This window comes from Carassius gibelio, chromosome A25 (genome assembly GCF_023724105.1).
Source record: "Carassius gibelio isolate Cgi1373 ecotype wild population from Czech Republic chromosome A25, carGib1.2-hapl.c, whole genome shotgun sequence".
Taxonomy (NCBI): Eukaryota; Metazoa; Chordata; class Actinopteri; order Cypriniformes; family Cyprinidae; genus Carassius; species Carassius gibelio.
Window position 1 is genome coordinate 13,034,883 of NC_068395.1, and position 131,804 is coordinate 13,166,686.

The following is a 131,804-nucleotide window of genomic DNA, read 5'->3' on the forward strand; positions in this document are numbered from 1 at the left end:
CAAGCACCCCCCGCTAGAAAGTAAACGCTTGTCAGTTATGCCCTTCCAGACTCTGTCTACGAAGCAAAGCAAACTAGCAGAGTTTGGTATGACCAGGCTAGGGTAGATATGACAGAATACATGTTGGATTATTAACTATTATATAGACAAAATAAAATGTACACAAACCTTTATTTTACTAAGGAATGCATAAATTCAATGGCACTTTAAAACTGCTCTCTCCTGAAGAAGATGTAAACTCTCCTTGATAAATAACATCTGACCCAGGATCTGAGTAACACAAGAATCACCCACACATTGGGTTGTTACATTTGACCCAGGAGCCGGGTAACACAAAAATGACCCAAACACTGAGAAAATAACCCCAAAAATTACCCAAAAGGCTCATCCCAGCATTTGGGTTAAACAAAAATAACCCTAGATCTTTTTTTAGTGTAACCTGCCCCTGTAAGTGTGTTTTTGTGTGACATGAAATAAAGGCATCGCTTGTCTCGCAACAGCTTAAATCCAGCTGGAAGCCTGGCATTCAAGTTTTGAACTTGAAGCAGTGAATTCTCACACCATACTTCTAGAAAATAACTCTTGTTCTTTGAAAGATAAAGGAGGTAAAATTCAATCTGTTAACAGCTGGCAAAAAACATTACATTAATGTCAAACTTACCCTTTGCAAATCTCCAAGTAAACCGATCTAGGAAAGGAAATGAATGTGAGTGATGACTCATTAGACCTCATTATTTTTTTCATTGCTCAGGGATTTACATTTTCTGCTCCCATGTACCAGGTGATACAGTACATCTTTGCAGGCTGGCCTTTGTATACAGGCGTTTTCCAGAAGACAACCCTGCCAAAAAATTCCAGGTTTGTGATGACCACAGAGCTCAGTATTTGTTGAGACTGGGTCAGAGAGGTGCTGATTCAAGCCTGTGGTAGATCTTGATGCTACCGTTCATCTACTGTCCTGTGAAGTGTGTGTCTATCTTTGCTTAAACTTGCAGAGAGAACAGTTTCGTAAAGTAAATTTGGAGACGGAACATTTATGTCCCCGGAAATCTTTATATATATATATATATATATATATATATATATGTATATATATATATATGTATATATATACACAGTACAGTACAGACCAAAAGTTTGGACACACCTTCTCATTCAAAGAGTTTTCTTTATTTTCATGACTATGAAAATTGTAGTCACACTGAAGGCATCAAGGGCTATTTGAGCAAGAAGGAGAGTGATGGGGCGCTGCCCCAAATGACCTGACCTCCACAGTCACCGGACCTGAACCCAATCGAGATGGTTTAGGGGTGAGCTGGACCGCAGACTGAAGGCAAAAGGGCCAACAAGTGCTAAGCATCTCTCAGGGAACTCCTTCAAGACTGTTGGAAGACCATTTCAGGTGACTACCTCTTGAAGCTCATCAAGAGAATGCCAAGAGTGTGCAAAGCAGTAATCAAAGCAAAAGGTGGCTACTTTGAAGAACCTGCAATATGACATATTTTCACACTTTTTTTGGTATGTATATAATTCCATATATATTTCCACATGTGTTAATTCATAGTTTTGATGCCTTCAGTGTGAATCTACAATTTTCATAGTCATGAAAATAAAGAAAACTCTTTGAATGAGAAGGTGTGTCCAAATTTTGGTCTGTACTGTGTATATATATTTTTATTATTTAAAAAAATGTGTGTGAATTTTCCTTCAGTAATATTCTAGTGGCAATATTTGATAAGTGTTGTTTTGGCTCAAATTTGAGTTAGTTATTCAAGTGGGCTATATGAATTCCACCAGTGCAGAGATAATGCAGCTTCTCTTCTATTCATGAAGTAAAGTGACGTGTGGCAAAGTATGGTGTCCCATAACTCATCCAAGTGCATACAGCAGTGAACAAACACAAACCGTGAACACACACCCGGAGCAGTTGGGGGTTTGGTGCCTTGCTTAAGGGTTTCACCTCAGTCGTGGAATTGAAGGTGAAGAGAGCGCTGGTTATTCACTCCCCTCACCTACAATTCCTGCCGGACATTCGGTTTACAAAACTCTATCCATTAGGCCACGGCAGCTCCCTCTTTATCATCTACTCCATAACTGTGCACACTTATTTCATTGCATTACAAAGAAATTCAAAAGAAAAGATGTACATTTGCCAAGAATTAAATAATTTTTCCAAAGAAATTATTGTAGTTTGTAGTGGCCAAATTGACTGATACTGCTAACATCTGGAACTAGGGGTGTACAATAATGATTTCATAATTTTCTGACCATGTTGATGTGCGGGTTATTTGTTTTCAGGAGTAACAGAAATGTAATTGTGGCTTTGTTTGAAACTATTTTTGTTGATGAAAAACAAAACAGGAACTTGGATCTTCTCTGATGGCCTGGATAACTAAGGGCATCAAAGCAGCGTCTTGTGAGCACCACCACTGTTGCAGTTTTTTTTAAACCTGGGCCCGTATTCATAAAGATTCTAAGAATCCTCTCAGAAAACTCTTAATTTAGCTTAAAAAACTTTTACGTAGGAGTCTTAGCTTAAGAGCGATTTGGGACCGATCTGAGAGCAACTCTGAGTAAAGAAAAGACAAAAACTTTCATCTTAGTGAGGAGGCGGGGTTGACCCTGTTGCTATGTATGACACAATCTTTTGAAGACTGTGATTGGTTGGTTGTACAAGAAGGAAAAAAAGAGTGATTTTTAAGTATAGGGTCTATTCTAATTCTCACTTTGAATTTACATGTGTAATTTTTCCTATTTTAACGTTCTCACACACACACATTATATGTGGGTTTATATAAATCCTTTTTTTATTTACCATGCTTTTAATTTCCTATAAGGTATTCGATTGGCTTAGAATGATAAAAATTGTTCCACTCTTTCCAATTACAGTGATTGCTGTCCTATTTAAGTGGCGGTTTGAATGTTGGTTTTAATGGATCAAACATGGAATCAAAACCAAGAAGGGCGAGAAAGCCAAACTGGACAGAGGAACAGTGTTTACTGTTACCCCAGTTAGTGGATGAACACAAGGCCATTCTTAAAGAGCGTATAGCACAAACTATTAACGGTTCATTCCCCCTGCTTGTGCGCACCTATAAGCCTGCTATATTCATAAATGCAGTTTTTTGAGCCTGCAAGTTGGGAATGTCCAGTGGAAACGAAATGAACTGCGACACAATAAGATGTTCTGAAAGTGCTGTAATTGTTTGTGTGATCACTCTGCTTCCAGAAGGTTGTGACTGACCCAAATCATCACTATTGCACTGTTGCATTTTCCCAGTTGCCAAATATCGTAATGTAGTGATTACTTTAATTTCTGGCGCTATGGCATTTCTGCGCTGTGTCGGAGATGTTAGCACGTATCTAATAAGATCCGTCACAAACATGATCCCTGCACAATCTAATCTATAGCGTCTTATTAACTCACTGTCATCCATTGTCTGCAACACATTTCTTCTGCCTCTTCGTCTTTCTGCCATTTTCTCCTCTGCTAAAGAAACTCTTAAGCCTCTTAAAAGTCCTCGTCTGTGCTCCTATAACAAGTTTGACCTTAAGACCTCTTTTAAGGGTTAAGATGCTTTCTGAATTACTTTTTTCTTTCCTAGGATTTTTTCTTTCATTATAAGAGTAAACGCCCACATTTCTAAGAATTTTCTTAGAATTTTGTCACTTGGAGCTACTTTTTGCATTAAGATTCTTTATGAATACGTACCCTGGTTTTCTTCAATCTCGGGGTAATTTTGCTCACAAGAACAGGAAAACCCGCATCACAGTCAATGCTCCATAGGGTAAAAACTCCATTCTTCCAATAAAATACAACTGTTTCCAGTTTATCTGCCAAACCCGCTTAATAAATGATAGCATAAATAATAATCAGTCAACTTTAAAGAGCAAGTCAGTTCACGACAATTATGCAGATGTCAGACAGAGTATGAGCAAGACTTGAGAGCTTCCACTTATACATGAATGTGAATTTTTGAGCTGATGTTCAGTGCAACATTTCAGTTAGCAGCTCTAATCCTTAACCACTACACCACCCACAATCAGTGTTTTAGTCCAGACTATAGCTACAGTACATTATCAGTCATTTTTGAGCTCAGACTAAAGCATCTAGTACATTTTGTCACGCCAAAGTGTTTTAATCTTTAATAGAGTAAGTCAGCTGGCATGGGGAGGTGCTTCATTCACAAAAAAAGTGATTAGTTCCTGCCAATGATGTTTAATTTTGCCCTTTTTGGACAGACTGTCTGTTTGGCTCAAGATTAAGGAGCTGTTTTTTTAAACACAAAGTGTGTGAGAGTCTCCGGATCTGTGCTGTCCTTCAGAACACGTCCGGTTTTCTCACAGTCTTGAGGAGTTACATGAGAACTAATTATATTAACAACAACAGGGTATCTGGGTCACTGGGATTGCATGACAAGTAGGTCAGTGCATAGTCAGCGTTTATACCGTTTTATACCTTTTATACCATTAACAGAAAAGTCACTTTTAATTGTAAATTGTTATTTTTTTATTTATTTTTTTTCTTGTGTTTGGTCTCTTCTGTTATTACAGTTGAAGTGAATCATCTCAGATTTAAACTGTTTCAAGTCCTAGTAAGCTCCCTCAATCTCTCAGCAGATAATATGTATGTTGTAAAAGTGTCCATGGGTGTAGTATTAATAAACTCTGTGATCGTCAGGTAACCTACAACATTAGAACTACAGAACAACCTTTTATCAGTGTTTTTTCTGTAAATTATGTTTATGGAGTAGTGGCAATTAACAGTGCCCAAGAAAATTGAGATAAAAAAAAAAAAAAAAAAAAAAAAAAAAATTATAAAGTAATTGTATTTTAAACATGACATTTTTGACTCTTTGTATTTATTTTGGTTTCATGGTTTTGAAAACCTTTATACCTTTTTTAAGAAAATATTCTGCTTAATGGCTATTGTGGTCTGTCACGCTGTCTAGTCTCTATTTCCCTGGGTGTCCACTAGTGGGCTCACTTCCCCTTAGGCACTTCACCGTAGGCACTAGAATTCCTCTAGTCTTATCCTGTCATCACAGTAATTGCACTCCTGTTAATTGCACCAGGTGCAGTCACTTAATTGTCATTAGCCTCCCTATAAATACCAGTCTTTTCCTGTTGTTTGTATGGAGTGCTTACCCTTCATATATCCAGCATTCTCGTTCCCCGAGATTCTTCCTGGTCTGCTCGACCTCCGAGTCCTCTCGTTTTCCGAGTTCCCTTTCCTGTCCCTGTTCTTTATTTGTTTATTTTTGGACTGTCTTTTTGGTTTTGACCTTGGATTGTTTTTGACTACGATTTGGATTACCCATCAATAAAGACATCTGCTATTGGATCTCTTTCTCTCCCTGTGTCTCTCTGGGTACACGATCGTCACAGAAGGACTCCATCACTGAGATCCAGCGGTATGTCTGTTGATATATTTCCTCCCCAGTCACAGAGCGGGAGAGGAACGGTTTCTAGGGTACCCGCCTGGTCGTGTTTCGTGGGACCAGGGGGGGTCGCTCAGGAATGAGTGGTCGAGAGTATGTCCGGCATCACTCTCCACTATGGCCTCCCGTCGACCCTGGGTTCGGGAGGAACGGATGGGATCCGCCGTCTCACCATTGTGGACGGAGAGGGGAAAGGAGGCGCAAGTCTGCCGAGCCAGCGCCGCTGCACAAGATGGCTGCCAGCCCAACACCACGAGGCAAGATGGAAGTCAGCCCAATTCCACAGCACAAGATGGCCTCCAGACCAGCGCCACCAGGCAAGATGGATGCCAGCCCAGCGCCACAGCACAATATGGCCGCCAGCCCAGAGCCACTGCGCAGAATGGCCGCCGGTCCAGCACCACTGCCCATGATGGCCGCAGGTCCAGTGACACTGCACAAGATGGCCGTCAGCCCAGCGCCACGAGGCAAGATGGACGCCAGCACAGTGCCACAGCACAAAGTGGTCACCAGCCCAGCACCACGATGCAAGATGGCCACCAGCTCAGCGCCAACGCCCAAGATGGCCGCTGAAACATTTTTGTATTATTTCTCCATGCTATCCAGAATCCTATAGATTCCCAGGAGTGTTCATGTCACGTCTGCTGATCCAGAGACCGTTCACATCACGTCTGCTGAGCCAACGCCACAGTACAAGATGGCCACCAACCCAGCGCAACGGCACAAGGTGGCCGCCAGCCCTGAGCCCCTGCAGAGGATGGCAGCTACAGTGGGCTTTCCTGAGTTGAGTCAGGTTCCCGTGGACCCTCCAGAGTCAAGTCAGTTTCCAGTTGACCCTTCAGAGTCGAGTCAGGTTCCCATTGACCCTCCATAGTCGAGTCAGTTTCCAGTTGACCCTTCAGAGTCGAGTCAGTTTCCAGTTGACTCTTCAGAGTCGAGTCAGGTTCCCATTGACCCTCCAGAGTCGAGTCAGGTGCTCGTGGACCCTCCAGAGTCAGGGTTAGTCACCATTGACCTTCCAGAGTCAGGACTAGTCACCGTTGTCCTTCCAGAGTCAGGACTAGTCACGTTGACCTTCCAGAGTCAGGACTAGTCACCGTTAACCTTCCAGAGTCAAGGCTAGTCACCATGGACCTTCCAGAGTCAAGTCAAGTCACTTGTGAGCTTCAAGTACAGAATCAAGTCACTGGTGAGCTTCAAGGACAGAGTCAAGTCACCGGTGATCTTCAGGAACAAAGGCAAGTCACCATTGATCTTCATGGACAAATACAAGTCACCAATGATCTTCATGAACAAATACAAGTCACCAATGATCTTCATGAACAAATACAAGTCACCAATGATCTTCATGAGCAGAGTCAAGTCAGCATTGATCTTCTGGAATCCAGTAGAAACACCATGGGAGTACCAGAGTCTCGTCATTTCTCTGTGGAACAACCAGAGCCTCTCCACGTCTCTGATGAACTACCAGAGCCTCTCCACGTATCTGCTGAACTACGCTAAACTGCTAAAGTCTCCCCTCGGCTCGGCTGATCTGGACATGGTCATGATACGACTTGGGACGATCATTGGAGACATGACTCTGGACGAACAGCTGTGCTGTGACGTGACTCTGGACGAACAGACATGATGTGGCGTGACTGTTTCTAAGTAACCTGCATTTACTGGTTCTTACTCTATAGTGACACCAATTGTATAGCGGTTTGCCTGAACATTGTAATTATTTTGCACTTAACTTGACTTCAATCACATGGCTTTCTCAACTTATTTTCGCATGTGTCCTGTGCGTGGCATATTATTTCTTCTGTGTGGTCACAACGAATGAAGTTCACGTGTGCAGCTTAGAGGCAATATTGGTTAGAAAATGTAGTTTTATACAAAACTGGCTGAATCATCAGTTTTGCTGTGTTGCGTATCCCCACCCATGCAGAGGTCACTACCAAAAAAAAAAAAGATTCTTGCCATTGACTTTGTCCAAGTGCCCTAAACTTGAACTCTGCACAAATTTTGCATTGGGAACCACTTTTGGAACATCGAGAACTGTGAAACTTAATCAGTCTATATTTAATAAAATGTTTTATTGTTTGTTCAATGGGTTGTATTGTTATTTGATATATATATATGTATATACAAATCAACCAGCCCCCACAACATTCTTTCAAGTGGGCAAAAAAAAAAACCCTTCAAAATTAGGGCCTTAAGCCAGTACACTCCATTGAATGATCAGCACATCTATCCCTCTCAGCAATGCTTAATATGGCCAATGATGCCTTTGTAGGCTGCCCAGTTAATAAAAACCAGATTCGTGATTATCATGTTGACCAATCTCAGATTCCCCACTGAACCTGTCGTTCTTCATCTAGGAGCCTTTGACCATGAATAAATAAACTGTTTTAGAGCGAACGTTTTTAGTTCTTAAGATAAGACCCTGGAAAAAGCCTCTGGAAGCTGAGGGGTTGAGTGACTGACAACATGAGGGATAATAATCCAGGTCTCTCAAAGCAGCATTGCTGGATGACAGTGTTCAGAGGCTCTGCAGTGAGTTAGGAAAGATTAAAGAAGTCAAAGCAATTCAGTGGGTATTAAGACCCTTATGGAATCCTCTGAAATCCTCCATCCTTTAAACAATAAGTGGAAACAGTTTATCGCAGACATTTTTCAGCCTTAATGCTTTCACATTGGAATAACTACAAGCTGAACTGATGGATGGACCTTAACCGTGATCTGGAATGAGTGTGTGACGTTTTTGATTTGGAGAATGATTGTCAGCCCATGTGTGCACAATACAAGAGGAAAAGTGTCCAAACAGATTACAACTGTTTTCACCAGGATTACACTTTCTCTTAGGAATAAATTATGCAACCTGAAAGATTCATCATGATAGTCCAAACACAATTTCAGCAGTTTGTTTTAACAGGACTATGAAATTGACCCTGATGATATCAATCTAACTTTTTCCTTCCAATCCACCTGACTGCTTTCTCAAAATGGCCAGTTTACCCAATCCAGTGAATTCCCAATGGAAAAAAATCAGCAGTCTTGACCTACATCTATTTTTCTTGTTGTGAGCAACATAATATTTATATACAACCATTTATGTAAAATGGGTTGCAAATGTCAATTATCAAAGTATGTATCACTTCTTGTACAATATGGAGTTATTCAACTGACCTTTCTGTTTCCAGACATGGTGTTTATATGAGCGTAATCCATAATGGATCTCTATTTGGAAAGCTGGCCAACTATTGGCTTTTGCTCCAGTCATCTCTTACTGGATGTTCTGCTGTTTTTTTCCTAGTTTTTATACAACCCCCCCTTATACTGATATACAAAGTATACTGACATACAAAGTACCAAACGAATGGAAAAAGTATCGTGCTTGGTGGAAGTCACCAGATAACTCTATGTTCTCAGACAGTGAGTCAGCAGAGATGACTGAAGCCTTACACATATTTATAAATGCTTGGAATGGGTCTGTGAATCTGACATCAATTGTTTGGTGAGTAACGTCTAGCTACAGATCACAACAGACCTCACAACTGAGATAGTATTTGGAAAGCATAGCTGTCCAGGTAGACTTGGGTTTGTTTAACCTAACTGGGGTTTTGAGAGTACGACTACAGGCAACTGTTCTCCACTTATGTCTTTTATTCATCGGTTTCCCAGTCCTCTTATCTCCCCTTCTCCTGTTTACCTGCCCTTTTTAAAAAATGTAATTTTTCTCTCTTTGTTTAGTATTTTGTTTAAAATATTAGAGTTTCCTTGAAGAATCAGCATTGTGATAAATCCAATTTTGCTTATTCACCTTTTTCTTGTTGTAAAAATGGGCAGCCATTTGTAAATTCTATAGGTCTGGCTTCTGCCTCCACTTCGTGTAATGATAGGACACAGGAGATGAGAGATCCAAGAGCATTGTGTTTATTGGGTAATCCAAAAATCTATATCCAAAAATCTATATCCAAAACAAGCAGGGGATCAAAACCATAAAAGCAGTCCAGAAACAAAACAAACATGAAACTAGAATCTACAAAGGAACGCGAGGAAACTGGGTGACGGAAAATAAGGACTCCTTGACACAGACAGAAAACAGACTGGTTTAAATAGATAGGATTATGACGATAAAAGTTAAGAAACCTGAGTGCAATTAACAGGTGTGCAATTACCGTGATGAAGGGACAATGCATTGTGGGAAATGTAGTGCCTGTGGTGAGGTGCCTATGGGAAAGTGAGACCACTAGTGGACACCCAGGCAAACACAGACCAGACACCCAGGGTTGAGTAAACTTTTTTATTTATATAACACCTTACAGGCTACACAGTAGTTCAAAGGTGCTGTACATTAACAAGACAAAAACATAAAACATCCATATACTAAAATGCAAGGGGGTACAAATATGATCTCAAACGATCCTTAAAAACATTTCAGGTTAAGGAAGATCTAGCATCCAGTGGCAAATTATTCCATAGTCTTGGACCAGTGACGGAGAAAGCACGATAACCCTTCAAAACAGTTTATAAAGTATAATTTTTTTTTTTTTTGTGGAAATAGCATTTTTCATCCAGACTGAAGAGGAGGAGGTTGTTTGATGCAGAGTAAATAGGTAATGTAGAAATATGCAAACATTGTTTCCCCCTACCCAAAATCCATGCCAGGAATGCAGAGTACAGTATGTGCTACATTTACACTGGTTGTTTGGTAAGAATGTGCACAAACACCAAAACAAGAAAACCAAACTAAAACTTTAGGATTACAAAACAATTCTGGGAATTCTCATGCTTCCACATTCTCAGTAATGTCCATGATCGGCTGTTGTGGGAATTACTCTGGGAATGAGTCATCAGTGAGTCACGACAGTAAGGGGGGTGATTCCAGACAACACATGTGTTCCTTCAGTCAATAGAGTACCACACGGTTATATATCAGGACCAATCAAACTCAGTTGTATGTTTTTTATTAAGCTGAGTTTATCTAACCACATCTGTGTGGCTTGAATTGCATGCAGACAAAGTTGAGAGATTTTTTGGCAGGAAAGCACTGAATGAATGATTCAAATCATCTGAAAACCTGTGACCTGTTTGCACTTTTTTTCTTTCAAGGTTCAAGGTTTTTTATTTGTCAGTGCCACCACATGTGCAGATAAACAGAGAAATCGAAATATTGTGTCTCTTCTCTCTCATCAAGTGTTTACATCGTCAATGCACTATAGAAGTTTGTATAAAATAATATCATAATTTTCACAGTCAGTGCAATATAAACACATTACACCAATGGACCAGTCAGCTCACTTTGCTCCTACAGTTGGGCTCGTTGTTGGTTATGAGGCCCACTACAGATTAATGATGTGGTTGGTGGTGTGACTGGGTACACAATCGTGGGTCAACAGGGCAAAGACCGAGGGCCACTTTGAAGTGGTTAATTCTGTTCAAGTAATTGTCAGGTCATCTTAGTCAGTAAATTTAATTCAGGTAGTTTCCGAAAGTAAAAAATATGCCCCCTTTATCACCTGTTTATATGAAGGAGTCACGTATCGCTTTTCTCTGACTGGATTGATGGAGGTTTAAATTTCCTTGTTTTGTGGCCTTTTTTTTTAAGGTCCAGAATTCCCAATTCAGATCTGTCTGTTTGCTTGCTTTCTTTCTGTCTGTATTTTCCATCCATCCATACATCAGTTCTTTCTTTCTGTCTGTCTGCAAATTTATCCTTCTGTCTGTTTTTCTCTGTTTTGTCCATCTGTCTATTTTTCTCTCTTCGATCTTCTTGTCTATCCATCCTGTCTTCTCATCCATTCTTCAGATCTGTGAAGGTTTGTACCACATGTGGTTTATGTCATGAACCTGCATGGCATTAAACATGTCTTGTGGCATATTACGTGGATTACACACCACACATAAAGTATTACATTTAATTTCTGATATCAGAGCTCTTTCTTACAATGAATTACAGCAAGTAAAGCAGACCTTCACTATCAAGCTCTCTTGGTTAGGTGTAATTAATCTCTAGGGCAACTGCCACCCAGTCTTATCTCTGTAGGAATGACAGTGCTACACATGAACCTCTGGTCTCATAAATTCCTTCGGAAAGCGTAAGAAAGCTTGTGGGAGGTTCATAGATCTAATGCCGATGCAGAATAAACAGTAAACATCGTAAAAGGAAGAATAAAGCAATAAAACCACACAACTAAATGGAAACTTGGTACAAACTTGCACTCTTTTGTGGTATCTTCAAAAAGTGTCAAAGTGTTTTCTATTGTTGCACAAAAGCCTTTGAGTCTGAGTGCTTTGATATGTAGATATGAGATCACATAACTGAATCATATTATTTGTTTACTTGTTTACTTGCCGTTAACTGACTATGTATGCGCATAGCCCTCATGCTGGGTAGATTACTTACAAACTGTAATCTGTTACCAAATACATGTATACGAATAATGCAATCTATCAGGTTACACATTTTAGGTTACTAATCGGACTACTTTTTGGTTACTTATGGGCTACTTTTAGCTTGTTTATAACAGATTTGAATGGAATTATTTTGTGCCATATTTTGTGCCAGATTGATATAAAATACAAAGAGAAAGAATGGAATACATTCTATGTTATAAACAACATGGAGTGAATTAAATATTACATTAAGTCCGAACTGAAAAGTGACTAATCTGATTATGAGCATTTTAAAATGTAATGTAATTACAAATACTGAATGTTTGGAATCTGATTCTGTAATCCAGATAGCTTTTTTAATTTTCAGATGAAATCTGTATAATTTACTGTACCAGACAATACGACTGTGACTGCACATGCTTAGTCTTCACACAACTGTCCTCTCCAACCACAGAGATGAAGGCATAATGTAGGCCTCACACTCCCTTCCTCCCCGGTCAGATGTAAATCATATTTTCTCCTTTCTGACTACAGGTCGCCATAGGAAAGACAACATTTCTGTGAAATGACATGGTGACACCAATTCCCAATAACATGTCTGTCAGTCAAAACCCAAGATGCTTTTACTGATAGAAGATCAGTATGGATTGACGCCAGACACAATCACCTCATCTGTATAAATACGTCTTTTAAGTTCTTGAGTAGGTCTGCCCATGACAGATGACACAAGTACGTTTAACCACTTCTCCGACTCCGACAGATGATAGAGGAATTGGCTGACCCAAAGGCTGCCTGACCCAAAGTGTTATAATTTTAGACTCGAGCCTCTCACATGGTCTGGAACAAGGACGGCATTTGGAAATAAACTTGGAATTTAGCTTAATTGTAGTTTACAGATTTAGGAGGGGCCAAGTGTGCAACTTCATTTTCTTGCATAAATAGAGTGTGAGTATAGGCCAGAGACATGGGGTTTGGAAGCCACAAAAGGACTTTGAAAAACTTCAGAGCCAGAAAGAACATCCAGACTTCTACTGTTTCAAAACATTTTGGCGTAAATGAAAACATTGGCTTCATAATGCATAGCACAGTTTAAAATTATACTTTAATGAATGAGGTAGAAACATTATTACTTTCAGAAAATGCACAACTACTTGTACAAAAAGAATTTATTAATTTGGTAAACAAGGTTTTAAAAAGTCAAGTCATATTATGAATGTCCTGATACCACTTTTTCCAGAACGACTCCAACAGATACCTATACCTGTATTTTCATAGCATTTGTAATTAAGAATAAATATATATTAGATACAGAACCCCCCCAAAAAATAAAATAATAATAATAATAATTTCTAATGGATTCAGAAGTTTCAAAACGAATGTTCTAAAGCAGAAGTTCTCTAGAAAAAAATTCCAACCACCCCTTTAAAGTCGTAAGATTGATGTTTAAAATAAATGTTTTTTATCGTGAATACATTTTGTTTGCATTATATTTATGATTTAGTTTTAATCCAAGTGATGCATGTGTGAAGTGAGCGAACAGCAATCAAGATCATGCATCACTAGTGCATGCACTCTCTCTCTCTCTCTCTCTCTCTCTCCTTTCTTATGATTAATTAACTTTAGTAACTTGTGCATTGTTTTACTGACTCTCTTTTGACATTTCCCTCCAAACTACACACTTTACAGTTTACCATCCTGCCATCATAAATTAAAAAAACTTCAAGAAGCTTTTTCCAATGAAGACAAAACAGATAAAACATCACAAAAAAGTGGTCCATACAGCATTTTCTCTACATTCCAGGTTTGTGCATGATAACAGACTGACATTTAAGGTGTTTACAGAAAATCAAGTGCTTTGCTGTAGCTTTCAAATAAAACTTTCGATGCACTGCATCAAGTTCGGCAACTGTGACATGCTCAAACATACTGCAGATGATCCTTGCATTTCTTGTGATCAAAGGTCATTGACACTTTACTTGGTTATTGTCATGTATTTGATCTGTAAATAATTTATATATAACAGAGATCTGTAATCTTTTAAATTTTTTGGCAATCTTTGAGTTTGTGCTGCTGTTTTGTTTGCCAGAAAATCTCCCACTGATTAATGTAGGAAAATATTAATGTAATTTTTTTTTTTTTCTGTTGTATAGAGACACTCATGCTCCTCCTTTTCTTTCGGATCTGGCCTGCAGATTGCAACAGATTGGACATCTGGAAAGCCGGCATGATTCCCAGGTGGGCTGATCCATCTGTCTGGCGTGGGTCTGATAAATAAAGATTATGTGTTTTACATTTATTTACATATTTTGTTCCGACCATGGCAAGTTCAAAGGATTTCATTTTATGACACATACTGCAGCCACTAGGAATGAATGCTTCTTTCTTTTTCTTACATTTTCAATTTAAAAATATCTAATTATTAATTAAATGATTTATTCCTTTTTACTAGGTATAGTTAAACATAATGGTAAAATAATATAGATTTTTTTACATAAAAAAAAAGAAAAATGTAAAAAACATATATATATATATATATATATATATATATATATATATATATATATATATATATATATATATATATATATAATAACATTAAGTCTAAAATACACTAGATGACATTTAAAATCTGAAAATCAAGAAACAAGCCTTCAGTTTAATTAAGCCTTTAATGGGACCATTTTTTCTCTAAAGCCTCGGGGATACAAAATGTTCCAAAGGTCTTAATAAAGACTAGAGATACAGTATGACAGAGCAGTAGCAGAGACTCTGTTGAAAGACAGTCGGTGACAGGACTGTTATTACTGTATTATTACAGTACTATTACTATGTATTAACATCCCACACATCACTGCCTGCAAAAAAACCCTTTTTATTGTGTCATTTAATGTTTACACATCTTAATCGAGCATACATGTGAAATCATGTGGCATCGATGTACTCGATTCGTTTTATTTTTCAGAACAATCAAAAGTTTGCTTTCACATCTTCACACTCTTAAGAAGAATCTGTCTCCCACATGACATTTATGTTATCTGCTGTGATCCATCTTGTCTTCAAAGTTAGGTTTTGCGCTTGAGGAATGCACTGGCTGAAGTGAAAAATGTATATTAATAAGCTGTGCCCTGTTGGAGACCCTATTTCAGCAAAAAAATATGTCATGTCTAGTTATGGTGTCGCTGACTTGTCTATGAGAAAACAGGCTTCAAAGCAGCACATTAGCATCAAACTTAAGAAAACAGGCTTTCTGCTGGGCACATCATTCATGCACTTTTGTGGCTTTGGAAGAAAATAAAATGTGTGCTGTTTTAGGCGGGTGAAGAGGCTGGGAGAGCGTGTGTGTTCATGTTGACAGTCTGAGAACTCTTTAAATGAAGGCTGGAGGTTAAATGATTGTAACTTCAAGGACAGAGATTTGTGCTCACATGGGATTTGTGAGAAGCCTTCAGGGAATTCACTTAGAACTGCTCTATGATTGTGTGATGCTTATTTGCATTTTTTGGGGGGTTTCTTGTGTTGAAAAATTTAGAAGTGATGTCAATTTTTGTGTATCTCTTAGTTTTTTGTTCATTTAAATGGTGGTAATTCATTGCTCAGCTTTAGCTCATGCAACTCGATCAGGCCAGTCCCTCAACATAAATGATTGAAATTGGAAGATAACATCTGTGACCCATAAAAGTTTGATTCATAGATGTTTTGTTCATCATAATAAGCACAAATTTTGAAGCCTAAATAAAATCACATAAACTAAACTTAGGCTATAAACAAACTACCATATTCTCCGGACTGTAAGTCACACTCTTTTCATAGTTTGGCTGGTCCTGCGACTTTTAGTCAGGTGCGACTTATTTATCAAAATTAATTTGACATGAACCGAAAGAAATTAACTAACAGAAAATATTACCGTCTCCAGCCATGAGAGGGCACTCTATGCTGCTTGATGTTTTCTCCTGGTTCTTGGGTCTAAATAAATGCGACTTATAGTCCGGTGCGACTTATATTTGTTTTCTTCCTCATCATGACGTATTTTTGGACTGATGCGACTTATACTCAGGTGCGACTTATAGTCCGAAAAATACAGAGATCCCAGACAACTTCTGTAGTCCCATTTTGACACTTGTAAGCAACCGTTTTTTTTTTTTTTTTTTTTTTTTTTTTTTAAAGGGAAGTTGTGGCCTAGTGGCTAGAGAGTTTTGACTCCTAACCCTAAGGTTGTGGGTTCAAGTAATGGGCCGCATATACCATGACTGAGGTGCCCCTTGAGCATGGCACCAAACCCCCAACTGCTCCCGGGGCGCCGCAGCATAAATGATGCCCACTGCTCCGGGTGTGTGTTCACGGTGTGTGCTTGTGTGTGCACTTTGGATGGGTTTAATGCAGAACACGAATTCTGAGTATACGTCACTATACTCGGCTGTATGTCACTTTCACAAGAAAAAGCTTTACATACATTATCAGAATTGGCATTTACTAATTAATTTAATTTCATAGAATAAAACATGAAATGCAACTAATTTACAGGGTTTGGTCTACAAAAATATGTTATGACTGCAGCACTGTATTCTTCTTTCTTTCTAAATGAAAAAAAAAACGTATGTTGTTTACATGCACATTTTTAACAATTCTGCATAATAAGCCATCAATGCATGTGGTCAGGTAAACAGCGTCATAAACAGCTTAAGTATAAACAGATCATTACAACTATATCTTTGCTCATTACCCCATGTCTCCCAACATGTAAACCGCTTAACCTGTGTTCTGTTGGTTTATTGAATGTGAATGTGATATTGAATGAGCACCATTATAAGCGTTTCATGAAGGAGGAGGAGGAAGAAATATATACACTCCAGGTCTTTTTTGACCCGAGAATTTCAAGAGTCACTCAAGAGTCTGTACAAGTATTCTGTTCGCATTTTGAAAAACAATGGGGTTTAAAATGCTTTGTTTTACATCACAAGTGGATTTCTCAGAGTTGGATACATGGAATTATTTGATGAGACATTACGACTTGGGAATAATCGGATTTTATAATATATATATATATATATATATATATACAATACTCTTGTAAGCACACTTGCAATGTCAGGTTATTGTTAAATGTTTAAGTTTATTTCAATAATCAGATTTTTTTGCTTGTTTTATTGGTGTGCATCTTAACATGGTTATTGTTACAGTGCTTAATTAATTATTGTTTTCCATATCAGATTTAATTTTGCCAGCAGGTTTTAATTCTAATAATTACTTAATTGCATCATAATGGGCAATTCTGCTCTCAGATCTGCTCTCAGATGAGTTCATATTGCCTTTAAAGCACCCCAGATTTCAGCAAACCAAACCTCACTATATCCTGCCTCTAAGTGGTTGATATGCACACAACTATGTTGGAGTGTTATTGAGTGACAGCCTACTGTTATTGCACTTACTGACAGATAGATCTTGTCATTCGTTCTGCTTGGAGGTCGAAATCCATCTAAAGCACTCTCGGCACTTGAAACATGACTCTGTATTATTCTGCGGGAATAGTTAACGTCAATGGAAAACTCATAAACTTTAGACGCGCTGTTTAATGCAGGTATTCATGCAGAACTAAAAGGACTGATATTAGATCAGTGGAATAACTGACAGTGACCTGATTATGTCTGTCACTGGTCATCTAGTATGTATTATTCAGATTTGATTGGTGCTGTCTGCGAGAGAATTATCTGTTTTCAATCAGTTTTTTCTAGTGTATATTTTCTAAGGGTGGAAGTGCTATATAGACTGGACTAAAGGATGTTTTTAAGCACATTGTAGACTTATGTAGCCAACCTTTGATAAGAGGCATCAAGTCTGGTTAAAATTACATCATATTCTGGCAAAGAACCGTCCATTTGACTGACACGTTATGCAACCAATCAGAGTTTTTGTTTTACAGCCTACAGTTATATATATATATAAAAGAATGATTGAGAATGATATTATTGGTAATTGGGTGGCAATAAATAAGATTTTTTTTTTAAAGAGCCAGTAAGATGAAAATTCTAAGCTTCCTATCACTGTTTATAAGTCCTGTACATTAGGTTTAAATCCATCCAAGGTTAAAAAACATTGTCATTTTGTCAAAATATCATTTTAAAATTACCTCAATTCTCAGAGATCCCTAAACGGTTCGCACGAAGCTGTTCAAAAGATTCCGTTTCCTTAAACCCCACCTTTCGGTAGCATACTGTGTTCTGATTGGTCAACTAACATATTCAGGTTTGATTGGTTGTTCCGCACACACCTCCACAGTAAACTATGCGTTAGCATCTGTTTGGGGTGAATTATGTCTTATTCCTCTCATCGCGAAGCAAACAGTAAAATAAAAAAACTTGAACAGTCTCGCTGCTTTTTCTTCTGTGTGTGCCTATTCAAGCTGCGCGCTTCACTTTGAACCTGAATATTGCGTTCAGCTCGGGGGCGTGGTCACATATAACGAAGGGAGACATGAAAAACAGACATAGCGTTGTTTTCATATGGATTACTTTATCACAGAATATCTGTTTTCGGCTGCACTTGTTTAGTTTTAAAGTCAGTTTTCAAGCTTTCTATAAATATCTCTCTCATGTCTCTTCATTGAGTATTCACGGAGTTACACTTCATTTTAATGACGTGTTTGCACATGGCGATCAGCGCAGACAAAGGCTGCAGACAGCACACATACTGATAAGACGCTCAGGAGAAAACAAACACATAAATTCATAATCATACTTCGCGTTGTGATTCGGAGATGCTCGTTGGTCTAAATAAAGTTGGTAATGAACCCTCTTTTATGGCCAAACGCTTTGAAAATCCCGCTGTACTCACCGAGATTAGAAAAGCAGTGAAATGTTGTGAACCGAACAAAAGGGATTTGTTGTACTGCTCTGGTATTGTGGTAAAAATAAATTTTAGCCATTGGTTCTTCTGATCTTCATTCTTTGGCAGTGAAAATAAAACAAACGGTCTCCTCGACATGATGCTATCACACCAACCAGAGCGTCTGTGCGGGGGGTGGGGCAGGTCAAAGTTTTGTTTCTCTCAACACGGTAGGCGGAGATTATTATGCAAAGTGTTCCTAGTGACGTACATAGAGATGGGGAAAAGATTTGAAATCTATAACGACTCGTTTCAGCGATTCAGAGTCGACTCCTTACTTTAGAAGCCAATAACTTTATAAATCGTGTACTTTTTGGTTTAATTAGTTTGCACATTGTTTACACTGATGGACAGCTACATCATACACTGTAATACAGGTAATTTTTGATTTCCCATCTGTGTGGCTCTTTAAATATATATTTTTAAATTTACTCAATGATATATATTTAGCAACATTAGATATATTTAGTAACATTTAAATACTATTATTAGTTTTTATTCATTTATTTCATAAGTTATTTTTTATATTTTTCATTTGAATTTAAGTTTTAGTAATTTTGCTGTTTTTATCATTAGTTTGAGTTTTTATTATTTTTATTATAAGTTATTGTAGTACATAACGATAATAATAAAAATAATTTAAAACCTATTTGCTATTTATTTAATATCTATTTCTGTTTTATTTCAGTTAATATATCATTCAATTTAGTATTTTATTTTGTTATTTTAAAATACGCTGTAAAATGTGTCAAATTAACAGTAATTTACTGCCAACGGGTATCCAATAGTTGCTGTATTTCAGGCCACAGTAAAATTAGATTTAAGCATATTTTGAAATCGAGTACAGCATAATATAGTCATAAAATATGTATATTTATGTATGTTTATGTGTATATATATATATATATATATATATATATATATATATATATATATATATATATATATATATATATATATATATATATATATATATATATATAATGTTTATGTGTATATATATATATATATATATATATATATATATATATATATATATATATATATATATATATATATATATATATATATATTCAATGACACAAGTTATTGCTTCACACCAGCTTTATTCAGGGTTCATCTTGTACAATTCATATCTGAACTTGAATAAAATACTGTATACAGATTTACCATTATAAAATTATAGCCTACTAGTAAACAAGGGAAGTCGTGGCCTAATGGTTAGAGGGTTGGACTCCCAATCGAAGGGTTGTGAGTTCTAGTCTCGGGCCGGACGGAATTGTGGGTGTGGGGAGTGCATGAACAGTTCTCTCTCCACCTTCAATACCACGACTTAGGTGCCCTTGAGCAAGGCATCGAACCCCCAACTGCTCCCCGGGCACCGCAGCATAAATGGCTGCCCACTGCTCCGGGTGTGTGCTCACAGTGTGTGTGTTCACTGCTCTGTGTGTGTGCATTTCGGATGGGTTAAATGCAGAGCACAAATTCTGAGTATGGGTCACCATACTTGGCTGAATGTCACTTCACATTTTAAAATCAAAATAACATTGTGCCAGTAGAAATTAAATATAAATGTTTGAAGTATTTAAGTAGTTAATTAGTGAGTGTATACAACAGTAATCAGATACATATCGTCTGAAAACATAAAAAATGGTTGTCTTTATCGCGATGAGTCTTCCTACCTATCTCACATTGGTCCATATATTGATGGATATCAGTGTAAAGCAAACAGAGTATGATGAAATTATTTGGCCTGTTCAGCTAATGCTCTAGTGTCCAGCTTGCGGGCAGATGCTCTTGTTTGAAACGTGGGCCTCGATAAAAAAACCCAAAGCCTCTATCCTCTTTGATCGCTTAACTCCCCTTCTCTCTGGGCGAGCCCATGTGAAAAAAGCATCCACGGCAGATATTACTGGACGTCATCCAAGGCTGATGAAACATACGGCGGTAATCCTCAGCATTTTAGCACACAGTATGTCACGCCGTAGTGCAAACACACATCTCTGCTGCAGGTATGTGAAGAATGACTACATGGGCTCACAGGCTGAAAAAAATGCAATACAATTCTGCAAGAGTTTCTGGATGTAAGCAGCAGAAGGTGATACCAGAGTGGGTTGTTTGCTACATGGTTGGAGACTTGAATGTGTCTATTTTTTTTCCGGATAGGGAATCGGCGCTGGCCAGGGGGAGAACACAGAATCTTTTAAATTGGTAGTTATACGTTAAGACAAGACAAGTTTATTTATATAGCACATTTCATACACAATGGTAATTCAAAGTGCTTTACAAGTAAAATAATCATTAAAAAAAATCACAACAATAAAACAAGGAATTTAAAAACCCTTAATGATTTTTAAAAAGTATTTAAAATGAATTTAGTGAAGTGACATTCAGCCAAGTATGGTGACCCATACTCAGACTTTGTGCTCTGCATTTAACCCATCCGAAATGCACACACACAGAGCAGTGAACACACACACACACTGTGAGCACACACCCGGAGCAGTGGGCAGCCATTTATGCTGCGGCGCCCGGGGAGCAGTTGGGGGTTCGATGCCTTGCTCAAGGGCACCTAAGTCGTGATATTGAAGGTGGAGAGAGAGCTGTTCATGCACTACCCCCAGCCACAATTCCATCCGTCCCGAGACTAGAACTCACAACCCTTCGATTGGGAGTCCAACCCTCTAACCATTAGGCCACGACTTCCCCTTTTAAAACGATTATACATAAAATATAGTGCAGTCAGTTCTGATGTACAGTGCTCATTCAATAAATACACAGCTAAACAGATGAGTTTTGAGTCTGGATTAAATGTGGCTAATGTTTCGGACATCTGATCTCTTATGTAAGCTGGTTGCAACTGAGGGGAGCATAATAGCTAAAAGCAGACACCCGTGTGTTTTTTTTTTTTTTTTTTTTTGTGAAACCTTGATATTTCTAACTGACTCGATCCTAATGATCTGAGTGGTCTGTTAGGTTTATATTCAGTGAGCATATCTGCTGTGTATTTAGGTCCTAGGCCAATCCTAACTGTGTAAGCCAATATGAGGACCTGAGGACTGGTGTGTAGGACCCTATGAAATCTGTTTTATTTTTTCCCAAATTCATTTTTTTTCCATCTTTAATTTTCAGTATTCTGTTTTTTTTTTTTCTCTTTTTTTTTTCTGGACTCCTTTAAAAAGCATGTCTGATTAATTAAAATCAGAAAACCTATACAATTTCACATGAATTTCTTAAAAGTTTAACAAAAAATATGTTTAGGGCCCTATGAAATGTGTAAATTTGCACCATATGTTTGATTATCAAATTCTGTGTTTTAGCATGTCTAATTATTTAAATACACACATAATTTATTCATACTTATTCTTAAAATAGCCTTAAGAAATTGTTTTTCCCCCTCATAAATTCTGTGTTGTGTATTTAATTTATTTCTGGTTATCCAATCAAGGCATATACAATTAATTTAATTTATCTTATCTTTTAACTATAGAAAATTAAGCAAACTTTTAGTAGTAGTAGTAGTTAGGGCTGTCAATTTTGAGAAAAATCTAATTCGAACGGATATCGAATATCATGCAATGTATACGAATATATTCGAAAAATCTACGTGCCCGCACAGACATGCCTTGCTATTAGCGAGTACGGTGTACATTTTAGGACATCCTCAGACCTCAGTCATCAAATGAAAAGGCGTCATACCTCAGACTAAAAGGCTTCAGTCATCGGACAAAACAGCATCACGCCTCGGACTGAAAAGCTTCAGGTCTCAGGAAAAACGAGGTCAGGTCGTATATATATATATATATATATATATATATATATATATATATATATATATATATATATATATATATATAAAACCATTGGTTATTTTTCATAAGGGTAATTTTAATACTTTGCCAAAATAAAAGCTTGCTTTAAAAGGACTATCCATTATGACATGTAGGCATTTATATATTTATTTTATATTTATATATATATTTTTTTTTTATTAGCCTACAAAAAATGTTATGCATTGCAATCCTTTAATTTGTAATATTTGGCATGTTTGTGTGCTGCTGTGCGTCCCTGTGTTTGATAAGCAGCGTGTACACGCGTTGTGGACCCACCTATTCTAACACGCTCTTTAAATAACAAAGAAAAAACATTACGCCAGACTTTAGACCAGGTTTGAGTTGGTCTATGGCACAGTCTATTTTCAGCTCCTTAAAATAGCATTGTGCCAGCACTGCACCTGAACACACCTCTTTTTATAGACCAGCACTCCCATGGGCGACATGGCGCTGGATGGGAAAATGCGAACGGCGCCAGACTAAAACTAGCAAATACACTTGCACTGCGCCTTGTGTCACATTGCACCGGGTGTATGATAAGGGCCCCTAGATTTGGTTATTTTCCATTATTTGATTTAGTGGGAGCATATACAGGCAGAATAGGAACGGTGCAATAATTGAGCCTTGTGGGATTCCGCATGTCATGGACATCCACTTAGACTTAAGTTCTCTTATATTCACATAATAACCTCACCCTGTTAAGTATGACCTGAACCATTTTAGAAAGCCTAACCCAGTTTTCCAGTCTCTCTAGAAGTATGTTATGATCGACAATGTCAAATGCAGCACTGAGATCTAGTAATACCAGCACTGATATTTTGCCAGCATCAGAATTAAAGCGTATATCATTTACTATCTCAATGAGCGCTATCTCTGTGCTGTGATAAAGTCAGAAACCAGATTGAAAATTGTCCAGGGATCCGTTTTAGTCGTTCTATAGTTCTATAGCTCAATATTGTGTTATCAAGATTGCTCTTTTTCAGAAGAGGCTTAGAAACTGCAGTTTTCAGGGAGTTTGGGAAAAGTCCCAGGAAGAATTGAGCCGTTCACCACTTCTAAGAGAGCTTCTAAACAGTTACAGGAAATATGTCAAGATAGCAGGTTGATGATTTGGTCAAGGTGCTGTGCTATTCCTTCCAAATTTTTGCTATCAATTGCTTCAAAAACAGGCATTTTAGAAATTGCGGTCAAATCTGTCTGAACTCTGCATAATTTGAGGATGTGCTAATTGCCTTTCTTACTGTATATTATTGATCTTCTCAGAAAAGAAGGAAGCAAAAATGCAATGAAGCAGAACAAACTCATTGCATTTGCTGTCAGAGAGGTTGTCAGTCTCTTAACAGTAGCAAAAATAGTCTGCGTGTTTAAGTTTTATAGATGGCATAGTGAATTATAAGTTTTGACTTCCGACACATCCGCTCATCTTATCTACAGTACATTGCCTTTTTTTCTGCATTGGCTTTTGCTGTTGATCTTCTCCAGGGTGATTTTTGTCTGCTAGTCTTCTTGCTGACTTTCACAGGAGCAATATCATAAATTACATTAACGTAGCAGAGATCAATGTACGTAGCAGAGATCAATGTATCAAAGAAAATACAGTGATCAGATAGTGCTGCATCCTTAATAACAATGGGTGAAATGTTTAGACCTCTACTGATGAGTAAATCTATAGTATGGCCACAATTGTGTGTGGGTCCATGCATATGACTTCAACTTCACTTCGCACACACATTGAAAAGGAGTGGACCAACCTGCTGTCTATAAAAAACAGAAGTGTGATGATTTAATCAGATGTTGCTTCAGGACTACCCGAAGAGCTCTCCGACACTAGGGTTGTCATTTATAAAACTCTCCGTAGATTTCATCCTAAAAGTGTACATAGGCACAAAAACTAGATTTTGCATATGCCCTAAAATTTTCACATTCATAAAGCCATGCATATGCCAGAATCTTCGCAAAAATCTCTTTATAAAATTCAAGTTAGGGTAAGTTTGTGTGGACATGCATTTGAATATCCACCTCGAAATCACCATATATGGAGCTTACAATGCCTAGCTTTACTATGCATAAACTCATTTGCATATCATTTACATGCATACTCACATGCACGTGACACCATGTTTAACACCGAGACATTAAGGAAATATGAGATACAGACTATAATGCCATTGGTGCCAGTATCCTTGTTATGTTTTATACAGTAATAAATATATGAACAAAATGCTTTAAAGTAGTTCTCTGATATATTTTAGTTGATCTCATTCTTTTACAGTGGCCAAATAGTATTTCAATTATTTCAAACAATTCAAATAAAATAAAAATTTTAGTAGAAACAGATAGGCTCGTATTTATTGCAGTGTATTGTCTGATTCAGCATCACTGACAAAGTTAATTTTAAATAGGAAACATGCATCTTACCGTTTTCTCCAAGTTATATCCTTCAATTCCTGTATAGTGTTATTTTTCATAATGTTCGGAGATGACTTCACATGACATTAACACCTCCTGTTTGTTAATGAAATTACGTAATTATGTTGTTTGTAAAATTATGTACAAACTCAAATTCCAAAACAGTTGGGACACTGTACACATTTTGAGTAAAAGAGGAATGGAAATGGAATAATTTACAAATCTCATAAACACCTCGTTTATGTGTGTAACCCTCATTCCCTGAAGGAGGGAACAGAGACATTACTGTACGTCAGTGACTGACGAAATCGGGGATCTCGCTAGAGAGACGAATCGCCTTCGAGTGTTAACAAAATGAGCCAATGAATATTAGCGGGCAAGATTTACATCGTGCACCCCGCCCTGCAGCACGGGTATAAAAGGAGCGCGTGCGGTCGCACAAACAGTTTTTCGCTGAGGAGCCGAGACGGTGTGCCCCGGCCGTACAGCTGTAGCGATGGAGCATAAAGTCTCCGTTACCTCCTCTGGGAATGATGGTTACATAAGTAACTGAGATGTTCGTTTTCAGTCAGTCAGGTCGACGTTACGTCAGTGACACGAAATCGGGGATCCGTATGGAAAACGGCACTATTGCTGACCCCCTCCAGTGCCCTGCGAAAGCCAGCAAGTTCCCTCACACCAGTTGGGGCGGAAGACAGGACAGGGCTTAGGCAGAGGAACCAGCACTGCTGTTCCATACAGTGAGGATAAGATAACACTGGGAAAGCGTACCCAAGTAGGGGGACGCTGCGGAACCACATCCTGCGCATAGGAGGTACCATGTGGAATTACACATATGGACTGGCCGTAGGGCAGTGCTACATATGGAAGTCCCTGCGATAGACTCAGGCCACCTGGGGTGATCACTACACAGCAGAGATGGCAGAGAGACTTCTGCCAGGGAAACACACGGGCTCACCTGGAAAGGTACCCTCAATGCCGAAAGGTATATCCAAGTTCTAGAACAACATATGCTCCCATCCAGACGTTGTTTCTTTCAGGGAAGACTTTGCATTTTCCAACATGACAATGCCAGACCACATACTGCATCAATTAGAACATCATGGCTGGGTAGAAGAAGGATCTGGGTACTGAAATGGCCAGCCTGCAGTCCAGATCTTTCACCCATTGAAAACATTTGGTGCATCATAAAGAGGAAGAAGACCTAAGACAGTAGAGCAACTAGAAGCCTGTATTAGACAAGAATGGGACAACATTCCTATTCCTGAACTTTAGCAACTTGTCTCCTCAGTCCTCAGACGTTTGCAGACTGTTATTAAAAGAAGAGGGGATGCCACACAGTGGTAAACAAGGCCTTGTCCAAACTTTTTTGAGATGTGTTGATGCCATGAAATTTAAAATCAACTTATGTTTCCCTTAAAATGATACATATTCTCAGTTTAAACATTTGATATCTCATTTATTTTATAATCTGAATAAAATATTGAAATTTGAAACTTCGACATTGTATTCTGTTTTTATTCACAATTTGTACAGTGTCCCAACATTTTTTGGAACAGGGTTTGTAATTTCAGTATTTATCTCTAATGCGAGTGGAATAAATCTTGAAATGAAAACAGAGTTTAAAATAGTTGTGTACTTCATAACTTTTCTCACTCCATGAAAAAGAGTTTGTACGCATAGTCTAGAATGTCTATATGCTGAATACATATTTACAGCAAGTTTATTTTTTATAGATCGCGATACGTGCGTGAAAAATTACATACGCATATTTATATGCCCATTTTGTGTGTATGCAACATTTATAAATGAGACCTCAGAACCATCGTTGATATTGCCTTGAGCAAAGAACTTTTTCAGATTTATGGTTTATTTAATTCTTGCATACCTAGTTGTATAATATTTGTACTGCTTACTTACTAATTGTAATAAGCTGACATGTATTTATACAACACAAGTCTGCCTCCCTGACATTGATTTATATGTAAGCCAGAGCAGACCACAGAGAAATCTTCTGTGTGCACTAAACTGGGAGGGCATATGGGCAGGCCTGTCACACTTTATATATGTTTAATTATTAGTTTTTTAAGATAAGTGTTCGAATGATTAGCTTTATTAATCCGATGTAAAAGTTGTTTAAATAAGTTAATTTATTTTATTAATAATTTTTTTAACGATTTTTTTAAACTTATGTTTCTAAAGATATTTAAGTATTGCGTTTCATTATATTTGTGCCGTTAAGTTTGTGCTGTCAAATAATAATAATTACTTTTATTCAAGCAATCAGGTTTTAATGTACCACCTTCATGTTTTTGTGAGTCTCTAAAATGACTTGATGGTAAAATATGATGTTTGTAGGCTAGAGATCAGTGATAGTTATTTTCAGCGCACATTGATATGTACAGTTAATTCTATTTTACAAATGTAGTATTTGCAAAATAAATAAATAATTTAGTATTAATGTATTGCATTGTTTACCTTTGTATGATAATTTTGCTACTGTTTTGTCTCACAATCCAAAATCCAAAAGTCGTGAAGTACTGTTTAGGGCATGCATTTGTTTGTTTGTTTATAATTGTGAAAGGCATTTATAGCCTGTGCATGGATCCAACTCCTTTAAGTTTGCAGGCGACACCATGGTGATTGGTCTTATCAGTGACAACGATGAGACTGCCTACAGGGAAGCGATACAGCACCTGACCACATGGTGCAATGACAACAACCTGCTCCTTAACACCAGTAAGACAAAGGAGCTCATTGTGAACTTCAGGAAGAAGAAAGGAAGCACGCATGACCCCATCCACATTAACAGGATGGTTGTTGAACCTATCTCCACCATCAAGTTCCTGGGAACCACCATCTCGGAGGACCTGTCCTGGACCACAAACACCTTCAGCCTGGTCAAGAAGGCTCACCAGTGCCTTTTCTTCCTCAGGACACTGAAGAAGAACCAGTTGTCTTCAGCCATCCGGATGAACTTTTACTGTTGTGAGATCGAGAGCATCCTGACCAGTTGCATCACAGTCTGGTGTGGAAACTGCTCAGTGGCTGACCGCAAAGCACTGCAGAGGGTGGTGAAAACTGCCCAATGCATCACAGGGACACCACTTCCTACTATTGAGGAGAAAGTGCTGTCTACGTCGAGCTTGCAGCATTCTCAAGGACTCCTCTCGCCCTCACCATTTACTATTTAACCTCCTGCCCTCCAAGAGGCGCTTCAGGAGCCTCCGGACAAGGACCAGCAGACTAAGGAACAGCTATTTTCCCTAAAGCTGTCTCCTTACTGAATTCTTTCAACTGAAAACCCCCCGCCCCCCAACCACCACCCCCTACACATACACTTCAATACACACTCCTCACCCCTCCTCATCACTACATCTGGTTTACAACAACAACGACAAAAAAACAGTTACACTTGTTATTACTTGCACTACTGTCTTTACATTTCTACAGAATACAGAATAATCCATTTGCACACTGGAATTTTTTCTATGCACTTTTTAATATCCATTGAACTAGTATAAATGACGTTCATATGCTTATAGTTTCTGCTTATAGTGTACATACACTTATTACATAATCCATCTGTATAGTATTTTCATAGTACACCTATCTGTATATCATGCTGATAGTATTTAAAAATCTGTAAATTATGTCCATAGTACTGCCTTGTCTGTATATTTACTGTACATTTGCAATATATTGTTGACACTGTATATCCTGTACTTACTACTTATTGCACTTCTGGTTAGATGCTAACTGCATTTTGTTGCCTTGTGCCTTACATGTGCAATGACAAATGTCATGCAAAATGACAAAGTTGCATCTAATCTAATCTAATCTATAGAGGTGATGATTTAGAGCTCAAGTAAAGTGGCTGCACTTGTATGTTCTGTGTGTGTGTGTTTCCGCTAATGTACTGCATGTGTGCTCTTGTTGTCCATCACAGTGGGAAGAGCTTGGCCAGTCGTCCTTGTTTGGGATAATTGCATGTTTCTGTGGTCTGTGGTACGTTCTCTGTCTCTATGTGGCCAGGGTATCTATGTGGCAGGATCCACATTTAGGAGCACTGTCTCCACTGTCCAAATCATTCCCACTCCTTCCCTATTCCTATAGAAGTGTTTGCGATTTACTAATATAATGTCCAGTGTATTTGGCTAAATTATGTTCTAGTTGCACGTGCAGTTGGTTTCCTGTGGTCTTCAATGAATTAAAGCAGGAAAATATATTCCAAAGTTAGTTAATTTATGAAACATTAAATGCACTGAAGGAAGATTAATGGTCATAAATTAGCCACTGCAGTGTGTGTGTGTGTGTGTTCACAGGAGTTGAGCGGTATGATGAATGGATAATCTGATCATTGGAACGAGGCCAAATCAGATGATTTATGCAGAGTGCGAATCATTGAAGTCAAGGCATTGGGGTGTCTTTTCAAAGAATTGCAATAAGCAACCGCTATGAATATTTTTTGTGCCCAGTCATTATTTTTAATGATCTGTATGAATTATCTAAAATTTCAAACTGTGTAGTTAACCATTCAATATTTGGTTTTCTTCTTGTATTTTATCATGGTTAGGATAATATAATTCATTCTAAAGGTATTTTATATAAAATCTTGTCTCGTCTCCAGTGATATATAAAGTTCCTGAATGCTATTCTCAAGTAAAAGTACAGATATCTTACCAGAAAATTACTTTGGTAGAAGTTGAAGTCACCGTTTAGAATATTACTTGAGTAAAAGTCTTAAAGTATGTGATATTTATTGTAAATTAGTACGAAAAGTATTTTTTAAATCTTAAAAATGCTTAAGTATTAAAAGTAAAAATACAAGTAAATTAAAAATGGAAAAGATACACACACACACACACACACACACATACACACACACACACATATATATATATATATGTATATATATATATATATATATATATATATATATATATGTATATATATATATATGTATATATATGTATATATATATATATATATATATGTATATATATATATATATGTATGTATATATATATATATGTGTATATATATATATATATATATATATGTATGTATATATATATATATATATATATATATATATATATATGTATATATATATATATATATATATATATATGCATTCTAATTTTTGGAGACGCACCTGTATGTAGGTATGTGTGTGTGTGTGTGTGTATGTGTGTGTGCGTGTGTGTGTGTGTGTGAGTATATATATATATATATATATATATATATATATATATATATATATATATATATATATATATATATATATATATATTCATTGTTCAGAAGACAATCATTGACACCCTTCACAAGAAAGGAGAGCCACAAACATTCATTGCCAAAGAAGCTGGCTGTTCACAGAGTGCTGTATCCAAGCATGTTAACAAAAAGTTGAGTGAAAGGAAACAATGTGGAAGAAAAAGATGCACAACCAACCAAGAGATCCGCAGCCTTATGAGGATTGTCAAGCAAATTTGATTCAAGAATTTGAGTGAACTTCACAAAAAATGGACTGAGGATGGGGTCAAGGAATCAAGAGCCACCACACATAGATGTGTTAAGGAATTTGGCTACAGTTGTCATATTCCTCTTGTTAAGCTACTCCTGAACCACAGACAATGTCAGAGGTATCTTACCTGGGCTAAGGAGAAGAACTAGACTGTTGTTCAGTGGTCCAAAGTCCTCTTTTCAGATGAGAGCAAGTTTTGTATTTCATTTGGAAACCAAGGTCCTAGAGCCTGGAGGAAGGGTGGAGAAGAAGAATCATCTCCCATACCACGTTTATACCTTTTGGACGGGAGAAATGGAAGATTTCTCCAAGTTGCGGCATCTTGCAGGCACAGGTGCACCACAACCGCTCTCTCCACCTGGGGAATGTCCATGTACCCACTAGCCGTAAAAGTGGCCGTCCATGACTTTATCACCTATTCATGCACCTCTGTGAAGAAAGGAACCAGAGCATAATGTGGTTGTGAGCCGCACTCCACATTGTAGTCACCTGCAGCCAAATGCTCACGGCTGGCCAGGCAAGCATGGCTGACGACTCTAAGTCCAATTCAGCAGTGGCAACAACACCCGAGGGGGGCAGCCCAGCTGAATCTTCATCCTCAGAGGTTGAATGCTCATCCCCCGATGCTGTGATTGACATCTGATACTTCGGCAGCCAACCGAATGACACGCTGGGACCACCATGAGACGGCCCAGCAGAATCACCTGAAAGCCGCACAAGGCATGTTTGTGGGGCATGGCCTGGTGGAGAAGCCCTTACTGTCCCCCTAAGATATCCTAGAGCGCTTGCCAGCAGTCCTCTGCTCGTGGCAGAGAAACTGGGACAGGTAGCAGCAGAGGGGTCTGCTCCACTCCCCTTGAGGAGGAAGAGATGCAATCACAGTGAAGCCATGGACATGCATGACTCATCCAAGAAAGCAGCTTCAGCGTGCTGAATGCCCAGACACTGAAGATAGCGATCAAGGCCATCGACAGAGGACAGGAAACAACCACATCCAGAAAAAAGGGCATCTTGAAAATGACGTGAATTGCCCGTGATTTGCTCTTTTAGTGGAAACTGCTTTTTTAGTCGAGGCACCCAGAGGAATCGCTGCTTTCAGGGAGATCACTGTAACTCACCGTTACATTAACCAGGAACAACCTCGTAACACAATGATGAATGGATTTGTAGTGTAACATGATGTACTTGGCTCCGGAGCAAAAAATTGTGGATGCACACGGTCACCTTATATACCCGTGTGCATGGGGAGTGGCTCAGCATGCAAATTCCACTAGCATGTTCTCATTGCCGTTTTCTCTTTAATTCAGAGATGTCTGGGTTTCAAAGTGAGACCCCAATATGTCATCACGAAATAACTTGTAGTGACCGACAGATAGGAAACTAAAATGCTAGTATTAGGACTGCCGGAAGTGTAAGTAATTTTAAATCAAAACTGAAGTCTTATTTGTTTGAAATAGCTTTTAACAAATTACTTAGTGTCATGTTATATTTGTCATTTTTTTTAATTTATTTTATTTTTTATTTGTTTACATTTGTATAATGTTTATGTAAAGCACATTGGTCAACAGCTGTTGTTTTAAATGGTGCTTTATAAAGTGACATTGACATTGACAATGACAGATCTAATCTTCAACCTGTCAATCAAATAAACAGTATGGAACATATGAAGCTGAATATTCAATATAACACTGACAATTCAGTTCTGTTGTTTTTTTCCCCCGATGATCTTCGGATTTGTTTAATATTTAAAATGGTTTAATCTTGGAATGTCTGTTTACTTTATTGAAGTTCACTTGTAATATCGGTAATACTATACAAAAATATAAAAAGTTTTTCACTATCATTTTGCAAACAAAACCAAATAACTTATTGTTGACATTTGCAGAAGTTAATGCAATTTAATGGCATATTTAAAAGCCATTAAATGTTTTCTGTACAGAGTACAGACCAAACGTTTGGACACACCTTCTCATTCAAAGAGTTTTCTTTATTTTCATGACTATGAAAATTGTAGATTCACACTGAAGGCATCAAAACTATGAATGAACATGTGGAATTATACATGGAATTATATACATAACAAAAAAGTGTGAAACAACTGAAAAATGTCATATTGTAGGTTCTTCAAAGTAGCCACCTTTTGCTTTGATTACTGCTTTGCACACTCTTGGCATTCTCTTGATGAGCTTCAAGAGGTAGTCACCTGAAATGGTCTTCCAACAGTCTTGAAGGAGTTCCCCGAGAGATGCTTAGCACTTGTTGGCCCTTTTTCCTTCTGTCTGAGGTCCAGCTCACCCCTAAACCATCTCGATTGGGTTCAGGACGGTAACTGTGGAGGCCAGGTCATCTGGAGCAGCACCCCATCACTCTCCTTCTTGCTCAAATAGCCCTTGATGCCTTCAGTGTGACTCTACAATTTTCATAGTCATGAAAATAAAGAAAACTCTTTGAATGAGAAGCTGTCCAAACTTTTGGTCTGTACTATATATATATATATATATATATATATATATATATATATATATATATATATATATATATATATATATATAAAACACACACACACACATGCACTTGTAATGTTTTGACTTCTAAAAGTTCCAATACATAAACCAATAAAGAGTTCATTATTTATTTTGTTTTCTCATGATACAATCGCTTTAAACATTATGCTTTTGCTTTTCATTACGTTGTCAGTGTCAGAATTTGCTTTGCTCTGATGGATTACTAGACTTTTTTTTTTTTTTCTATTTCAGTCGAAGTGAAGATAAATGCTGTCTACTTTTAATGTGCCCTGCAGGAATGTACAGAGCTTTGATGCACCCTAACATCCTGAAAAACACCTTTAACACCCACCTGGCTGACTAACCGTCCCATCTGCTTGTCTAATGCACAGCAGACTGTATACTGTATACTGTGTGTGTGGCACATTTTTTCAGGAAAGTGAGAGAGAGAGAAAATAAGTGCAGATATTTAGCTCTATAAAGGGCAATAAACAGTAAAAAGGTCCCACTGCGCTCTTCACATCTTGTGCTTGAGCTGCTGTTCTCTACAGCAGACAATGCAGCCCTCTGTCTGCTTTTAATTAGGATCTGTGGTGATGTCGAGTACCGGGGGCACTAGACCGATTGTGAGAGCTGAACTGTGCAGGAACCCACCATATGAAGCCACAGTCCATAAGTCAAAGGCCCTAATAAACAATAACCACCATCTCGGCTTTGATTACCAACCACAGCAATCGCATCATGAATTGGTTATAACTCAAGGCGCCGCTACTGAAATGAGCAACTGCCTGCATTTAGGGAAGAGTGGGGTAAACTGACCCTCTCTATCTATCTATCTATCTATCTATCTATCTATCTATCTATCTATCTATCTATCTATCTATCTATCTATCTATCTATCTATCTATCTATCTATCTATCTATCTATCTATCTATCTATCTTCTACATCTATCTTTTCCTGTCTTACGTATGTTTGCTGGACTATCTATCTGTCTGTGAGTCTGTCTACTTGTTTATATTTCTATCCATATCTCTCTATAACTATCTGTCTGTTTCTCTGTTCTGGATTTTTGTCTGTCTGTCTGTCTGTTTATCCATTTGTCTGGACATCCGTCCCATATGTTTTTGGCTTTTGCAGTTTCTCTTTGTGTCTCAGCTGTGGTAGCTTGCTCATTTAGGGCTCTTAAACTTTTGTATGCTGACATAATTCCACTTGGGATGAGTAACTTATGTATGTGGCCTACAAAACTAGATGCATTAACATTTGGCCAAGTCATGTCTTGTATGCATAATTACACCACCTCCTGAGGCAGTTTGTGGTGTTTAAGGATTGAGTCTGTATTTGAGGACCAAAGAAAACCATATTTCCATATCCTGTCAAATCATGTCCATTCATACAAGTGACAGCTTTGACTGATGGTGAACACAATTAGAGGAGGGACTGACACAATAAATAATGCTGCACAATGGCAGCTGAAAACAAGATTTCTTCATGATGTTCTTCATGCATCTAAGCAGAGAATGTTTTAGTAACACTATTGCTTGAGTTCAGATTATTGGGCAGCATCTGGACACACAGTAAATGGTTAATCACTCTACAGTCAATCTGTAGTACCAAGCTGTGCATGAACACCTTAGTTTCTCAGGAAGGAAGGCACTGACATTCTGAGAGAACTTGTACCTGAATGTTAATTAGCCCCCCAAAAATTATATATATATATATATATATATATATATATATATATATAAGGAGAAATTTAAAGTGAGGAACTAAAAATGGAAGTGAATGGACCCAGTCTGTAAACATTAAAATACTTTCAGTAGTATAGCCATGGAAAAATATACTAAAACCAGAAATTACTAACCATTTCTGTGTAAAGTTATTTTCAGCTTTAGAAATTCTGTACCATGAAAACCTAAACGCAAACCTTAAACTGTCTGTAATATGATTTGATATGATTTATGATTATGCTCAAATAATATGTTTTGGCAGAATAATTAATGTAGGCTCATTGCTTTTATAATAAGAATTGAATTATAATTATAATAAGACATTTAAGAACTTGTAAGAATATATTTCATGAACTTTTAGAATTTTATTGTGGGCAGTAATAATCTTGTGGAAGATAAATTTTAATTATGATTGAGAGCTTTTTACTATTTCATTGGATAATGTTTTTGAGAAGTATTCTAGATTCCTGTTATTAACATTTTATGTGATGTGTAATCATGAAGCCCGTCTCACGGCCAAAACCATTGCAAGCCTTGCTTTAGTTTATGCCATGGCTTTGTTTCTACAACAATCACTGCAACTTTGATTCCAGCTAAATTAGTCAAGATGGTGAGAGGAAAATAAAAGAGCAGACAGCGAGAGAACCGACCAATAACAGCTGGATTCATAATGGATGTTAAAACTGTATTAAACTGATTTGAATAAGGAATCTGTTATGGGCCGCCAAGCAGAATAGCATAGGACTGAGTTTTACCAACCTGGCTTTGGATTCGTAAAACATTTGCTTTGCAGAACTTCGCCACGTGCCAGCCATTTGACAGTATCTCATCCATTTATGTTTTAGTACTCCACAAAGTTCAAAATATTGGAAAGAATGAAACAAGAAAAACACTTTCTGGACAAAATTTTACATTTTAGCTTGGGGATTGATATTAAGATCAAAAACAGACCCCCTGTTCATGAAACAAGTTCTACTTGAGTTAAATGTAACAGCCTTTTTATCTCTGTAAGCATTTCCCAAAAGTGTATTTACCCATGTGGCAATGATGTGCTAAATTCCAATTTATTTTTATTTTTTTATCATTAACCAGACCCTCAGATTACTCATAAAGTGTCTATAAACACTTATTTAACTGGTTTTGTGCATTGCTAAACGAATGTACATGATCAAAATATTTAAAGATTAAAATTTTTAAACAAAACACTGAGTCATGGTAGAACTGCTGACTCTTCATTTATTGTAATCCCATCCCTCTTATCATCGGTCCTCCTCCAAGATCCCAATGGGAGCGTGTGACCAAGAGAAAACAGAGCTCTTCTGGCAGTGAGTGCTTAGGCACATATGGAGCTTATTGCACACCAGTCACTGCTGCCACGATCCCACCATTGCATCTCTCACTTGCTTGACCTCGAACACACATGTTCCAGGAAGCTGAGTGTACCTCTGGATGATCACTCGCTGGCCTTGCTCCTCTGGACTTACTCTCCTTTTCATTAGCTTTACAGTTGTAGTTTAGCTGACACGTTTATCCAAAGCAACATACAATACACCTATTGTTCCCATAAAGAACCTGAAGTTACAGCCTGAAGTAAGTGTTTTGCTCGAGTACACAGTGATCTTTTGAGTCTACAAGACCAACATTTCCTTTTGAAGAAACATGCAGTTATGTGATAAGGAGTGATGACCATTCTTCCCTGCAGTGTCCTGAAGTGTTGGTAGCTGCTGGTTCTGACTGGGGCTGTTGGTTTGCATACTGTTTTGTTTTTGACTTTGTCTGTGTACCTGTCGCTTGGTTTTCTGGACTAATTGCATTTTCTGGAACTAATCGTTAGCCAGACATGGATTTTACATATTGCCAAAGGACCCTGCTCACATTATCTGCTTGCCATCTAGCATCCACAGTTGCACAGTAAGTCTCCATTCACTAATATCCTATTGCAAATGTGTCCATCTGTTTATCTCCAGCTATAGATGTCACTTTTAATGCTCTCAGTAGACAGCCTCCTATTATAATCATCTTCATTCTGCCCTATTATTACTCACTGTGAAATAACTCTGAGTCATGACAACTTTTGCAGGAAATCTGGTCCCATAATTAATCTAAGATCAGCAGACTCATCCAGACCCCTGTTCATGTTGTATTAGGCTCTGAATAGTTTAAACACTCCTTTCCTCAGTATTTTACAAATAAAATTAATTATATATTTTTTCCACTTTTATGCCAAAAGGTCTTTCACATTCAACCCCTTCCCAAATGCTCTGAATAGTTTCTGTCTGGAAGTTATCTGTTATTACTTTTTACTTGATAAATTGTATTCTTCCTTTTGCGACAGCTCCACTAAAATTTATTTCCCAAACATGTCTTAGATCCGTTTGATTTCAGTAATTATTGACCAATTCATGATATTTCCCACCTGGTCATACTCCCTTAAAATTTTTTGGCTTCTTATATACATTTCCTTCATTTCAGTAATCACCGTTTCTAGCCAAATGTGCAATACTGAGATGGCTGTCCTCTGAGTTGTCAATGATCTCCTCTGTGTATTCTGGCACCCCTAGTTGTATAATGCTTTATAATCACCTCACTTTTTGACTAATCAGTGGGAAAGAGACTCAAAATACTTGATTTTGCTCTTACAGATGAGTGTCATACATCATTCAAAACTGTCTGCATTCGAAAAGTGTCTGCTTTTATTTTTATCAACAAAATGATGTGCTTTTGTAAAATAAAGAAAAAAAAAAGGTGCACTTTCTGTCATCTCTGTCACCGTGAACTTCTTTCTGAAACACCACAAAAAAATTCACCAAAATGCAACAAATACTACATGGTCATTGTCACTTTTTCGCATTCGACCTTTCCAACACAAAACATGTTTTAAAAAGTTAAACTCCGTATAAGGTCAATTCTTGTTTCTAAACACATTCTAAATGTTAGAAATGCATTGCTAAAACATTGCTAAAAAGACTGTGAACTATGTAGTACTGTTTTGCACCATTTTAGTGTTTAGAATATTTTGGGTGGGGCTAAAATCATGACTCGATGATGCAGTGGTGCCTCTGAGCAAGACCCCTCCCCTTGCACTAAGAGGTGTGTTCGACTTCAAGCAGCGCCGCGCTGACCAATACCGTGTGACATCAACGTACAGTGAGAGCTATAGTGAGCAGAATTTGCTTTTGAATCGCTCTCATGCTACTTTATGTCACACACCGATCGTTCTGCATGGTACTGCTTCAAGTCCAACACAGCTAATAACAACAGTGCATTAGCATCAGTGGTTGACATGCTCAATCACAAGATACTGTCATTACCGTTAGTAACTACAGCCGAGTTTGCTAGCTAGCTTTGCCTTCGTCACATAAATGCAAAATACCCGGTTGCTATAATTTGCAAAACAGCTCAGTCTCCTTATTGAAACTAAGCTGCTAGAGGAAGCATCCATTCAGGGTGACAGTTAAGAGAGAACTTTCCCATGAGTGGGCATGGGTTCAACACAGACAGCAGACACTCCCCCAGTGTTTGTGAGCAGTTGTTAATAACACATTTTTATGTGGTGTGACAGACTTCAGTGAATGAGTGAGCAGGATGTACTCAAAAGTCCTGTGAAAAAAATGTTCTGGATGTTTTGTGGCCTTATTTTAGTGACTTTATTTTTTTTTTTCACTAACCACACATAAATGTTTTCTCCAAAAACACAAATTTGTACATACATGCTGATACATACTATTGCATCCCAGTTTGCTGAATAAGGTGTAATCAGACTTTAGCCTTTAATATGTTTATAAGAAACTGAATAAAGCAAAAATGTCTGGTCGTGTCAAAACATTTCCATGGTCCAAAAACACCCTCAGACCCCAGAGGCTTAAAAATTCTTCGTATTGAAATATGCCACCAAATATGAAATATGTTCTAGCTGACTTGAATACTTGAGGGTTTGTTGAAAGAACAGAAGAATTCTTGGAAATATCAGTTAAAATGGATTCATGGTTCTCAATATCTATGGTTCATGGTTCTCCAATCCAGTTTGCTGTGTCCCAATCCCACATTAAATGTGATGATAATCCGCAGAGAAACTAAAGAAAGGAAAGGAAGATGAACATCAGTGATAAAGACAGAGCGATTTTGCCCTGGACAAGCTAATGCGAATCTGTCATCCGTTTTTGTGAAAAGAAAAGGAAAAAAGAAAGAGGCTTTCAGGAACTTCTCCTTATAGAGATTCATCACCTCCTTTAAAAAGTGTCCAGCAGGTGTGTTTCCCTTTTCCAGCTGCTGAGAGAGACAGAAATAGAAAGTGTGTACAGGAGTGGAGAGTGAAGACTAGACACAGAAGAACTCTGCAGAGGAAAGCTGTTGATAGACTGAGAGGTGGTAGCACCAGATGTTCTGAGTATTTGTAGGAAAAAAATAAATAAAATTGATGGAAATTTTAGCAAAGATAGAATTGAATAACCCAAACCACCCCCCACAAAAAGAGAAAAAAGAAAAAAAAGGTTTCTCAAGCTTGGGACAGTCCTGCCAGCTTCACTTATCATTCTGGGCTGGGCTAAGTTCCCTCTCTCTTCAGTAGTTCTCTTCTCTCTTTCGCCCTCTCCTTGCATTTGAGTGTAATGAGAGCCATGCGGTGAGTTGTGGATGAGCGACGTCAGTTTGTAAGAGTGAGAGGAGCGGGACGGGACGGGACGGGACGGGACGGGAACACACACACTGAGCTGCTGGGAGTTTCAGTGCTGCTCGCAAGGTGAGGGTCCGATCTATCCACTTGATGCTTCTGTGCATGAATTATTGTGGACACGGCTGCTGTACTTAATCACATTAAACACACACAGCTGACAATTGTGTCTGATGATGTTTTTACTAGATTTTTCTGTGAAGTTAGCACTTGTATTCATCCATAATTCACTGTCATTATAGGGGGTCACATTTATCATTAGAGAGAAGTGTAATAAATAATGTGTGTGCGAGTACTGTTATTTGTGTAAGTTTCCTTAAGTCTGCATAGTGCAAGTATAATATATATATGTGTGTGTGTGTGTGTGTGTGTGTGTGTGTGTGTGTGTGTGTGTGTATATATATATATAAACTTTGTATCCTATCCTTACAAGTGTTTCTATTGGAGTATAAATAATTTTATGATGTATTTTTAACTGTCATATTTAGTTTAAATATTTACACTTAGTTTTAATCTCTCTCTCTCTCTCTCTCTCTCTTTCTCTCTCTCTCTGTCTAAACACACACACACACACACACACACATATACATTATATATATACATTATATATATATATATATATATATATATATATATATATATATATATATATATATATATATATATATATATATATAGTCACTATACATAGTCACAAAAATAGTCATATAGATAGATAGATAGATAGATAGATAGATAGATAGATAGATAGATAGATAGATAGATAGATAGATAGATAGTCACTCTAATGTAATGTTATGTAAATTACATACAAATGTAAATTGACAGAATGAGTCTATACAAGCTTTGAGGTGTTATTATTCAGGATATACTCATGATCTATATCATACTGGCTCTGCAGCTGTAAACTAGTCAGGGGCCAGAGTTCCTGTACATGACACTGTTATTAATAGATTTACTGTCCCTCGGTTGCTCATAAAGGAAGTCTCCGTGCTAATTCACGCTGGGAGGTCACTCACAGAGGTCAGGCCAGGTCCTAGAATCTCAGATATTTGACACTGGCAACCTGCATCCACCCCTCCCATCTTTTTTCTCCGTTCTCCCCTGTGGCACTTTCCATGGATGCGTGCTCAGTCCTGTCATTGAACGCTAGTACGGATTTTTCAGGAAAGTAAACAGTTGGCAGTGCCAGGTTAAAACCATACCCACGTGTTTGTTATATTTATTTTGGGAGAAGGCTTCTGTTTACCAGCTTTTATTAGATTTTTACCAGGAGCCTTTTGTTTGTGTATATCTGGGCTTCTCTGTTAGTTTCTCTGCGTGAGTTATGGGGAATATTCTTGATTTAATATTTCAGAGATTTTATAACTTCCTCCTTTCAACGCCCAGCCTTAAAAAAAAAAAAAAAAAAAATGAAAAATTAGGGGGATGTATATTTCTGTTAGATTTATTATAGTTTCTGTTATTGCAGTATATTTTCTCATGCAGGCAGTTTTTTCATCAAACCAGATGGTGCATATTGAAACCCCCTGCAAAATACACATGCATATTGTGCAGCAGAATTAGTACAGTAGTCTACAATTACATCTCTTGCTGTAAATCCTTAATTGTGTAAATAGAAGCTAAGATTGCTGAAATTTATGAGTATTAAATTTACAGCATCAAGACCACCAATTCTCAAACCATCTTGACTAATTTAGATCACATCCTTAATTATGTATTTTCCTTTTGGCCTGCAATGACACATTTTTCCAAATTCAAATCTCTTTGGATTTAGGACAGCATATGTGCCTTGTCAGTAATAGTTATGCATATGTAAACAGATTTTTATAAACAAATTCTCTAAGCCATGTCAAGTGACCAAATAGGCTTCAAATAAAGGGGGGAAAAGGCATAACTAAACAAATCCACATGGAGAAGTGTCTTGGAGCACATACTATAATAATGTCTGTGATATGGGATAACAGTTGGAAGTGTCAAATAAGAGGCAGAAGTTACTAAGTGATCAAGTTTGCTTGAGGATGAATGCAGTGAGGATGGACGTAATGGGATATTGCTAGTATCATGTGCCGATTGTTTTGCTACTACATGGAAAGAGTGTTTATAGACAATAAACAGTTTGAACAAATGTGAAAAGAAAGAATGAAAAAATGAATTAGGAATTGAGGGTCAGGAATGAAGAGGTTGAGATTGTGGCCACCAGATGGCCCTTATATAGCACATGGAATAAAATCTGTGTCCAGACAATCCTGTTTCCTTATGAAATCTCTCACCTCAGCTCTCATCCCTCTCTCTCTCTCTCTCTCTCTCTCTCCCAGCTGTCCAGGTCTGTGCCAATATTTTCCCTGTGTAGTTCTCATTACTCTAATAACGGCTCTGGACTGAACTCATCACAGCGTGTCACCTGCCCTCTCAGATTTTGCTTGTTTCCTTTCTGTCTTCACTGCTGTCCCTTTAAACGCTCTCTCTCTTTTCAAAAAACACACAATGATGTAACACTGAAATTAGACCAGCAGACTCCCAGAATCCTTAGCTGCACAAGTTGGTAGTGCCTGTATTAAGAATGAAAGTTTGCATAATGTAATATATCGTAGGTTATTGGGATTTTTTTTTTATTTATTTATTTTTTTTTTCAATGCCCTTGCATTGCTATGTGATTGTTAGGGATTACTGGCCCAAGTTAAAAGAACAAAAACAATATTTACAGTATGCTCTAGATACGTCTTATATATATATATATATATATATATATATATATATATATATATATATATATATATATATATATATATATATATATATATATATATACTTTTTTTTTTTTTACTTAAGCTAATAACCCCTAACAATGGCATAATAATGCACTAACCACTAAGAAAACCTTAGCAACTGCATAGCAATGCCCTGGCATTGTGGTGACAAACGAACAATTTTGATTTCTTTCGTAGAACACAAAAGGAGATATTTTGTTGGTTGTTCAGGCTGCTCTTTTCCATTCAACTAACACAAACTGTCCTTCACTGTGTAGCTCCAAAAAACAGCATGAACTATCATTAAAAATCAACACCAGTTCTAAAAATATATGACTTGTGCAATATTTCAAATGTTTAAACCATACAGTACATGTGGATGAAAAATGAAAAAAAAAAAAAAAAGTTTATTTCACTGGTTTGCGCTCTATCTGCCATGTGCCTTGTGCTGCTATACCTATTTGTATATTTGTATAGTTGTACTTGATATTTTATTATCTGTATTTAATGTTGTACTATTAATGTTATCTGTATGCACCGGGGTCTGAGAGTAACGCATTTTTAATTCTCTGTATGTATGCACTGTGCATGTGGAAGAACTTGACAATAAAGCAGACTTGACTTGACTTGTATAGCTACTTGTGATGAAATTTTATGCTATTTGCATAAATCCTGCCATTTATTCTAGTTCTTAAAATCTCAACCTCTTAGATGTAACTCAAAACTTTCAAATGTGTCGCAATCAAACACAAGACCCGTCAACAAGTGTTTAATCTGGCACAATGTGTCTCGAGGGGGCGAGGTTTCCATCAGCACAACCAAGCATCGGCAAAACCAAGCTATTATGCAAATATTAGTGTCAAGCAAATGGCTGATAGCCCGTCCACATGATGTCAGAACATGTAGTTAAAATAGATGTTTCGGTTCTACCAAAATAAATGAGGTGTTTGGCATGCAGAGACTGTGCTCTTCAAACGTCTTTCATCATCTGTTGTAGGCCGTCCCCTTAAAGGTAACACATGGTGCTTCCACCACATTTGGCTCTAGTGTACAGATTTGTATTTGTTTTGTTTTTTAACTAGGAATATGTATTTATTTTCTTTTTTGCCGTCTTCTTTTTTTGTGCATTTCTGAACTCTTTGGCTTTTGAAAAGCGCTGTCTGCTCTGTCGTGTGTTATGGAAAATTGGGGTAATACATAATAATAAATTAGCATTGGCCAATAAACTTTAATTCTGCCTTCAGGACTGAGTAATTCCAATGCACCCTATCACGGAAAGAAAGCGTTTTCGGAGAGATTTCATCACTAGTTTGGGGTCATCTGAAGTTGATTGCTTGACTCAATACAGTTGGGACGCTTCATGAGCTTCTAGCCACTGATTATTTGCGTCTCTTTTTTCCTAAATGACAAGCACTGCAATTAGACTAATGGATCGTTCCGAACCCAATTGAGTAATTTCAAGGGGATCTGAAAGAGTAATCAGGTGCGCAGATTGTGAGGGTGCACCAACAACCAAACATCATAAACCCCTTCAATTGTACGCAGACAAGTTTTCCATGTCAATTAACACACAGCTGATGTCAAGAGTTCAGCGTTTGTCCACAGCTTTTTTGGGAAACAAAGCCTTATAAATAACAAAGAGCAATACTGGCAAGGCTTTCATATAATTTTTAATATGGTAAATGCCATTTTATATGCTTTCTTTGCCGCAGTCCTCTTAAACTATCTCAAAGCAGACAGTCTGTGAGAGCTCTTTTAAGTGGTTCAGTTGTATGGACTATATGCAGACTTTATTTTTGGATGATGTTAGTTTTGAAGTTCACCAGTAAGCACATGCACACTCAGTTGGAGCCTGTCTCCGGTAAGTCTAGATTTATTGTTTTAACAGAGCTGAATTATACTCCCATTTTTAGTTCAGTCTTCAAGTATTGTCTAAGTGTGTTCACCAAAATGTCTTTGTCAGTTGTGTCTGGTCTGTTGTAGTTTCCTGTTGGTTTCATGAGCTGTTGTTAGAATCATACAGCATATAATGTTTCATCATACCCAACCTGAATCCTGAATGCTGTACGACATAGTATAGACTAGAATAGGATGTGTGCATAAGAATGCCACAATTTACACAAAATTTGTAAATTACAAAAAGTTGTTGTTAATGTTAATTTGAGAATGCACGTACAGAACAACGCATCCAGTGTGTGATAATGTCAACAGGCACTAGTACAGCCCCCCCTGGGTGCTAATGGCCCTCTGGTAAGGCGTTTTGTTTTCTTAGGGGTTTTTGTAGACCTACTTGTAATAATATTAAAGTAGAATACACAGATATCATTAAGATACTTGTGTTTCTTAAAGGGACTGTTCACCCAAAAATCTTCTTATCACCTTGTTTCTTCAGTAGAACACAAACCAAGATTTTTAACTCAAACTGTTGCAGTCTATCAATCTTATAATGTAAGTGGATGAGAATCACGGCTTTGGGAGTCCAAAAACATTCACAAAGAAGACCATATTAAACACTGCGGCTCATGATGATACATCGATGTGTAGATGTGACACAAAATGATCGGTCTGTGCAAGAAACTGAACGATATTTATAGAGTTTTGTTTTTTTAACCTCTGATTCACGCAATGTCCAAACTGTTTGTCATGAGCGTGTTCTTCTCAACAGCAGCCTGATGCTGACACTTCTTCTTCTTGCTTTACGGCGATCACAGACTTTTAAGTACATTACCGCCACCTATCTCTAAAATGGACCATTGAAACTCTGTCTACAATCTTAATTAGGAGTGTTCATGGTCCATTTGAGAGATAGGTGGCTGTAATGCACTTATAAGTCTGCAATCTGCCATAAAGCAAGACAACATGTCAGGCACCTGCTGTCGAGAAGAACGTTTTCGGACATTGTGATGAAAATCAGAGGTAAAAAAACTATATAAACAATGTTCAGTTTCTTGTACAGACCGACAGTTTTGTGTCTTAACACATTAATGTATCGTTACAAGCCGTAATGTTTAATTTGGTTTTTGTTTGTGTATTTTTGTTGTTGTTGTTTTTATGTTTTAGCCGTGGTTCCCATTCACTTCCATTATAAGACTGACAGATTGCGACGGTTTAGGTACAGGAAACCTACATCTTGGATGCCCTGGTGGTAAGCAGATAAATATTACATTTTCATTTATGGATGAAGTATCCCTTTAATAAAGCAGTAATAGATGTCATAAAATCATAAGACATTTGTAAATTAAATAATTGAATACATGCAGATTTATTCGTTAACATGTCATATTTTTTTTCAATTGTTTTATAAACATTTAAATACACGGAGCTCTGTGAGATTATTTTTTTTTGATCTATCGGCCCAAATGATTTGAAAAACATTTCAGATATCGCCAGAAATCTAATATTTTGCACCCCTAATGTTAAGTATACAAACTAACATGTAGCCACAGCCTTTGGTCCTTATTACAAGGCAGAACAATTATATGCATACATTGTTTGCAAAACCCTTCTTTAGAATTAATTGTCATACAAATGTTCATTTATGTAAAAATGGTTTTTATGAACTTTACGCCAATATTTATTCTGTTCGTGGAAGTATGTCTCCATAATAGAGCACTTTAAAGCTTAAATACTTGAACAATTTTAGTAACAATTAACAACAACAACAAAATTTAACGCCAAAACAAGTGCATCCTTGTTGAACTTGGTATGCAAACAACATTTTTGTGTCTCTTTCATGCAGCACAAGCAGAAAAATTTTCTGTCAATCATTCTGTCAATCATTGTTAAATAAATAGTTCAATTCAATGCGTCAGTTTAGACAAGAACGTTGTATGAGTGATTTTGCACATTCATTCTGGTCGTGTTTGGTAAATGATGCCCTGGAACTCTATTTGGTTCCATGTTGCTTGGAGATACATGTTTGCATGCAGGTTTGTTGGTCACGTCTGCCTGATAAAGGAAGTGTTTAATCGCCTTTTTGCGCCGTTCGCTCCAGGGAAAGGGGGATAAACATAAAGCTCATGTCTGGCTTGTCTATACACTCAGACTGTAGTCTATACAAGAGAAGAAGAGGATGTTGGGGGTTTTGTGATTGCAACAGTTGTTGCTTGCTGTAGGCACTTGACTTTACAGCATCAAGCCTCGTCCGGCCCCCCTCCTGTATCAATTGTATGTTTATTATGATAGCAGTAAAAGTATACGAGCCCCGCCCTGCTCTGAGGGGAACGAGAGGAAGGAGAAAGAAGGAGAGAGAGAGCTGCTAGATTGGCTCCAGACGTTACCCTCAACCAAATGAGTTGCCCTCCTGCCAAGATCATAAGGCGTAGCAGAGGGAATGTGAAAAATCACAAATTCAGTTACCATAACACACACATTTATACAATGTGTAGGCCCAAATGCAAAATGCTTTTTGTATTTGAGCAGTTATAACTGAGAAATCACAGACCTCTCTGAGAAATAATGTCAAACTGGTGCCTTTTTTGTTTTGAAATCGTGAAGTTGTTGAAGAAATATCCCAGTGTTTTATCAACCCAGTGTGTATGCAGTGTATATGTGGTGTGCTGTTAATTACTCCCAGTAGGGGCGACAGGTTTACAGTAAAAATACTCATAATGAAAGCTTAGGAGAGAAATGTGTCAAAAATCGAAATGTGTCAAAAATCTAAATTTGTTACGCTCTTTCATGAAGGTTGAATCGAAGGCCATAGTGAGGGTGTTTTTGCCCACTTCACGGGACAGCCATTGGCCCTTTTCTGTGCTGCCGTATTACTGCACATTACATCGTACATTTCGGTTGCAAATTATATATATATAAAGATAATTCTGGAATGAAAAATCTGGAACTACTAGCCAGACTTCAAAACGAAAAATAAAATAAAACCTTTTTTTTTTTGAGGTTGTAAGCCAAAGTATTTCAAAGTAATTCCGATTATTTAGAATGAAACCTCTAACCCTGAATATGAGCAATAATAATAATGATGCTTGACTTAGCAAGTACCGCTAATAACACAGCCAGAATGATTAATGACTCACTTTTAGAGGCATTAAACTGAACAGTTAATCTGGGTTTCATCCAGAGCTCTGAAATGGTCATCCAAACACTTTTATTCATACACTCTCACTATCAGGCGTAATAAGTGTATACTTGCCCTTAAGTTGTCATCAAGGTCCATTTCTCTCATTTTAAAACCATTTGAACAGAAAAGGCAAAACACATTTCCGGTCTGTTGATAGCATCCAATTCAGAATTGAGCAAATCAGATTTAAAATACAATCAAACAAGCTATCAGCTTAAACAGTCTTAGTTTAAATGCAGGGGTCTCGTCATAAAGACCACCATTGTGAGGTAACATGACAATGAATGGGAATATTTAATTTAATCTATTTTTAAGTCCCATCCACTGTTATGTAAGTTCCAGTTAAAATACTATTATGATTTCTTTTTCTTTTTAAAGTCCCATCTTTCAAAGATGTTATTGAAATGCGAGATTAGTAGGGAGCTTTTGAGCTTTCAGTATTTTCCTGTTCAGTAAGATAGGAGATGTACTGCCTGAAGTCATTTTGGTATTATACAATAACTTCCCTGATACTTTTTCTACGAGGAGAGAAAATGTAAATGGCTCATGGTTCTGGGATGTGCTTTCCATGTGCGCTCATGAGTAACTTTGTGTTTTCTTTTCTGAATTCAGTCCAGATTGAATCTGCACACATCTAAACATGTCAAGGATCTTTCAGGTTTAGACTAATAGAATACTGCACTGTGATCATGTGACTTTAACTCTGATTGACAGACAGCTTCACTTGGCTGAGTGAGGTCGTCATGGAGAACGGCTAATGTAATGCTTTCCAGCCTGTATATACCACTCTTGTTTCCAGTTCGGTCTGACCTGAGTGACTGTCTGTAATCCTGCGATGCTTGGTGCGCAGATGGAGAGATTGAGCTTTTTGTCGGTCTTATGTGTGTATGTGTTTGAGAGTTCTTGGTCGTGAGTTTAAATAAAAGTGTGTATTTGCTTTTTAAGTAATAGCCTGGGTTTCTTCTTTAATGAAAGTACTTTTTCTCCCTGGCTATTTTATTACCTTGCACTTGAAATATGTAACCAAGCTCTCATTATTTTTGCAGTTCTTATTGGTGCCTCTAGATGCATTAAAATGATCTTGACCTTTAGGGCTTTAAGGAAAAAAAAAATCTTATTTTGATTTAAAATGCTGGGCTGCACAATTTGGTAAAAATTTTGTGATTATCAATATGACTAAAATAATATTATACTAGTCATTTTATTTTTTACTATAACTATTATTATTACTAAATAAAAACATTAAACAAAATGAGAAATATTAGTATTTTAGTAAAAATTAAACTAATAGAAAATGTAAGGGCTGAACAATCTGGTGTGTGTGTGTGGGGGGGGGGGGGGGGGGGGGGGTTGTAAGACTGCACAATTTGCCGAAAAAAAAAAAAATAGTAATGGTAGTTGTTGTTATTATTATTATTATTATTATTATTATTATTAAAACATTAAACTAAATACAGTTTTTACCATTTTAATATTTTATGATCAAATAAAGTATAAAAAAAAATAAAAAAAATATAATAATAATAATAATAATAATAATAATAATAATAATAATAATAATAATAATAATAATAAACTGTGAAATTGCAATAGTAATGTTTTGGGCTTTATTAATTTGTTCATTTTCAGGCATTAAGCCATTAAGTGTGTTGTTGTTGTTTTAGAAATGGACAGACTAATAAAGGGAATGTAAATGTTTTGGTCCGTTTTATACTGTGTGTGTGTGTGTGTGCACATATGTGCATGTGTGCGTGCTGGACGTCTTTGCCTCTAGGTCGCCGTGTCTAATGGGAAAAGAGCTGCGCTAAATTGGAATCAGAAGGCGCTCTGGATGCGTCTGGGTGGGTCTGTCCGTCTCCAGCCCTTAGACTCACTGTAAAGATAACAGATATTTAAGTTACCGTAAGCACTGCAGCCTGAACAGCCAGATTTGCATGACCACAAACGGCTCGTCTCACTTTGTGTCGTTAAACATGTCAAACGCGCTCACGACCAATTGCGGGATACATGCGCAAGAAGGAAACATTTCAGACAGTCGCCGTCAAATTCACGCAGTGTTCTGCAGATCAGAGATCGGTTTGGATGTTTGTTTGAAATGGGCGAGCAAACGGGAAACTGATGCAGGATCGGTGAGAAATTCAGTTCTGGGAGGCGCTGAGACGCTGACTGAAAGGTTACAGAGTGTGTGGCGTGGTTGGATGAGCCACAGGAGAGTGAGGAGGTGACAGGGATTGTTCAGAGAGTTCACTGAGGGTAGTGCTGAATGAAGATGGCTTTCATAGACAAAAGCAGGGTTGAGTGATGAGTTTGCTGGATCAAGTGTGTGTGTGTGTGTTGATACTGTAGCTGAGTGACATGTTTGGTTGGGGGAGGTGGTGAACTGTTGGATTAGAACCAGTCATTTGGCAAAAGAGAGACCATGTGAGAAAGAGAGGAGAAAAGAAGATGATCACGATGCCCCCATCTGTTTGCCATATGCACACCCCTGCAGCAGCTCCATAAATCTCAGATGCGCTCAACAATGCAAGGTCACATTCCACTGGTGTAAACGTGCGAGGGTTCCTCACCACAAATGTGCTTTACACGTTTGTACTCCCAGCACTGAAAAATCACTAATTAGATTGTGACTGAAGTTGTCTGCTTACAGTTTTCTCCAGAGAAAAAAACTCAAGTAATCACGCATATGCCTCTAGTTTTTCGCTCATGTTTACCAATATACACATAAAAATATTCTTGCGTGATGTTGGACAGGGGTCTGCGCCTTGTGGCTCGGGACCCACTGCTGCTGGGGCACAGTGAAAACTCAAGTTGTGGGGTTCACAAGTTGAGCTTGTGAAGAAGCTTGAATAGGGACCGGATCTCTCTAGATCTTAGACTGCGAGCTTGAGTGATCGGCGGGATCTGGATGTTCTCTCTATTAAGTCTTCAGATCTCCTGGATAGGCGACAGCATAACCAGTGGCTTTCAGGAGATATACGCATCCAACTAAACCAGATCGGAGACAGGAACAGAAAATTAGTGGGCTGGCTCAATATCACTTTTTCAGAACCGATCCTGATCCAATACCAGAAATTCTGAGAATCTGCCAATACCGATCCTTTACCAACGGAAGTTTTTTTTTTTTCCAATACCTCAATGTGTTGACCTGATCATCACTCTTTTGTGTATTAAACAAAACCTACCACAGACAACTTCATTATCAGCTAAGTATGGTGACCCATACTCATAATTCATGCATCACACACCCAGAGCAGTGGGCATCATTTATGCTGCGGCGCCCCGGGAACAGTTGGGGGTTTGGTGCCTTGCTCAAGGGCACCTAAGTCATGGTATTGCTTGCCCAAGATTTGAACCCACAACCCTATGGTTGGGAGTCATACTCTCTAACCACTAGGCCATGACTTCCCAGAGTTATAACATGAAAGGCTCCTATAGGGAGTGGCATAAAGTGCTTATGCGCATCCTGTGTGCAGAATGATGCGCTTGAGGCAACATGGAGTAACATCGTGCAGCGTTCCACATAGAAAAGTTCAAAGTTCAAAGGGAAGAGATACTGACGCATAGTGTATTATATCTGTCCGATAGTTTATTGAGCCTTTTCTTAAAACAGTTTTAAATTTCAGTTACCATGCGCATGGAGGACAACTCGTAGTGCTCTCTACTCCAGTGTAGTGTTCTCTAACAGACACCTAGCATGAGGTAACATGCTTTAGAGACGGCACTAAACACCTGAAAGATAAAGTCAGTTTATGCAAAACCACTTATCTATACCTACAGATCAAGAAAATTTAATAATCTTGATAATCTTGTATAGTGCTTTCTATTTGTTAGTTCTGTATGTTGTTTCAGGGTTAGCATCATCTGAGGTCCTCTGAGGGTCAGCATCATCTCTTCTCAAGTGTTCTGGATCCAGACTGGACCTTGTCTAAATCCTAGTTACCATGGGCAAAACAGAGAAACAAAAAGAGACATAATTAGCGTAGCTGCTGTTCCAACAAAGTAAAATTTATTTGTTTAACCCAAGCTAAAGAATAATAGTGTGCATTTGATCAGATACAACTGCAGTCACAAATTATGAGATGCATTATTTAAATGCTTGGTGAAAGAGATGTGTTTTTAATCTAGATTTAAACAGAGAGAGTGTGTCTGAATACCTCTAGGCATCCCGCTAACGATGTCATGAACTGCATGGTTCAATGAGTTTGATGTTGCTTTAGACATGCTTCAGACACCGTTCATGCTGATTTCATTCCCCAAAGTGTCCCCTAGGGGACACAGTGTCTCATTCCATCTCAGGGAACCATAGTTATACGCTTAATTTGGCATTATTTTTTGCCATTTTAGAAATTCTTAGTGTTATAGGTCCTACACCATTCATACTTTTTTGTCTTTGTTTTTTTTTTTTTAACTAAAGTTCATTTACATTTTTCTTAAGAGCTAGAAATTTTTTTTTAAAAACACAAAACTTCAAAAGATTCTGCAAAGACCTCAAGTTCTAAAACGATTTTGGTTCAAATTATTTTTTTTAAAGCTCCCCCAACAATCTCCAGAAACCATTTTGAAGGTGTATCCCATAACACCCTGCTGCTCTGCCACACTGTACACAGCTGAAGCAGCCCACCTATCAGTCCCCTCCCCCACACGACCCCGGGGTCACAGAGGTCATCACCCTTTCCTCCAGCGAGAGTGTGCGGATGATTTGAGTTTTCCTGTAGCGCACTGATGGCTGCTGGCAGTCCTCCCGAAAATACTTCTGTTTTGACAATGCCATAATAATGCCAGCTGTTGTGTTTCTCTCTCTATCTTGCTCTCGGTGATCAGGAGCCTCTGTTGACAGCTCAGATGTTCCTGCCAGTACTGACACTCTCTCCGCTGCCACATGTTTACACACATATCCAGCCATAATGACAGCGTGCCAGCAGATTCCTGTGAGCATGTGCGCACATATGCAGCCATGCATTGAGCGTCTGCTGCCGTACAGGCCACAAATCAAACCTGAGCTTTGTTCTGCAATGGTTTCCTATTACCTTCGTATTGTAGATCGCTATCAGTAAAACTTCACCATGAAAAGCTGATATCTATATCTTAAGACAGATCTCTGTTGGTGATTGTAATCAGTTAATTTATCAGTGCTTACAAGAGAGCAAATAATGGTTTTCAAATACCTTTTCTTATAGTTTATGCAGAGACAATTATGAATAGAGCATAAGAGTTTGGGACAGGACTGTCTGTTTGTCAATGGAAGTTGGGGGGAATGTTGGAAGAAATATTTTGAAAACTTTCTCATTGGACATGTTAGACCCATCATTGGAGTCATTTGTCCTGAACTCAACTCTCACTTTCGATGTCAACTTTTGAAACACCTGAATGCATCAGTGATTTGATTCTTTTTGAAATGCTCTACTGGTTAGTACAAAACCATGTTTAAATAAACTCAAAACCGTTATTAATGGCTGAATTAATTGCATGCATTCATAGCTCAAGTAAATTTGGGTTTGATTTCCAGTGAGATCAAGCAATGATTATGCAGTTTAAACAAGGATTATGTGAAAGCTAATCTGAGTCAACAGCACAGATCTTTACCTGATTCTTCATTCTTGCCAATGATGTTGCCTTTATCTCCTAACAGATCTGATTGATTACAGCTCTTGTCTAGCACCTTTGAAGAAATTCTAAAAGCTTTACACACTTTGATTGTCTCCACGTTAAAGCAGGTATTCATTCATAGTAGGAATTCTAAGAAACATTTGCCATAGTCACATAACATTAACAGCCATATGACATAGTCACATGACATGAACAGTTCAGGTGATTGGCTCAAAACTTCAGATGGTAAAAAATGGAAGATCTCAAATATTATATGCGCCAACCGAGAAATTGCCATTGAGGTTTAACTTTAAAATGATTAATACCCCAAAACTGCAAGTTAAATGACATGCAGAGGTTTTCTCTCTGGACTCTGTAGTTCGGTTAGGCAACGTCTATTGAATATTTAACTGAAATGAACTATAAAACAAAGTTTTGTTTGCAGTAACAGAGCTGAACTGAAAGTCTGTGACACGACAAATCACATTTTCCAACTCTAAATATTTTCAAATGATTTCGATCGCTTATGAATGTTTAAGTCAGAAACCAAATTGTTGTTTTGGCAGACGGTGAGTTACAAATGAATAGATGGTTGAACAAGTTTGCGGGCCATCTGTAAAATTTTATCTACAGTATGACAGGCCTCTGGAAATTTAGCATGAACAAATGCTTTATTGTTTTCAAACCTCTGGTGATCTAAGCCTGAGTGGACAAATGTAACATCATCTAGGTCACATCTAATGAATGAATCAGCACGAACATTACAGCCATCTTTAGAAGATGTTTTTAGAAGTCTAATGCTTAATATGTCTCTCCAATGGACTGAAAAATGGGAACATCTCTCCATGCAATTTTGGGGTATGTGCATTGGAAAAATTACAGCTTTACCACCAAAGAGACTGGGGAAAAAACCTGAGGCCTCAAATTTTGTTAGATGGTTAATTAGATATACTGTCTTCAAGATGTGGGGCCATATATTCCAGACTTTGGTTTGATTTCATGGAAATAATGATCAATTGAAATAATTTTGGTGAAAAAGGGAAAGAAAAGTATATAATAACATGGTTACCAGAGCTGATTCACCTCTAATTTTGTGGTGCCATTTAAAAGACAAAGTTCTGTTGGTTGCAGTAAGAGTTGCGGGTGAGCAACGAGAGACCCAAATCTGACGTCACAGCCATGCTATGGGGTCCGCAAGCAAAGGACAGATCCAGAAAAAATATGCTACGAGTTGATGGAGCACCAGTGAATATGCGAGTGGCAATAGGAAAATTCTTGTTATATTCGTTTATCATAGGCAGATGGATGGACAGCTCAGGGTCTGGCCTGAAACCGTGCTGATGAGGCAGAAGAAAAAATGCTCTCGCTAGTTAGCTCAACATGGCAGATCTTGCACTGCAGACATTACAAAACGTGTTTTTTGAGGGCTATTTGATGTGGGAAATAGAGTGATTTTGGCAAAAAAAAAACTACATTTTTAAAGAGGCAAATCACTCAAAACAATGACACAATTCTGTCATTATTTCCTCACCCTCATGTCGTTCCAAACCCGACTGCTGTTATTTTTTGCTGTTGAAAACAAAGACAAATTTTTTGCACAAAACAAACGGGATTAGGGGACTATTCAAAACCGCTAGGCCAAGGCTCCGTTGAGCTAATATGCTCAAAAATGATTCATGTGGCATATTCTGCCTCTGTTGTGCTTTCAATACCTCATCAGATTTATTCGACACACAGTCTGAGAGAACGTCACATGCTGTATCAGTCAGGATGGATCGTGTCAGGCTAAGCGGTGGATTCAATTATTAGTTCAGTTTAGCCAACTGATTCTCAACACTGCTCGCATTCATGCTTTCATTATGGGCCAGTGTAAGAGAAACAACAACAAATACGAGTTTCTGAACTACAGCAATACCATCTGCCTCTAAATTCAACAGTAAACAAGTAAACCACAAGTTGCAAAGTGAGGATAACTAACCCTCATGTTCTGATGCACTTCATTTACCTTATGTTTGAGGAACCGGTGACACCAGTGCTAAATGTTATAATAATTACTACTACTAATATTAACAAGCACAGGCTTTGATTTTAATAATGCATTAATAAATGCTGAAATTAACATTAAGTAAGATTAATAAATCCTGTAGAAGTACTGTTCATTCTTAGTTCAAGTTAACTAATGTTAACTAATTAACCTTATTGTAAAGTGTAACCAATGATTCTTTTGAGACAACTCAAATGATTCAATGAATCTGTTGTTCAAAAATGATTCAATGCTTTTATGTCTTTTACCTTTTACCTGCTGGCAGATAATGAATGTGCATTTTCAGTTAGGCTGTCTTAAGCAACAAGTGTTTTTGTTGCAAAATATTTTTTCAGAAGATTGTAGGGAAAGACATCCATTGTGGCCATTCTTGGTTTTTCAAGGATTTTTTAATATTGTTCATATCGTCATCGGAAATTATATTGCACTGGCCGAAATTGAGAAATATATTGTCATATAAATTTTGGCCAGCCATAGTTTGGAGCAACTTTGTTGGGTTATTACATTGAATAAATATAGAAATGGACTTTGTTTGGTGAACTATCCAAGGGCATTGGAGTCTCCAATCAGAACATGTTAGTAGTGCAGATAATGGGTTCCTTATGTGATAACCGCACAAGGACGAATTGCATAGTGATAAGGTGTAAAACATTATTGCGTTTAAGCAGCTTAACGTTGATGTCAACTGTCAACCGAAAATTTCAGCATAATCACCGTTAGAGTATTTTGAAGAGATCTGTAATGGTGGTGAAGAGGATGTGTTGTGTAACCTTCAAAAAGACCAGTGTTCATTTCTCTTCTTTCTCTCTTAGTCACAATCTTTCTCCACCCTTTCATCCTGAGCCAAAGAAATTCTTTGGACATGTAAGATGAAGGGGGAGAAGAGGAAAAAAGCAGGGAAGAGGGGATAAAAAAAGGGGGAATGGTTTCTACAGGAATATGGCTTGTATTAATCTAGAAATATTGCTTTACCTCATCTGAACCAAATTATTGAGTTGAACTCTGTGTCCTTTAAGGACAGGCAGACAGCCGCATTCGGCCCATCTGCGCAAGGATGTGCCGGTCCACTGAAACTGTCGCCAGAGAGAGTGGAAAACCTGCAGCACTGCTTTGGGATGTTCTAGAATTATTCCCCCTTGGGAAAGGATCAAAGTCAAAGAAGATAATGTTTTTGTTGTTGTCATTTCACGTGGCCTTAAGGGTATTGTGACTTGGGCATTTTCCAGATGATTTCAGAAAGTTCTTAACAAGTAAACCATATCTGCCATCACTCTTCCTGTTGTCCCGCTTGAGGCGTAATAATAACCCAATTAAATGAGTGCATTGTTGTTATGATCAAACTAAGCAATTACGCAAGATGTCAGTTATTTATTATGACATCTCAAAATGCGGTTGGGGGAATTACACAAACAAATAAAAAATCCCAAATTCATCCATTCATTCATTCATTCATTCATTCATTCATTCATTCATTCATTCATTCACATTTAAATATTTAATAATAATAATAATAATTAAATGCATTTTTTTTTTATTAAACTACCATGAATTAAATGCAGAACTACAAAGACTGCATTACATTATAAATGTGTACTGAATTTAATAATTGCATTAAGTAATGAGAATCAGAGGGGAAATTACGATTATCTGATTAATTACAACAAATTAAATAAATAAATAAATAAATAAACAGGCCAAATGTTTAAGTAATAGATATCACCATACTTTACCCAGCTGGTTAATCCCTCTACATCAAGACAATTGTCTTACATTGCATTACAAGTTTTCTAAAATGTTATGTTTAAATATGGCATTATCTACAGTAAGTGCTAGTGAAACATAGATTTCTTGCTCTGTACATGAGAAAAAAACTCATTTTGAGAAAACGGCCTTTAAAGATGTGCATTGTAATTGAAATCTGCTGACTTGGATAAAGAGCAATAAAATAAACCCTTAAATGTCTATTTTGAATGTTATCTTTGCACAAGTCTGAAAGGCTTCTGATAGTTATGAAAGGAAAATGGGCCAAAATCTTAATTCACCAGTGCTTGAAAAAATAAATAAATAAATAAAGATTTTGCCTGTAGCGCCTTAAAATAGCTTCATTTTCTTAAAAAAATATATTTGTATAAATTCTTTGGTTATTTAATTCAGAAGTGAATTATGACTCTTGACAGTTTTCGTGAGATTCACCCAGTTATTAAATTCTTCTCTAAACAGTGCTTCCAATTTCAGATTTATAAGCTGTTCCACAAACTGTGTAATGGAGAATAATATAAAGGCTTGACAGGGAAGCTGTGTAATTTAAGGTGTTCTTTAAGGCCTTTCTTAATCTATAGGAAGTTAAAGACCTTTTTGTCTTTCGCAAATATGAGGTGTTGTGTTCACACATGCTACGAAAGAGATATGAGACTTGAACTGACCTTTACTTTGCCTCCAATGCCCGTGAGAAATGAATAGTTATCTTTTGAAATGAAGGCTTGACTTATGATGATAACTCAAGGGCATGTTTGATGAATTTAACAGACGTGTTGCCCCCTGGGATAAACAAGATTGTGTCTCCATTTAGGACAATTTAGGAAGAACACGAGCAGTTTTATGCACAAACTGGCATTATTTGTACGTCTCTTGTTCCCATTCAAAGGACAGGGCACTATATATACACTCCGATGCCTTCCCAGGCTCCTCTGGGCTTTGGCAGGGCAGCCGCCACATGGGCCTTTGGCCAATGACATTGCCTCCGTCCTCTTCAGAAAGTATTTTTAAGGTCAATTACAGGGTGCAGTGACTTCAGATGCCGGATTGCAACTTAAAGGTCTCATATTAAAGGTTTATGTGGATGAGGAGGTAAAGCTGCCGGCAGTAACCCACAGACCATTGTTACCACATACCCACACACAGACCTACTGGAGGCGGTGTGTGTGAGTTCATACACATCCTGTATGATTCTGGGAGACAGATGAAGATTGGGAGTTCACATCTTTATGGGCTACATAGATTTTGGGAGACATGACGCCTGTTTGATGATGTCACAATAAATCAACAGGTGTGATATCATAGTAAATTCATAGATAATATCGACCACACTTGGGGCAAGTTCACTGAAAATGTGTATGTTTTCTGATGGGCTCTAGTAAATCCAAGAAGCCTAGAAACCGATTCAATGGTTAACACACTTTTGGCCTGTTTGCTCCCAAATCCCTTTCTCTTTGCATTTTTCGGCCACACACACATATGCAGTTTACAGAGCTAAGATTAGCAGCTGTTTACAAGCCCAAAATAAGAACCAAACTATTTAAAATGGTCATGAAATCTCAAGTAGTAATACAGTTATACTGATGACGCAGCCCATACTACATGAAACGAGACGGAGTTTAAAAATGCATCGCTGGTCATATTCATTGTTAGTAAAAAGAAGAATGTTTGGATGTGTTTTGTACCTGTGCATGCCCAAACAGGTTCCCATCTTGCCAATGCAATAATGTTGCAGACCAATAATCGCCTGTATGAAAAATGCAGTTCACCTAGTAAGGTGAAAAATTTAAATTGTCCTAATTTACTGGTCACAAAATGATGTGTAAATTGTCTGGTAATCACCAGTTGCCCTTTGAAAGGTCACAGCACAGCAGCAAAAATGTTCAACTTTGATTATTGTGTTCTGCATGCAGTGCATCTCTGTTGAAACCGCTGTACCTTGATGCTGTTTTGGAAATTGAGCACATAAAATGCCTTTAGAATTGCATTAATTAATTAGATCCAGCTTTCTATACATATCAGTTTTTATTTGCATATGAAAGGGGAAAAGAGTGACTTTGTGGGGCCTGTGTTGTGTATATATAATGCATTAGAAAAGTTCAAAATTAGGCTTTTATAACTTTCAGTCCACTTATATTAGCATTGAGGTCTGTATGCTTTATTGTTCTCTTAAAAAGTGACAAAAATTTATTTTACGAGATATATGTATTTAAAATGAAACGTCATCATGCACTCCTGGGGGTGTCCAAATTGTCAACCAATCAAACTCTCTAGAATGAGAATGTCCCTGATAGGACAGACTGATGATTAGCAATAGCAATTAGCAAATCACGGTTGAATGTAAAATGAATTCTAATCTCCAATGTTGCAGTCATGAAAAGATTAATATTATAACAGACTGCAATGGATTTTCATGTTTTTATGAACACCTTTTAATGCTTTTAGGCTTTGCAGAAATTGTTCAGAATCTCTCTTATTTGAGTCACGCTTGAGCTAAATTTTTCCAATAATGTGATGGAATTGCTGGTAGTGAAAAGAGTGGGTCTGTCTCCTCTCAGCATTATTGACATTATGGTTTGGTTAAGTCTAATATCCACACTGCTCAGACTAAACTGATCCTGTATGGAAATAGTGGTGTGTGTGTGTGTGTGTGTGTGTGTGTGCTGAGTGCTCTGGACCGAGTTTGCTGTGGGGTGAGGTTACTGTGAAAACGCCAGTGAAGACAGAAGTTAAAAGAAACCCTGAACTGTTGTAAATAGTAGCAGAATGCAAGATGGTCTGTCATGAATGGGCTCTTTTAGAGGGGGTAATGTTGACTCAACACCCTTCCATAACTCACTCTCTCTCTTTCTCAATCTCACCAAATCTGTACAATATGCTAACAAGTAAATGACCCCAAAAAGTCACTGCACTGCTGTTAATGGAAATAACCTGGTAAAGTTTACATTTTGCATGTCAAGAAATCCAGTGGTTTATACCTTCTCATACTGTAATGATTGAAAATACAGAGTAATCTCTTTAATAAAGCAAAATTCATGGCGTTCTTTGAATGTATTTGGTTTGCATCATCTCTTGCCAAAACAATCTGCGTATTTTTGTCACAGGCCAAACCAAATCATTATACTGTGAATTAGAGGTCCTGGTTTTCCTCTCGAATTTTTTACACCTTTAAAGCAAAAGTGACGTTAAACTGAAGTGTCAGAGTTCCATTAATGTAAGAAAATAAAATGTGGTCAACTACCTTCAATAAATCATGCAGGACTTTTGCACCTGCATTTCAGCTGCATAATCAATGAATCTAATGTTATGTCAGCTATTGATTTCCTAAATTTATGTTTTCATTAAAAATCTTAAATGTTTTAAAAGAAAGTCCAGGTATTGTGTAGTTGTGGTGCATTAGGACTCTCTGTTTTACTAGGTTAGGTAAAATCCTTTCACACTTTAGGTGGAATTTTAATAATAGCATCTATATACTACTGTATGCACAGGATCATTATAATCTTTTTTTTCTCAACAACACACCAACACAATTAATGAATTAGCTTCAGTTTTTCATGTAGCATTATTCATTTGGATTAAGTGAGGCCTGTGTATAATTTATTGTAAAGGTATTTGTAAAAACCTTAGAAAAGGAAAATAAGTCTCTAGTAGCTTTCAGTCAATGGGTCTCATTCATGAAACACGCGCAGAACGAATTTTTGTGTAAATCGCGTGTAAAAGTGGTTCTGGCGTAAATTTCCGGATTCATTAAAACGTCGTATTTTCCAAATGTTAGTTGGTACGAAATAAATCTACATCTGCTCAAGCCTCGAGTAAATAGTGCGTTTAACGTCTGAATGTTTTGCTCATTAATACGGCTGCATTTTAATTCATAATCGGGTACATATTTACACAGCATTTTGAAAAAAATATTATATATAGTAATTACATATGTTTTTTCTTTTCACTTTTGGGAATGTTCGATTAACAGATGAAACTCTATTAACAGCATCTGTAATATGCTGCCAAGATTCCTTTGTCTAGGACCTGATACGCCACTATATACGCTTGAAAATAAAACGTGGCGTTTTGAATGAACTTCTGATAATAAAACTTCAATTTCTGCAGCTGAGAAATTTAAATTTTTTATTTGCTTTTGAGAAGACATGTTGAAATCCTTCGTTTGGTGGCATAATATGATGCTCATATATAGTTGTCAGTCGGATTTAATGGGCGGGATTTATGGTAATTGAGAATGAGCGTGCACGCGCTTCCCATTTACGACTGATTGGAATTCATTAACACACACACACACACACATTTCACTATCACATCTGACGTTTACAAAGTTTTTGTGAATCAGGAGAAGAGTTTTCGGGAAGTTCTCTTTACGCGCAAATCACTCACATATTTACTCGTATATTTACGAATGTTTCATGAATGAGACCCATTATACGTTAGCTTTTAGCTGTTGTACTTTTTAAAAGTTGGATTGTCTATGCAATATGGATATGATTTTAGAGAATATAATTTTACAAAGAAAGTAACATGAACTAAAATGGTTGAGCAAGCTGGTTTATATGATTAAAAAAGTTATAATAAATTTTGGTCTTTATTTAGAGTTCATTGTATGAATAGCTTCGCGGGCCATTTGCTATTCACTCTATGTGTGTGTTAGTTTGTGGCTGGAGATGGAAGGAATATTGTTCTTGCTAGCAAGTCCATGTGTGGGGTGCTGGCATCATGAAGTAAACTCAAACACACTTGATGTTACTGGCGCAGGCAGCTGTGTGAGGCTGGATGGACCTCAAGGGCAGGTTCCCTACAGGGATGGGAGGAGATGTGGTCAAATGTTTAGGTAATTAGACTGCAAGACAGTGAATTAGTTTGGGTCTCCAGCTGTGCACCAGGACAACTCCAGCAGACCTAATTATGTCAGGCTGGCAAATATTTGAGGCAGGGGGCAACTCCCTGAGACCATGGCAACCCACCATAACACGGTTAACAAACTTGATTAAGGGTCGGGCAGTTTGTTCCTTTGGATGCTAATACATCTGTTTGTCTCTGAGTGCAGAGGGTAGTCACAGTTGTGTAAGAGTCGCATTAACCAAATACATGAAAAGTTACTCATTTTGGCTTACATCTGAAGAGTGTGTCTGATTTCTGCACATTGGAATTCCTCAAATTTGTTTCAAATTGTTTGTCATCCATAATTTGTACTTGGAACTGGTTTGGAACTTGACTTGGATCCTGTTGGCGTATATGATGTTATGGACAATAGGGTGTTGAGAGCTCTCTCGGATGTTGTGACATTTGATCATTAGAGTTTTGTTAATCTGGCAACAGAATCGTGTCACTTATACAAGCTTCTAAAGGCAGCCAGTGTAATGCTGTCAAGATGGGCTGAACTGTTCTTGTACTTGTGAAACCCCATTTTGAACCCTAGATTATACAGGAGTTTCATAGAATAGAAAGTGTTACTGTGTATCTGAGGCTCCAGACTGCTATCTGCAGAAGATCTTGACTGGTCATACTCATAATCGCTTTCACATCAGGGTGTCTCTGATGATGTCACGACTGTCCTGTTAGAGTTCTCCATGCGGTGAGTAATGGCCTGCTGAGAGAGATTCTTTACTCCTGAAATTAAACTGGTTACAACTTGCATTGATTTGAGGGTACTGACAACCTATCAGATTTGTTTAGAGGGGCAAATATAAGAGCCACTTTCTCTTTCCATGCATGGCAGAAGTACCTACTACTGAAGGTGGTCGTGGGTTTGCTTGTTGGGATCTCCAACTGTTTTTGTTTACTTTCCAAAAACTTGAAGACTAAGGCGATTCTAAAGAATAATCAGGTAATGTGCTGCATTCTTCCAAGAAGCCTGGAAGCAACTTTAACAGTGGTTTTGGTATGTGAGTGCCACACTTAAAATACCTTGCTAAAGCCAGGTTCATGCTGTATGTTTTTGGCCACAGTGTTGCAAGACAGATTTCAGGGATCGTAAACTTCTTTTAAACAAGTAATTACATTATGACTGCTAAAAATCTCTATATAGAATAAATGTGTCGTATGAAAGTACTACATTTTTCATGTTGCCATAATCATGTGACCTGCCAGTGTCAGTTGCGTTGAATCAATGCCATTCACAAATCCTTTCCAGTGGCCTTATAGTAAAGAGAGCCACAGTCCTGCAGAGTTCAGCTCAAACACACCTGAGCAAGCCAATCAAGATTTAAGGGTTACTAAAGAGCTACAGACAGTTTTTATCAAGGTTGGAGCAAAACTCTCCAGGACTGTGCATTCTTGAAAATGTGTCATTGCAGTGACTGCTCTTACAAGCTTTCAATAGGACAACTGGTCTAGTCTGACATAAAAGACCTTTGATGTTGCACAGTGTGCCACGGCTTTTTCCAGAGACCTTACTAGAATTATATTTTACAGTCTAACAAGCAACAATGGCAGACAACTGTAAAAAGGTGTCTCTTTTTGTCTCAAGTCCCTTTGCAGAACCTATGCTAAATTTGCTCCAGTAAGGCCCTCAGTATTCAGCGTTGGTGAGACAGCTTTTGTAAGTTCTCTGTGATGTGACGCACAGTCATTTTCAATGTATTTAGTTGCAGGTCAAGTTGCAGTTACAATCAAGACCAGGTCAAATAAGTGCAGCCTTTTATTCCTTATTTATTTTAAGCTAATAACTGGTCTTAGTGGAGACTAGCAGTTAAAGCTCATGGCTGGTAACTCTACATTTATAACATAGTCCAACCTGTCTGCAGTTGCTCTAGAGTGACTGTACTTGGTTACAGTATGTATAAAAGTGTTAGGTAAATAACATTTTTAAATCTGTGTTTTGACGCAACTCCCCAAATCTTTCACACTTAGTATGTCTTATCCCACCCGTCGAGCATCCTTACAGGAGTACGCATCCCCTCAGAGTTCATAAATGGACCTACTGATTGAAATTGGCCTTTCCTTATCCACTTGGCCAGTGGCCTTCCTGACTGTGAACTCTTCGGAATTGACAGTTTTGTGATGGCTTTCCTCGGGGCATAGCTCATCCAAACAGACTATCGTAACACTCTAACCTCTAAATATCTCCAGCGCCATCCATAACTCACTATCATCTGTTTATATGCACTTTAACAGACAAACCTTCCAGAATAACACCAGGAAATCGGTCACATGACTCGCAGACTTATCCTTTGAAGAGCTGGCCCGGATGCAGATAAAACAGCTGCAGTTTGTAACGACTCCAAATGTATCGATGGCTTGGATTTTTCACACAAGAGCCTTACTGGGCTTTGTATTTCCTCTTTTTTTTTACACACATGCACACTGCTAGTGAACTGGCATGAGTCATGTAGCACACATGGTCAAATCATCATTCTCTTAAAAGTCAGTGACATTGGAGGTAAAATGTCACAAGTCCCCTCAATCACAGTTTATGACTACACAAATCAACCACTAGTTACTGTCTGCATCCATCTGTTTCAGAAAAACTTGCCATCACTTCAGCTCTCATATCCGTTAGCATAGTATTATGCTTCAAAAGGCGCATTCAAGCTAAATCAAGGCTATTAATTTGAAGACCAGATTTCATAATGAAGATACAAATGTCTCAGCCAGAATCAGGAATTCAGTTAGTGGCAGGTATAACAAAATCATCAAACCTGGGAGGAATTATATCTCTGCAAATTGTTTCTTAGTGCTGTAACTTCCAATGCAAACAGTTTGACTGAAAGACTTTCCTACAGGAATAGAAATGCACAAGCTGCTCAAGGGCCCCTCTTGTGGTGAGGAGAGGACGTACATGCAGTATTCTTGCTGCTGTGCTGAAGGAAGTACAGACATGAGATATTGGTCCCCTTTAAAACTTGTCTTTCAAGAACAATTGCTATTGTGAAGCTTAGTTAGTTTTTCCTCCCCATTCCTTTCATCCTCCCAGTGTTTCTTATTCTTTATTTAACTTGGTGAAATTAAATTAAGTTTTTATATTTTCTTGACCAATTTCAACTGCCTGGCGCTGGCTCTATGGCTGTTGTTCTTCTCATTCAGTGTATGTGTTTCACTGCCAGAAGACTGATAAATCTTTCAGATAATAAAACATAACATAAATCATAATTATATCTCTCCCTTCATTTCGGCTCTGAATTCAAGTCTTGCTTTTGTTCCTAAAAGTTGTATGATTTGATATCCATCTCCATGACAGCAATGCAAACAAACAGTTGCATGCATTTTGGATGAAAAGGGCATTTTGCAGGCACAGCCGCAGCACTGATAGATTACGGTAGCAGGACATTTGCTTTCATTTCAACCCTTAGATTTTTTATTTACATACATAGCGGTAACTTAAGACAATCCCAGAAGTTTAAACACCCACTGTAAAATAGCTCTGTAATACATGCACACAGAAATAAGTGGAAAAAGGTGCGACTGGTGTTTTTAGGAAAACAGAATTAAATGTTTTCTTAGTTTTTTTTTGTCATGAATGCTGTGATTGATTGTATATTTTCAAGGCATACAACATTTCTCCCATGAAATTTAAAAAAAAATGATTAAAAAAGGTTTTGGAAATGCTAAAAATATAGACTTAGCTGTCAAGCTGTGCCTCAGAGAAGAGGATTGTGAGCACACTGGCCTGGTTTGGCTCGCATTCCCATTAGGGCGTGTGTATGTGTGTGTGTGTGTTGTGGTATCGGAGCCGGGATTGTAGGCAGACTTCATGCCCAACCCCACTTATAATTACAGACGGCATGCAGCTCTCCTAAAAAGAGTGATTTTCTTGACTGCCATGGATAACATTCACTTTGGCAGCGAACGGAAAGCAAGAGACAGATGACAAGAGGGATAGGCAAAACTCAAAGTTTACTGATAAGTAATACAAAATATCCTCTTTTTTGCACCGGTCCTGCATGGAAGAGGACGTTAGCACACACGCAAATGTGTATACGCTCCGAGCCGTACCTTCCCATAAACCTACAGTCCGTTTGAAGTGCCGTTTCCTACAGCAAGCCTTAATTAAAATGAGTTCAAGGACACTGATCAAAAAAGTGCTTCTAGCCCCTTTACTGTGCTCCCTTCGACTAGATCTTTCATAGCCTTCTCTCTCACTGTACTGGCAGTCGGTTGTGGTTGAAGGTTTGCTTTGGCAGATCACTGGCCTTTTCTTGGCTGGGACAAACTTTGCATCCTGCTACTGGCTGGGAGGGAAAGGGAAGCAGAGGGGAGGGGAGAGAGGGGAGAGGTGGAGGCGTGGTCTCCAGCTGGTAATGAAGACTTCTCTTTTCATCCTCAGAACGTAGAATTGGAGTGCCGGGACTGGGGGCTGCGCTGCTCCATTGCACTCTCTCTATTTCTTTCTTTCTATCTCTCTGTCTCTCTCTCCTCTGGGTCTAAACGTGCAGCACAGGAACTGCAGCGGCAGATATGAACCTCTCACTTCCCCAGACTTCACAAGCATGTAGGTAAGAGCCAATGCTGTCATTGCAATGCGAATGTTAAGGTTATTATTGAAAGTAGCCATTTGTCTGTCTGACTGTCTGTCTGCCGGCATGGGGGGTCTGTGTCCTCACACACTGACACATAACACACACATTAATAGACATATGCACTTTAAATAAGCACTTTTAGACAACTTTTTCAACTCTTTTCCTTAAGACTGTCAGTTTGTCTGTTGTATGTCAAGATCTATAAAAGCAGGCACACTATCTTGCTGATTATTGTACTAGGGGAGAAATTGATTTGCCTGTCAATGCTGATGTTTACTATACTTCATGTTAAGTATTGTCATACTTTTCTTGTATTAGAGAAGTTTTAGCTAAAAATGTGCAGGCTACGCAAATGTGTATGCGGTGTATATATTTGAGGTATGTGTGTACTTGGTGTATAGGGTGTGCTTAAATCAAAATATGGAATGTGTATTAGTCTGACTGTCTGTGTGTTTACACACGTGTGCACATGTAAACATTTGTGAGAACTGATCACACTGTCAGGTGTGTGTGAATGAGTTTGCATTAGCATGTTTATATGAGTGTGTGTGTGTTTATTTGCTGTGCTGATGGACAGAATCTTGCTGAAGACTTCTCAAACTCATCTGTGTAAATAGAGACTCAGGGATGGAAGGGAGGGGACAGTCCGTCATCTGTCTCTCAGCCGCCTCTCTCCTTTGATCTGAGTCCTCTGGACATGTCCCTTCTCCCTGCGGCCCACTCCAGATCCGGACCGGCCGGCTTTCATCTGCATTCTGAGGAAAATCTCTCCATCCGTGCACTCATTCACCTCCCCCACTCACCTCTGTCCAGAGTTTCTCTTCGTCTGTTCATCCTCTTTGTACCTAAGAAAGGCAAGTTTTACCTCTCTGTCATCTCCATCTGTTTATCACTCCACCCATCCTTCGTCTGTCTAATCTTCTGGCAAATCCATCCCTTCAGTCCTGGGATGAATGCAACAAACCCCTCGCTCCCCTCTTGGGGTAATGGCTCTTTCTGAAACCTCCCCCGGAAAAAAAAAGAAGAAAATCTTAAGTGAGTTTCCATTAGTTTTTGTGCAGGGCCATGAGAATTATGGTTTCCCAAATGTTCTTCTGAATAGTGTACAGGAGCCTCGGCTAATTGAAAAAACACGTGCGGAGCGAAGGAGACGGACCTACTGTCACAAATGAACTTTCCAGAGCTGGCAGTGAAGGTGGAGAGAGAGAGAGAGAGAGAGAGAGAGAGGGAGAGTTTCATGGTTATGTTTGGCTGGTAAAGATTCTGTAGTCTGACACAAGGACATATGGACAGGGAGAGGATAAAAGGATGCAAGGAAATAACAAGCAGTGACAGAAAGACTCAGGGACAAAAATGTAGAGAGGTAAATGGACGTATGGATCAAGGGATGCAGCATGAAAGCATTAACTATAGCTGGTTCTTTCTGTCTCGGTGTCTCCTGTCTAACTGTCTTACTGACAGCAGCTGAGAGCATCTCACTGTAGTCTGGATAATGTGTCTCCATCAAGAAGTTCCTTTCCTGGACATTGCAGCAAAGGAAGTGGTATCTGGTTACCAAGCCACACTAGCTACCAGTAAAAACCACAGCAAAATCTTTCTGGAGCCAATCCACACCATCAAGTACTTTCGACTTCCCATTGGCCCAAAAGGCCAGGCTACTGAAGTGCAGAATATCCCAGAGTCAGTCCAGCCTGTCCAGACACGGTCCAACGTCTTGCATAAGCTTATATGGGATTTCCGGTATCTCAACTGCAAAATGCCAAGCAGTCTCTTGGGCTACTTCCAACAGAAGTTCTTTGTCTCCTGTTCCCATTTTACCACCTCAAGCTCTGTTTTGTGGAAATGTATATAGAGTGCCGTCCCAAGCAAAACAACAGGGGGGTCAGACAGACCCGTGTCCAACAGTGTCTAGTGTTCTGTCTGTATTCCTGGTCCATATGATTGTTTGTTTCACACATTCCTTGTTAACACTGTTACCAGGGGTCTACAGTTGGTGGGGCATAACAATCCAGTCTGACCTTTTGACCAATGCCTGATGGTGTGTAACTCTAACCCTCTCCAGTGGGATTCCCGAAGCCATCGCGTGTGCGTGTGCAAACATATACAATCTTGGTGCTGTAATGGAATCAGCAGCAGACAGGGGCGATTCTAAGATTTTGATTTTAGGGGGGCTCAGCCCCCAATAAGGGTATGATTAAAAAATATTATTTTACTATTAGGGTAGGGTTGTATACTACTAACCTTATTGCAATCCACTATTCCATTGTATTCCCTGTATTTCATATATGGGAGTAGGAGTACTGACTGAGCCATATATAACACTGTAAAAAAAAACTAATACAGTTTTTTACATGTGACCAGTCAATGGAAAATTTTGAATTGGGAATGTAGATTTTTTTATTCATTTTTATTTTTTTTACAATAAAGACTTCCTGATTCAGTATTAGGACATTCATGTTTATCCTTTGATGATACCACTGCTTTTTCTTATGAAATGTACGTGGAAATTGGCAGAAAATTAAAACAACATAAGGGTTCAATGACTGCAATGAATCTTGGGAACACAGTGGTATTGTGTGTGTGAGGCTGTCTGTTCTATTCTCACCTGACTGTTGCTTATTTGCAGACCTACTCCCGCACGACAAAAAAAATGTTGTATATCCATCTACAATGAAATATAAATTATTATATTTTATTATTATTATTATTATTATTATTATTATTATTATTATAAATTTTTAGCTTTTTAGCCTTTATAATCAACAATACGGTTGGTTATACATCAAGTCAGCCCCTGAACATTTATTTCATTTCAAATCATTTAACTAACCAGCTAATATTCATTAAGAATATAGACAAAACATGTATTAATGTAATTGTCTATTGGCAATATGTTTAATCTGTTCTATATTTATTTATATTTATTAAAAATAACATCATTATCAATTTGCCACTTCTATAAATCAATTACTTAAAAAAAAAAAAAAAAAATCACAGATCCCTTTAGCCTACTCTTACTCTAATATATGTATCATGATACACTAATGATTAATTATTACTTAATACAAAATTATGTTTAATAATAGAAAACAAAATAACTCCACATGATGTTTCTCTCTCTGTGCCATTTAGTACTTTCAGACAATGATGTGTGTCGTTAATAATTTATTTTGCATGGCTGCATAATGTAATGCCGAAATACACAATAATATGTTTTCAATTTCAAAAAGTAAATTAAAATAAATCATGATCGTTTTCTAAAGTATGTTTTCATGGGTGTTAATCGCTTCATTTTTGTTGGAAGAAAAAAAACATCTGTCACACTGTGATAAAGGCTGAAAGTGAACGCAGCGAAGACGTACTGGTATTGGATGCGAGAACACACACACCACACGCACACACGCACACACACACGCACACACACACACACACACACACACACCTTGTACTCTCTGATGTTCGCTCTGCTCGGCGCCCCTGTGGATTGAAAAACGCGCTGAATCCGTGCAGACTCAGATCAGGGGAGGAGCCGGAACTTGATGCAGCTTGCCACCGTCTCAAATGAGATTTTAAAGGGGACTGAAGCGATCACTAATTAATTAATCAAATAATTTTTAGGGGGGCTGGGCATAAGTTTAGGGGGGCTGAAGCCCCCCTAAAAAGGGCCTAGCGACGCCCCTGGCAGCAGACCTCTTAACTTTAACTGCTCAGGACATCAGCAGTAACCAATGCATCATTCCCTTAAAACAAATAAAAATAAGGTGCTCCTTATTAGAATTTGGAAAACATTAGGCTTTAATAATATTTTATCCTCTATTAACTCAAGTGGTGAGCCCTATAAAACCTTGAGTCTTGATTTAATGTGATTAGCAAGCCTTCCAACGAAACGATTTTTGAATGTCTTGAAGGCAAGCATTATTATCATTAGGATTGCTCATACTTATGGTTAGGGATTTGAACAAACTCTCAACTCTTAAGTATTAACTTGGTAAACATCCAAATGTAACTCTTGCACCTTTTGTGGTGCAGACTTGAATGATTCCTTAAATTGGCATGTTGACGAGAGGTGTGCTGTAACACTTACTCTTTTTCAACTGACAGCTGATGAACTGAGCAATCCACTTCTTCAGAACCTTAAGTAAGTTTTGCTGAGTATGGGGAAATGTCAGAGATACAGTGCGATTTAAATTTCTTGATGAAGCGGGATGTGTTACCTGGATAAAAGTTGACTTAGTCCTGATGTAGGCCTATGAGGTGTTTTTATTTTTTGTGTTTTGTAGATGATTTTGATATTTGTTGTGACAGGGGACATATGGCAGAGCATGGCTACATTGCAGAGAAGCTCTGGGGGAAATCTGCTTTCCAAATGTTTAACAGGGCATTGTAATCAGGGCCGTGTGTTTAGAGTAGTGTGCACATGATGAAATGACAGTTTAGGGATTTGGCCTCTTGCTAACTGTGTTTGTGTGTGGAAGTGTGAAAGCTGAGGTACTACTTAGTTTCGCTTAATTATGCCAAAGATTCCTGGTATGTTTGCAGATCATTTAGGTTTAGTACAACACTTAACCGCAATTATACAGATCTCTGTCTTTCTCACACACACACACACACACACACAGAAACATACTGTGTACCTACAATCACTTTGGTACACAGCAGAAATAAAAACACATAATTCAATGTTTACATCAGACGGGACAAAGTTTAAGCATCATGACTAATTAGCAAACACTACTAATTGATTACTAAGGCATAATAATTATGTTGTTTGAGTTAAGAATTTGAATATACGTCAAACTTTGCATATTTTTGCAAATAATTCATCTTATGCTGTTTGTGCTACAGGCGTGAATAAAACTTGTGAAAAGAGCATTCCATTTCTTTTCTAAGCATTCAGACGTACCTGGCGGTCAATGAAATAGTCAAAGAATCCCATAAATACAGACTGAAAATGGATTCAGCCACATCTAGGCTTGGAGGTGAACTCTTTTGGGCCAATGAGTAACCAGTTGCATCCACCTAGAAATGCCCTAGCAATCAAGCAAAACTTGCTAGCAACTCTTGTCAGGTTATGCTTCAAAAAGTCTGTTTTGTTTCATTCGCAAACAGATTAGAATGACTCGAAGATCAAATTCGGATTAAGTGATTTATTTAGACTGATAAATTAAGTGTGGGTAGACGGGTGTAGATCTGAACTAAAGTTTCAGGAAAGTGGGATGTCAAAATCTGATCCGTTTGAGGTCGTTTAATGTATACAGTAGATTTGTGTGTGTGCGCGTGCGTTAGTGTTTGCAGTGTATTAATGGTGACTAAGAGAGTGAGGTAGACAAGTTGCTATTTCTCTCTCTCAGGCTCATGGCTGGGGGCTTAAATGCTCAGAAAGGCCCATTTGAGGGAATCTCCTGTAAATTAGAGCATTGCACATCACCAGACACTCTGGCAGTAGTCCAAAACAGCTGGCTGCTTCCCCTTTTTTCATTTCCACTCTCTTCCACAACATTCCTCCTCTACTCTCTCTCCGTCCATGATTTTCTTTTCCATACTCTGTTCACTCACTCCCCCCCAATCACCCTTCATCTCCAGATGTGGCATTGTTTAGACACATTTGTTTTGCTCAGGCAGACAGCTGACCTGCCCAAAGCTGATGTCATGCTCTATTTAAAGGAGAAAACCAACCACAAGCTCTTTAGAGGACTCAGTCATGTCTGTCCTGGGGGGGGAAAGACTTTCTTTTGAAGACCAGTAGACCTGTGGAAACGGTTGTTTGATAAGTGAATCTGATTGGCTGAGATGAATATGTGACATAGTTCTGAACAGGTAACAGGAAGATTAAAGGTTCAAACCCCACAAGAGGCAAATCCGTGAGTTCTTACCCTTGTGCGCTTGAGAAAGACACCTAACATCCAGTTATTGCAGGGCGAGTGTAACTGTAGTAACTGTACCTTTGAATAAATAGCTGATCTTCAGTGTATTTTACTGCATGTCCTCACAGTGTGCTGTGTTGTTCTGCTTCCTAACTGTCTTAACTGCTGTATTGTATTGAACCCAACACCTCACACTGCAGAGGAATGTGGTTTAGTTTGAATGGAAGTGCGTATGTGTGTGTGTATGTGTGTGTGTGTACAGATGGTGCAAACACTTAATTCAGTATTCAATGATTTGTTTGCACATTCCTCCATATTTCTTGGAGAACATTTGTTTGTTAGATTGCATGAGTACATATTTATATTTAGTCTAAAATAAATCTTTGGCATACTTTGTGCTTCTCTTTACTTTTTTTGGCACACTTTGTGCTACTTTCTCTCTCTCTCTCTCTCTGTCTCTCTCTCTATCTCTGTAGTTAACTTGTGTTGGCAAAAATAGCATGCCTCCTTCATGTATAAGGCATGCCAGAATGCATTGTGACAAACACACCTGGGCATATTCCATATGAAATATGGTCACTAAGCCATGTTTTTTTTCAGGTTGCACTCTGTCTGTGTGGTTATAAAAAGTGAGTTATGATGTCCAGTGATAGTCCTTGCATGCATAATCAAGGGTTTTAAAATCCCATGTAAGATTGCAAAATGTACATTTTGCTACTAGCTTTTTGGAAGGGCCCTTCGTTAAGGGACTCCATTTCCTTTTCTTTTAGAATAACTTAAAACCACAAAAGACTAACAGTTTATTTTAATAGCTACTGTCTTTTGTTCTTGACTTGTGAGCTTATCAACCCTATAATGGATTTTACGTGACATACAACTATTTAATATTATTAGTGAATAGGGCTATTCAGCAATAATCCTATTCAGCTGTTAAAATGAACTGACAGTCTTTTGTCGTTTTTGGTTATGCCAAAAGAAAGTGAAAAGTCACTTAATAAAGGGTGCTATTTAATAGCTATTCAAATCAACTGTCAGTGTTTTGTACCCTTCACCTGAGAAGCCTATTTATCTAGTATGTTTACTGAAAAATGAAAACCGTTATCATTTACTCAAGATGTGAATGACTTACTTTCTTCAGTGGAAGACTATCTACAGTATGCCACTTCAGTGGAATTTATAGGACTTGTTTATGATTTATGAGTTATTTATATGAGTTGCTGCCAATGTAGACTGTTTCAGATAAGTTACATTAAAGGTTTCATTTCTGTTTATATGGTGACACAGAAGTAAACTTTGGGACAAAGCTCATGTCCGTCTTGAATGTATCCACACTTGCATCCATTGTAGTGCCTCGTCTAGTTCAGTGACCTGAACCTGGCCTTGTCTTTGGCATCAGGGCAATTCTTCGATGTTTGGGGAAACCACTGTAGCACTGTTTTAACCTGGAGCCCCGATGAACATTCCCCATGGGTACGTCCATGACACTGCAGTGTTTGTACCTCAAACATGCATGTTTGCTGGGTCAAGGAAAGCCTCACTGGTTCGAATGGCTGATTCAGGAGTGATCCGTTTGATTTTTGCTATGCACAAATCAATATGGTTAATTTAAGGCATTGTAAAGTGCTTGGTAAGGGTAGTTATCTGCTGAGAAGCATCTGAAAACATTTGCTAAATTGGATCGTATTTGGTTTAAAGTTTCATAGCTAGTCGGCTTCCTGTCTTTGATCCAGAAGCCCACATCGTTCCCGAAAGCATATTTGCATAAACTTTCTCAAAGTGTGCTCAAGAACTGTAATACATTTGTATATATTTTTTGCATTTCCGGCTGGCTGTCTTTGTTTATGATGCTTTGTAAACAGTGGCGCGCACCAAATGAGACACATGTGCACCACATAGCTATTTTGTCAAATTCTCTAATTCATAAACATTCACACAGTTTGTGAGGAATCAGGGTGCGTGTGTGTGTGTGTGTGTGTAGACAAAATCTTTGAAATTGTCCCTTGATGCATAGCAAACCACAACTTTGATTCGGTTCCCACCAGGAATCAAAGGCTGGTAAAAGTGATTATACAATGTCTATAAATGCTAGTAACTATAGAGTAATTGAACAGAGCCACATTTATGTCTGTTAATAGGGTATTCGGTGATGGACTTTCTGTGCTTTACTTACCTGCACAAGTAAAAACAAGCCCAGTCCTAAGTCTTTTCCTCTAGGTTTTTCTCAAATTACTCCTTGATTGCATGTTTGTTCTTTTTTTTTTTTTTTTTTTTTTTCTATTGCATTGTCTGCCAGGTGAAAATGGAATGCCCGACTGCATTGAAAAATAATTGCACACTCCTTAACAAGCCAAATGGTTGTTTGTGCAAAACAAGTTATCCACCGAATATGTTATATAAGACATTCAGTAGCAAAAGAGTCCTTGCACACAACTGTATATTCAGCTTTTTGTTTGCTTGTTTGAGGAATTGCCAAATTCGGATTTACCAGAGCAATTACTGCAGAAATAAACAGCGACAATCACTTTACACATCAAGCAGTCTCCTTGTGTAAGCAGGCGCTTCTTGGCCAGAATAAACACAAGTGTGGGCCCCGCTAAATGCTAATTGTTCAAAGTCTGAATAAGCAAGACTCACTCACTTGAGATCTGATTATCAGAGGTACTTTCTAACAGTCACACACAATTCAGTCATTCATAAATGCAGATTCTTGGCCGCAGTGACTCATATGTCTATGACTTAGGTGATAGATTTGGAGTGTTAGTGTAGCATGCTTCATATACCAGTGCCAGTGATTTTGTGGGAAAGACTCAGTCCCAGACTTCCCTTTCCTTTAAACTGTGTTTTTGCACCTCCCTCTCAATGCTGTTTCATCTATCCATCACTGCTTTTATTTATGCTTCCACCTGTCTGTGCTCTGTGTGTGTCCAGTGTCTGATGTGCTTAGGAGTGTACTATACGATGCTAGACTAGGAAACAAGCCAAAGCAAAGAAGAAAATAAATTAAATGGTTACATGTTTGTGTCTCTTAAGCTGCTTCTTGAAAGTTGTAACGGTCTCAGCAGTTCAACCAATGGATGTTGTTGTTCGACTAAGGTTGGGATATCTGTTTGTCCCTCAAGTGGTGCAAAAATTGCTTCCTGCAGCTTCATTGCATATTTTTATTTCAATTGCCAGAAGTGTCTCCCCCCCCCTTTTTTTTGTGAAGTACTTGACATTAACATATTTGAACTATTATGCTTCTAGAAAACGAATGTCTCCAATTAGCACAAAGCATCCTGAAATCAGAATGTGTGTCAATTGGGGATTGGGATTTGTAAGCCACCAAAGACCCACTGGAGGAACTTGGACAACAGTTACTGGCCGACAACATTTGCCGCCCAATGGGTGGAACAGATATGGGATCTGGAACGTGTTAAGGACATTAATGACATGAAGATGCGCCTGGAGACCCTCCAGATGTGTGCAAGCTAAGAAGAAAAAGGCATGGAAAAGAAAACGAGTTTACATAGCGGTTTTTATGACATTGCAGGTGTAGAAAAGGAGGAACAGGTGGTGAGACAGAGAGAAAAAAGGAGAGGGACAAAGCGGACAGGTCTGATTGGTAGAATACCAAGAGATGGAGAGGTGAAATTGTAAAAGAGAAGGTTAACAGCAGAGGGAGGGAGTGTTGGGTCACTTTCTCCTTTACCCCAGGCTAATGTGTGTTATGCACCCTTACTTTTCCTGTCCGCCCTCTCCCATATAGGGCATGCAAGCATTTTGGAGAACACATAGACACTTTTATGACAGGTACTAACAGGTTTTTCCTTGGAAAAGCCCTCATAGAAATTCCCTTATATGGAGAGCTCTGTTGTGGGCTGGCCAGGTCATGAGGTCAAGGAGTGTGCTTCTTCACTTTTCTTCTTCTACTTGCTCAAACTCTTAAAGTCACAAAATAAAAATGGAAAACTCTTCTTATTATAAATTATTTATCCTTTATTATGTGTGTCATAATCTTTAATCAAAATATCTTTCCCTACTCCTTGCAACTACATTTCTGTATCTGAGAATGTGTGCACTACAGTGAAGGCGGGACAGTAATCCCTTCCCTTCAGCAACCTGTCACTCACATGAGATCACAATAATTACCAAACAGCAATGAGCCAACATTCCAATCAATTCCCGATGGACAAAATCAAGTCTTGTTCTACATTGTTTCACTGAGATGTACAGTAGTCACCATTTGAAGTGAATCAAAAAGGTTATTCAAAGTTGTCCTAAGAACCAAGTTATCCTAAAAAGGTGGTTTGCATCTGCTCATCTGCAAGGGTTGCGGTAGTTTACATTAGCATAAACTCTTCCTCTATGCTCAGTTTGTATCAAGTCAAGTACTGGAATGGCAAATAACTTGCACACTTACCTTCACATCTGAGTTTGTGTACTTGTGAAGAGTATCTTTCTGGCCTCAAATTAAAAATTTTAGGCTTCCCATTCTAGTATTGTACATCCCATGTCAAGACTGTCCTGTGATCTGTAATGAAATACTTTGACTTAGTCTTCATAACTACTAGAGAGAGAGGAAAAAAAACTGCATCTGATTCCAAATTGGCTTTTGGTTAAGCTGAATAGGCACTATACCTTTTAATGTCCAATCTCCATACAGTAACTGTAGATCTGGTTTCCTTTCAAATGTGTGGCTCTGAATAACCAAGGATATGAGGGGAAAAGCCTTCGCTATACAAACCATCTGTGATTTCTCAACACAGATGGCTCAGGATAAGAGACCGGGATGCTTACGGACACATGGGCATTAGAACTTCCCTATCACGTGATGTTGGAAGGAAAACTTAATAGCCGTCGAGGGGCTTCTGCCACAGCATAAACTCTTTAATTTGTGAACCCTCAACATCGGATTTGACATCAGTCTACTCTTTGGTCTTTTGACAGTCGAAAGTGTCGAGTTGATTATTGCGGTTGCCCCACAATCTTGTGTGTGTGGGTGTCCAAGTGTGTGGAGTTTGTTTGCTTCTGGCTGTTTTAGGAGACGGGACCTTAAGATCCCAAAGACACATCTTTAGGAATGGCCATTTATGGTCACTGACCTTGGATTTGGTGTTTAGGAATGGAATAGGTTTAATTTCATTTAAACATTGTTAGCATATATTTGTTGACCTTTGATTTATTATTTTTTTCTGAATCCTCCCAGGAGTCAAATGTGTATTATGCAAGGATTTGGCCTGTTTTACAGTTACAGCCCCTACATTTTTAATGTGCACTATTTTATTGAGACGTTTGCTGTTTTTGGAGGTCATATAGGTTGTTTGTGCAAGCACCTTATTACGACCTATATTTACATTTTAAAGTTAAGCGCCCTCTAGCGTGCGTAAAAAATAATGACAGTATCGCGTTGCATCTGTCGTCATGAAATGACGTATCACGTCATTACCAATCAAAACGCATGTTTATTTAAATGCAATGTGTGGGCGTTTTACACCGATCTCACAGTATTTCCTAGATATTTTACTAGGTGGCTTATTAGTTCGAATGACCACACCTAACCCCACCCCTAAACCTAACCCTCACAGAAATCATGCTAAATTATGATTTATTGAGCATATACAATTTCGTGTCGCTGGGATCGAACCCATGATAGCATGATTACATATCAAGGTCTAACACAATAATCTACCAACTGAGCTACACGAAACACAAACCAGAGTGCAAATAAAAGAATACAAAACATTAATTTGAAAACGACGTTTTGCCGATAGGGGCACAATTGTAGGATACGCTCTTATGGGTCGTATTTCAGGGATTTGGACAAACGACCTATACGAGCATATTGGTTGGAGGACAGGTTGTGTTTTTGTAATAAAACTTAAATCAAAGAGAAAACAATTACTTGCAAAACATCTTAATTTCTTTAGGGTTGGATATGTTATGTGTGAAATAGAGCTCCAGGTATGCCAGCTGCATAACAACCAGAAAGGTGAAACACCTTCAACATCCTATTTCCATCAACAATGGAATTGTTTTGTTCACAAACGTCTCTGTATGTGGTGCCTCTGATAGGAATGCTTAGGCATGCTTAAAAGGTTCAGTGTTGTGACAACTCCCATGATGCAGCTGAGCAGTGAGAAAGAAGAGCTTTCTCAGTTTTTAACTAACACCCACACATATACCCTTACACACCAAGAGACAAGTATGTTTGAGGTCATCTATCTCTTTTCCTCTACATTATTCTGAATCCCTAATTCCACTTCAGTTCTCAGTCTAAAAGATGCTAGAGTCAAAAAGGTCCTATCAGGTTTCTCTTGTTCTGCTTGCTAGGACAAAGCCAGTTCCTTCAGAACATGCTTCAGGAACCCATATTAAAACTTCTCAGCATGGCACATTAATATTATTTTGATGACATTGCCCCAAGTACTGATTAAAAGCAGTTAGTAAGTGGGCATTAGAATTATCCCTTACTGATGTTTATTCGATCAACTGTTGATGGCACTCGTTGGACGGGGCTTCTCTTTAGTCTTAAAGCTGTCATTTTCAGTGGACAACCAGTTTATTAAAAGTTGGGGGGAGGGATATAATGGCTGTTACGCCCCTGACTCTATCCTCCCTCTGATTAGTAAATAACATGCTAGAAGATGTCTTTTTTATCCTGCCCCTATCATTATAAGACATATTCACCGGTACTGCTGAGGCGGAGTTTTCCACTCTCTCCCGGGGTGAAGGCGCTCTGTGTATTGCACTCAGCAAAATATTGCGGCTCATTCCCAAATAATTGCAGTGGTAAAAAAAACTAAAAACATGTGCTTTCAATTATTTGCATTGAGTGTCGACCCCTACTTTTCCTGCAGAAGTTGATTGTGATTGGCAGGTTATCGTTGGAAGTTGTGAATCATAGGGTCGGCTCGCTCAGGCTCTGGTCTGAACCAGTAAGCAGTGCTACAGTAGCTGCAGTCGGTGCCCCTATAAAGCGACATGGGTCAGGGCGAAAGAGCTCTGTAAAAGGCAAAGGAGCGTGTTTCCCCTGTTGCAGTACCTGGGATAGGAGTTTTGTTAGATGATGGTTGCAGTGATGCATGTGTGTGTGAACGCTTAAGTCAGCTTCATCATTACTTCCTGTCCTGGAAGTGTGGCATATACCAATATGAGCAGGCCTAATTACACTCTCAGCTCGCACAAATACCCAGTATTATGTTCTATAGCTTTCAAGGTACAATTGTATTATTTTTAGATACAATTTAGAATGTAGATACACCGTTCAGGTCAAGCGACACTCACATTTTCCTCAGATAACGTAAAATAGATAACAGTTATGCATATTCCGACCAGCTGACAAATTATTTTCTGTCATATGTGATTTGAATGACGAAGAGGGGATACAGCTCACTCAACAGATGCAAGCAGGGGTCTTGGCAACTGGTTGGCTCCGGGCAAAGTATGAAGGTATCAGGGGGTAAGCATTACATCAGATTTAAAGGGACTGAGTAAGGAGAGGGAGGGAGGAAAACAGGAATGTGTGGAAAATATGGAAAAAGAAAGTGGAGACCGAGGGGGAGAGAGAGAGAGAAAAGGGCAAACGTGAGAACCACCACAGAGGCCCTGATCTCAAAGGCAGAAACAGACCGAGTGTGAATGAGGAAAAGAAAGAGAGGACTCATTTTACAAGGATGAAGAAGTAAATTCCACTTTTAATCTGTATTCAGTCTAAAAATAGCCATCCTGTGCTGTGCCAGCGGCCCACTGGGCATGCTTATTAAAGTCTGGTCTCTCTGATTGTACGTGTGTATAGTGTCTGTGTGCCAGTGCTGGGGAGAAACTAACTAAAAGTAATGACGCTATTAACATAACTACTATTTCTTTCTTTAGCATGACAGGGGCGCAGCCGTTTTCAAAACATTGTCACTTTTCTAATACCGAGCTACTTTCTCCAACATTCTGCATTACTTTACTACACGTTTACAGCAAACCAAACATAGGTTTATTAACAAACAAGTTCAATCTGTCTCTTTATAGTTTTAGAATCAATTTACTAGCATGCATATGTAAATGCATTGATGCAATACAATGATTCACCAATTAAATAGAGTCCCTGCACAGACTTCACGGTTCATTTATTTATTTATTAGAATTATACATAGTAATAATGTTCCCTGTGTCATCTGCTTCCCAGATCGACTGCCATGTTTGTCATCTCATACATTTTGGGCATGATGAATGGTACTAACATCAGTATCAGTCACCATTATACTTCTTTTTGACCTGATTCGTGTCTTTATTCTCTTGTAAAAGCACCTGGTGCTTAGAAACCTGCAATAACAGACACAGTTATATTAGACCCCATGGCATAGCCATTTTTCTCTCTTTATCCCTCAACCTCCCATTTCTTACCTCCCTAAGTAGCTGTGAATCTTAGGCCTCTCGGTTTCCCCTCTGTCTGCTTTATTTAGTACTCTTTTTTTAGATATTGAAGGAACACATTTTGATTCCATGTCACATTGTTCCTGCCCTCTAGTTAAGCACTTTAAGGGTTGAGTGGAATCTGAGACCATTGTGACAATCTGAGGTCACACGTCCAAAAGCTCAAGATGCTGTTCAGACATAAACATGGCTGGCCCTAAGGGCTAGTCTCTGGAGGAAGATAAAGACAGATAGAAAGAGATACAGAGACAGGAAAGGATAGATACAGGAGAGAGGAAACTTTCAGACGGCAAGATCTGCATGACATTTTGACCGGAAAAGTGAAATAAAGTGCTACCTTGATTGTAGCTTATTAAAGCATTATAATATACTTCAAACTTAAAATTAACTCATCAGTGGGTTGCCTGAATGACTAGTTGACTAATTAGTCACAAGGCCAATGCGAATTTCCATTTGCGTACTTTGTGTGATTTTAATTCCGCCAAGTGACGTATTGAAATAGGATATTTAACAAGAAAAGATGTAGGAGGGAAACTATTGGATTAGTGCCACAATCGAGCCAAACTGCATGCAAATTGGTAAAAACAAAGACTTAACGAGTCAGGTGCAAACCCTAAGTAATGTTAGCAGAAAATTACTATCGTTTTAGATTAAGAGCAAATGATTACATTTTTGATTCAAGATCACAAAAATGTATTAGTCTTAGCTAGAACATGACGGGCAGCAACCATCAGCATCTACAATGTTTAATAATCAAAATTAAGACAGAAAACATCTGTAAATTATGGATTAGGTTATTCAGGCCTAGTTTTGTTTAGCATATGCATTGAAATTCTCTCATGAAACAAACTATTTGCTCCTGAGACCTTGGCCTTATCATAATTCCAGAAAGTTGGGTCTACTGAAAGAGTGAAATGTAATAGCAAATCCAGATATTCTGTTTGCACACTCTATACATAAATGGTGAAATAATGAAAGGTAATACGATCTTCTTCCTCAAGCTTAAACTTCTCACCACCTCCACTCCTGTCCCGTAGGTCAAAGATTAAGAGTTGGATTGGATCGATTCCAACATTTTGGTGCCAGTGTATTCCTTTTTTCTTGTCTTATTTATTTATTTATTTTTTATTGCAGAAGAAAAACAGAATCTCTAAGAACAGATGGTCACACTGATATGAAGTAGAGAGTGAAAGGGAGAAGACCTTCACCCATCAGCTGTGAATTAAAACAGAGATGCTTATTCTGGTTTAGGCTAGTTGGTCCCAGTTTGGTGCTCACCAACATACCATGATTAGCAACTGTTTTTATTTTGAAGACAAGACTTGTTGATACAAACTTAAAAAGGCACTTTAAAAACATTTTAAATGGATCACATGAAAGACCTCAATTCTAACCACAACCATATCAAACAAAAACTAGGTCCTACAGCTGCTAAAAATACTTTGTAAGACCAACCAGAACCCAGCTCATTTTGCCAATATATATAAAATGTAATAAAAATGAGCCATAACCAGAGGAAGATATTTAATAGCATTCTAAATAAATTATCATTAACAAAGTGGTAATTGTAACTTTTCATACCATTTTCTTTCTCTCAAAACAGCGTAACAAGAAATTGTGCCTTACATCAGTCACCAAAGCGCTGTAAATACTGGTCACAGACACAGAGATTTACTTTAAAGGTGCAAAGTGTAATTTTTTACGGCATCTAGCGGTGAGGTTGCGAATTGCAACCAACAGCTCAGCCCCCCGCTCACCCCTCCCATTAGAAAAGCTACGATGGCCGACGAAGGTAAAGATGTCGTCGGTAAAGACAGCAGATAGCAATGAGATTTCTTTACAAAGGTAAATCAAGGAATTATATTTTCTTAATGATTCAATAAATCAATGTTATTGCAAATGTTAATGTACTCGTTCATCATTGTGTCAGTGTTTTGTTCGCAAAAACGACAAAGTGACGAAACCTGCTCTGTCGAGCAGTTTGTCCTTTTAGGGCTACTGTACAAACATGGTGGCGACTTGATGTAAGGGAACCCGCGGTGTACGTAGATAGAAATAGCTCAATCTAAGGTAATAAAAACATAACAATATATATATATATATATATATATATATATATATATATATATATATATATATATATATATATATATATATATATATATATATATATTGCATTTCTGTAAATAGATTGTTGTTAAAATGTAAAATTTACACATAGCACCTTTAAATTGAACCAAGCTGATTAATCACTAAAACCTCCCAAATATCAAGTTTTAAGCCCCATTGAAGTCTTATTTTCATTGAACAACGTGGTTATAAGTATGTGAGTTGTTTGTTTACTTTTTGAATTCGTATTTCCATTAACACCATTATATCGTTCATTCAGACTGGTTCGCAAACGTGGAACTTGCACAAATGAGAGGTGGTATTCATTGCACGAACCAATCACACCCGAGCATAACTAGTCATATCCAGTCATATCACAATGGAAGCACTGCATCCTCTCACGTGACTTTGCCCCATTCTTTCTTATTACCCTACACTAATCCCACGGCACGCTAAGGGGTCTCTGTTGTAAGTCAATTGGAAGAAGGAACGCAAGGCTGCGGTGTAACTTTACCAGTGATTGTCGGACAGTGTTACTTCGTGAAAGCAAATGAGTTTTATACTTTTAATTTCATATTAAGTAATATTTGCTATATATATATATATATATATATATATATATATATATATATATATATATATATATATATATATATATATATATATATATATATATATAGTGAGAGAGAGAGAGACCTATATTAAAATCCAAACTATTCAAATAGCTTAGTAGCCAACGAGTAATTAATATCCATAACAGAATTTATATTATCCTGCAGGGGAACTGTTAAAGGCATAATTGACAGCATTTAGTCATCCGACTACAACATGATTTTACATAAAAATCAGTCTCCTACTAGAACTACAGATGAATCAGGGACAAATATCAAGCAAATAATTAAAGTAACTAGAAGCACATGGAACACTGGGAAATGAAACCAAAGCAGTTTAAAACCAAAACTATTTTAAGTTCCGCTGGAGCCTAAAATGAGTAGATTAATTGGCAAAGCATGTCATTACAATTGGAAATACCAGGACAAGACAAATCACGACCAAGCAGACTAAGCTATCAAAAAACTATTTGTGGTCAAGCACAAAACTTTTTTTTTTCTCCACTACAAAAATGAAAAGATATATTGTTTTAGTAGATCACTACTATATCCAAACTGTATTTTACTTAATTATTTCATACTTTTTGTACTTTGTAAGCATCTTGAGTGGCTTGGCTCCATATTCAGGTAATACAGGCATACCAATAAAGCTTTGTTGACTCTACTTGGATAGGGACACAGAGAAAGGCAGAGAGTGGAAAGAAATTGAGGGAAGGAAAACTGAATCTACCCAGATTTCTCCCTCCCTCTCTCTCCTTCCCGCTGACCTGCATAGCAGTGCTGGCAGCCCCTCTTGCACCAGGCCCAACATTCCAGCCTCAACAGGAGCTGCTGAGGTGAAGACTCCTCATTTCCTCACTAGCTCTCTCTCTCGCTCTCTTTTTCCCCCCCTCCTCACCGTCCTCTGTGTGGTGCTGCAATTGCCAGCAATTACATTGGCCTCAGACGTCTGCTTAGACTTAAAGAGCAGTGCATCGCCTGCCAAGGACTCGATTACAGAGGATGCAATTACCATGCGTAGCCTGACTTAGCCTAACATAGCATTGCTTAGCTTATAAATGTGTTTAATAGCATTAGCGTGAAGTGCGTGTGCTATGCTAGCAATTCTTGTCTTCCAGACACTTGGGTCATAGGACGCATTTTCAAAAAAGTACGGCATAATTCAGGATTGAATGCTAGCCGAACGGAACAACCGCATCACAGGTGGGGAGGAATTACGGAGCTGACTGGCAATGAATGACTTGCTCAGATGCGGTTTCCCAAATTCCTGACGAAAATGCAGAGAACAGATCCAGGTCTAGCTTTCCAACGATGATCTGTAGTAGCATTTATCAAACCAACTGCAAACCACCCTAACCTCACAGCAGAGATGAAAGCTCATGCCAGTGTCTTATGAAGACATTTTTCTGTTCCTTTTTAGGAGCCTTGGGAAGGTACTCCTTTTATTCTTACTGCAGGGTGGCTAGACACTTTTAACATTTCAGAAACCCCTCAGAAACTTTTACGAGCTAGAATGTCATTTTAATCACCTTCCCATTTGGAGTTAGACTGCCTGATAGAGAAGAAACTTCGTCTGGGTCACTCCCCTAGAAAAACGATTCTTAAAAGCCTTCTTTCTCACATTACTGCCTTTCTAAAACGAGTACACATTCAGACATCAAATTGTTTTGCACATTTTCACGTCTCTGAACAAGAGCTTAGAATTAATAGTGTGCTACTTACTGTACCCAGACAGCAACTATATTTTCGTGTGAAGTTTAAAGCTGTTTGTCCAACTGAGGTAAGGAAAAATGCAGAAAATATGAGGGGCAGAGACATGAAAGGATCTATTTTGGATTTGGGCCTGACTGTTGGCCCTTAGCTGGCCCAGCACTGGCCCCACCCTCCAACAATTAACTGAAGTTGGTATACAACTTTATTGCTGTGGGATTCTGATGCTGCCAAAGCTTTGGATAGACACGCTGTAACTTAGGGAATGGGAAGACGTGGGTAGGAAAGAAAGAGAAGCACATAATCAGCTGCAAGACAAAGGTGACTTCCTGACATGGATGGAGAGGTAGGGGTGCACATAATGAAGGAAGAGAGGGTGAGAACAGTGGAATCGCAGACCCTAGTTTGTCCTTGCTGCTGAAACCTGTAATGGCCTGTGACAGCGTTTCCTCAGCGGCCCCCAAAGGCAAATGGTTTATTCATCAGCGGCACTCCAGAGGGTGAACACTGCGTGCTTTGCTCACACAGAGAGGTGATGCATAAATTTCACCCTGCATTCCTCACTCCTCACTTTTGAGTGGACCGATAGTTGATCTGTTTGTCTTTCTGAAGGTCTATTTCACAGGGAACCTGCACGTAAGCCCTAACTGCAAGAACATTGCGAAATTCTAATAAAGTTAATCCTGACCACAATTATACGTAGCTATAATAATGAATCAATAAATAGAATAATACAAATTGTCAACCAGTCTGCTGAGATCCATATGTCTTTGTAATGTTTACAATGTTTTTTGCTGATTTGTACGTTTATGTTGTTTAAGGCAGCCCTTTAACCTTACGACCCCATCCCGACCTCTCCTCCTTTGCTTAGGATAACATCTTCAACATGCTCACTCTTCTTTATATCTTTCTTTTCATTGTTTCAGCACTAAAGATAAAAAGACAGAAAGGGAGTGTAAGGATACCCCTGCCTGATTATAAACATTGGCTCTTAGTATGTCACACATAAAAACAAACTTGAGTTTGTGTTGTCAAGAAACATGATACTTTCTAATTTAATCAAAAAGCAACCTTTATAGAACAGGACACAACATAAGTCCTAGCAGTAAATATCTTGAGGTTTTTTTTGTGGGGGGGGGGGGGGGGGGGGGGTAATAGAGAATTATTTTTCCCAATTTGTGTTTTCACACTGCCAATAGATGCATTTAACCAGCTGTAGGTAGGAGTAGATTTGATTGGGTCATTATGGGCAGATGGTCTGAACTAGGTGGAGAAGAGAATTTACGAAACCTTCTCTTTATAGCCACTGGAGTCAAGGGCTTGAACAGATTAGTGTAGTGTCCAGCTATAAAAACAGGCATAAAAAGGAGAAAGTATGAATAATGTACTGTGTAACAAGATTACAACCTGGTGTGCAGATATGTTTGTTGTAAAAAGGGTCTCTTGACTCCCACCTGAGGCCCTACAAAAAACTGCATTTAAAGTAAATGTTACTACCGGCCTTTCAAATAAGTAGGTTTTATCATCGTGGCTGTAATAATCAATTGGTCACAGTGTTTATTTTGATTATTCTTCTGTGCTTTGTTCATTGTTTTCTGCGAAGTTAAAAAAAATCTGTTTAAAAAAAGTATTTAGATTGGAGAAGCAACCAAACTTGGTACAACAAACTGCACTAGTAAACTATCTAGCAAATTTATACAAAGTCATTTAAAATTTACAGTAAACGTATTACAGGGAGAATTCTCTGGTAGAAAATTCCTTTGTTCCAGTACACATTTCATGGATGGCACCTTGTGAGGTTCGAACTTACCACCTTTCAGTTACCAGCCCAGACCCCTGGGCATACCGCAAAACGAAAGAGTTGAGTGATGTTTGAGATTATACACTATTTGTAGCCTGCATAACATGAAAACTATGAATTAGTTAGTCACACTCTATCTATGCTCAATCTAGCTCCAGGTCTTGCTTTGGTTTGGCTGCTTCCCTTGAACCGCAGTCTACAGTGGTCTAATGGACAGAGGACACTTGTTGCAGCCGGGCATCAGGTTCATACTCACTGTACCCAAAATGAGTCAAAGCTGCCCACGCAGGAGGGGGGCACAGACAGAGGCTCACCTCTGGGCACCTATGCTTGCATATAAGAGTCCTCTTTATTTTTGAGAAAGGTAACCTCCCAGACTTGCCCTGAAGGGTGTTCTAATATGAGGAGGAAAAGTAACAAATGTCAATTAGTGGAACATTCCTTTAAAGTTGGATATATTTAGCAAGAAGTCATTTAGAAGGAGCTTTTACCTAAAACAACTTATTACAGGGTTTGTCCCCTTGTAGTGTCTTGATCAAGGGCATACGGTAATAGCTCATTGCTTGCAACTCAGCAGCCTTCTGCTGACCAGCCTTGAACATTAACCTGTATGCTAAACTAACCCATTGTATTGTGTCTATTCCAGGGATGTGCCAACTCTGGTCCTAAAGAGTTACTATCCTGTGGAATTCAGTTTTATGCCTCAAAAAAAAGAAAAGAAAAATCAAACCTAAGAATCTTCAGGATTACTTAAATTACAGGCATGTGTGTTTGATTAGGGATGGAACTAAACTCTGCAGGAAAGCAGCTCTTCTGGACCAAAGCTGCTCATCCCTGATCTAGCCAGTTGAATTGCGGTTGAGCTGATTAGAATCTTTGTGTTTTATTTTGATTGCGGTTGGCCTGTTTTGTTTGTGGCATTTCTGTACCTCTACAAATCTACACATTACAGAAAGGCATTTCTATCTTGGACTTTTCCACAAGAGAGTATTTTTACATGTATAATACTCCATGCTATTAGCATAATGGGGGGAAAATATTTGGTTAGGCCAAACAAGGAACTGAGAATGGTGAGAGCTTTAATAGGATCTGATCAATCCAGTCACTCGGTCAATAAACAGGACCATTTATGACTGACCCCAGAACAGCCCACCTGAATGAGGTCTCTGCCAGCAAACCTAGATCCTGCTGAGCCTAGACCAGCCTGTGAGAATGACTGCTGGGTCTGTCTGTGTTAAGTGGATCATCAATACCAGTTCTGTGCTACAGAGAGTGGATCAGTACCAGTTCTGTTCCAGAGGATCTCAGTTGGTCGTGCATGCTGTCTGTGGCGTGACTCACAGCTATGAAAGGTCCCATGCAGCCACTGTACAGAGCGTCATTCTTCTCTCTGTGATGTGGGGCTGACATCCAAGGGGTAGCCCAGGGAGGAAGCCAGGAGTGCTGGGTGAATGTTTTCCTATCCCCCCCATCAGGAGCAGACGTATCAGGTGCTGTTTTGTGTAAATGTGTCTTAAGCTTAAAGAAACCTAAGCTGTGTTCATTGACGGGGAGTGAGGCAACTGTAGTGGAGGAAAAATATGGATCTATCTCAACACCCCCACTTTCGCTCTAACTCTCATTAGAAAAGCAAAGTTCAGAAGGAAAAACATCCAGGCCCTCCCCATTAATGCCCCTGGGTTTGTTTGTGTTCCCAGTTATTCACCCACTTTGCCATTTCCCCAGGAATCTTAAACACCCCTGACTCCCAGTTCCACCTGGACAAGGGCCTCTGCACAAATACTGTGTGCCCCACTTTCACCGCTTTGTCTCTTAAACTGTAGTCAGGCCCAGATGGTGCTGTGTAATTCCTGGAATATTACCTTAAATCCCCCTTCTACCCGGTTCCACTTCCATACCTAACCTACTCCAAAAGACCACCAGGTTTGGAGTGACTCAATTCAAGAGTGCACTTCATTTTTAGAAAAGGTAACCTCCCAGACTTGCCCCAGACATCTTGATGAACCTTTGTAGCCCCTTTAAGGCCCCTTGCAGTGACTGACACTGCACATCACCCACATGACAGGATTTTTATAACACGCACACCGAGGAGCCAAATGGTGCCTCAGAGGCCTCAGATCAGAGACACAGAGGAAAGTCAAGCATAGGCTCTCTCCTGAATCTCAAGGGCTTTCACAGGGAAATATTTGTGAATTGGAAAAAAATAAAGTCATCCTGGAGCAGCAAAGGAAGATGAATGGGGTCCTGTGCTGCACTGCCGGGTGTACTGAACCCCTCTGTTTTGACTTTTTTTCTCTCACTAGCCAAGTGGGTACACTAGGCCGCTTATGAGGAAAGGGGGCGGAAGGAGGAAGTGGCTGTGTAAGGTGATCTTGCAGCGCTGCACAGAGACTCTTTTCAACAGCAGTCTCTCACTCTATTGCAGTGACACTTCAGTCAGTCCTAAGGCCACATAAACAGCAGCTCACACCAAGGACATCCAAGCATGCACTATCACCCCGCCGCCAGCCTCAAAGACTCAACGTATGAGAGAGAGGGCGAGCTGCTGTTTATGTGGCCTGTGTGTTTCTCAGTTTCCTATTGTCCTGTTCCTCAACACTGATAAATTCTATAGTGTAATACATAGTAGTTGATCAGTTACGGTAATTTGCCCCTTAACTTGACCACAACTTTGTCTTTCAAAGCACAAAATCTAAGTTAAATACAAGGATATTGTTTTTAAAGTCTGTTTTACAAAATGGGAGTAGACTTGACTATGGAAAGTGTGGTATGACAGAGTTGTTTCAAGCTTGCTATTGTTTCCAGAAGCAGCTAACAGCATTCATCTGAGGTTCCTTTTTGTTATATTTCCTATCGCATATGTGCATAGCCACATTATTCAGTTCAGTAGCTCTCAAAGTTCAGAGACTATTAAAGTTTTCACCATTATAAGACACTCTTCAGATTGAAAAGCACTCATAAAGCTTCCAGTGATCGGTCATTCCTAACTGGAATAAACTGTATTAGGCGGCAATTTTTTTGTCATCTTCTTCCAATAAAGCATCACACACTGACTGGTATATTTTAAAAGGCTGAGTTGTAATTAGGTCATTTGGACATTTCCTTGGACTATTTAAAGGAGGCATGCTTTAGGAAAATGTGGGTACAAACTGACTCACCCGTTCATTGCCTGGAATTCCCTTCTAGTGTTGGCTAGCCGACTACTGTTTTTTGGCCTGCAGGCACAATTTAAATAGAATGTGACAAATAAATGGAATAATGACAAGTGGCTGAATGAGGGTCTCATCACACTGACGCCCATTCTTTATTTTAAGGAGTCAGAGGCTGCTTCAGTGGCAGGCCTGGAATTTTATACACCACTTTAAGTGGACCTCCTTGCTTTCACATCCGTCTTTCTCTCTTTCAGTTCTTTTTAGTACCTTATTATACCTTCCTAAATTCCTCTTCTTAACAGTCAATATTTTCAAGCATTCACCTTTAACTTCTTTTCTCACCCTAAATTTCAATTCCTTCCAGTGCTATTTAACCTTTAACAGCAAGAGAAATTACATGTCAGCACACCACTGCTTTGACCCTGATTTTGTACTCTCTGTGTGGAAATGATGACCTTGACTTGCCTGAAGCCACAAACACCCCTTGCAAGTCCCGTCAACTAAGGACTAACCTTACATATAGTATAACGTGATAATTCTCACGTACTGGAAGAATCCATTTTGTAACATCTAGCACGGAGTGCCCAAACTTGGTCCTGAAGGGCCTACAGTATGTCCTGCAGAGTTTAGCTCCAACTTGCCTCAACACACCTGCCTGGAAGTTTCTAGCATGCCTAGCAAGAGCTTGATTAAGTGGTTCAGGTGTGTCTAATTAGGGTTTGAGCACCTCTGATCAAGAAAGTCTGGGAAATCAAAAGGCCCTGAAAGGTGCAATCCTTCATTTTATGGTAAACACATTAAGTAGCCAATCCACACAGAGAAGACATGTGGTTTAAAACATTTTTCCCCATTAGATCAGTATTTCCCAAACTTTCCCCACGCCGATCAGTTGCGCTCAAAACCCTACATCGACACAACAGAAATGTTTCTAAGAATTCAAATGATGTGAATATTTATTAGCATTATTAAGTTTTTCACTTTAGTCACTTCAAAATTGGACTTTGGATAAAAAGCTGTTATTCAGGCAACTTTATAACACATCTATTTGGTTTTCTTGCCTTAAAAAGGAAACATTAATCATGATCCATTTTAATTGTTATTAACAAGACCAAATCATTCCATGTACCAACCTGAATAACACTTCAATAGAAACCCACTACTAAGCTTATTAAAATGTCTTTGCATTCTTGTTGCTTGTAAATAGTGCTTTCAAATATCATTCTGTAATTTGATATAGAAAGTCACCTTTCAGCAAAGTTATAGAGTAATTAGTTTAGTCAAGTCAGCAGAAGGCATAATACGGAAATATTATGTATAGGAGTATTAATAGAGACATTTTAAACCTCCTTCTACATCAGTTATTCATAATTTATCAATCATTAAGTTGATGATGCTGACTTTAGAGGAAATGTCTGACTTCCTGTTCGTCAATCATTTCAGGTACTGCAGGAAAGGCATCGAATCTTAATGCATTACACATTACATACACACAAAAAATTGGTATTCATGTGGAAAATACAGGTTTAAATCTGGCCTGTTACATATCCCAAACCCTTCCTCTACACTTCCCTAAAGGTACTGGTCCAATAAAGAGGGAAAAGCCCATATAAAAAGTCAGATTAAAAATAAATAAATAAATAAAAATCCTTTAAAGTGATGTAATGTGACTGATTATAATCACAGTTTTGCTTAGGCAAAGGTAATTCCCCTTTTAGGTGCTGAGAGATTTGCCCTGCCACTCTCCCTCCATTTGGCTCTAACTGAACCTCAACGTCAGTTGAACATACAGCGTTTTAGTTGATACAGGCATTGAGCCGAAGAATAAGGGAGTTTAGCTCATGTGGTGCTGGGCTGTCCTCAGTCTATGAGAACTGCTGAGAGGATATGAAAGAAAAGTGGAAGTAAACCACACTCGTTGCCAGACTTCTAGAACTCACTTATCTTTGGCTTGAGCCAAGCTTCTTGAATCATGTCCACTGGCCAATGTTTTACCTCAATCTTTCTCTGTCTCTCTCTTTAAGCAAGACCTTAGGCTAAAAGCCAATCATCACAATAGATAAGTCTGATTTTAGCTTTATTTGAAAAAGGTTTTACCATAATAAATGATCAACTATTAAGAGAATTTCCTCTGAAAACAGAGGTCTATTAAGAAGTGCAGTTGAAGAGGTGGAGAATGTACACATTATATGAATTAAATAGTTGTAAAAGATTAATGAATAAATATAACCTCATGCAGTGCGCAGATGGAAGTCTTTGTACAGTGCCTAAGCATAGTGACTGAAGTTATTGTAACCAGTTCAGAGCTTTTGGGGACATTTTGTTCAAACAGCAGCGATCGTGTATCACTTTCTCCTTTTGTCCTCGATGAAGTTCATTTTATGGATAATAAACTAAAGCTGATAGTTTGACAAAATCCTCCAGCCTGGAAAAGGAAAGACCAGTGGAGGCTGATATTTTTAAGGGCTTAATTAGTGTTAATAATGTTCAAGGTCAGCAGGTTCATAACGGGACTAGGAGCCTGACCCTCTCCTCAAACTTTTTAATGTCCCATTAGTTTAACCATCTATTGTTAATGCAAGACATTTTCTCACTTGCTCGCTACGCGACTCATGAGTAATGTTCCATATCCTTGTAGGCCTTTGGGAAATTGTGTCAAAAATGGGGAAAATCTCTGTTTAAACTGCCTGAAACAAAGATTCCATCATGTTTATGGAATGCTGTGGTTAGCAATATGGAAACAGACTGGGTCAGAAATTACATAGTAAAAGTGGTCTGGTCTGGGGTGGAAAGGGAAAGTTTGAAAGGGGATAAAAGGGGAGCTTTCTGGTATTATGCTCTGGTCTACCCCCACAACACAGAAACACACAAATGCTTCCTACTTGTATCTAAAATTCTTCTCCACACTGCTCAGTACATTTCTGGAAAAGAGGTTATGGGGTAACCTTCTAGCAAAACTGTCAGAAATCTCATATAATCCTGAAATATAACCTTAAAAAAAACCTTCTGGTACTCATCAGCTATCGTGCATGGCAAAAGCTAAAAATAAATGGGTTTGCGAACTACTGCAGCTGTGTTTACTTTCCAAGCTGCTATTAAAGTGCTTTAATATCTGCATATCAAACACATCAATTCTACCAAATGAGAGTTATTTTTAAGTGTCATTAAGAATTATACTTGTTAATTTACATTAAATTGCTTGCAGGATACTGAAAAGTGCCGCCTCTCATTGTTGACTTTAGCCTGGGTCTGAAAACTCGAGCAAATTGCTTCAATAATGGATGTTTTCAAAAAAATATTTTGAAGAGAGCAGATTCTTTTGAAGGTCGGTCTGGCTAATAGTCCACTTTTCTGGCAGAGCACCAGGTGAGTGGGCATAAATGCTGGCAATCCTTTAGCCAGTTGTTGTGCTTTTGGCGTGAGCAGATTTAAAGCGATTTAGCTGCTACCTGTGAGATGAGAGGCAGTCCCATCATCCCATGAGGGTCTGTCGTAATCCTCCCAGCTTTTTAGATTCTTTTTCTGTTGTCTTTGTCTTTCCGCTTCTCTTCATGGAGATCTTTTACCACAGTGAGCATCTGGAAAAAGCCAACAGTGTCAGGGAGGCCACCCAAAACTCCTTATTGGCTTACAGGGAGATACAAGGAGCCTTTGTGTTTAAAGGTGCGGGATTCTAGAGGATGTGCCATCTTGAGCAGCGCTATCCCAGATGGACCCTTCTTTGTTTTTGGAGCTTTGTCTGGAAGCCTGCTCACAATTCCTAAAAATGACATCTGAACCCATGTAGTGCATCCAGTAAACGGCTAAGAGTTAATGGCTCTTTTTTTTTTTTGGTACCTTTAGCATTTTAAATTAAATATGTAGGCAGCCAACTGGTTTTTGGAACAAAGTCTACATGTGGAGGTATTAATGTAGAAATAAATTTGTAGTGTGCATTTGTGAAAGCATAAAAGATGGACAGTCATTGTAGGTTTCTATTCAGCTTCTTTGTATTTAGTGTAAGACTTTGGCTAATGCCAGTGTTTGCCTTCTTAGTGGAAAAGAAACAATAGTTTTTGTTTTTTGGGACATTGTTCTCAATTGCTGGCTGGGAAATCAGGCGTGAATCGTGTACATTTATCGAATTTTAGTGTGATAGTTACACACAGGAGTAAAAGCAATACCATTAGTAACAAACAAATAATTTCAGACCCCAAAAGTTCACACCTCAAGGTTATAGAGGCGATTTATAATTAATTTACGCCCAAGTAATGGACAGGAATTTCTTGGGTTCCACACGCCGTGATTAATAGAAGGATTGCCAAGGGAAAGAGACAGAATGGGACTAATCGAGGTTTAATTGGAGATAATATCTGACAGGATATTTTCTCAGAGGTGTTAAACTGTGTTTTAATTGTGATTCAGACCACATACAGAACATCCCATGTGGGGTGAGGGGGAGAAAAATACATCTCAGGAAATTAAGGTTTTCTCAATTTAACTGTCCTCTAAGCTTTCCTCTGAGGAAAACAGCAGTACATTATACATTTCTGAGACACACCAAATAATTAACATTTGAGATTGTGTTCATGTGCCAAAAGATGTGACGTCCAAACAAACTTTTCCCTCCTCCCTGTGCTTTCTGTGGGTGCGCGTGTGGTACAAGCATATGGAGTTTTTGGTAGTGTGTGGGCAGGCTGATTTGACACCCGGGCTGCGGAACACACAAGCGTGCCTTAATTGACTTATAAAACTGCCTAAAATGTTGTTTTATGGAGCCATTCTCAGAGAACTCTCACGAGATTTGATATCAAGTCATACTTTGCAATTAAATGTGCACTCTTTATTTCCTGGCCAAGTTCTCATAAACTGTAATCTTTCAGGAGTAAAAAATAAACACATTGGCTTACCAGAAAGCTAAGGTTTTACCAAATATGCATTTTTAATAGCGTACGGATGGATAAGTGCATTAATTCATGGTCTGCATGTGGCGAGGACTGGCCATAGGAAGAGTAGAGATAGGGTGGGGAATTCAAGCTGACAGTTTTGAGGATATAAATGACCCAATGTTCTTTGTATGCTGACAGCTCTGGCTTTGGTGATACTTCTAGTAGGCTCCTGTGAGTCCTGCAACTGCGGTCTTTGTTGTCACAGTCAGCTTGTGTTCCCCTGTGTGGCCATTCCAGGGGGCTGGCCGGCCTGGGCAAACTCAGAGGGAGACATGATGTATGGCTCCCGGCCAGATCAAGCTTTGCCTCTGCAGGGTGCTCCCAGCAGTCGAGTGGAGTTGAGTCATCCTCCAGGCCGCAGGGAAACGAGCAGACACTCCAGCTTTGACTGTGACAGGAGGGGGAGCTGGAGGGGGGATGTGACTTTTCACAGCCAGATCCAAACCTAGGCAGGGCTCGGACTCCAGGCCGACCTGCTAAATGCCAGAGCCGGGTGGATGACAGGATAGAAGAGATAGCCTTTGAGGAGGATGACACCGAAAGCAGAGTTCTTGAAGAAAACATAGCCGTTCAGTGTAACAGATCTATCTGAGATTTTCAACTGTTGTGCTTTTTTTATACATAACATTGCAGGACATTAACTTGATGCATTTTTCATTTTCAGAATTTACACACTATTTGTAAAAGATGAATTCAGTTCCTCAGAGTCCTTAAGTGCATTCCTTCCAAAATAAGCATTGGGTTCATTTGTTACTGCTTGAAATATTAAGATGGACGTAAGTATTGATGTATGGAATAAGTATGATGATATTGAGCTATTAATCATCAGGTTTTCTGTACCCCAAGGTAAGAACAGTCCTAAAGCATGCAAAATAGTCACAGTTATAGTTGTCTATAATTTGTAGCTGTCGAAGTTCCACCCCTTCACTCTCTAAAATATTTTTAAATGGACTCATTATTTATGAAATAGCAGAGAGTGATATGCTTGGGCAAGAGCAACCATCTCTAAAGGTCCTTTCTCATTGGTGAAACCGTGGAGATAGACTAACTTACTATTATTTCCAGGCTTTTCTGCCAATAAGATACTAAGATCAGGGGCTCCTAGGAGTCAATGTATTTTTTAACAGAGTGCTTTAGGGGGTTGTTCTTAGGCCAGGTATGTTGTGCCACACCCTTATTAGTCATGCTGTCATACTTTACCAGTGAAATATTCCCCGTACACTCAACATTATGAATTGCCTGTCTGTCAAATACGAGTCATAGCAGAGCACTCATACCTGACTGTTTTATCAAAAGACGAGCCCAGTGCTGTAGCCTGTGGCCATGTCAAACAACACAAGCGATTGCACTGCATATACAAAGCAAATTAAATCTGACAGGATAAAAACAGTGATTGTGGAAAAAAAATCTGTGAGGCCAAATGTAATGTATTGACTTGTAAGATGGAAGTAAACAGATGTAGAGACAGGTTAGTATTTGTCTTGTGCAAGTTGCAGTACAACTCATTTCTGAATTATATACAGCAGTTCACTTATTTTTGGGAGGTATGAATGAGATGAAAGGTTAGAGAGGTAGGACAAGCAGCTTGACTGACATTTCCCACTTTTATGCCACATGACGCAGATGTATTGTTAGTGCTCTTTTATTTCGATCCTCTACCATGCCATTACTGATGCTGGGTCATTGTGTGCCACAGGGAAGAATAAATCATGTGATCAGGTTGAGGGTTTTGCTCCAGAATTTGTTCCCTCTAGGAGAAAATAGGGGGGATTGGGGAGAGATGATCCAATAAAAGTAACCTGCAAAAAGAGTTGTATTTTCCACATCATTTCCATAGGTCACATCTGTACACATTTTCTCACAGTTTTTACTTATGTGGATGTGCAATTGAAAGGAGAGCCAAGTATTGACCTGTGATTGATTATTTCTTCATCCCAAAATGGCCTTAAAGCAAAAACCACTCATAGTCTTTCTAGACATATAACTTTTTCCTAGGGTCAGCTGCTGAAAGTATGCAGTTAAAAGGCACTGTATACATAGATTTTCCGAGCAGAGAAATAACACATTGCTGCCAAACTCTCAGCTGCTTATAGTCTGTCCACAGCCAAAACACCCTTAGCCAAAGTAAACCTGGTTATAAGCAGAACCCAAAGAAGGCCATTAACAATAAATGTCTTTTCACTGGAATTTTTGTCGTAGTAACTACCGTGGTACATCTTGTGTACAGTTTCATGCTTTAATTTGCATTCTTGTTGATTTATATGAATGAAGTGTAGGCCTAACTGTGTGTGCCAAAATTGACCCAATTCTGCCCTCTTCAGGTGAGAAGTGGAATTGCTAGGTGTCAGTCTATTTCCTAGTGCTACAAAATAAACATTGCTTTCACGTGTAATTACAATTTATTCATAATGACTGAGCAGTATAGCATATTTTGTTAATGTGACATTTTTACGTTACATATGAAAATAAATGCAATATTATCTACAGTGAAAACTGACATTTTATTTTCCCCTCTCTTATATTTTCAGAACATCAAGATGACAGATGAGCATTCCATCATTAAGGAAATAAAAAGATAAGGAAGAGAGAAAATATTCCTGTGCTTTGAACTTCTGCTACCACATGCCTATTGATTTTGACTGGAACACAATGTGTCCATGTCACAGCCTGCACAGATAAGGACCAGCGTGCTAAACTATCCACACCGGCATCATGACTGAAGAGACTAAACAGCCCTTGGCTGCCAAAGAGCTGGATAATGAGTCCAAAAAACAGGATAAGGGGACTGTGGAGCATAAAAGCTTAAAAAAGTCCCCTGAGCACTTGCACAATGTGAGGCTGGAGCCACAGACTGTGAACAATCTTGCTAAGTTTGCAGAAAAAGAGAGAGACAATACCCAGCAACGTGAGGCTGTGATTCGGCCACAGCAGGCTGGAAAGATTGATTTTAAGTCACTGCAGAATCATTCATTCAATAGCAACAGGACGTGGCCCAGTGGTAAAGACAGCCCTCAGTCGCCTAGTGGAAAGAGTCGCAATAGAGACAAGAGTAAAAAGTCAGGAAAAGGAGAGCGTGGCAACCCGCAGCAGTTGTATAGACTGAGTATTACAAACCCACGCTCAAATCCCACAATTGGGATAGCCTATCCCCAGCAGAAAGTCTCACCTCCAAAGAAGATTGAGTCCAGCAGAGGTCCTGTCTCAGGCAGCTACCGCTTCCATGTGCCAAGTATTCCAGAGCGAGAGGCTGAACTGCATCAGGAAGACCTACAGTTCAGATGCTTCCAGGATGGCTCACCTAACCCTACTTCCCAAAGCTATACCTCACAGGCTGTTGGCGCCCCCTCTGGAGGACCTGCTCACCAAAATCCACCACAAATGCAACAGAAGCCCAGCCCAATCGAGAGCAATAGCACACAATCTGCCAATGACACTTTATTCCCTGACTTTCAACTGAGCGAAACAGACACATGGCAGTCTTCAGATAGGACTTTCAGAAACAATAGTTTTGGCCTTAATTCACTAAATCCAAACAATCTTGTGGACTTGAACAAGTCCAATGCTAGTTTTATGCCCATGCCATTTCAGTATGGATACCCACTGTTAGACGAGTCAGCCTCTGATTCCTTTCCCTGTGATCGAAATGCTCAAGATTACATTGATGTTTCTCATAATTCATTTTCCTTTCCATCCTCTGCAGAGGGACACGAGGCCATGAAAAGTAATGTACAGTTTGGTAATGATCAGGTAGAGGACAGGCAGTCATACCAGTTACACCCTAAACCACCCCAGTGCATACAGACACAACATAGTGTGCCATCATCTGTTCCTAGCAATGATGAGAGCTCAGTTTCAAGCACTTGCCAATCAGAGCAGAGTAAAAGTGTGTCAGATAAATATGATTCTTTGGGCAAGAGAGGCTGCCATCTTAAAAATGGCACCACCAGCAAGAGAGTTCTTATTCAAGGCAGTGTTCATCATATTCGCAATATTGCACAAGGTTCAAATTCCCAAATACATGTAATTAGCCCTTCACATAATGGTATTCATGTTAGCCCAGGATCTCTTGATAAAAGTGTAAGTAAACAACATGTCAGGGTATCAAACCCATGGGAAGGACCAAACAAAGTCTTTCCACCACCACTCATAGACCAGACTTCTACACCTTACCCATTTCAGTACCAACCAGCACCAGAACAGAGACCAAACGGCAATAATGGCCATATGCCTTGGCAGCAGATATGCTTCACAACGGCCATGCCAAACCAAAACAGGATTGATCTCTCCAGGCAACTGAGCAATCAACAGCTTACTTTTTTGATAGGCCCATCAGACTGGCAAGATAATAAGCCACGCAAAAACAGCAACCAGAAAGATTCTAATAACTTTCTCAACAAAAATACAAATGAGGGCTTCTCAAACCAAAGGCAGGAGAGTGTCAAGCAAGGCTTTAACACAATTCCACCTTGTCATTTTACAAACAAGGCAGATACAAATCAAGGTCAGGTGGGTGATGCCAAGAATAAGTCATTCTTTGGTATTAACCCCTCAGTGCCAGTGACATCACGAAACTGTAGCTACCCTCCGTTACATGTTGCACCCTTAGGGCTGAAAATGGTGTCACCCTACGACTCTCCTTCACATTCACCTACTCAAAATCCAGCATCTAGTAGTACATGTTCATCACTCTCCCCAGCCTCAACAAACTCTGTCAACAGTAACTCTGATGACAGCCAAATTTCAAAGGTTCTGTCCCCTCAGTTTTATCAGCAGCAACAGGATAAGGCATTGATATCATCCAGCAACATGAACACCAACCAGCATCACTACCATTCGGAACCATCCAGAGGCTTGCACTATGAACAAGAAAAAACCAAAGAGAACATTACAAGTTTCATGCCACATAACAGGCATTCAAAGTCCAACATGGACAATGGGAAAGGTTGTCTGGAGACCTACAGAACAGAAAACCATCCTCCACCTTCCTATTCTGCCCACCAACTCGCAACTTCATTAGTCTCAGCAAACCTTGACCAACTGGATGTGCTTTTGACATGCAAGCAATGTGATCAGAATTTTAATAACCTTGTCTCTTTTCTTGACCATAAGCAATACTGTGGACAGCATACATTTGCACAAAATGATTTTAAAGATGTACCAAAAGTGGAAGACATTAGGAAGTTTCAGACGGACCAGACAAAAGCCATGTCATCTGGATCAAGTTACACAATTTTGCGGAGTTCTTCAGATCTGCATCTGTCTCTACTTGGACTAAACAAGAATGGGGAAATAGTGCCAGATAACGAAACCAAAGGAGATCCACCTGCACCCCTGCCGGATTTAGAAATGGAAGATCCCAAGTTGGATAGCCTTATCACAGAGGCTTTGAATGGACTAGGCTATCAGTCAGACAATGCAGAGATTGATAGCAGCTTTATTGATGCATTTGTTGATGATGATCTGACCACTACTAAATGTGCATCAACAAGACAGACTTTGACTGCCAAAAACTCCACAACCTTTGAAGGTAGAACAAACAATGAATCAAAATCCAGTGAGGGATCTCAAGCTCACAGCAAATATCCTTTTGACTCAGACTTGGACAGCCTTAGTTCAGACAGCAAACTCACAGACAGCCCTTTCAAAGAAAGCCAACATGAGTCGATACAGAAGGAAGTCCTCAAAGCAGAAACCTCTCCAACAGAGTCCCAGTTGCAGGAGTCAAACTGCACACAAATTGCGTGGGAAACAAGAAAGTCAGAGCAAAGAGAAGAGGAAAATGATTACAGTTCTAAGATCCTTTTATCAAGCAAGTTTTCTGCAAGATGTGGACTTAAAAGCTTGCAGAGTAGCACAGCATTAGTTAAAACAACATCTACCTGTGCCAGTAAAAGTCCAACAGCTCAGAAACCAATACCAACAGAAGGAAAAAGGAAGAGGACAGGTGGCGGAAGCTGGAGTAAAGAGCTTATTCACAAAATTGTTCAACAAAAGAACAAATTGCATAAACTCCATGTGAAGGGCACCAAAAACATGGAGTTTTCACTTGTGATGGAGAGAGTGACTCCTGCAGTTCAGAACCCTACTTTCAGGGAGTATGATTACGTTTCTGATTCAGATGACGACTGTGAGCCTGTGAAGATAGCCAGTCAGGGACGTCTGAGCCAAAGCATCCGTTGCAAGTACACATACACTAAAGAGTGCAAGGGGAGGATTCGTGCTGACAAGAGCCGAGAAAGTTCATGGAAACAAAACAGAAATGAGGGCTTTGATCCCAAGAAAGCTTTGGATGTCTCTCCATCCTTGATGAAAGACAACCCTGGTCGCCAAAGGCTCAGAAGACGGAGCAGTAGGTCTTCCACAAGCAGTGAACTGAGCACATCAATAAGTGTTTGCAGCGACAGCATTGGCAGTCCGAAAAGTACCGATCATACAGATTCCGACTCTGAAAAACAAATAGAAGTACAGAGGAAAGATCAAAACTCTCTTGAACAGAATGAATATGAAGAATCACCAGCAAGGATACGGAAAGAGTCTAGTACATCACTGGCTTTGACTTTCACAAAAAATACAAAAAGGTACAGCACTGATAAGATACTACTCACTGAGCACAAGGATCGGTTCACTACTTCAAAATGTTCAAGCATTATCTGTAAGACTGAAGAGACCGCATCAGAGCATACAATGACTAAAAGTACTGTCAGCCTTGCCAGATTCAAAACCACCAGACTTGAAATAGAGGAAAAAGCAGACCGCTACGGTTTTGAGGCAGGAATTATTGCAACCACAGAGGAGCCATTCCAAAAAGATTACCCAAAAAATATCACATCACCAAGAGGGTCTGGTATAACACCAAATCCAATGGAAACCAACAACAATAGAGATTCTAGCCATTTTTTTAAACTAAAAAAAGATGTCGTTGCATCAAAGGATAAATCTCACAAGAAAAGAACAAGTAGTTCTGAATTTTCAGCACCCTTTTTTGAGAAAGCCAGCAATGACAGCATATCAAGTGAAGAAACCAGCAGAAGTTCAAATGATATGTTCCCTGACCCTGCACCTCTTTGCAGTTCACTTGTGGACAAAGACTGTTTATCACCTCCAAAAGTCCATGATGCTACAGTACAAAAGAATGGACAATGTCTCATTCCCTATTCTTCAGAACATGATCAGAGTCTAATAAAATCGCCCCTTTCTTTTGACACAACATCGATGTTTGGTGACCTTTCAGTGGGAGGTTTTGAGAACAATCTTTATCCAGATATCCAGCTTGCCAAAGAGAGCTTTAGTCCTCTGGAAACCACAACAGATAAGAAGGAACTTTTTGAGTCATCATTCTCACCATTCTTAGAGCAAAGAGACTGGAGTCTGATGGTTGATGTTACTCCTGTGCTACCAGATGAGATTTCTCAGTACAAAGAGGACTCTGACTCAAATGAAAATAAAACCAATTTTAACCATGTCCCATTTTCTTTACCTGAGAAATTAATGGACTACAATCCAAATCTCAACAGTAGCGTGTCAGTTGATGATCTGGAAATAAAAAGGATAGTTACAGAGCTTGAGAGTCAGCTGCAAACAGCCAAGCTCAGCAGCCCTTCAACATTAGACAGCGAGCTTCCAAAACCATTAACCATGAGCAAATTCTCTCCACTGAGACTTGACCCTGACAGTGAAGAAGAGGACAGTAGCTTAGAGATGAACTGTTCCTCAGATAATCTGCAAATTGACAGACCAGTAGACTCCCAATCAGTGCTGTTTTCAGAGTCTGACTTACCATGGTCTAGTCCACTTCCATTTGGATTGATGTGTGGACAGCAAGGTCTTCATACGCCAATGCATCCCTCCACTATCAACACACCAACTGATTCAGAACATGACCATTTGGATGCAAAGAAAAGCATGGGGCTCACCGTTTTGAACACAGAAAACGGTTCACCTACACATCTAAACGACAAAACAGGGCCGAATGACTCCTTAGACAAGTCAGAAGAGATGCTTGAGCATGAACTTTACACAGAAAATCTGATGAAGAGCTTGGAAGTGATCTCAGATTCTTTGTCTTCGGGTTTTACATCACCTCAGTCATCTCCTAATCAAGAGAGTGTGGTTCCTGAGGAAGATGACAAACAAGACCATGAACACTATGAACAAAATGAGTCTGAGCATATGGAATCTAGAAACGCAGAAGCAGAGCTCACAAAGTTCTCAGTGGAGAAAAGCACATTTATCACAAACACAGCTAAACTAGAAGAGACAACCAGTGACATTTCTGCATCAGGCAACCGAACAAAAGCCAGCCTAAAGGAGACTTGTAATGACACTCTCCACAATGAATTAGTAGCTAATGAACAACAGCTTGCTGAGAGTTCTTTTGAGAGTCCACAAGCTGCATACTGCATGAACTCAAAAGAAATCGACTCAAAGAAATCTTCAGTCTCCATATATGAATCCAAGTGTGAGTCCCCTGTCAGCCAAACTGAGAATGCTGAGTGTGATACACAGTTTGGTATTAAAGACTCAGATTATGCTATCCAAAATCCCGACTTCTCCAAAATATTCAATTTCTCAGCATCCCTTACCATACCAAAAGATGAAAACACCCTGTGCGTAGGAGAAACACAGAAATGTGATGAAGATTCAGCTCTAATTACAAATCCAGAATTAATTTCTGAAGACAATGGACATGCATCTGACAAAAGAGGTGGAACAACAGACTGTCCGTCAATGACAGACATCCAACAGCCCATTTTAAACATCAAGTCTCCTCATTGCGAAGACCACTTATCAACCCATTCACAATTAAATAATACACAACAGATGGTTTCTCCTAAACATCTTCCTATAGTTCTAGATGAACATGAATGCACAGCCAGTGTGGAGAGAGACCTGCCTGATATGACATTGTTTTCTGTGCAGTCAGAATGTGAAGAGAATCAACAAAAGAACACAGAGCAGAGTTCTAAACTTCTTATTGTGAATCAAGAACCAGAGTTTTCCTACAACTCTATCCAAAGTCCTTCTGCGCTGAAAGATAATGGTCCACTACCAAGCACAGTTACCCCAGCACTGAGTAAAAACAGACCAGCCCTGGAAGACAAGAACTCAGATCAAATAAATACTGGCAAGTCAGATAGTTTTGATCCAGCAACAACAGAATTAGATCATTCATTTAATCCCCATCTGGATTTAGTAGAAATCACAGACAGTGACATTTCTAGGCCTGGAACCCTGTTGACTGTGGACAAAATCTCAAATCAACCTTTTTCTGAAAATTCTGGGGCATTGGATGATTCTCAAGATACAGGTGCACCGTATGAATTGAAACTCAGCCCCCTAAACTACAATGAAACAAGTTTTGGTGACTACAACTTTACCTCTAAATGTTTAAACAAAGACCAACCTGATGTAAAATCAAACTCCACAGACAGTTACATTCTCAATGTGTGTGCCTTCTCTCTTGATGAGACATCATCATCCAGCCCAACATATAATGCAAATGAACAAGAGCCAAATATTCAGGGCCAACTGACTAGACTTGATATACCCGAAACCTCTATAAATAACAACCAAAATGATATCAAATATTCAAGTGTCTTAGCTTCCTGCCGTAATTATGTTGAGGAAGGCAGTCCAATTGACTCTGAACAAGTCTTAAAACTTAACCAAACTGACGTCAATGGTACTGTTGATTACATGGATCTGCACCTCAAATTTCACAAGAAAGCAGATCCTGAAAAGCTAGACCACCAGATGATCACTAGTGAACATGATACAATGCAGAAGTCAACAATGTTAGACATCAAAGAGATACCTAATCCTCTGATACACTGTGCAGAACCAGCATCCATGGGTCTTACATTCACATCTGTCCAAAACGAAGGACCGAGTCTAAATGAGACAAAAACGTCACCAAAAAAGGGTGGTACACAGAATGTAGTTCAAGGAAAATTTCAGTGTGAAATTTGTGCAATGTTCTTTCGCTCACAACCTGGACTTAAAAGACATAAAGCCATGAAGCATGTAGTAAAGACTGAAGGGATTTCTCCCATTGAAAATCTAAATATGAGCAGTCAAATGTTCATGCCCATTTTAATGCCACACCCAACAGAAAAGGGACTGAAAGGTTGCATGGATGTTATAAGTCCAGCAGTTCTTTCACCTCCAAACCGAAGTGAAATCTCAGATGGACAAGGACAGCAAGCAGATCCACATTTGATCGTTCAAGGGATTCCAAGGGATTCTGATATGTCAGCTATCCCAGAAAGTTGTAATATTGATCAGACAGCTTCTCTTAATGAAAAAGCAAATAACAGGAAAAGCACTTTGGAAATGTTTGCTCCAAAACCAGATACATTTTCAGATGAAATACTCAGCACTCGTAAAACAGATACATTGCAGGCTATCTCTGCAGATTTTCCATTAATGGTACAACAAAACTGTCCTAAGTCACCTGAAAAACAGGTCCCAAATAGCAGTCACAGCTATCATGAAGTCAGTGTGAGAGAGGAACAGAAGAGCATGGCAGTAGCTATCAGCAGTGAAGAGCAAAAGGAAGAAACATCTTCTTCCATAAGGCATTCTATATTGCATAAGAAAGGAGACACATATGACATTGATGATGTTGTGACAAAGTATTGTGCTATTACTCCAAAATGTGTTCAGACAGAAGATGTACTCTATCCACTTGGGGATTCTTCTGTGGCTATCAAGCATGAGAACACCTGTTCTCCTGCAGAAGACAGTCATGCACTTACTGGTACTTTAGGAATAGGACCTGATCTCAAGGCTTTCTTTGATGACGAAAACACTTTTTCTCTATTATTCCCAAGAAATGATGACAGGAAAAGAAAGAAATGTGCAAGGGTCTATGGTAAAAGCAACAAAAAGCAAAAACAACTGTCCTGTTTAATTTTAGACTGCCCTTCTACTGGCGCCTTTGTTGATAAGGATGAGGAGTCTAAAGAAAATAATATGAGGCACAAGTTTAGCACTGACACAAATGACCCTTGTGAATGCGAAACCATTGAGATGACTCCCAAGAGCTTAGTAAAGTGTTCTACAGAGAATGCATGTCATTCAAAAGATGACATAATAGATAGACAAGCTGGTTACGAGGAAAATGCAGAAACTGGCATTAAAGTATTTTTATGGGGAAAAGAGGGCACAATTAGACAACCCTTAGGGCATCTGGATGATTTGCATGATTGCATTGTGCCGGAGAACACAGTTCCTCAGGAAGATTGTAAGCCAGTGGTTCCTGCTACAGCCTGCCCTCTCCAAATGGTCTGTGTTCAAGAAAATGTCTCTTGTTCGCCAAGCACTGAGATACCAAACCTTAACACGACAATTCAACTTCCTGTACCATTTTTTGAGCCTGAGAGAGATATGACTTTGGTAGAGACTATTACAAGCACAGAACTGAAGGGCCCTGAAAGACCTTGCAAAAAGCCTGTGGAGCGGAAGTGTAGGAAACGAATTGAAACTGGACTCAAACCTAAGCATAAGCAGTACAAATGCAAAGTGTGCTTCACATGGTTTCTCACTTTAGGTGAGCTCGACTTCCACAAGCTGTCCCACAATCCATCACCTCCCCCAACTTGCTATATGTGTGTTCAACGCAAGTTTAGCTCACGGGAACAACTTAGGGACCATCTCAGGGAGAAACATGCCAAAAACAAAGCAGGTGTCTGGGCTTGTGGCATGTGCTTGAAAGAAATTTCAGATGTCTGGATGTACAATGAACACTTGCGTGAGCATGCCACACAGTTTGCACGAAAAGGCCAGTCTCAGAGCTCCCTCTTGGACATGCCTGGGTGTTTCATGCAGGAAAATGCTGTGAAGAACTTCATATCTTCAATAATGCAGCATCGACCAAGCAGAGCTACAAAAGGAGACATCCTTAAATCGCCATCTAAGGAAGAGAAAAGAACCTCTTTAGATGTAAATGGACAAGATTTGAAAATTCCAGAGGAGTTTGATTCAACAAGTCTGAAGATTAAAACGAGTATTGGGGGAGGAAGTAAACATTGTGCACTGACAACGCTTGAGGTTCTACCTAATGCAGAGACTCCTTCCAAAAGTGCTGAGATGCATCCTAATTGCAAAGACCCTTCAAGGGACTGTCACCACTGTGGCAAGCAGTTTCCAAAGCCCTTTAAGCTCCAGCGTCACTTAGTTGTTCACAGCTTGCAAAAGATTTTCCTTTGTCACAAATGTCCAGTGTCCTACCAAGATGCAAAGAAGCTTGAAGATCACCTTAAAAATTATCACGAGGCGACAGATGAGCCAGACTCAAAGCATACCACGCTGTATACTTGTGAACTCTGTGCCGACGTCATGCATGTAATTAAGAAGTCCTTCATCTGCAGTACCTGCAACTACACGTTTTCCAAAAAGGAACAGTTTGATCGTCACATGGAGAAACATCTTGCTGGAGGGAACAAGATCTTCAAATTCAGGGGAGTCGTGAGACCTTGCAAGCCTTTCAGTTCAAAAGATGATATGTCTGACATGCCACCAAGCAAGAAAAGGAAGGCAATGGAGAGCAGCTTAGACATGACAGCATCCCATATGCAAGGCATCGCATCAGTGTTGCCAATCATAGAAGACACTGCTCAGAATAGTATGGAGGACCATTCTACTGAAACAAACAATACCAGTGTGAAAATTGAAGATGTAGCTGAGGACTTCCCTGAAGTTGTCAAGGACATTATAGAGTGTACAGTGCAAACTGATTCTGCAGAACAGAGTCTTTCATCAACAGAGCTGAAGGAAGAGGATGAAAGCTCTTCTCCATCTCATAAAATCCAAGCGGATGATCCCAGGGAAATCAGTGCAACAGACAAAGAAGCTCTGACAGAAATTTGTGACGTTAAAATAGAAGATGACTGTTGCACAATTCCAACAACATTGTTAAATTCAGAGATTAACATTGACATAATTTCCAGACAAAACGGAGACAGGGTGGAGACAAACCCTTCAGCAAGCCTTGAAAATGCAAGTGGACAAGGGGACTCAAGTGTATCCACCATTCAAGTGTGCGGTCAAACAGACACAAGTTTACCAAAGCAAGCCATGCAACGTCTCTCATCTTGCAGTGACTTTGAATTCTCATCTGTGAAGCAGTCTTTAAACGAGACAAGCTATTTGAAGCAGGATCAAACAACCGAGACTTTATTTTCAATCAACAGAGATGAGAATAAAGATGACAAGAGTGAACAGCCGACTACTGGCCAGGCTGATCACATAACTATGGTTAAATCTGATGAAACTTTGAAACATAGTCTTGAAAATAACCCAAGGTGCCTTGGTACCACTGATTCTGCACGTCACCCCAACATCTCTAAAACATGTGAAGAAAAGGACTCGACCAAACAACAGAAGAAGAGGAAAGAACTTAAGACACCTCTCAGCTCTCAGAGAACACCATCTCCAACTGCAAGGGAAAATTTGGGCATCGACCCAAAAATCAAAAAGAAGTTCAGACCTAGCAGGTGTGAAAATATTGACGGTCAATGGAAAACCGATCTTCCCAATGACTATCAAGTGCTTACATCAGTAAAGGATGACACGGTCAGCAACAAAATAATCTCCAGGCATAAAATAGGATCTTCTAATCTGGGTCTTCACCTAAAAAAAGGTTCGGTAGATTTCACACAAAAAAAGGTTGAGACTGTACGTCACTTCAACGGAGATTGCAAAGTGAAAAAGAGCATTCCAAGTAGACCCATCCATTCCCCTTCTTCCAGGGTCTCTACCCTTAACAACTCATTTAATAAATCACGGTCCAAGCCAGGGGTCAGATCCATAGAGACTCACTCATATCGTACTGCAGAGTCACAAAACAACCTCCTCAGCCAGCTGTTTGGCCAAAGACTAACTAGTTTTAAAATTCCTTTAAGGAAGGACACTTCTGAATCTATTAATTAAGGATTAAATGGATGCTATTAACGAGGAGGTAATTAAGTGATCCACTAGGCATGTTATTAAGGCAGTTTATTCATGAGACTAGGATTGTATGCCCCTCCTCTGTGAAATCATTTAATTCCTTGTTTAGTCACTTTATCGCATTCCTCTTGTAAATGTGTATTTACATGTATGTGAAGACCAACAACAACACAAAAGAAATGTATGAATATAGGATGAATTTGTTGGTTACAAATGAGTTTATCTTCTCTATTTTATAGTGGAGCATTATCCCTAAGAGAGTGTATTTCATCAACAACAAAGAAAGGTTTTCGTAAAATCATTTACTTGAAATTGAACTGAGAATATTTGAGTTCCAAATAATGCATGACACTTTTACATTACATGTTCTTGGATGTTTTCCTAGCATCAGGACCGAAAGACATCCTAAGTCTGGATCGTGTCAATGTGCCTATTGTATATGCTTCAGAGAATTACTCCTTCATACTCTTTTACTTTACTGTATTGCGAAGACAATCATTAGTATTAGCTTTTGTATCACTAATTGGTGCTATTGTATTATAATTATTATTATTATTTGTGTAATGTGAACACAAAGTCTTATAACTGAAGGGAACATGTAGCAATTACAGTCATCATTGCTGGTACTCAACAGTTTTAGAGTAAATGACACAAAAATACTGTGTAAGATCAATCGAAAAAGAAAGGGTTCATTTGTGTCTCCATTTGATGTGTTCAGAGGAGGGCACGGGAAAAGCCTTTTCCAAAACTGAATTTAGTTTAATTTCATCTGTAATATGAACTCAGGTGCTATTATTGCGCATGAAACCCTTAGGAATTCTTCCCATGCACTGATGTTACCATACAAAAACCCCACACATGATCTATAATGTCCCCCAGTTCTTTAATTATTACTATTTACTAGGACAAAAGGTGCTTTGTCATGTTTATATGTATCTTGTATTGTATAATATTGTAGGTTGATCTATTCCAGTGCAATGCATAATGTCAAAGTTCTATTTTAATAATGTGCAAAAGATGAAGAGAAAAAGGAAAACACAACGCCTACTAAAGGCTTATGAGTGGATCACAAAGTGCATCATATAAACTTGTTTATTAAAAAAATATATTTGCATTAAACCTTTTGTGTCTGTCTTCTTTGATGGTTTCCTTTGTTTCAGTTTGACAGATCCACTGCATGGAATATGTGCTTATAATCGCTTACGATGTTTAATCCTGAGAGAAATTTCTCAAAATGCAATGTAAAAGAATGAACTGTGTGCAGTGTGATAAGAAATGGAGAGTACATCTTTGTTGTGTCCTTTGAATTCACATTTAATGATCACTTTGAACTGACATCGAAACGAATATGTGAAGATCATACAGCCATCGAGAGTTGACAACCTGTTTTGCAGGGAGAATGAAAGCTTTGATCAGAAATGACATGTAGTCTTCCCAAAACAATTGTGTAGCATATATAAACACAAACAATGGAATCCAAAATGAAGACCATTACTAAAAATGCTTCTGTTTTGCATTTTCCTCATTTAGATTTTTCCCCCTATTTCAAATACAATATAACAGTGCAGTATAACAATTAGAGTGAACAGCTATATAATGTTGAATTTCTTCAACGGTATTTGGCTTGTCCCCTTCTGCTTTAATGATAGCTGAACTCAGTCTGATATGAAATTCAGAATCCTAATTTTTCAGTACGGTCTTTGACCCCACTGTTTTACAATGTTCACATTCTAAAGCTAAAATTTATTTGTATTATATTTCCCTTCAGAAAAGCCACACTATGCCCTAATGAGAATTGTCATTGCACGCCGAGTCTGAAAATTTCATCCGAAATTTTCGCACTTTCAAAAATAAATGTGACCTCACGTTGTGTCAATCACTTTCCACACTGCCTGTGAAATATTCTTCCGTCATAAATAAAATTTGTAGTGGGTTCAATTTTTTTCTGTTTTTTACCAAGCATTTTGAGAGGTGTTTTGACAGATCAGAGCCACCGTACAAGAAAAAAAAAAGCCAAAATCCAGAATGGTGACTGTCAAGTTCATCCACTTCGTCTCGCAAAACAAAGCACTGTATATAGATCCTTGCACACTGAGTTCACAGAAATTGGTGCTCTTCTCTTTAATATGTGGCTCTAGTATCCATAATACCCAATATTTCCTTTCTTTTTCTTTTTTAAAGAAGCAAGAGGACAACAAAATCATACCCACTGCTGAAAGATTTAATTTATTGCTATTTTGAGAATTTTTCGGACTGCATCGGACTCAGTGTGCAAGGTTTCTGTGCATGACAAATCTTAAGGATTTTGTAGATGAAAAAACTCATCTGAAAATTTCGGAGACCTCAACAAGGTTTTTTTTTTTTTTTTCTAGTAAGCAGTAATTCCTCAGCTCAAAAACAATTACACATAATTCCATAATCATTCATACACAATAGCACAATAATTACCCAAATAAGAGCTTCCGCTGGTTATGCAAATAACATGAAATTAAGTTTGGCTGTTTGATTAGCGTTACTTATTTGTTGCTCAGAAAAGGACTAACACAGACAGTCATTTCAAGCTGACTTATCACTGTGTGTTTAGTGGCTTGTATCCCTACATGAACCTTATTCACCTTCACATAGGAATAAAAAGCCATAAGACACAACAGTATAGGAGCACGGCAGTGAGGGAAGTCCCTGGCTTTGACCAAAGATGCAGGGGCCCATATTGGAGACACCTGGTAGAAGAAAGAAAGAGGAAGGAAAAAGATTGATAACTCTGAAAAGGAGATGATGAAGCTAAGCAGGCAGAAATACACATATAATATTGTGAAATTGATATTATGATCTCAACTATCAAAAGTGAGGCATTTCCAAGACAGCTACATTTCTGTAAGGTCTAATTTATTAATCAATCAATACAAATGTCTTACACAAAAAAGCTTCTGTAGCCGTGAATCATGTAATTGCCACTGAATGCTCTTTGGGTTTTAACCAAAAATGCTGTGAAACTAATGATTAAATGTTAATTTAATTATGCAAATAGAGATAAGTTCAATTGTTCTGAGCAAATTTTACCACAGTGCAAGGTGTTCACTAAAATACAGTTACCGAATACTCTTGAATGACTTTAGGCTATATGCAAATTTTTTTATTTTTTTTGCAAACGGTCAGGGCGGCTGATTTGAATTATTGACTGTCAATAACTCACAAAAAAAAGACAGAAAACTTTTCATTGCATTTTCTTTCAGTGCTGTTTGTTGGTGCCAAGACATAACTGTACGGCTCCTTGTCAGGGCTGTTCTGATCATTTCATTTTAGAGCAAAATCTCCTGGGAAACAGGACAGCTTTGCTCTTTGAAGTGGAGTGACATTATCACTGTGGCTGGCCCTGAAAATAGCATCAGATTCACCATACTGCCACTCACAGAGGGCTGAAGATCAGGGCCAGATAGAAATGGGCGACCGGTCAGCGGTAATGACATGGAGTCTAAAGGGAACAGAGGCCATCTTCAATCTCACCTTTCAATCCCAGCAACCACCAGTCCCCATTCAGCAGCGCATAGTGCCACTCACAGCTTTTGTTACTAATGGAAAATTACTGGGAATTCCATCACATTGCCCCAATGTCAGAGATGGAGAGCGACAGCAGGAGTAAAAAAAAAAAAAAGTAATGAATGGGACTCTATTTGGTTCGGGGAGAGCTTTCAGCTCCCTGGGCCACAACACAATATTTAATAGAAAAAAGTGATTTTGCTGTTAATTTATGACTCATTTGGGGGACAATACCAGGCTGTCATCCATTTACAAGAGTTACAGGTAAAGATGATTTGATAAGAAGGCTCCCCAGGCTTCCCAGTGCTGGAAAACAGGAAATGCGACACACAGGTAATGCCTCAGATGGAGGATGCCCGCGTGTAAACCAGCATGAGTTATTATAATGTTTTTTTCAGTATCAAGACATGAATGAAAAGCCAGCACTGCAAGCCTCCAGCACTTCATAATAATAGCAAACAAATGACAGACAGGAAAGTCTAAATCAGTCCCACTTAAGCATTTAAAGAGCCAGTAAGATGAAAATTCTAAGCTTCCTATCACTGTTTATAAGTCCTGTACATTAGGTTTAAATCCATCCAAGGTTAAAAAAACATTGTCCTTTTGTCAAAATATTATTTTAAAATTACCAATATTCTCAGAGATCCCCAAACGGTTCGCGCAAAGCTGTTCAAAAGATTCAGTTTCCTTAAACCCCACCTTTTGGTAGCATACTGTGTTCTGATTGGTCAACTAACATATTCAGGTTTAAATGGTTGTTCCGCACACAACTTCATGGTAAACAATGCGTTAGCATCTGTTTTGGTTGAATTATGTCTTATTCCTCTCATCGCGAAGCAAACAGTAAAATAAAAAACTTGAACAGTCTCGCTGCTTTTTCTTCTGTGTGGGTGTATTCAAGCCGCGCGCTTCAGTTTGAATCTGAATAGCGTGTTCAGTGCGGGGGCGTGGTCACATTAGATATAATGAAGGGAGACGTGAGACATCGCGTTGTTTTCATATGGATTACTTTATCACAGAATATCTGTTTTCGGCAGCACTTGTTTAGTTTTAAAGTAGACATGTCAAGCTTTCTATAGATATCTCTCTCATGTCTCTTCGTTGATTATTCACAGAGTTACACTTCATTTTAATGTTTGTAAATCATGATCAGCGTAGACAAAGGCTGCAGACAGCACACATACTGATAAGATGCTCGGGAGAAAACAGACACATAACTTCATAAACATACTTCGTGTTGTGATTCAGAGATTCTCGTTGTTCTAAATAAAGTTGGTAATGAACCCTCTTTTATGGCCAAACGCTTTGAAAATCCCGCTGTACTCACCGAGATTAGAAAAGCAGTCATCAGTGAAATGTTGTGAACACAACAAGGATTTGTTTTACTGCTCTGGTATTGTGGTAAAAATGAATTTTAGCCATTGGTTCTTCTGATCTTCATTCTTTGGCAGTGAAAATACTAAATAAATAAAGTGCTATAATATTATAACTATTATTAATTCATTTTTATTATTATATTTAATGGTTCACGCTATATGCAGTGTGAGGACCAAACCAAATCTCCAGGTTCTGGAAAATGATGTGCACCCCTGTTTATAACACTTCCTCTTCAGTGGACAATGCTACAATATAAGTATGTATATCTAATAATTTAACGATGGCAAATTAAACAATTGCTGAAATAAATGCAACACTAATGCAATGCTCAGTATACTCCAAAAATATCTGAAAACATAATTGCAGTGCATTTTATATTATACAGTCAAGTATGATAACATTTTTACATTTAATATAACACTATAATTTGTACAGAAAGTAAGTCGATGTTATCCAATGGTACCTCAGTGGAAAAACTGTAAATGTTTAAGCATCGCATTATATGTAATATAATGGAATAATGTAATATATTATAATATAATATATATGAAATATATTTAAAAAAAATTTTTTATTATTATTATTTCCTTTTTATAAAACACGCAAATGCTTTTACTACTGTTGTTTTTTTCTACATTTTCTTCTATTTTGACATTGGAATCACTTAAATTTTATGTTTTTATGAATGATGCTATATAAGTACAATTACCACTATCACAACTGAGGTTAAAAAAATGTTTTTATTGCACATTACTGACAATACATTTAAAAATGTATCCAGTCTTTACTAAAAAAAAAAACGTTTTCATAGCTCCATGCCATATGCCTGCTTATCTGATCCTCCTTGCTTTGTGAGTTTTAGACTAGCCTGTCAGCAATAAGAGGAAACTGCTTTAAAGAGACGAAAAGTATGAGTGTGGGAAAGACACAAGTGCTGGTCCCTCAACAGCCTGCGCAGTCAAACTATTCCTCACTGTTTACTCACTCACAGCTTTGAGAATCTGTGTATGCATCACAGGGCTTTGAAAGGCACATCTGAACTACAACGAGGTTCTTTGGAAATGTCGAGCAGTCTCACAGGTCGCATTAGATGCCACCTGCTGTCAGCACTCGCTGCAGCAAACCAAAGCAACGGAGTCCTTGATCTCCTTGAAACAGAGCAAGAGAGCTTGAGTGCATGTCAGTCATTTCAAAACACGCGGCTGAAGACCATGTAAGTGGCACACGGTTCACTCAAGGTCTCGGTTTAATGTTCTACTTAGATTTTAAAATGATTGCGGCTGCACCCCAAACAAACCAGGTGGATATCAGGCCGCGTGACCTCTGAGATTGGGGTGAGCGCTAAGTAGACAGCGAGCAGCGTCTGTGTAATGAGCTGCCGTCCCCGACACCATCATCTAGCATGGGCTGTGCATTTAGATTGGCCAAGGTGTGCGCTGATGAGCTCTCAAATTGTTCCCGCGAAAAGTTGAGTGGAAAACAAGTCTTAAGCCTGGGGGTGAAACTCAATTAATTATTAACGTGGTGTGTCATAAAGCACAGGATAAGACTCGAAGGGAAATGAAACACCTCAAAGCTAAAATAATACCTCTGCTTGGGTTCTCTGTGATTTGGAATACAATAATAATTTTTAAAGATTTGCGAGAGTAATAACGGCACAAGATTAATTCACAATCTGAGAAATGGCCGTTTAGGGCCATCAGACATTTCTGGCTTGTTAGCAGTGCGGTTTATTCTCCTCCCAGAGGTAATATGTCATACTTCATTAATTGTTAATAGACATGGCCTGAAACAGTGCAACTATTCATATTTCACCACTGCTACATCCTCTCCTTAACTGTCATACCCCTAAGGCATTTTTCCCTCCAGTGTGAATAACCGTTTGCACTAGCATTGCATGTGTCTGAGCAAGAGATGTGTGTGTGTGTGTGTGTGTGTGTGTGTGTTTGTGTGAGATCGCAATTGACAAGGGTACAGCCCGCTTTAACAGACAACTTAAAATGTCAGGGAATCCAACTGTCATGCGGCTCAGAAGTGGCGCGGGCCGTGGCCGTACCATATTTGATGGTAAATCCCTGGGCTGGTTGTGACTCACTCAGATTAGCGACCGTGATTCAGGGTAGACGTCAAACTACTGAGAAAAGGCTGATGTTAGATTACATCAATTACAAAACTGAGAGCGTTAGAGTGAATGAGCAGCTATTGATGAACAAACACCGCCGGCTCGGATTAGAGGCAAAAAATTATAATTTTGTCTGTTTGTGATTCATATCATTAATTTTACTTTTTCTTGACTTCAAGATATATATACAGTATATATATATATATATATATATATATATATATATATATATATATATATATATATATATATATATATATATACATATATATATACACATACATCAAAAATCCAAAATACATGAAAACAAAAATATATTATTTCTAACATTTTGTATGTGTGTGTGTTTTAAATACATACATTTATTATATGCACATATATATATATATATATATATATATATATATATATATATATATATATAGATATAGATATATAATATTAATATGGGAAAAAAACTGAACTATTTAAAATATAATCATTAAATATTTTTTTTAAATAATGTTCATATATTATATGTTATACAAAATAATAATAGCACATATATATATATATATATATATATATATATATATATATATATATATATACATATATATATATATATTAAATATACAGGTTATATATAAAATATTGAAACGTGACACCCAGCTCAGAGTTACAAATGATTTACATTCATTGTCTGTGTGCTGATCTTGTCTCTGGAGATGGATATATATACACACACACATTACAAGAGTTGTAGAATAAAACCTCTTGCCTTTTAAATGGCCTTTCTGTTTAACCACTAGCATAAGATATAGGGTCACTAACATTACTTTTAACAAGAACAAAAACATCCAGCAACTTATACAATATCCATAACACATCAGCAATAGTTTTACACATGCACAAGTACAGTACTCATTCAACCGGACAACACGCAAAAACTACAGACATTTAGAGTAGGCTATATTTAGCAGCACTTGTGATATCTGATTAAATAAATCATCTGTTGGATGTTTTGACATTAATATGAACAGCACAACCAACTACTGACATAAAACGATTCAGAATAGATGACATTAAAATACATCTAGTCACTGACACACATTACATGAACTCATTGAGAAGTAAAAAAGGGACCTTTGATACACACCTGTGCCATCCACCTTCACCACTCGCCTTCCCTCTGTCTTTCATCCCCCTCTCTCTCTCTCTCTCTTTCTCTCCATCTGAGACGAGGAATGAGTCTTCGGCTCAGTGAGGTACAGATTGGGGCTCAACTGCAGAAACTGACATCATCCTTACAAGAGCACAGGTTTACCCCTCCCGTACTCTCTCTCTCTCTCTCTCTCTCTCTCTCTCTCTCCCTCTCTATTTCCCCCCCACCCCCACTTGTATCATCACCGAGCTCTTCCTTGTAAAAGAAATGCATTGGTTACAGAAAATAAGGAGCGAATTCGCCCGCCTCGGCTGTTTGCGTTGCAAACCTGCTTTATATTCAAAGTCTCCAAACACGGGATCAAGTCGCATTAGCATGTTCCCCGCAGCCACAGGTTTGAGAACTCAAAGTGTGAGGGGGTTACATGCACCAGGGAGCACGCCGTCCGAGAGGTTATTAGAGACCGGCGACTGGGAGACACTCTCGCAGAAAAGATCTCACTCGAGAGCCACGTTTGCCAATGCACACGCACACGCACGCGTGAACCAGGCGCGTAGCCAGTAATGGGCCAGGGCGGCACTGGCCCGCCCACATTACTCAGTGGCCCGCCCAGGCAAGTTTGATTAAAATACATTTTTAGTTTATTTTTATTATTCAAATGTATTTAAGAAAATATATTAATATAAACCTGATTTATTGTTGACTGGTGTGTGTGTGTGTTTAATTTGTTTTCCGAATAAAATGGAATTGTTGAAGCAAGTTGTAGAAAGCGCCCCTCCTGAACCTAGGCCTAATTGGTTGCTATGGTTGCTAGGGCGACAGGAAGACTCTCTGAGCGGCGGGCTCTGGCGGCCTTTAACATCGCCATAATAATGGCTAAACAAGTTTCTTTAATGTTTTATTTAAATTAAGAAAAAAGAGTTGAGGAAGAAGACACGCCACTGCCTTCATCTGTCGAGTCCACCCAGCCCAGCTCTTCAGACTCATTAACCCACAAGAAGGCTAGTCAGGCGCCGGTGGCGGCCGCCGCGTGCTCCCTGGCGGCAGTGCCAGTGCTCTCTCCCGGTCAGCCTGACGCGGGTTTACCCGCCGATCTAACTGCAATAGATGAACCACCTTCACAACCCAATCTGAAAGTATTTCTACATTGTATAAATGAGTTGCTATTTTTTTGGCACAAAAGTTTAATTTCCACCATTGCATTGTATATGGTTGATTTAACAGAAATTAGGGAGCGTGTTGTTATTTATTTCAAACCATGCTCTACTGAGTTTTCATTATTTTAATTTCTTTTACTTTTAGCCTATATTTTCGGGTGAACTGTCTGCACTGCTGAGTAACTTGAATGAAATAGACAGGTTATTGTCTATGCTGGTGGTTTGTCCAGCCTTTATTGAGCTCTGTTGGTTGAACATGATGATTAGACAGTGTTTTGTTATTGCCTTTGCCGAATATTGCAAAATAAAGGTGTAACTGTTTTTGCAGTTTTTCTATTCTTTTTTCCACTCTCTAAGGTTATTTAAGTCATATTTTTTCTAGGAAAAACTATAGGCCCACCCACTTTTTTAATGGCCCGCCCAAAATACAATTTCTGCCTACGCCACTGGCGTGAACACGCGCATATCTCTATCACCTCTCTCTCCTGCTGGAATTCTCCTGTCCCAAGTCATTTACTTTTTCATTTATCATTGTAAGGTAACACTGTGGCAGCTGTTATTAAAATAGATTGCCTCTGCTAAAGCTCAGTAATGCGGGTCGCATTGAGAGCCGCCTGAATTCGTCTACTGTAAATATGGACACATGCGTTATAAACATATGGATGCATTGGTATTCCCTGAAATGAATTAAATGGACGGAAAGATGACAGTTGGTTAGGGGTGTTTTCTTGGTTGTTTATGTCACAGATGCAGAAATGGAGATGACATTGTAAATTACCCTGTTACTGTGGCAGACACAACTAAGCTTGGCCTGTTTTTTTTTTTTCAGTTTCTCAGGAGACTTGCATTCAGAATTCCTTCTCTTGTTTCCATAGTGACACTTTTCCCTCCTTGGTATAAGCATGTGCACTATGCGTTTCTGCGGATAGACGTTTCGCAGCGAGGAACATTCGCTGGTGTTAATTACTGTGTGTACAATTAGACAGTGTTCATTAACAGCCTATTACTATTGTTTTTCATCTTTAATTAAATCACCCTGTAAAATCGGCATAATTAGGATCTTACTGATAAAAGATAAAAAGAAACTGACGCTTTATTTAAAAAAAAAAAAACTATCGATTTAAATTTGATATAGAGCTTTGCATCCTAATATATGTAGCATAAAGAAACACACACAAAACACAGCTTTAACTTCCTCAGTGGAAACTGCAACCTATTATCTGCTACTCAGACCAGTGGGTGGTAGATGGAAGTGCTCAATCACCTCAGTCAAACAAGAAGGTCTAATAATGAGCTCTTAAATTGTTCTCACAAAAAGATCAGCTGAAATGTGTAAAGCCTGGGGGTAAAACTCTATTCATTATTAATGTGCTGTGCCATAAAGATCTGAGGTGAATTGTTCATCCAAGGGAAATGCTTAGCAATTTAAAGTAAAAAAATATATATATAAAAAATAAAAAACTGGGTTCATTTTACATCTGAAATCCAATTAAAATGAAACCGTTATGATAAATATAACTACATGATATGAATCCATACATGGTGAAATGGTATTGTTTGTTGCTGACTTTTCATCTTGACTGGTTAATGCCAATGGCAGTATTTAGAAAACAGAGTGGCTTATGGCCAATAGAACGCCAATTTACTTTATATAATTCAATGAACGCAGTGATTCATAAAATTGCTGAACTCACAAGTTTTTTTAATCAAAAACAGAAAATGTGCATCATGCATTGGCTGGACGCCCAGTAGATTTTGGCCAAAGACAAAGTAAAAATACACCCGCTGTATGTTATGTTATAATGGACCAAAGACTGTCCTCCCAAACCATGACATATATTGCTTATTATAGGACATATAGTGCATCATTACAGGAGCCATCTGGCACAAAGATGCTGAAACAAGACCTTTTAACAAAATGTCAAAGATTGTCCCCTCAGCACGAAAATAGCTGGAAAACACTTCCAAACACAGAAAATTGCATGTCATCTTGTCACCTAAAGTTTAATGGGAAATAACAGAATAATAATAATAATGCCACTCTATTGCATTAGTTAGTGGGCTTAAATAAAGTACTACCTTACTGTTCATTTGCAAAATGCATTTATGTTGCTTAAGCAATTTGTGTCCAATAAACCCTGAAAGCAAACAGAGCTTTATGTAAAAGACTGATGATGGCAGAAGTGCTTGTTAATTTAGAAATGTTTTAACTATTACTTTATTATTACTGCAGGAGAGACCATGTAGCCTACAGCTTAAGTTGCTAACAATGTGGCTTCTGCAAATTCAGATTGGTTTATCAATATTATTAAAAATTACTATCCCAAAATCTTACTGATCCCAAACTGAGAAATCTTTCCACTCCTAAAAAAAGAGAAGAAAAGAAACATGCTCTCCCCGTCTACACATCGACCAATCAATGTAGATCCCAGCAGAAACTGCAAACTTGTTACCAACCCTAAAGTGGTTGGATAAGTACTCAATCACAGCAAGACAAACAAGATGGTGTAATGTCAGGAATAAAAACGCTGGGGTTCTGATTGATACTTTATGAATGGATTTGTTCTTTCACGCCAAGCCAGTAAATCAGCTCAAATGGGGTTGTTTCATGCCAATCACACACTAAATACAGCGAGTAGCATGGCTGCGATGATCACAAATGACCAGAAGTGATGAGTGTAGTGCATCCGCTGGTGTCATTAGATGATATGTTTCAACATCTTTAGGGCAGAGTTAAATAAAAAGCACTACATGTAGGTTTACTACATTGTGGTTTATTGAATACTTACCCTTTTCCACAAGGAGCACAAGTGTCCCCAGGTAAAAAAAATAAAAATAAAATGGAGATTTATATATTAAACAATAGGTCCTAAATAATGTTTGCTGTCTTTCATTCCTGTGTAAAGCAAAAGATACATGTTTAATTTAATTTAATTACATGCAATATACTGTTTATTACATAACCACAGCACCAATATTAAAGATTGTGAACTGCTCTGAAACCACAAATCTGTGGAGCAGCAACAGCGTCGTTTTTCATCTTTAAAACATTCATTTATTGAAATAATAGCCCTTTGAATTTAATCACATGAGGCTTTATCATGATAAATGCTCTTTCCATCCCCAAATTTAGGACCTCTTAAAATAATATATTCTTAATACAATTTAAGATATTTTAGATAGTTAAGATCGTTTTTTTTTTTTTTTTTTTAATACCTGCAGGGACTTGTTTTTATTCACACACATACTCCCTTAACACATTATACAGCTCTCACACATTTATTTTGGTGGGAAATGCAAGTGAAAGACTTGCACTATCGAGCCCTGACCTGCTGAAAGCTACAATTCAGAATTACTTTTTAAAAATACTATGTGAAACAGAATGATTTCTGAAGGATCATGTGACACGGAAGATGCAGCTTTGCTTCACAGAAATAGATTCTATTTTAAAGAATCTATTTTAAATTGCAACTTTTCACTATATATGTATATATATATATATATATATATATATATATATATATATATATATATATATATATTTAAATTTTGATCAAATACAGGATTGATGAGCATAAGAGACTCCTTTTAAAAACATTAAAAATAGTAATGGATCCAAACTTTTGACCAGTACTGTTTAAGTTAAATGATACAAAATTTAAAACGTTTTATAAATAAAACGGTTAGGAATCATTTTATTAGGAGTGGGAGGCCTCCAAATGTCTAGAATCGGTCATGGTTTGAACGATACCCGATCTGGCAGAAAATGCCAATATCGGAGCCAATACGAATTGAGTATCGCATCCCTAACTTTTCCATTCTTCAAAATTATATATATATAAAAAAGGGTGAATAAATGGCAGAATTTACATTTTTGTGTGAACTATAACTCTTACATACGTCTTGCATTATGCAAAACAGTTGTCAATGACCTGGGAACGGGGACCCAATTGCAGTGAGAAATAAGAAGGTTTTATTGACAAGACAGACTGATACAAGAGGTAGTGAAGTGCACAAAAGATACCACAATAGGAACAAACAGAACAGCTAGTGAAGGCCACTTGGAAGGCTTCCAGAAACAACTGGCAGAATATTTTGGCAACACAGGGGCAGCAAGACCAAGCTGATAGAGAAGACCGCACAAGGCACCATAGAGCAGAGCTCAGGAACTTGTTGACCACAGACTCTGAGACAGACAAAAAGCCAGGCTGGTAGAACCAAAGCAAGACACATGGGGACAGGTCAGGAACTCAAACACAAGACTAGACCGGACAAAGCTCCACAAAAACCAACCAGACAGGGAGACATGAACATATATTCAGCCAAATAAAGGCAAACCTTTAACAATTCCGATTAGGCTCTTTATGATGGGAATTTTTTTGGACTGGCGCCGCATGCATGCACACAGTTAAGTTTGCTAATTTAATGCAGCCTGTTCATTATAATAATAAAATACAGTCAGTCAAACATATGGGGAAAAAAACACACACACTGCTCAGTTTAAATATGTAGGCTAGTAAAATCTGTTCTGTTAAGTGTTATTACCGTACCACCCTGATGTTATGCAAACCATTATGTTTTGAGTGGATATTGGAATGTAAGTGCATTCAAATATATAGCGAATAAGGAATTTGATTTTGTGTCGAATGAGAGACCCAACATTGGTTTCAGTTGGTTGGTTGGTTATTATACGCCTTAAAGAGCCACACAGATGGGAAATCAAAAATTACCTGTATTACAGTGTATGATGTAGCTGTCCATCAGTGTAAACAATGTGCAAAGTAATTAAACCAAAAAGATGCACGATTTATAAAGTTATTGGCTTCTAAAGTAAGGAGTCGACTCTGAATCGCTGAAACGAGTCATTATAGATTTCAAATCTTTTCCCCATCTCTATGTACGTCACTAGGAGCACTTTACATAATAATCTCCGCCTACCGTGTTGGGAGAAACTGAACTCTGACCTGCCCCCCCCACACACACACAGACACACAGACGCTCTGGTTGGTGTGAGAGCATCATGTTGAGGGGACAGTGTGTTTATAATTGTAAAGGCAAGTTTGTTTTATTTTCACTGCCAAAGAATGAAGATAAGAAAAACCAATGGATAAAATTAATTTTCACCACAATACCAGAGCAGTAAAACAAATCCTTGTTGTGTTCACAACATTTCACTGATGACTGCTTTTCTAATCTCGGTGAGTACAAGGTGGGATTTTCAAAGCGTTTGGCCATAAAAGAGGGTTCATTACCAACTTTATTTAGACCAACAAGCATCTCCAAATCACAACGCGAAGTATGATTATGAAGTTATGTGTTTGTTTTCTCCGGAGCATCTTATCAGTATGTGTGCTGTCTGCAGCATGTCTGCGCTGATCTTCATTTACAAAAACGTCATTAAAATGAAGTGTAACAAGTGCTGCAAACAGATATTCTGTGATAAAGTAATCCATATGAAAACAACGCGTTGTCTGTTTTTCATGTCTCCCTTCGTTATATCTAATGTGACCACGCCCCCGCGCTGAACACGCTATTCAGATTCAAACTGAAGCGTGCGGCTTGAATACACCCACACAGAAGAAAAAGCAGCAAGACTGTTCAAGTTTTTTATTTTACTGTTTGCTTCGCGATGAGAGGAATAAGACATAATTCACCCCAAAAAGATGCTAACGCATTGTTTACCATGAAGTTGTGTGCGGAACAACCAATCAAAACTGACTATGTCAGTTGACCAATCAGGGATCTCAGAGAATTGAGGTAATTTTAAAATGATATTTTTACAAAATGACAATGTTTTTTTTACCTTGGATGGATTTAAACCTAATGTACAGGACGTATAAACAGTGATAGGAAGCTTAGAATTTTCATCTTACTGGCTCTTTAAGACTTGTATTATTTTTACAATGAAACAGACAAGCAGAACCAAACAGATCAGAGACAAAAAACATTATTATTAACCACCTATTCCATACTATAAATCTGCAAGTGGTGTTACCAGCGCCATCGTTGACCCCAGGAGGTTAAAACAACCTGTTGCTCAATAAACTATATATGTATTGCACATAAAATAAATGGAATTACACATACTATTTTTTTTACATTAAATTATGAATATTAATTTGTTCATTAATTATGAATATTAGAAAGTCTGCACTAAACCTTGTTCATTTAAGTGTTATATCTGTTGTTTATGTTTTAATCTTTAGGTTTTATTTATTTTTTTTGTAGATGTTTCAGCAAAAGAAATGCACTAATTGTTAGCTCAATTGCTTAAAGGTTTTAATAAATAATTTTAATGCATATTAAATTTTCCTTTAAATTTCTCTCATTTACTGTAACTTTTTTTTTGTGTGTCATATCGGCCTCTTTCATATCTTTCACAATATCGGTATCGGCCATTAAAAATCCCATTTCAGTTGACCACTAGTAGCGCCTGTGTATTTGTAGTATTAAAACTTCTGGAAATATGTGCCACAGTCCTCAATTGATCATCATATCAGCTACCATTTGAAATGTATAAATGCCTTAAATTCCCAAACAAATTAAGACTTTTGTAGAGCACTTGATTTTCCACACCCATGTGTGTCCTTGAATCAAAGTCGGCATTCCTTTCTTCCCTTTTCTATTCTGTCTTCTATCAATCCTTTAGGCGTAAAGGTGCCTATTTCTCTGTGTATAATTGGACTGGATAACAGCCATATTTGAAGCCAATAGATGAAAGCATCTTTTGACAATGGAGTGTCTAGTCTGTGACATGACTTGAATGAGGAAGAGATTGCTGTGCACATACACAGGTACAAACACACAAAGACCATGCACACCTGAAATAAAAGAAATTAGACATTACAATGTGGCAGACAAGAGACCCTTATGAAACAAAAATATATTGCAGTATATTGGAAAATATCATGTAATATATTAGGCATATATTCTTGTATATATTTATTTTTTTCCAATATATTGCAATATATTGAAAGTGGCAATCATTTGTATATTTTGCAATATATTATATAATATATGTATCATCAATATATTATTAAATGTATTCAAATATATAAAATATTAGAAAATAAAAAGGGAAAATAATATATTACAATATATCACAATGTATTTTAAGAAATATATTGGTAAATATATTTTCCTTTCGTAAGGGGAGTTTTAGAGTTTAATACTGACACATTAAAAAAATACAATAAAGACATAATTATTTACAAATTACTTATAAAATGTATAATTTCTTATCATAAAATTAAACAAAACACAATTTACTGACAAAGAAGATGTCTGTTTATAAACCTATTAAAATACAATATATTGTTCATATTTTGGCCTAAGATTTTTTTTAATGGTTAAATGACATTTTAATTATCAAAAAGCACATCTAATTAATTGAAACAATTAAACAGACCATTTGACAACAATTTATTAAAAGTTTAACAAAAATTCTATTTTACGTCCCTATGAAATGGATTCCATTTAAAGGTTTATACAATTACATGAATTAAATCAATTGAAACTTTGAAACTTAAACCAAAATGTATTAACTGTGTCACAACAATAAAAATCTCCTGAAAGGTTTTATTTTTTTCCCCCGAAATGGCACGCTTTCATTTTTCTGGATGTATTAATGATTTAATACAGATTTAGTATGAAAAGCAATGGTAATCAAATGACATAAGACATGAATTTAATTAAAACATCAACCTTTTATTGTTTGGTAAACAAATCTCTACCTACAGTACATTCTGTTCCATTTTGGGAGGTTCCATCCAGCGGTTTTAGAATGTAAAAACTGCCTTTGGTGAGGGCATACAGGTCATGGTAAAATCAATTAATTTATCCTGCTTTTTTAATAGAAAATTAAAGCACTGAATTAACATTAAATTGATAGCTTTTCCCAACGCAACCGTTTAGACCAGTGTTAAGCAATAGTCTATACGTGTCTGCAGTCTGTTGGTGTCACTTAGATAACCACCTGTACCAACAAATTCACTCTCCACTCGCTGTCACTTGCATGACAAGCATCATTTTTCCTCACGAGGGAACACTGACAGAAACACACTCTGGCTCGGCCCCCACTAGCCTTTCAGTTGAGTAAACATGATGCAGCTACTAATTTATACATTCAGTCTAGTGCACTGCCACACGGCGGTCTCCACGGAAAGATCCCCTTATGAGCCATTAGTGGCATAATCGTGGCAGAAAAGTGAGATCCATCCATTTATACGAGCTTATGAATTACAAATTCAGAAGCTGCTGATTGAAACTTAGGTCCCTTGATTTAGATCCTCATTTCGCCTCTATAATTGGTGCTCACTTGAGTTAATAGTTTGAGATCAATAGGAACGCATTAATGATGTGAATAATGACCTGCTGGCATTTAACGGACAGTAAATGAGAAAAAAGTTTTGAATTGAACTGAAAAACAAGTTTGCTTACTTATATTGTTTTCATGATTTCCTTTTCTGAAATGAATGTCTGCAATGAGCTTTGTCTGGTGATATTGGCTCAACACTCGAATTCAGACTTGTTTGCCAAGTCCTTGATTCATTGTAGGTGACAATTTTATGCGGATTTATGCAGTAGTCAGCAGCAGCTCCCACAATTTACACATTAAGATAAATGTTTATATTTCCAATAACCTTTTTGAGGCTGAAACTGGAGTGGGAATCCATTACCATATTCTGCATTGAGAGAAATGCGAAAACAATGCAAAAACATAACATGGCGGATATGCAATTTATAATGATGTGCATACCACTGAGAAAACCAGTACCTCTAAAAACTGACCTGGATGAATAAAAAAATAAAATGGCCATATAGCCAGAGCAGAATGTAGGATTCTCTGGCACAGAACAGATTTTTATAAAAACAACATTTGCATTATTATTCCAGTCACTTCGCTCAGGTCACAAGAATGTCACAAGATGATGGAAATGTTTGTAAAGAACTAATTTATCCTCAAGGATTTGGTGTCCTTCAGGTATTTACCTCAGCGACTGCAGCGGATTCATCTTATTAGCTCTTGTCTTACCAAATGCATAATTAGTTGCATCAGTGATTCCAGAAACTGGCTGATGAAAATACATCTGATATCATGAAGTACAGTATATTTGCATGGCATATTGACACTACAGCAATATGGGATGTGCATACTTATGAAGTTACAGAATCCTCTCATATGAAACAAATATACTGCTTTTCTTTTGACGCATTCAGGGGAGATTTATGAATCAAAAGATCAATTTCCTGCAATGAAGGAAACAGGGATGCAGTGATATTAAAATTCTGACTGGTACAATAAGACAATTCTTTTTTTCATTCTAGGGCCAATTACAGATAAATATCTGATATTAAAATCTTATACTATTTACAGACGGTGAGCATTAGACGACAGAAAATGAAATATAAATGCAAAAATGGGGCAAATAAAAATGTAAACTCTAATATTGTGGCAAAAACAATGTAACCATGTGATGTACACCTCATATCATGCCGCTTGAAGCCTGCCAGATAATGAAAAACAGATCCCATAGACTTACATTAAAGAAGGAACCAGAGTCATACAGATTCATAGACCTTCACTGAGACTTTTGGTGAACTCTTGTGTAATCAATGTAATAAACCGCCTAGCACCTACCCAGAATACCCTGCAAACTCCTAGCAACATGCTCAAAACCACCTAGAACATATTAGCAACTGAAAAACAACGTTCTGGCAACCACCCACCACACCATAGCATTAGCAAGCATGCATCAGCCTCCATTCTGTATGTAACTGGTATGTTCTGAAGGGCAGAATTAAATCCTGAATAGTTTCTTCAGTTTCATATTTTGTTTCACACAAAAAGGAAGTAAAATGAGTGTTTTCTGTTCAAAAACCCATTAAGAAAAAGGAATGCCATAAAAAAAAAGGAAATATTATTACAATCTAAAAATAAATGTTTTCTGAGATGTAATTCATTACTGTGATCAAATCTGAATTTTCTTTTGGCAACCATAATTTTTTTATGATGTGTTGATGTATAGCTAAAAAAAAAAAAAAAAAAAAAGTTCAAGGAACAGCATTTTCTTGAAATGTTGTGTAACATTATAAATGACTTCACTGTCACTTTTGATCAATTTAATGTGTGCTTGCTAAATAAAAGCATCGATATCTTTCAAAAGAAATCTTACGGACCCCAAACTTTGAAACAGTCATATGCGCAACATCATTAAGTTTAGGGCAACAGTGAGACTTACACAACTAAACCAAATGGTAAAGAATTGACGTTGAGAGGACGCTGGGACAATGAAAAGGCAAGACACAGGCAGCATCTTCACACTCAAATCTGGAGGGACTTCATCCCTGACACTGTCTCGAGGCTGACTGGCTGCTGCCTCCATGTTTGTGTGCATCTGAGACAGCATAAACGTCCCATTCATCGCAGAAAGAGGCGACGAGGGACTCAGGAGGAGCAGCCACTCGTCAGAGGTCTTTGGATTGATGAGCTGATGGTGACGGATGAGGGTAATAAAGAGCTGGATGTCCCTCCTGTTACCAGCGAGGAACCAGTATGAATTACCCATCTGAGGCCGTGCGGAGCAAGAGAAAGATGCAGAGGCCAGCCCTGCCCCCCTCGGGCACATGGGTATACGATGAAACACACACACAAACTCGGCCCCAGCAGTCATGACTTCTACAAAGCAGCAGAGCAGAACTGTCATACAAAACAACACGCTTCTCAACAAAGGGCTGAGTGAAGTGATGGTGACAGGACTTACAGGGCTGTGTTCGCACTGTTTTGAAATGTTTTGACATTAGTCATGATCGACTACTGTAAGCAGACGGCAAACACGGGGGAAAGCAGCGCTGTATTTTTTTAGGCAATATCTGTAGGGGAGACCAGAATTGGTCGACACAATTTTTATTCTTCTCTGGAGGACCAAACATTACGACGACCCAACAAAGTACAAATGAACAAGTAAAGAAAGAGTTCAGCCAAAATGAAAATTCTGTCATCATTTATTAACCCTCATGCTTTTGCAAACAAGTGTGATTTTTTTTTTCTTTTTTTTTTTTTTTGTAGAACACAAAAGGAAATGTTAGCTAGTATATTAACAGTGCACTTTTCCATACAATGAAAGTGAACGGTGACTAATTAACTCCAAAAATGACCAAAAAAAGCAGGACAAATGTGGCGCTTGTGACTAATATTCAAAACCACACAAGAGCTTTGTGTGAATATCACAGCTGTATTTCCTTTTACTGGAACCCTCAAATCTGATTTGCGCCACTGATAAATGTTTATTTTCAAATTTCAACTTTCATTTTCATTTATGTAAAGCCTGCTGTGACAGATCTTGATGTGTCATGTTTGAATATGTGTGAATGAGATATGGCAGAGATGCTAGAGACAATTATCAAGGAATAACTGAAAATTCCAGTCTGTTTCTCTCACAAAATCTGACCAGTGCTTTTGTGTTTATGTAAACAAAAAAAAATCTTAAACGTTAGATTAAGAGCTTCAACTTAAAAAATGTAAGCAATAAAAAAAAAAAAATCAATATTCCCTTGGTAAATAACTGAAATTTGTAAAATTAATATAATAATAATAATAATAATAATAATAATAATAATAATAATAATAATAATAATAATAATAATGTATTTCAAATTATTTATTTAAATTTCTAAAATAGAAATACCAATACTAATAAATAAAAAATAGAATGAAAAAGTATAAAAATAAAAGTTAATTCTGAATATAAATAGATACTGAATATGAATCATTTATCTTAAAAAAAAGAAAAAGCTACAGGTAGTCCAAAATGCAGCAGCTAGAGTTCTTACCAGGTCAAGAAAATATGATCATATTACCCCAATTTTACAGTCTCTGCACTGGCTACCTATTAAGTTCCGTATCAGTTACAAATTATCATTACTTACCTGTAAGGCCCCAAATGGTTTAGCTCCTCCGTACCTAACTCTTCTACCATTTTACAATCCATCACGCTCCCTAAGGTCTCAAAACTCGGGACTTTTAGTAGTTCCTCGCAAAGTCCACTGAAGGATAGGGATGCATCGATCCGATTCTGCCATTTTCTGCGGATCGGGTGTCCAAATCCAATATTGTGCGTGTACTATTCTGTGTTATTGTTGAGCCCCACGAAAGGCACAAAAACATTATAAAGCACCAAAACATTTTCATGGACATATTTCAAGTGTTTTGGAGGTGTAGTGTTCATGTGAGGTACAGATTAATATTGAAATCATTTAATTCAAGTTCACATAAACTCGTCTCTCTGCTGCAGCTGTCCGTCACCCTTCATTCAGCAATTCCCAGGGAAAACAGATACTGGTAAAAAGATATGCATAGTCTGAATGCACTGTAAATGTATCTATGAGAAGATATGCACACTGTGACGCCGTGTTGTTTCAAGCTCATAATTCTGCGCACAAGATGTGCTCTGTGCTTCTCTGGCACCTTTAGTATTATAATACTTTTCTGTGCATTCATTTTTTATATTAATTATGAATAGTATTTCTTGTTCTTCCTATCCTATCACATGTCACTGCCTTTATTACTGTGCTACACATTTAAAATAAACATCTTTTATATATTTATAAAAGTACTTTTTCATGAATGTATTTTACAACAATACAAAGAGCAACGTGTAACATTTTCCCAGATTTTAGACTTATTCACTTTTATTTGTAAATAAAATATTTCACTAGATTTTATACAATTATTGTGCACCCCTGATTTTTCTAGAAACTAGAGTATCTTTCGCTGCCGAATTATAAACTAACCTAGATTATAATAGTATTTTTGTCATAGATTATGATTATATATTTTTTCATTTGTTATTTTTCATTAAAATGAAGTTGTGTATATGTAGTAGATTGTGTTTAACATACATAAGAGTGATGATCAGGTCGACACAGAGAAGTATAGAAATACTACATTGATAAAAAAAGGGGTTCAGACACACTCTCTCTGTTTAAATCTAGATTAAAGACACAAGCATTCAAGCATTCACCAAGAATTCAAACAATGCATCTCATAATCTTGTACTGCAGTTATATCTGATCAAAAGTGCATTATAATTCTTTAGCTTGGGTTAAACCAGTTAATTTTCCTTGGTTGGGAAAGCAGCTACGCTAATTGTGTCTCTATTTGTTTCTCTGTTTTGCCACGGGACAAGCTTCAGTCTGGATCCAGAACACATGAGAAGAGATGATGCTGACCCCCTCACAGGACCTCAGATGATGCTAACCCTGAAACAGCATACAGAACTAACAAATTTTACTATAAGTTTGATTGCATCATATAATAATTGCTGTTGATAGTGTTCATCACCTGTTTGATTACATCTTTAATTGAATTTTCCGTGCATTTTTGCCATGTATATGCACATAAACTGACAGTCATGAAAGTGTGGGGTGAGAGTGCAAGGCCAGTGGAAGATCCGTATTGGTAGGCTTTTGCCCCCAAAATCAAACCTCAGGAACTTCCGATGAAGAAGGATGGAGATAAGTGCATCTTTTGATAGGTCGTGACACACCAGTCCTTGGACTTGGCCTTTGCAGGCGTGCTAAACTTCAGTCCCCTGACTGAGCGATTCAAAAGGACACAACACCTCATCCTTCCTCGGAACAGTGAAGTACCGGCTGTAGGACCCGGACTCTGCAACCCAAGGAGGGACCACCTTTATGGTCTACGTCCTCAGAGAGTCTACTTCTGTTCCATTACCAGAGCCTGCTTGGGGCCCACCAGAACTGGATTCTGTGGCCTCTCACTACAGTGTGCAGGACCCACTGAGACACATTTGGCAGTAGTTTTCACGCTGCAAAATAGTCTACTAAGGGAATCAGCATCTCAAGACTGATCTCTCGTGGCATCAGAGCA

General features: G+C 38.3%; 1 protein-coding gene across 2 annotated transcripts; it reads left to right on the plus strand.

The window, feature by feature from the left end:
* The first annotated feature begins 39,389 nt into the window (after positions 1 to 39,389).
* Positions 39,390 to 109,710, plus strand: LOC127947249 (uncharacterized). 2 transcript variants are annotated; one of them, XM_052544241.1, is made up of 2 exons: positions 39,390 to 39,447; positions 97,155 to 109,710. In XM_052544241.1, the coding sequence occupies exon 2, from the start codon at positions 97,339 to 97,341 to the stop codon at positions 108,556 to 108,558; it is 11,220 nt and encodes a 3,739-aa protein (XP_052400201.1). In that variant the 5' UTR covers positions 39,390 to 39,447; positions 97,155 to 97,338; the 3' UTR covers positions 108,559 to 109,710. The 2 variants fall into 2 exon arrangements, with proteins under 2 accessions (XP_052400201.1, XP_052400200.1); XM_052544240.1 differs by lacking the exon at positions 39,390 to 39,447 and adding an exon at positions 65,868 to 66,027.
* Positions 109,711 to 131,804: the final 22,094 nt, after the last annotated feature.

Excerpts from the sequence above, each read along its gene's own strand:
- LOC127947249 (XM_052544241.1), top strand. The coding sequence starts at position 97,339 with ATGACTGAAGAGACTAAACAGCCCTTGGCTGCCAAAGAGCTGGATAAT.